The following is a 144,179-nucleotide window of genomic DNA, read 5'->3' as shown; positions in this document are numbered from 1 at the left end:
ACTTGTGGTTAATCATAGATATATACAAATTAAATTTCGAGGCCATGGAGGTGCTGGTGTTCATAGTCTCAAGTGCTCTTCTATTCTGTTTCTAATTGCAAAGAGAATGCCATGCACCCTATTAAATAAGCTCTTTCTCAGAAAGTCTCATTCTCAGCTGTGTTTGGATAAAGGTTAACAAACACGTCACTGCCACGGGCCACCATGAAAATGGACAGGCAAGACATAAGATGTTTTTACTTTGGGTTATAAATTGCTATCTATCCAATTAAACAAAATGTGGTCTTGCCAGACAGAGACTGAATTTGAATTAAATAAATGCTCCCATTACTCAATAATAATAACAAATTTCACCTAGCTAGATTAAAATTGAAATTGATTATTTATCATATGACACATTATCAACAAGAATATCATAGTGGTGTGCACATTATTTGTATGCACATTCTTATTTTGCACTGACACATTAAAAATATATGACATAAAAGGTAAGTCAGTGGATAGATAATGGCTGACTGCCACCTGACCAAATCAAGATAAAAGACGGCATTTACAATGTTTTCTCCAATTTTTGTTCTACTAGCTTCGAGGACATTAGAAAACAATTAAAGTATCTACTCATGGACATCCAAATTTGTATCTTATGTCATCTAAGTACTTGCAAACGTTGCTCTTCTGGGTATTGGGTACACAAGAGTAAGGCTACTTCTGAAAAAAAATAGGGGTGCAAGGAAATCTAGAATATAATGGCCTAAACTGACATTTATTACACATTGCTGGCCTTTGATGTCAGTGACAAGTGTATTCTAAGGATTTGGTTTCAGTAATTGTTCAAAGCCAAAACCTCATATCAAAATATATACAGTATAATGTAAAAAACAAGCAAGCAAACAGTAAATGAAATGATAGCAAATAAACGAATACCGCAATATCTAGTGCCTCTCACCATTCCCCGTAGTGCAGCTGTAGAAGAGGGTCCCCTTTGCTCTGCATAGATGACTCTGGTGGTTCAAAACTGAAGGAGGGGAAAATGAGAGATCACTCTAGTCTCCCTGCAGCAAGGATGAGATTGATTTATTTGCTGAGGTCCATGCAGCAGTGCTTCAACGTCACCACTATCAGGTCTCAAGCTCCGGTCTCTGCCAGTCTGGTCTCTCTCAGATATGTGGGCACACATGGACTCTTGCAATGCCAAGTGGAAGAAGTTTTCCGTGGAGTCTGGTAAAAGATGTTCCATCACTCCCCCTTTCCCTCATTGTCCTATGGGAACTGTACTGTAAGAGTCCATGAGTCCCATTCTGTGGTTGATGTCCTGGACTTCAATTCCCATCATCCTCAGCATTCTACATGACAGTCCATAGGCTTTCCTGGCTATAGCTCTCCCTTTACTGACTGGAGGAGTGCAACACAACATAAGAGTATAAAGTGGAAGTAAAGTCACTGTAAATGGGCCAATATCTCCTTCCCTGTGTTTCTTTGTCCAGAACCTGGCTACACAAATACATTCTGGTTAAAAAGGGTAAAATGAACAAATACAACTTTACTATAATAAGATAATACAAAAATACATTAAAAAAAGCATGCACACCACACATTCATACACATATCACGTGCACATGTGCATAAGTATGACACCCAGACATATTAAAGACCTAACCTAATCTACACCTATTAGGTCAGTACACAGTGTTGAAAGTAAAATAACATTGACCTGTAAAAGAAAATTCTACACAGTTCCACCTCACTCTTTTCATAGCTGTTAAAAATCACTGCTCGATTACATCTACCTTACTTCCTGGAAGGACTTTAGGTCATGATGACACAGGAAGGAGTTGATCAGCTGACCTCATTAGCACACACCCTGCATCATTTACCCTCAGCTGGTCAACTCTTTCCTGTGTCATGACCTAAAGTCTGTCCAGGAAATAAAGGCAGAAGTATTTGAGCAGGGTTTTTAAACAGCTTTGAAGAGAGTGAGGTAAGCCTATGTAGAATAATGGAAAGCTGTTTTATTTTGCAAAATAAGTACATTAATTCTATATTGGTACATACGGGATTTGGAATTTAGTAAAAAAAAAAGTAAACAAAGGTGAACTTAGTCCTTAAGTTGAAGCTCTGCCACGCCACTGGTGTGCAAAATACCTGGTACCTGTGGTGGCTGGGAAGGTAAGTATATAGCATCTTTTTTTACTGGCTGATTTTTTTTAACTTTCGGCCTTGTAGTGGCAGTGTACATTCAAAGTGGATATAAACCACCAGACCAAATAACAATTTAGGGCCTCCAGGAGATTTGCAAGTATGTACAATATATTGATACATTATAAAAGACTGACATAGAAAAGTGGCCCCTCCAGTGCTGCAATGTCTGAACTCCCCTTTATTATTAGTGTTTCCATCTTCTCCCAGTCTTCTTCTGGCTTTGGTGTCCTTGGCCAGTATGAATTAACAATCTCATATCCCAGCACAAAATCATGTTGAGACTGTACACTGAGCTGCAAAATCATGGCTCACTGTATGTAAAATCATCTATGACAGAAATGATATACACATTCTCTTAAAAAAAAAATCTTTACTTAATCAACTTTAGACCCATTTTAAGTATAACTTTAAATATGTACTGGCAATGCTTTTTTTTCCCAGAGAATAGGTGCAGGAACTCCCCGCTTCTAAGTCACTTCGTGTCTCTTCCTCCTACCCACCTCCCAGCACTAACCCTTGGTTCTGCCCCTACCCACCTCTGAACACCAACCCTTGGTTCCACCCCCTACCCAGCTCCCCGTATGACCCCATTAAGAGAATATAGAGACAAGTATCATTTTGTAGTGCTAAGTAATTTGTATGGAATTTGATAATGATAAGGAGAAATGCAATAAAATAGATCCCCCGCAGCCAGCCGCAATAGACCCCCCCCCCCCCCCCGCCAAACAATAGACCCTCATGAAGCATCAATAGACTCTCCAGCAACCAGCAACAGTAGACCCCTCTCTAAACAGTAGATCCCTTCCAGCAACAATTGACCCTCCAGTAACAAAAGATCCTCCATCAGCAACAATAGAATCTCCCGCAAAAATAGATCCCCTCCAGAAACATTAGATACCCCAGCAGCCAGAATCAGTTGACCCTCCATCATACCTCAGTATTCCTTGACATTGCATACATTAAAACAAGAAAAATAGCCCTGGGACTTTAGATGAGGTGAGAGAGGTTTAGCCAATGTCCACAGTGAACACTGAGACAAAATCAATTTATTCATTTCAAAATGTTATGTAACGGAGTGGTAACAACAATGATTGTGAGTTACCAGGCATAATAGCCAATGTACACAACACAGATGAACGTAAATATACAAAGATTTATTACAAATGTTATACATCAATGAGCAACAATAAAACTTGAAAGATGCTGGGTCAGTAAGTACACATACAAAATAAGATGATAAAATGTACATACATGTGGACAGGGAAGTATGTAAACATAATGCAGACATCAATAATACCCAGCATGTACCGGCATAAAACAAGCATCAATAAAGCCCTATGCATTTCGCGAGACCCTGCTCGCTCTTCAGGGGCGGATGCATGAATGTTGTATCCGCAATGTAAGTAATAAGATCAATCAATGTATGTGGTTGGTAAATGGGGGCAGATGGAATGATTGGCAAGAGAGGCCTGATGCAGAGACCTCATACTTACCGAAGTCTGAGATGAATTGCCAAACGCTGGATATCAAGATGGCAGCAGTGTAATGCATCCAGCACGGGAGCTGAGGAGGCGGAACAAAACAAAGGCCACAATAGGGGAACATCCGGAGGATCAGCACGGTCTGGATAGGGGTATTTCTCACTGCGGTCTCCACTTAGCCCCTTAAAATTGTGTCTGGAAAATGTCTGCAAGGATGCATATATATCAGAGGGCATCATAAATCTAAGCTTTAATTTATATATACATAAAGATGTAAGTAAGTGAATTACTTACTTATTGTGGCCTTTGTTTTGTTCCGCCTCCTCAGCTCCCGTGCTGGATGCATTACACTGCTGCCATCTTGATATCCAGCGTTTGGCAATTCATCTCAGACTTCGGTAAGTATGAGGTCTCTGCATCAGGCCTCTCTTGCCAATCATTCCATCTGCCCCCATTTACCAACCACATACATTGATTGATCTTATTACTTACATTGCAGATACAACATTCATGCATCCGCCCCTGAAGAGCGAGCAGGGTCTCGCGAAATGCATAGGGCTTTATTGATGCTTGTTTTATGCCGGTACATGCTGGGTATTATTGATGTCTGCATTATGTTTACATACTTCCCTGTCCACATGTATGTACATTTTATCATCTTATTTTGTATGTGTACTTACTGACCCAGCAACTTTCAAGTTTTATTGTTGCTCATTGATGTATAACATTTGTAATAAATCTTTGTATATTTACGTTCATCTGTGTTGTGTACATTGGCTATTATGCCTGGTAACTCACAATCATTGTTGTTACCGCTCCGTTACATAACATTTTGAAATGAATAAATTGATTTTGTCTCAGTGTTCACTGTGGACATTGGCTAAACCTCTCTCACCTCATCTAAAGTCCCAGGGCTATTTTTCTTGTTTTTTTGTGCACTATTAGGGATGGAGGTGTCAGAGGGGTCACACCAGACCTTAATCTTCCTTTTTTTGATTGAACCCGGGTGGAAGACACCCATTCAGCCCACACACTGGTCTGTTGTTACCATTAGCCTTTGTCCATATTACATCTAGTGTATTATCACCCCTTGGCCAGTTATATTTGCATACTGCTCCCAGGGGGCCTTGCTGGGCTGAGCTGTTCCCCTTTCGCTGTTTGTCTTTTGTGGCAGTGGTTTTCATCCAGCTCGGGGGCTGCGATGTGCATAGGGGAGCTCTGTTCCTGATCTCTTGCTGTCCTCTCCTGTCTGTTGACGGGGGTGGCCACCTGCACATCGGCGCCATGTTTTCCACGCCCATACACTGACGTCTCCCTGAGGTAACTCAGGTGTGGGCTGTGTGGGTCATCCCGGACGGTTGGGTGGTTGTTGCATCTGTGCACCCCCTTTGATGGTGGATGTCTTTTTGATGCCCATGCGTCACCGCCTGTACATGACGCTGGGGGTGTAGCTTTCGGGGTCTTGTGGGTATATCTGGACATTCAGCACAGCTGGGATTCTGATTCACTACTTGGCGATTGGATAGAGCGGTCACATCTCTAAGAACAAACTGACAACCATTGGATGTTTTTCACTCCATTGAGGTACAACTTTTTTACTTTCCTGACATCTATTGGGTTTGTTACATTGTTTTTATACACATGTAATACTATATCATTCTACATTGCCCCGTAGTCTCTCTGCTCATACCAGTTTTATAACCATGCATTCATGCATTTACTATATTCCATATCTCAGTTAGTTTGTTCATAACAAGATACTCTTATAAGCTTAATTCACTTACTTACATCTTTATGTATATATAAATTAAAGCTTAGAACCCTATACAATAAGTTCATTTTGCATTTATGATGCCCTCTGATATATATGCATCCTTGCAGACATTTTCCAGACACAATTTTAAGGGGCTAAGTGGAGACTGCAGTGAGAAATACCCCTATCCAGACCGTGCTGATCCTCCGGATGTTCCCCTATTGTGGCCTTGTTTTGTTCCGCCTCCTCAGCTCCCGTGCTGGATGCATTACACTGCTGCCATCTTGATATCCAGCGTTTGGCAATTCATCTCAGACTTCGGTAAGTATGAGGTCTCTGCATCAGGCCTCTCTTGCCAATCATTCCATCTGCCCCCATTTACCAACCACATACATTGATTGATCTTATTACTTACATTGCAGATACAACATTCATGCATCCGCCCCTGAAGAGCGAGCAGGGTCTCGCGAAATGCATAGGGCTTTATTGATGCTTGTTTTATGCCGGTACATGCTGGGTATTATTGATGTCTGCATTATGTTTACATACTTCCCTGTCCACATGTATGTACATTTTATATGTGTACTTACTGACCCAGCAACTTTCAAGTTTTATTGTTGCTCATTGATGTATAACATTTGTAATAAATCTTTGTATATTTACGTTCATCTGTGTTGTGTACATTGGCTATTATGCCTGGTAACTCACAATCATTGTTGTTACCGCTTAGTTACATAACATTTTGAAATGAATAAATTGATTTTGTCTCAGTGTTCACTGTGGACATTGGCTAAACCTCTCTCACCTCATCTAAAGTCCCAGGGCTATTTTTCTTGTTTTTTTGTGCACTATTAGGGATGGAGGTGTCAGAGGGGTCACACCAGACCTTAATCTTCCTTTTTTTGATTGCATACATTAAGTGCTGGAGGCGCTGGAACTGAGTTCCTCCGCTTTCCCACTGAAAAAAAGCTCTGTGTATTGGTCTTGCCTCTACTTACAGGTAAAGCATTATAGTGGTGTAGATCAATAAGGTAGAATAGCGACCTGGGCAGAAAAAGGTTGGATTTAAAGAGGAGAACCAGCGAGCAGGGCCAAAAAAAATCTACTCAGTTCTATGCAAGTACTCTTAATTATATTTACGCATCTGCAGTAGGTTAGGTAATGTAAAGATGCAGGTAAACAGTGGTATATTCCCCACAAAGTATTGATTGCACAAATGCACATAAGTGCTAAAAAAAAATAAAAAAATAAAAAGGTACATAGATTTCATCATTATTAAGTCATGATCCTGGTTGTGTAGCAGAGCTTAGAGTAGAGTGCTTAACAAAATGTTACCTCAGAAACTCACTAGAGCTTGCTTTTAAGGTCTGTTCCATAGTATATAAAAGACAAGTGGTTTGTGCCTTTTATTTATAGTACTGGACATTCCACACAGTACATTAGGACCAAACATCAAACAAAGAGCGATAGATGGACAAAGATCACAAATAGGTATTGTCAAGGCAGGAAGTTCAGTCCTTTACATTCCAGGACTATGCAGTTTCTTGATCACAGCAGCATATTTTTTTTTACTTCTTACACATCAGAGGTAATGGCTTTATATGAAGGAGGTGAGGTATATTCCAATGCATTAGCCAACATATTCACTTTACAGACTACAAGTAAAATATACAGTATACAGATATATAATATGTATACACATGTATAATATAAGACACAGATGCTCATATAGCGATCCACTGGCCCCATATGTGTTAGTGGCCCTTAAACATGGTTGGGCAGATGGGTATGCAGGTAAAGTGCTTTAATTGTTTTGTCATCAATCTATTTTTGAACTGGTCACTCTGGCTATCACAACCATTGTGAAGGCTGCAGCATTCACCCTGTCTGGTATAATTATAGTTGCTGCTCTACGTGAATCAAAAAGTGGAATTACAGACATAGATAAATAAATAAATAAAAATGCACTCACCCCAGTTTATGCAGAAATGCTTGTTGTACTAGAGGACTATATAAAACAGAAGGATACCTACCTTAAAGCTGAACTTTAGGTATGGCAAAGTTTAGCTTGGACCAATTGAAGTATGTATGGGCCATACCTGTGGGATCTCCGTGGAAGCTGCAAATACTGTAGTATGCATTGTTGCTACAATGACTGCCACTAGCTTCTGGTTTCCTTGCTGAGCGGCTGCCCTGTTGCATAGCGAACACAGGAAGTGGCTCGCTCAGAATGGGAACCATTCAAGCAGTACTGTGCATTTCCTCAATGAAGGGTAAGCATTCTCTGATTGCATGAGGCAAAAATTGTGATGTTACCACCCAACCCCTCAACCTGAAAAGTAGGTAATAAGTTTTGTTCTCATCGGACCACAGGAGATGGTTCCAGTAATCTATGTCCTTAGTCTGCTTGTCTTCAGCAAACTGTTTGCTGGCTTTCTTGTGCATCGTTTTTAGAAGAGGCTTTCTTCTGGCATGACAGCCATGCAGACCAATTTGATGCAGTGTGCGGAGTATGGTCTGAGCACTGACAGGCTGACCCCCCACCCCTTCAACCTCTGCAGCAATGCTGGCAGCACTCATACTTCTATTTCCCAAAGACAAGCTCTAGATATGACGCTGAGCACTTGCACTCAACCTCTTTGGTCGACCATGGCGAGGCCTGTTCTAAATCTAACCTGTCCTATATAATTGCTGTATGGTCTTGGCCACCATGCTGCAGTTCAGTTTCAGGGTCTTGTCAATCTTCTTATAGCCTATGCCACCTTTATGTAGAGCAACGATTCTTTTTTTCAGATCCTCAGAGAGTTCTTTGCCATGAGGTGCCGTGTTGAACTTCCAGTGACCAGTATAAGAGAGTCAGAGTGATAACACCTGCTCCCCATTCACACCTGAGACCTTGTAACACTAATGAGTCACATGACAACGGGGAGAATAAATTGCTAATTGGGCCCAATTTGGACATTTTCACTTTGGGGTGTACTCACTTTTGTTGCCAGCAGTTTAGACATTAATGGCCGTGTGTTGAGTTATTTTGAGGGGACAGCAAATTTACACTGTTCTACAAGCTGTACATTAACTACTTTACATTGTAGCAAAGTGTCATTTCTTCAGTGTCACATGAAAAGATAATAAAAATATTTGCTTTATAAAAATAAAATATTTACAAAAATGTGAGGGGTGTACTCACTTTTGTGAGATACTGTATGTGCAGACCAGAGTCCTTTAATTTCGGGATGAAATTTCGGGAATCTGTCACATGATAGCATCTCCACTGGGCCAATGAAATGTATTTATAACAATGGGGCAGGGATGCTTGCAACATCATTGACCTAATAGGGCCATGTGGCCATATTGGTTGATGCCTCAGGCCATATTCACACTGGTATGACACGGCAGTCATACGACTGTGGATCCGACTTTTGCCCTGCGATTAGAAGTCCGACATCCGTCCGACTTCCATGAACGAAGATCCCGAGAATACCAGGCACTTTGTGTCTGGTATGAATCTTTAGGGGAAATAAAAAAAAAAACGGCATGGGTTCCCCCTCCAAGACAATAATAGACCCTTCAGTCTGGAATGGATTTTAAGGGGAACCCCTCCATGCTGAAAAAACGGCGTGGGGTCCCCTCAAAATCCATACCAGACACTTAAAGAGCACGCAGGTTAGGAAAGGGGGTGGGGACGAGTGAGCGCCCCCCTCCTGAATGGTACCAGGCCACATGCCCTCAACATGGGGGGGAGTGAGTGCTTTGGGGCGGGGGGGTGCCTTGCGCCCCCACCCAAAAGCACCTTGTCCCCGTGTTGATGAGAACAAGGTCCTCTTCCCGACAAACCTGGCTGTTGGTTTCCAGGGTCTTTGGACGGGGGGCTTGTCGGAATCTGGAAGCCCCCTTTAACAAGAGGGCCCCCAGATCCCGGCCCCCCACCCTATGTGAATGAGTATGGGGTAAATTGTACCCTTACCCATTCACCTAAAAAAAAAGTGTCAAAAACAAAACGCAGGTTTTTAAAGTAATTTATTAAGACAGCTCCGGTGTCTCTTCTGATTTCTTCTCCCCTCTCTGGCTCTTCTGCCTCCTCTGCTGATGTCTTCTGCCTCTGCTGGTTCTTCTGTCCTCTCCAGTTCTTCTCCACTCTCCGCTGTCTTCTAGCCCTCTCCAGTTCTTCTCCCTCTGTCCGCTGTCTTCTGCCTCTGCTGGGTCTTGTCTGCTGTCTTCTCGCTCTTTAGCTGTTTCTTGTCCACTGCCTTCTCCCTCTGTTCTTCTTCCGATGTCGACTCGACACTCTCTGCCACTCTAATGTTAGGTGCGTCACCACCCAGGGCATGCTGGACAGTGACATCATAAAGGGGTGGGCCCTCCAGATGACATCACCCAGTGACCCCGCCCCATGCCAATATAAGTAGTGGTACACCACGCACCTAACAGAGCGGGAGAGAGCGTCGAGTCAACATCAGAAGAAGAACAGAGGGAGAAGACAGCGGACAAGAAACGGCAAAAGAGCGAGAAGACAGTGGACAGAGGGAGAAGAACCAGAGAGGGCAGAAGACATCAGCGGAGAAGAACCCGAGAGGGGAGAAGAACCGGCAGAGACAGAAGACATCAGCAGAGGAGGCAGAAGAGCCAGAGAGGGGAGAAGAAATTGGAAGAGACGCCGTAGCTGCCTTAATAAATTACTTTAAAAACCTGTGTTCTGTGTTTTATTTTTCACGCTTTTTTTAGGTGAATAGATAGGGGTACAATGTACCCCATACTCATTCACGTACGGTGGGGGGCCCATACTCATTCACATAGGGTGGGGGGGGCCGGGATCTGGGGGCCCCCTTGTTAAAGGGGGTTTCCAGATTCCAATAAGCCCCTGCCCGCAGACCCCAACAACCAACGGCCCGGGTTGTCGGGAAGAGTCCCTTGTCCTCATCAACATGGGAACAAGGTGCTTTTTGGTGGAGACACAGGGCCCCCCTGCCCCAAAGCACCCACCCTCCTATGTTGAGGGCATGTGGCCTGGTACGGTTCAGGAGGGAGGAGGGCCGCTCGCTCGTCCCCACCTCCTTTCCTGGCCTGCTGGGCTACGTGCTCGGATAAGGGTCTGGTATGGGTTTTGGGGGGGCCACACGCTGTTTTTTTCGCCATGGGGGTTCCCCTTAAAATCCATACCAGACCGAAGGACCTGGTGTGCTCTTACAGGGATCAGAGCACAAGTCATCTGCCAAAGTCAGATCAGTTAAGACCGCGATCCAACTTCAGCGATATTCAATGGACCAGTCGGACAAAAGTAGTGCAGGGAGCATTTTCAAAGTTGAACCGACTTGTGTCGGACCAGTTAAGACGGCTCTCATAGGGAAATATCGATTTTTACAAGTCATGCGACATGAGCTCTAATGTCGGATCGTTTGTTGTACCAGTGTGAACCCGGTCTCAAGCATGAACAGGCAGGAATCTCCCACTTGCAGCTTATTGGGCCAAAAATACAGCTAACTTCTGATTTTGGACCGAACCCTGCTCTAATTTGCACATAATGTTAAGAGTAACTTCACATGCTGGCAGTAAAGCTAAAGCATTTTGTGGATGGCCTTTGCATTGGCAACAATGACAACTACAATTGTGGCTGCTGATTGTATTTTGACTATTCCTGCGCTCATGGTGAGAATACAGCTTGTAGATTCTATGCATGGAAACTACAATGACTAGTGAAATCCTATAGATAGCATATGGTGCAGAACATGTCCAAGGCTGGGTTCACACTGTGTGGAGTGGCAAGCAGCAGGGGGTCCAGTGCGTCCCCGTTCACTGTTTCAGGTCTGAATTAGGTCTCAATTTTTGGCTGAATTCCGACCTAAAACAGAACCAAAGACGCACAGGACTCTTCAGCTGTGTGCTCCGCAGCCGTCCCAGAGATGCTCCATTGAGAGCCGATCACATTCTCCTTTCATGCGAATTGGATGCGGGGAAACCCGCATCCAATTCGCAACAGTGTGAACCCAGCCTAAAAAATTACAGAATTACAGCTGTAGGTTGTTTTTAATTAGGTAGATTTGTTTCTTCTTCTACTGTCAGACTATAAACCATGGCCTCCTAAGCTGACTATACATCAGCAGAATTTAGTTTAAAAAAAAAAAAATTTTTGGAATGTTCATTGGACTTTCTAATGCCGCGTACAAACGAGCGGACTTTTCGACCGGACTGGTCCGACGGACCGAGTCCGGCGGACAATTCGACTGTATGTGGACTTCATCGGACCTGCGGTGGACTTTTTCTGTCGAAAGACTGACGTACTTTAGATTTGGAACATGTTTCAAATCTTTACGTCGGAACTCCGCCGGACCCAGTTCCTATCCAAAAGTCCGCTCGTCTCTATGCTAGTCCGACGGACGAAAACCGACGCTAGGGCAGCTATTGGCTACTGGCTATCAACTTCCTTATTTTAGTCCGGTCATACGTCATTGCGAACGAATCCGTCGGACTTTGGTGTGATCGTGTAGGCAAGTCCGTTCATTGGGAAAGTCGAATGGAAGCCCGCCGAAAGTCCGTCGGATAGTCCATCGGACCAGTCCGGTCGAAAAGTCCGCTCGTGTGTACGCGGCATAACAGTTAATGGGGTCGGATCAACAATCATTTTCAACCAAAGAGATGAAAAAAATTAAAGGAGCAGGATTTTTTTTTTTCTTGAACAAATTAAATCAGTGAAGGTTTTTTGTTTGGGAAATTCTATTCATTCCTAAAATTGAAAGTTCAAAGCATTATATTTTTAAAGCAGAAGTAAAACCATCTATTTTAATTGTTTGCGTGAATAATAACTGTCACAGTTGCTTTTTCTCTCAACTGTCAAGCCAAATCAAATGGCAGATGTCATAACAGATCACATGTGCAGCACATTGGCAACAGCAGATCAAACAGAGGCTTAGATGGTAGCTTTCTTGGCTATAAAGGATAGTAGGGTTCAGTTCTACTTTAATTAATTTTGAACAGCATACGTCAAATCTCATTATCCAATGTACTGACAAGAATTTTCATATGAACTTCCGTACAAAAATCTACCAGTATATGGCCAGCTTTACTATCTTTTTTCCAAAGGGAAAAAAAACTCCCCTTGGAGAAAGATTTGTAGTATATATTTACAGCTTTGACCCTGAAGTTGTAATACATGATAACATCTCTTTACTGTCCAATATCCTTGAACAGACGCCAGTATTTTTTAAATTTTTTTCGTAACCCAATATTTATCTCTGGAATGAAAACTTGTTATATTTTCTCTAGAAGTAGTTCAATATTGCTCTGTATCAAACCATCAAAGTTTAATTTAATTACTGCTATTTCTTTTACTGTGTCTTGGAACAGTGATAACTTTCTGATGTCACTGGCTGGCACATTAGATAAAAAATAAAAACTACCCAATTCACAAAGTGAAAAATGTTATCTAAATTTAGCAATGGCAGCTTCTTTATCTGTATATTTAGCATGTAAGTTATAAATAGAAAATTATTTCTTTAAGAGTGAGATTTAAAAGGGAATTTCAGCTGCTTTAGCAGTTTTTAAACTGTACAAAAATTACACAGTAGAATGACTACACTGCTTGTTAAATTATACACAGTATATATATTTGTACATATAAAGAAATATAGATGGTCTGCAACAATACTCAGGCATACCGTGGCATTCAGATGATGCTGAATTGGCATCAAATAGCCCCAAAGTGTGCCAACAAAACATTCTTTGCACCATAAGAGCTCATATAGATGGGCATTGTTTTCCTGTGTTTAATGCATGTTTGAAAAGCACCATAAAGGCAGGTCAGCAGATTCCCAATAAATTAGTACAGTGCAGCGGCTGTTTATTTTTTTTACCTATTTTGTATTGTATTTCTTTAGACTCCTCATGACCTATTGAGGTGAGCTTGAATTGCAGGCAAAGCAGGTGACATGTAGTCTTTTCTTGTCAAACACTGTTTTGCATGTGTAGCGCTGACAACTTTTGTTTTTAGCCATGTGTGTGTTATACAGGACATAAGTTGTTATAGTACCATCTTGTGGACAATTGAAAAGGTACAACACTTTTATGTTTCATGCTTAAGAGAAGTGACATGAAAGTGATTGATTGTTTACTTCTGAACATTAACTATGACCCACCCACAATGCTCCTGGACAAGAGAAGAACTGAACTGCATTGTGGGAGGATATAAAAGGGCTGGGTGCGGCCATCTTAGTCCCATCTTGTTCCTGGGACACGTGGGCTGCCTGCAGAACTCTGTGGGTGTGTGTGTGTCCCACAGGGTTGCGGCCTACCTTGCGGAGGAGCAGCAGCAGGGATCCTGTCATCGTATCACAGTGTGCTGGAGTAGCAGAAGTGATCGTTCCGGAGACCCGTGGAGGAGGTAACCGAGGACTCCTGGTCATTAGTGAATGGAGAAGTGTGACGGTGTGGCGGTGGTTGCATACGGCCTGAGAACTGTTGAAACAGAGGCATCCATCCGCCCGGATCCCGTGTGGTGAGAGGGTTAACACCCAGAAGCTTGTTTAAATACTACACACACATTTAGAACTGTTACAGAGTGCTGCTGGGACTGATAGTTAAGTTGGAAAACCTTACATCTCAATAGACTTCAGTATTCAAGAACGGATGCTAGATGTTTGTCTTCTTCATATAAGAACACTTATGCCGCGTACACACGACCGGAGACTTTACGGCATACTTTGCCCGGCGGACTTTGACGGACTTTACAACGGACTTTCCGAATGAACGGACTTGCCTACACACGATCAACCAAAGTCCGACGGATTCGTACGTGATGACGTACGACCGGACCAAAACAAGGAAGTTCATAGCCAGTAGCCAATAGCTGCCCTAGCGTCGGTTTTTGTCCGTCGGACTAGCATACAGACGAGCTGACTTTTCGACTCGAGTCCGTCGGATAGATTTGAAACATGTTTCAAATCTAAGTCCGTCAAACTTTTGAGAAAACAAAGTCCACTGGAGCCCACACGCGATCGAATTGTCCGACGAAATCCGGTATGCCGGACCAAGTATGCCGTAAAGTCCGATCGTGTGTATGCGGCATTAGTCAATCTGCTGGATTACAATTGCCTTAGTGTATTACATTACACTGCGCAACACACAGGAGGAACCCTTTGTGGATTACAATTACAAAAGCTAGCGAAGACTGAAGACGTCAGGACTATCTCTTTTATTGCAGGGCCCTGCACTTAGTTACAGAGGATAGTGACTTTACAGTTTAGAGCAGGGGAGCTCCCTGGTATAAATATAGATATATACAGATACTTAAGTATATTTGTGTATGTTATTCAGACTGTTATAACTGTTTACTATACTGTGACACTACGTTGGTGTGATAGTGTAGTTATTGTAATAACCTTTTATAAATATACTATTTACTCAAAGAAAGAAGTTATTTTTGGGTATTACTGAAGTTTGTGTGCAGTGTTGTTGTTTCTCCTGCAGGTGGAGCTACAGACACCCAGGTAGAGGTAAATATAAACATAAGTGTATATTGTGGGTTAAAGTCAATACTCATATCATTACAACACTGCACTACAGTTGTGCCAAGGGGATTGAACAATTTAAGAGGGGTAAAGAGACAAGAGGACAGGCCCGCTTTAAACCAGCAGCTCCACCGAGAGTTATTGCTACACATGCAAATGTATGCATTTGAGCAGTGCTTTGTTTGAACAAAAAGGGTTGCTTTTGACAAAAGCCCCCGTCTACATGAGCCCTTATATTATCATCAGTCTAAACTATGGACACAAAGCAGTAGGGCTCCATGGTGTCCCAATTTTAATAACACTGTTAGAAAATTGTTGCATATGTTGTCAGTTATACAGCTGTATTTAATACCTAAGTTGCCATTTTTTTTGCGCAGTCGAAAGTGTAAAAAGTGCATGGAACAGAATAATTACAGGTACAACGTGCTAAAACAGGTTAAGCCAAAAATAAGATTGGGAAGGGGTTATTATCACAACCTCTATGCCCAGGGTGTAGAAATCAATCCCTAGTTACGCTTCTGTAAGTCATTATATAAAGGAGAAGTGTGGGGTTCTGAAAAAAATAAACATTCATACTCGCCACTATGACTGCAGCATCAGTGTAACACTGCAGCTGTCCCCCAACGGCTCTAAGACCAAGAACTGAGTGATTATATGACGCTGATCGCTCAATTTACAGTTCACTCTAAAAAGAAAGTAGTGACTGTCAGTCACTGATCTCTGTTGTGCCCCACAAGTGCTCACTGAAGCGCCAGGCTGGAGAAGGAGCAAGAGCAGCTGGCTCAGGCTCTCAGCAGAGCACTGAGAGGCTGACCAGCTACCAATGAGGGTGGATCCTGCCATTAGTGTCAGAATCCTTCCAGAGCCTGAAGCAGCTCTGAGATGTCAGCTGTCAGTGGGCTTTCTGGGTCACAGGAGTGCACTCCTGTGACTCAGAAAAGAAGTATGGACAAAAAAAGCTTTTGCCAGATTTCTCTTTAAGCATATGGTCAGTTATTTTAGTTTTAGGAACTAAAACTAATCAGTGCCCATCAGTGCTTATCGTTGCCCATCAGTGAAGAAGAAAAATTACCTGTTTGCAAAATTTTATAACAAACTATGAAATCTTTTTATTTTTAAATGTTCTGCCTTTTTTGGTTTGTTTAGCAAAAAATAAAAAACCCAGTGGTGATTAAATACCACCAAAAGAAAGATCTATTTGTCTGAAAAAAAATAATAAAAATTTAATTTGGGTACAGTGCAGCATGACTGCGCAACTGTCAAAGTGCAACAACACTGAAAGCTGAAAATTGGCCTTGGCAAGAAGGGGGTGAACGTGCCCAATAGGCAAGGGGTTAAGACCCTGGTTCCCTGATTTGGCACGCATTGTCTGAGTGGTCAGACTAGGGACAGGTTCCCCATCTGTCGGGGAAAGTGTGCAGAGGTAAGGAAAGGTTCTGGAGTAGGAACAGAACTACGCCTACCTCCGCCTCAGGAAGCCTCCCCTTTGGGTGTGGACCGGCCAGGCTGCATTCCCATGCCTCATTTCAGATGCTTTTGGCATCCTCCAAGACTACAGACCGCTGTTACCATTTGTAAGTAGCTCCGGACAGCTATGCCTACCCACCAGGCCTAGTTGTAATTTGTTGGAACTCGCTACACCATACTGCTCTTCTCTATCTCAGACTTTGTGTGTTTACTGCCTGTCACACCATGCTGCAGCTTACTCACATAGGTATCTGATGAGTTTTCACTGAAGTTAGTGATTGTAAGGGTTTGTTTTTTGGTTTTTTTTAAATAACAAACATGTCATACTTACCTCCACTGTGCAGCTCGTTTTGCACAGAGTGGTCCCGAACCTCGTCTTCTGTGGTCCCCCGGCGGCTCTCTCAGCTCTTCCCCACATCAGATAACCCCCTAGGAGAAGCGCTCTCCCTAGGGAGTTACCTTGCGGGCGCACTCCCGAGTCCAGCATTTGTGTCCATAGACACGAATGCCGGACTCGGCCCCGCCCCTGCGTCTTTGGACTTGATTGACAACAGTGGGAGCCAATGGCTGCGCTGCTATCAATCTATCCAATCAGGACACGAGACACCGGCCGGAGCTGGTGTGCTCGTTCCCGTCGCGCAAATTTCGGGGCTCAGGTAAGTATAAAGGGGGCTCGGGGGCGCGGCTGCTATGATAAACGTTTTTCACCTTAATGCATAGAATGCATTAAAGTGAAAAACGGCAAAGGTTTACAATCCCTTTAACCTCTGCCTTTGCATTCTTTTATTTTATATTCAGTTGAAATTGCCAGGGAAAATGACACGTTTACTTCAGGGATTCACATTATCAGCACAATCTACAGGTTTTTCAGATACTGACAACATCTGCACAGATAGTATTTCAGAAGGGAAGCCATATAATCTTGGGGTATCATGGGGTAATACAAGGGGTGAGCAAATCTTTGCAGTGGGGGCATAGACAACAATAAAACTTGACAGACATTCTAAACCTTCTCCCTTTTTTTTAAAAAAGCAAAAAAAGTGTTGGCCTGGGATAAAGATGGAAAATAAATGAGACCCCCAAAAATTTTCTGCGGTGGAAAGAGGATTTCTTAAAATTGCAGATTTTTGTGATTACCAGGGCATCTTTACAAAACAAACTTGTCACTCATACTTGACTACCATGACATCTGTGTGGAAGCAGGTGCAGTTAGTTAGCCTGCCACTAGCTGGGTCTGTCCTAGAAGAGTGTGTGGTCATAGAGAATGGTGTAATCAGGTACTAGATTCCATTTAGCTAGAGTCTCCTGTAGTAATGTAATGGGTAAGTCAGTGCCCACATAAAAGCCAAGTTGGTAGGAGGAATAGTGCAGTTGGAGCATGGAAGCCAGAGACCCCACCATTTAGCAAATGTAATCAGCAAGTGAAGGCCCAGGGCAGAGTTGGAGGACAGGGAGAAATACACCTGCACCCAGAAGAGCCAGCTGTTGACTTCCTGGCCCTTATGGTGGTGGAGGCTAGTGCAGGTTGCAAAATACCTTTTAGACCATGCCAAGCATTCCATGGAGTGAGGTTGTTACCCTGGAGAATTGTTCACAGCAAGAGGTGTCTGCAGTGATTCTATCTTTAAGGAACAGTGGGTGGACACAGACAGCCTAAGGCAAAACAGAACCTCTGAGTGCGGAGTGAGTACTAATGACCTTGAGTGGAGAGAGACTGAGCTAGGGAAGATGGCTTATCATATGTACTGCTACTGTAAATGCTTTCACATGTGATCGCTGCAAATTGTCTACTATATGTGATTGATAATGTACTGTCAAGTGACCCAGATAGTGTGTTGATGTAATGCGACTATATTTGCCATCTTTCAACTACCCTCAGTAAAGAGAAGGAATCCTACTTTTGTGTAGACATTCCTTCCTTTGGGATATAAAGGTTAATGGCTGGGAATGTCATAAGGAGGCCTCTGGCATGGAGCAGGTAGGTTGTTGTCCTGGAAGGGATGAAGCGGGGCAGGGACTTGTGCCCTTGGTGCCCTTACACAGCTATTCACAAGCCCTCTTGCAAAGGGATCATCTATGCACAAATATTGACAAGATGTCACATTTCTGCAATATACTCCTTTATTTTGAGACCTGATAAATTACCATACATGGTAAAGTAGGAGAGGGAGACTACATTCTGCAACTCTACTTCACTGTCCCCTGACCAAATTTGAAAAGCTCTGTTCCTTTTGAAGACCCCAGAACACACACTTTCCACTATATGTAAACTATTACAATACTCCCTAAACAGCTCCTTGTCCTCTTAAAAAATGTGGGCTAGAGACCTTGGTCATGATATCACTCCTGGGGATTGGAGTACATTGTTCTTATTCACTCATAAATCCTCTATCTTCTGCTATGCACATGAGAAGAATTTTAAAATACTCATGAGATGGTACAGAGATCCGGTCTCTCTCTATCGTCTTTTCCCTAAGGAGTTGGCATGTTGTTGATGTGGCCATGTCCAGGGTACTTACCTTCACATTTGGTGGGATTGTCCTGGGATACAACCCTTTTGAACTGCTGTGTTTGCGATATACAACAGGATCTATGATGAGTCCTTTTCTCCTTCCCTTGAAATTGCCCTGCTTTCCTAGTTTACAAGGTTCAGTAACATTGCAAAAGCAAAATTTGCGGCAAAATTTTATTTCTGCAGCTAGACAGGTCATACCTGCTCATTGGAAATCTACTACCGCCCCGTCTCTTTTACAATGGGTTTCAACGGACAACGATCAATGCTTTGGTTTGTTTGGATCCATTTTTCCTCCTCTGATGCTTTGAGATCCTTGATCTTTGTTTTGGTTTCCCCCACCTGTTCACCTCAACCTTGACCATTTGTGGTAGAGTGATGGAAATAGTGACATTTACGGCTGCCTTTTTATCTATTTATTTTTATATACTCTCCTAGAATTACATTTGGGAGTTTTTCTGGGTCTTTTGGCACCCTTTTTGGTTTCTTTTCATTTTAATGCTCTTTCACCTCTTTATTTAATTCTCTATCTTCCCTCAGGCCTACAGGCCTGCTCTTCCTCTCAATCTTTATTCCTATTATACAACAGGTCAGAGAAGGCATTTTGTTTTCTTATGACCACATACGTTGTACTGGGATTATATTTGGCTTGTTACCCCACCTCTTCATTTATATTCTAGTGACCTAGCCTGATGTTTTTGTGACACTTCGCGCTATTTTGCACAGAGTAGTAACGTGATTTGTGCCCTCCAACACCTTTTCTGACCAAATTTTGTTGTTGCTACCTGTTTATTGTATGGTCTTTGTCACCTTTTTTGAAACAAATAAACATACGTATTTACCTCTAAAAGTAGGAGAGGGCTCTGGACTGATTTTATGAGAACATGAAAACAGCATCATCCATCTGGAATCAAGTTATTACTATCTGTATCTCTCAAGATGACTACTTCATTACTCAGTATGGATCTTCCTAAAGCTATAGAAGTGACTCATGAAGCAGAAGTATTATTTATTGGTGGTGTGTAAAGCGTGGTATCTTTTAGAGATGAAGATGTTCATGAGAAGATTGGGTACAACTACAGGAAAATCAGATACTGCCAGTGCTGCAAAGATATTGGCTGAAAAAATACAACTTGACCATTCTCTTTTCTCTACAGTATATCTTCTACTTGGATGTTTTAGAATCTCTGGGCTCCATAGGAAAGCCAATCCTTGTCCAGAAAAATCAATGTTCAGTCTCAGCACTAAGGAACTAAGTAGAGAAGAACAAACTATTCTCAATAAAGGTCTCAAGTTTGCTCCACCCAAAAAATTGGACTAATTTGGCACATTTATCGATATACATAAATATATTAGAAAAATTAATATCCAGCAGTATCTAATTACCAACCCATTTAGAAACTCGCCCAGAGCAGCTACTTCAGGTACTGTACAGTCTGGCTTGTCAAACACGTCTTTGTTTAATCCTCCAGTTCAAACGGCTCTGGCCATTTCTATTTTTAGAGATCTGGTCCTCAAAGTTCTCGAGAAATTACCCCCAAAAAGATATACAATCAGCCCATGATAAATGCAGGACTTAAATCCCTGTGTGACAGAAAGGACTGTCAGGATTGTCATTTTAGATGACTATCAAAATTACAAACGTTTCTTTCTTCAACAGAGAGGTGTGGGGGCCAAATTTTCCCCCAGCCTCGAGAATTTATTTATGGCCAAGTGGGAGGAGGATGTCGTCTATGCCCAGGAAAGGCCAGAATTGGTGCTTTGGGCTAGATACATAGACGACATCCTCCTCCTGTGGGATGGCAGTCCCGATTCCCTCGACCAGTTTTTCACTTCTCTTAATGAGAACGATCGAGGTATCGCTCTGACCCATGAGTCCAGTTACAGGAAAATACATTTCTTGGACTTGGAAACTGAGATCATTGATCGCCAGTTCAAGTTTAAAACCCATTTCAAGCCAACCGACTGTAATGGGTTTATCCCTATGGATAGTTGCCATCACAGATCCTGGCTGCTCTCGGTTCTGCGCAGCCAATTCCTTAGGTTGCGCAAGAACTGTTCTGACACCGAAACGTTTAAAAACCAGGCTCTTGTCTTAAAACAGAGATTTTTTGATGAGGGATATGAACAGACAGAGGTCGAGGCCGAATTCCAAAAAGCTCTGGGAACCAAGCAAAACTCTTTATTGATAGATAAACCCCGCACGGATTCCAATGAGGCCTTCAAGTGGTCTTTGATCACTTCTTTTTCCATTGAACATGCACAGATTAAGTCTATCTTTCATAAACATTGGGGTGTTCTAAAAAAGGATAAAGTCTTGGGTTCGTTATTACCAGATCAACCCAGGGTGGTATATAGGGGTGTTCCATTTCTACAAAGTAAAATTGCACCCAATATTATCAATCCCCCATGAGAGCATCCTTTTTTCATAATCTGATTGGATACTTCCCATGCAAGAAGTGCAATGTATGTCACTATAACATACGAGGACGACATAAGACCTTATAGTTTAAATCTGCCGTTACCAATTGCTCATTTGACATCAAACACTTCTGTACATGTGCCACCAAAAATGTGGTATATTTGCTTACCTGTCCTTGTGGCAAGCAAAATGTGGGGAGAACAATTCGTGCTTTCTTCAGTCATGGTTAATGAACACGTAACTCTAATTAAAAAGGGATCATTAAACACAATGTCCCCAGACATTATCAACATTTTTTTAATAGAGACCCTAAGGGCACCGAATCTCTAGTTATTGACAAGTACATTCCCCCTTGGAGGGGCGGGGCAACTACTAGGGGCATGTCACGCCTCAAAACTTTTGGATTTACGAGCTTCAATGCCACTCCCCCTTAGGCTTAAACATCGAGTGGGATATTAACGCATTTATTAATAAGTCATAGGATCAACTATGTTATTTGTTTGAAGAAATTTTTTACATTTTTCAAAAAACAAAATTTATTTTTCCATATCGATTCAATTTTTTTTTTTCATTATTGGTATAATTATGATTGTATCTCATTCATTTCACTCATTGGTCAATTGATTGTATATATTATTAAAAATTTACCGTAAATGGGGGTTTTAGAATCGTGACCAGTCCTGTGATTGTTTCAACTTTAAATCCTCCTTACATTCGGCTTTATTTTTTAGATAAAAACTTTTAAATAGTCATATTTTTGAATGCGATTATTCGTTTCCTGTATTTAAAAATTACATGGCAGTGTCACCGTTTCCCAACTTCCTGTTGATGATGCGGCGGATATATCAGCTGCTCTGGTCGTTTCAGAGCGAGGCTTGAACCGCGGATGGCATGGTGGGAGTGATCTAGGTGGGGTTGACGCCTACGTTCGTACGAGTTGCTCTGTGTGTCAGCTGACCTTGTACACTCGGTCTGGTTATCAGAGCGAGGCTTGAACAGCATCGGCCTGCCCCCAGAGTATTCTATGGGACATTCCACTCAACTAAGACTGAGGCTGGGAACGCACGCCCCAGCACCATTTTGCCAAACAGGACGTGCCATGTTACCAAACCAGAAACACTGATTGCAATCACAGGTGGGTTTTTACAAGATTGGGGGTCTCATTTTGTTAAAAACGCAGTGGCTAAGGCAGGCTCATACCCCAAATGATGTCCTCTTAGAGCAGTGGTTCTCAACTCCAGTCCTCGGGACCCACCAACAGGCCAGATTTTAAGTATTACCTTGGGGGGGTTGCAGACTAGAATACTGCAATCACTGAGCAGCAAGTGATATCACCTGTGATGTATTTCAGCTATCTTGCAAACCTGGCCTGTTGGTGGGTCCTGAGGACTGGAGTTGAGAACCACTGTCTTAGAGGAAACGCGTTGGTACGAGCCCTGAAGATGCCATTGCGTTGGTCACATTGTACATTTTTAAGCGCTTTTTATACACCTACTAAATGTGAGTGTTCCATTTATTTTTTATTAAACGTATTATATTTTTTACTGGTTCAGACTATGTGGAGTTTTTTTCTAGTACATCCAGTACATCACGCTGGCCATTTCTAAAGATTACGGCTTTGTGTTGATCTCTGGACGGGTGGGCCATCTTCCACTCTGAAGCTGACTACATACCTAGATGCTTCATGTGTGTCTTACACCATAAGCTTTAATTGACTCATTGAGGGTAAGCTCATTTGAGTCCTCTTACTACGGTAACCCTTCTTACAACTGGTGGTGGTTTTGTCACAGTTCTTTAACTTAATACTGCTGTCACGTGGATATATCTTTTTTGGTCTAAAAGCTATTCTTTTTTCATCACTCCTTTGTGGACTTTTTTATGTCATACTAATTTTTGTATGATTACATATGGACTCACTGAAAACTGGATGTTTTTTTGAACTTCATGTCACTATTTTATATAAATATACTTACTGTTTGTAGTTATAGACATTTCAATATTGTCTTTTCACATAACTATTCCATGTATTGTATATGGCTATGTACATCACTCAGAATACGTAGAAGCACATCATTTTCATTTTATTTCATTTTTAATCATACTTTTTGTGGTCATTCCCATTTTACTTCAGTGATTTTGTATATTCATTTCTGAGTGCTGCACATTATTTTATATACAGAAAAATCGCAAGGGCCTAATGTTTATTTGCACTGTATAATTTACATGCTGTATATAGCTATATATTTTTTTCTACTTCAAACATATGGAAACCCCCCTCTGTGGTGGTACTTGTATAGTATACACACATATATACACACACACATACACAGTGCATCCAGAAAGTATTCACAGTGCTTCACTTTTTCCACATTTTGTTATATATCAGCCTTATTCCAAAATGGATTCAATTAATTATTTTAATCAAAATTCTACAAACAATACCCTATAATGACAATGTGTAAGAAGTTTGTTTGAAATCTTTGCAAATTTATTAAAAATAAAAAAATAAATCACATGTACATAAGTACAGCCTTTGCCATGACACAAATTTGACATTAAAATTGAGGTCAGGTGCATCCTGTTTCCACTGATCATCCTTGAGATGTTTCTACAACTTGATTGGGTCCACCTGTGGTAAATTCAGTTGATTGGACACGATTTGGAAAGGCACACACCTGTCTATATATAGGTCCCAGAGTTAACAGTTCATGTCAGAGCACAAACCAAGCCATGTAGTCTAAGGAATTGTCTATAGACCTCCGAGACAGGATTGTAATGAGGCACAGATCTGGGGAAGGGTACAGAAAAATGTCTGGAGGATTGAAGGTCCCAATGAGCACAGTGGCCTCCATCATCCGTAAATGGAAGAAGTTGGGAACCACCAGGACTCTTCCTAGAGCGAGCCGCCCGGCCAAACAGAGATCGGGGGAGAAGGGCCTTAGTCAGGGAGGTGACAAAGAACCCAATGGTCACTCTGACAGAGCTCCAGCGTTCCTCTGTGATGAGAGGACAACCTTCCAGAACAACAACCATCTCTGCAGCACTCCACCAATCAGGCCTGTATGGTAGAGTGGCCAGACGTAAGCCACTGCTCAGTAAAAGGCGCATGACAGCCGCCTGGAGTTTTGCCAAAAGGCACCTGAAGGACTCTCAGTTCATGAGAAACAAAATTCTCTGGTCTGATGAAACAAAGATTGAACTTTGGCTTGAAGAAACTCATATCTGGAGGAAACCAGGCACCGCTCATCACCTGGCCAACACCATCCCTACAGTAAAGCATGGTGGTGGCAGCATCATGTTGTGGGGATGTTTTTCAGCGGTAGGCACTGGGAGACTAGTCAGGATTGAGGGAAAAGTGAATGCAGCAATATAAAGAGACATCCTTGATGAAAACCTGCTCCAGAGTGCTCTGAACCTCAGACTGGGGCGAAGGTTCATCTTCCAACAGGACAACAACCCTAAGCACACAACCAAGATAACAAAGGAGTGGCTATGGGACAACTTTGTGAATGTACTTAAATGGCCCAGCCAGAGTCCAGACTTGAACCTGATTGAATATCTCTGGAGAGATCTGAAAATGTCTGTGCACCGACACTCCCCATCCAACCTGATGGAGCTTGAGAGGTCCTACAAAGAAGAAATGGGAGAAACTGCCCCAAAATAGATGTGCCAAGCTTATAGCAGAATACTCAAAAATACTTGAGGCTGTAATTGGTGCCAAAGGTGCTGCAACCGAGTATTGAGCAAAGGCTGTAAATACTTATGTACGTTATTTTTTATGGTTTTTATTTGTAATAAATTTGCAAAGATTTCAAACAAACTTCTTTCAAGATGTCATTATGGGGTATTCTTTGTAGAATTTTTAGGAAAATAGAGAATTTAATCTATTTTGGAATAAGACTGTAACATAACAAAATGTGGAAGAAGTGAAGAACTGTGAATACTTTCCGGATGCACGGTATATATGCACGGTATATATACACTGTATATATACAGTATATAGTGGGGATAACCTGCTTACATTTGTAATGATAAGGAGAAGCATCATGCTGAAAGCTCTCAGCAGCTCTTTTCTGATTCTGCTGAATCTGGAAACTTCCCTTTAATGGCACTGAAGCAGCTGATTTCTGGACAACCCTACCAAGGACTGTTTTAGTCCCACCACAAAGGTGTTGTTATCTGTACTTTTAAAACCAACTATCTACATTACAATTAAGACTGTGTGATACATTTTGTCAAATGTGCTTTCTCTCTGCTTACTGCAGTACTGCATTGAGAATGAATGCACAATTAGGCTCGGTTCACACATGGGCGGCACGACTTGCAGGTCGCCTCAGCGAGGCGACCTGCAAACGACTGCCGGGGCGACTTGCGAGACGACTTCTGCATAGAAGTCTATGCAAGTCGCCCCAAGTCGCCCCCAAAGTAATACAGGAACCTTTTTCTAAGTCGGAGCGACTTGCGTCGCTCCGATTAGAACGGTTCCATAGCACAGAACGGGAGGCGACTTGTCAGGCGACTAGGTCGCCTGACAAGTCGCCCCAGTGTGAACCGAGCCTGACTGTTCCTACTGGGATAAATACATTTAATCTTGTACAATTTGTTGATGTGATTTTCTCTAAATGATTCCTAGGTGGCTAATTCAGCAATTTATGTGGAAGAACATTGAATTCTTACTGCCAATGCAAATAGAAGGTTCGGAGCTGCAATGCTTTTCTACCACTGCCTCCTAAACTGCAGCATTAAGTATAGCAATATCACAATAGTAGTATACTGTATGTAGTGCAAATGTCACCATATGGAAGACACAAAAAAAATAATACTATTGAAGCCTATACTACAGTACAGTGATATTGTTCTACGGAGTTATTTACTCATCTGTGCTGCTTTTTGAGCCTGTTATTGCCATTATCTCATCTGCATGTGTATATTGTGGTCATTAATGATTCTCTATACATATAATTTGGATTTGTAATACATTTTAAAATACTTGTGAATTGCAGATAGCTTGTAGGCAAGCAGCTAGGTTTGAAATATTATCTCATGATAAAGATTAATCCCACTCCTATTCTCCAGCTTTAAAAGTTCTTTATTACTCATCTAACTCTGCTGTATGCATCCCTCTGGCATACCTCCCAACATTTTGAGATGGGAATGAGGGACACCTACTAGCAAACGTATGTAGGTATAGGACACGCCCCCCTGCCACACCCCCTTAAAGGAGAATGATCCAAAAAACAAAAGGTTAATTAAATCCACAAGGGCTTTTTTTTACCTGGTGTAGGTGATGGAGCACTGCATTCTGCACTTGTGTCAACCAGTCACCTCTTTGTGACATCATGCTGTGTAGTTCTCTGGAGAGAATCTCAGATCTCAGTGCTGGACAGCCAATGAGAAGTGTCCACATCGCCCAGACAAGGATCATGTGACCAGGTGACTAACGATGGCTTTTAACCCAGTGTTCAGCTTTAAAGCAAACATAAAGGCTGCCACCGTTGACCACCCTAAAATTATCTCCCTGCATGCCATAATAATAATAAAATAGATTCTGTATATTCATCATTATTAATGTGTCATCTAATATATGCTTATAAACTGCAAATCTGCCCCTTTTTTCCTCAGGGAAAATCAGCCATTAAAAAAATAAAGTTGCTCACCCCTTGGAGAAAATAGAATTTGTGTCGTTTGAGGGACACAGGAGGTCTTTGGATTATACTGTCACACACGAGAACTGGATACTGGCAAACAAAAAGAGTTTAAAAAAGGAAAGGGGTGATCCCCGATGCCGCACATCTGAGCATACCCGTGCCGTTCCTTCAGAGTCCTTTGCCTTGAACAGCGGCTCCCGTGCACATGAGCGGGAGTGACGTCATCTCGGCTCGTCCAAAGGACCAGAGCCTGACAATCCAGGAGGAAGAACAGTTGAAGATGGAAGCCCTGTCAGCGCGCCGCTGGAAGACTTTGTTTTAAGGTTTTAAAGTTTTGACATAATGTGCTAGTATGCGATGCTGGTTTAGAAAAAAAAAAAAGCCAGCAGTTTACTACCACTTTTAATAGAAGGTAGTCTGGAAAGCACCCAACCAAAGGTCACTTCCAGCCTTACCATGCAACAGTGGGGTCCGAATACAGTACTGTGCAAAAGCCAGGCTGAGGATGACCAGGTTGGATAGCTGCAATTTAGAAGGGAAACCTCTGGCAGTAATTGTCAGAGAAATAACATAAACTGGGCTTGCCAGCATCGGCACTTTCCCGCGCGCATGCACAGTAGAATGGCGCTCCAGAGCATGCGTGTGCACGATACAGCGCGATATGGAGCGTGAATCTAATTGCTGGCCTATAACAGGCTGCTCAGTCTCATGGTCTCTCAGCTTCCTGTGTTCATGCCTCAATACTCTGCTTCCTTGTGATTACCTGTTGTGACCTGCTCTAATCTTCCCCATTACTTTGACCCCGGCTTGCCTAAGGACTCCTCTATTCTGCCTGCCTTCAGTGTTTTTGGCCTCAGCTTGTTTAAAGGACTTTCTCGCGTCTCCCCTGACTTCCTGTGTATGACCCTGGCTAGTACTAGGACTTGCTTCTACCTGATTATTTGTGTTTGACCCCCGGCTTCCTCCAAGGACTTCTCTACAGTCTCTATTTACCGGATCCACTGGGTTAGAGCCCCAGCCGGTCATCCCAATCCAGACTCAAGCCTACCATAGCACGGTGTACCTGCTCTACCTGTAATCATCACTCAAGCCCTACCTAGCCTGCTGGTGACTCGTGCCTCTTTGTGCCCTATACCCTCTGTACCACTTCCAGGGGTAGAGTACGCTTAGCTTCAAGGGGAGCCACTCTCAGAATCTCGGCCTTGGTTAGTACCCCGATAGCGATGTAGAAAAGATTACCGATTGAAGAAAATTGTGAAGAAAAAATGTTAGAAAAAACACAGATTACTCTTAAAAACAGCACAGCAGAAGAAAAGACATACATCCTCCTAGGACACTAGCAAAAAACTGAGTTATCCTGGTAGAAGGTTATAACTTGGGCTAGCAGCAGTTAAACACGAAGGAAATAAATGCTATTTGCCTGGCTGTCTTACTGACCCTTTGGCTTGAATTCTGTCACAAATAGATTACCGACACTGATTGATCTAACAAATCCGATACATCTTCATTAATATTGTCACCTGTGGGTGTATCATTTGTGATGTCAATGGCATAGCTTAAAAGCACAATGTAATGACAAAAAGAATGCTATGTATGAACATCACAGTTCAGACATCCTCTGCTTTTTGAATCAGCTCCTATGCTGTCTACATTGTGATATTCAGGCAGATCATTCTCTGGTTGCAATTGTGCCTTTAGACCCCTTTCACACTGAGCTCCCCCCGGGCGTCAGCGGTAAAGCGGCACTATTTTTAGCTATTTTAGCGCTAGCGGCCGAAAAGGGGTTAAATCTGCCCACAAAACGACGCTGCAGTGGCTCTTTGCTGGCGGTACAGCAGTGCTGCCCCATTGTTTTCAATGGGCAGGGGTGCTTTAGGAGCGGTGAGTTCACCGCTCCAAAGAGGCTGCTGGCAGGACTTTTTCTGATGCCCTGCCAGTGCACCGCTCCAGTGTGAAAGCACTTGAGCTTTCACACTTGAGCGAATGGAGCCGCTGTTTCAGGGCACTACTTTTAACACTATAGCGCCTGCAAAGCGCCTCAGTGTGAAAGGGGTCTTAAACTATGCAACGGTCATCACATATGACAGACCCACTGGTGCCAAACCTGTCTTCAACAATAATAATGAAGAGATGTATCAAAGTTTGTTAAGCCAGTGTTGGTACTGTTTTCATGAGAGAAATGCATTTTATAGATATGCTAGTGTTCCAACGATTTTGGGAGTCTAAGGTTGGCAGAGCATTACTGAATAAATGAGAGAGAACAACAACCCAAATAAAGCAGGGAAGAAAGCCTGGTCATGTAACCTGTCAAATCACATGACCATAGATTTCTGTGTTAAGCAGAGAGAACTCTCTGAGGCATTGCAGCCCACATTTTTATGAATTGGCCATATCAAAGAGTAGACAGCAATATCCACCCTCCATTATAAATAGGTCCCATAATGGTTTATTTACGAAAGCTGGAGAGTGCAAAATCAGTCTTATGCTGTGTACACACGGGCGGACTTTTTGACCGGACTGGACCGATGGACTTTCCGACGGACTTTTGAACGAATGGACTTGCCTACACACGATCACACCAAAGTCCGACGGATTTGTACGTGATGACGTACAACCGGACTAAAATAAGGAAGTTGATAGCCGGTAGCCAATAGCTGCCCTAGCGTGGGTTTTCGTCCGTCGCACTAGCATACAGACAAGCTGATTTTTCGACCAGACTCGAGTCCGTCGGACAAATTTGAAACATGTTCTAAATCTAAAGTCCGTCAGATTTTTGACCGAAAAAGTCAGCTGCAGGTTCGATGGAGCCCACACACGGTCGGATTGTCTGCCGGATTCGGTCCGTCGGACCAGTCCGGTCGAAATTCCGCCCCATTACTTTTGCAAAGAAACCAATCTGCTTCCAGGTTTTATTGCCAAAGCTTAATTGAACAAGCTGAGATTAGAAGCAGATTGGTTTCTCTGCAGAAGTGAGACTGATTTTGCACTCTCCGGCTTTAGTAAGTAAACCCCATTGTGTTGTTGAGGACCAGTGCATTAACTGAGATGTGCGGGTTTAAAAAAAAAAAAAATCAAACATCCATACTCATTCTACTCACAACGATCCAATGCTGCATCTGTCCCCTGCCGCCTTCAGTGCCGGTTCACACTACCGCGACTTGGGATCCGACTTGTCAGACCTCAAGTCGCCCCAAGTCGCTTGACATCTGAAAGTCCATGTAAGTGAATGAGAGCCGTCTATATGTATGCTACTGAAGTCGCTCCGACTTCAGAAAAGGTCCCTGTACTACTTCAAGGCGACTTGTACCCATTGCTTTCAATGTAAGTCGCCTACAAGTCGGATCGTGATCTATACTGAAGCGACTTCACAGGAAGAGAAGATGTTTTTTTCAAGCAAACCCCTCCCTCCCCCAGAGCGGATTGTAGTTTGATTGGCCACTGGAAAGTCGCCTGTCCTGGAGGCGATTTGAAGTCGCCTTGTAAGTCGCCCCAAGTCGCGCTGTGGTGTCGCCCTCAGGTCGTGTTCAGGTCGCCTCGCAAAGTCGCGGCCAGAGTCGTGTTGCCCCTGTGTGAACCGGCACTTACAACAAAGAACTGAGCAATCAAAGACTGCTGATCGCTCTGTTCTGTGTTCACGGAGCAGAGAGCAGTGATTGTCAGTCACTGTTTTTCTGTTCTGCTCCTTCAGCGCTCACTGGAGTGTTGGTCTATAGAGGGGGGCGGATGGCTCAGGCCTTCAGTGGCGTGCTGAGAGGCTCAGCCAGTTGCCAGTCAGGCATCAGGTGGATCCTGCCATTAAAGTCACAATCCTGAGTCTGGACTGGCTAACGGGTCACAAGAGTGCAGAATGAAGTGCACTCCTGTGACCTACAGGATAAGATAGGTGGATAAAGCGCTTAGGCCCTACTTCTCCTTTAATGGCTTAATATCTGATCTGTTATCTGCAAGTTGCCGAGTTGACCATTTTGGAAAATATATAGATTTTACCAGCAAAGGAAGTACTAGCTTCTTCCATACAACACCAATCTAAGTCAAATGTGTTTACTTTATTAAATAATATGAAGTTTTGAGTAACAGGTTTGAAAAGAAGGAATAACATAATGCAAATTATTTTTACAATGCAAACATAGGCATTTGTACATTACCTAGTCTGTCACTTCAGGTTATTCTAATGGTATTGGCAAAGATTTATGTTTAACCAAAGTACAGAAGCAGCATCTGATCTGACCAGTTCTCCATAGGTTACAGGGGTTCCCCGGGTTACAAACAAGTTAGGGACTGTAGGTTTGTTCCTAAGTTGAATCTGTTTGTAAGTCGGAACAGGTACATTTTTAAAGTGTAGCTCCAGCCAAAAAAACTATTTTTAAGCTTTTTGGATAGCATATGGAAGGGTTAACACCCCTGTAACATTTGTTTTGCTGTCTGTGCCCCTGTTCAGAAGATTTCACCTCACTTTCTGTCCCAATGACAATTGGATTTTGAAAATTTTGGATTGTTGTGGAAACAAGCCTTGGTGATAAAGCATCAATGGGAGGTACCTTTTCCCCATAATATCTCTTACAGGAGTGAATTTCCCTTCCTAGGTGTAGATTTCCTTTCACTTCCTGTTGTCTCCCTCTGTTTGTAAGTAGGAGTCGTTTGTAAGTCGGATGTTTGTAACTAGGGGACCCCCTGTATATGTAATTACATGGGCTTTCAAAGAGATGTATGAAAGGATAACTTTATTTAAAGTGGGAAAAAAAAGCCTAACTATAACCCCATACTTAAAAATTTGTGTACCCATTTTTAATCTGCACTAGTCTGGTCACCTTGTCGTGCAGCTCTGACTCCCTTGTGTAAGGCAGCACTTTACAACTGCTGTAAAAACCTGCATCTGTAACATCACCAATATGCTCCAATGGCCCAGATGTCGTCGGTGCTGCCTCCTCTCCTCTGCAGCAGCCTCTCCCTTACACAGGGGAGCCAAGGCTGCAGGATCACATTTTGAACAAGATATATTTTTCTTACAACTTTCTACCTTACCATTTTTATTGATCCTATACCCCCAAATACATAATTCTACCCACCACCTCAGACCAACTGATGGTTGTTTACCTACTGCGGCCATCTTCTTGGACCCCAGTGAGCTGTGCAGATGAAGCTTCTCTGTAAAGCCTTTAGTGGAGAAGCAACCTCTTTACAAAGAAAAATGATTACAGAACCATGGGAGTTGGTGTAGGATGCAGAAGGTGAAGGAAGTCTTAGGCTGATCTGTGGTCCATAGTAAGAGGTAGAAGAGGGATGGGGAGAGCAAGTGGGAGGTTGGCAAAAAAAAAAAAATTTAAATGTAAAGTTACTCTTTAACCTCTTCATGGGTAAAAATTGGTGTATATCTGGCATTATTATTCACTGCTGCCTTCACTCCTTTAATGAAGGGTCATGGTTTCTGTAACATTTGCAATATTTTTAAAAGTGGCCACACCTGGACACATTTTCCACCCTAAATTTGCCAATCAAATGATTTCCTATGTATATCTGCACAACCCGTTTGCTGTTCTCCCTTCCTGCACATTCACTGCACAGATTTGCCACACATTCAACCGACACCTTCATTTACACTCACCTATTACAGCACTGACCGTTAGCAAGGAGGCTGAGTTGAAGGTTGGCATACCTGGCATGATGTGATCTACTAACAATTCATTGAAACAATCTAAATATTTGTGTGTAAGAGTCATGTTCTATAAGTGAGGAAATGCCTGCAAATGCAGCACAAGGTCATCTGTGTTTCCAGAATGGGTTATTGCTGAAGGTGAAAAACCCTTTTCAACAAACAAAATATAATCCAGATGCAGCCTGGTAAATAGCTATATTTTTTCAGAACACATTTATTAACTAAAGAAACAATCCGACATCTTATGTGCTTTTTCTTGCGACGCATGTATAAAAAGAAGTGTTGCTCTCAGTAACCAATCCAATTTAGCCATCCAAGTTTTAGTACAGGTTAGAAAAATAACAAATAACAAAACCTGCTGTTTGCTCCCTTAGTTCTCTATTACTAGGACATCCCAATCCATTTAGCTGGCTTCCTCTGTCTGAATGACTACCCCAGAATGAGACAGGTCCACTACTGAAGGCATCCATTCTCTCAAAGTCTCCAAATCTGGTAAAGAAAGGACTGGTTGGCAAAGTTCATAAGCTACTGGGGAATAGTAATATAGAGTGACAGCAAATCCCTTGATCTCCTTGGAGAATTGTACTCCTTTGTTTTTCTTTCCATTTTGAACTAAATGTCTAAACATATCTAATGTTAATCCTTTGAAGTACTTTGACATTAGTTGCACAGGATCATTTCCCTGTATGTTGCTTCGCTGCTGCATAATTAGCTTCTTCAGGTTGATTATGCTGTTCCGCTGCCTTAAAACTTGTTTCTGCAACGTGTTCTTCTTCCTCCTTAAATTAACCAGAACAGGATCCACTTTTGAAGTTTGGGCCACCTCCTTATAAGAAATAACAGAATATGAGTGCTCATCAGCCGTGCCCACCTCCGGTGCAGGTGTGCCACATGGTGGCTTATTAGGCAAGACGGAGGTACATGGGCTATTCTCTATTGGTTTTGGAGGCTTCTTCACTGGTTCTTTCTTTATACAGACCCCATCAATAATGGAAGGCACAGCATCCAGGCGCAGATAAGGAAATGAGGCACCCGGTCGCAACATGTAATCATTTTCTGTGAAGTGGTCGCTACATAGTCTGCTGTATATTGATGGCTTCCACTTGTCACGGCGAAGGACCGCAAGCCATTTGGCAAGATATTCAGGATTTTTTATAGGAAATCTAAAGAAGATGATAATTTATTAAAGTGTTAGAAACTGGATAAATTTTTTTTTTTTTGTGAAAAAGAAAATGGTTATTTTTTTCTGTTTACTTATTTCATGTTATAGAGAGGATTTACTGTGAATCAATACATCAATTTCAAACCTACAGTTTTCTTTTGTCTGCATCGTGCCTCCTGTGGGTTTCCTTAACAACCACAACCTATTTCAGCTCCTGAGGCATGAGGCTTTCAGAAATGCAGAGCATAAAACACTCACAACATTTTCAAATGTGAACTGTCACTTAGTTGTTCTTCTTTTTGTTAAGCATACAGTGTAAATACTGACGCAGTCAGCCTGATTACCAAGTTCAAATAGTGTCTAGTGGAGGAAATGTATTAAAAAATGAGCAGATGGCAGTGACTTACAGACACCAGCTCTCTGCTAGCGGAGCTCTGAGAACCGAGCGATCAGCGGTCTTTGATCACTTGGTTCTCAGTCTTAGAGCCAGCGGGGAACAAAATGCAGCGTCCACCTAGGTAAGTATTTTTGAAAACAAAAAAACAAATTCTGAACTTATCTTTTGATGAATGAAGATTTAAGAAACCTTAATACCTAAACATAGTTTTGCACTTTTTGCATGTGTTGGTGAAAATGGTTGTAAAGTTACATTTTTCTTTCCTAAAATAAAAAAACATGTTATACTTACCTATAGTGGCATACGGGCTCCCGAGCTGGGCAGTGAACATCCATTGACACACACATAGTGCGGCTCTGCCCCACCACCGCTCGTTCCTTACTGATTTGATGGACAGGGGCACTTGCCATTACCAGGACCTACCATCAATCAACAACCCAAAATACATTTTCCTACTCATGACACACACAATGATTCCATATGTGTGCATTATTTGTTGATTTTATTCATAGTAGGGCCCAGAAATAATAATTTGTATTGCTTTTTTTTATCCTATTTATAACACACTGATACTGATGCTAAATATAAAACCCTTTTTTATCCAACCTAAAACACAATGACTCTTACACTAATCTAGAGCAAGTGCTGACCTAACTATGTATCTTCATTTTTTTTATTTAACAGATTTTTAAAAAAATAAAATCTTCTTCTCTAGATAACAAGCAAGCATTGTGATTGGTTATTATAGTGATCACCTGATTGAGAGCCAGTCCTCCCAGCTCCCAATTGTTAGGCAGGCCAGTTTTTTTTTTTTGTGTTCACCCATCAGGTTAAATGAAAAAAATAAATAAATAAAAAATGCTCTCCTTTGAAGCAAGTGTATTCTGACCAAAATGTTGTAAACATCTGAAAACAAGATGAAATATGTAACTGAAGTGGAAAGGTAAATACTCTGGGGCTCTGGAATCGCTCTTTCCTGGTTACATAGCTAGTTTTTAAAAAAAGACACATCTAGTTCAACCAAAAAAAAAATCATACAATCCCATATATACATTCCTTCACCCACAGTTGATCCAGAGGAAGGCGAAAAACCCAGCAAAGCATGATCCAATTTGCTACAGCGGGGGAAAAAATTCCTTCCTGATCCCCGAGAGGCATCTGATTTTCCCTGGATCAACTTTACCTATAAATGTTAGTATCCAGTTATATTATGTACATTTAGGAAAGAATCCAGGCCTTTTTTTAAAGGGGTTGTAAAGGTATTTTTTTTATTTTTTAAAAATAACAAACATGTTATACTTACCTTCACTGTGCAGCTCTTCTGGGGTCCCTCGGCGGCTGTCTCAGCTCCTCCCCGCAATAATTAACCACCTTAATGCGAGCTCCCTCGCATGGTGGTTAGTTATTGCGGGCGCGCTCCCGTGATACAGCCGGCGGCTATAGCCGCTCGCTGTATCACTCGGCCCCGCCCCCCAGCGCGCCGCGTCATTGGATGTGATTGACAGCAGCGAGAGCCAATGGCTGCGCTGCTTCCAATCTATCTACTGTAGCCAATCAGCGGCCAGGCTGAGCAGCGGAATCGAGGACGTGAACGAGCAGCCAAATTTCGAGGGGTCAGGTAAGTAAAACGGGGGGGGGGCTGGGGACGGCGGTATGGTTAGTAGTTTTTTCACCTTAATGCATAGAATGCATTACGGTGAAAAAATTTTTACCTTTACAACCCCTTTAAAGCAATCTACTGAGCTTGCCAGAACCACCTTTGGAGGCAGTCTAGTCCACATTTTCACAGCTCTTACTGTAAAGAAACCTTTCCGTATTTGGAGATTAAATCTCTTTTCCTCCAGATGTAAAGAGTGCCCTCTTGTTGATCATATCCCCCCTTAATCTCCTCTTCTCAAGAGAGAATACATTCAGTTCCTCAAATCTTTCCTCATAGCTGAGCTCCTCCCTGCCTCTTATCAGTTTGGTTGCCCTTCTCTGCACTTTCTCCAGTTCGCCGATATCCTTTTTGAGAACTGGTGCCCAAAACTGAACTCCATATTCCAGATGAGGTCTTACTAATGATTTGTAAAGGGGGGAAATGCTATCTCTCTCTCTCTGGAGTCCATACCTCTCTTAATACAAGAAAGGACTTTGCTTGCTTTGGAAACCGCAGATTGGCATTGCATGCTATTATTAGGCTTATGATCTACCAGAACACCCAGATCCTTCTCCACTATGGATCCCCCCAGTTGTACTCCCCCTAGTATGTATGATGCATGCATATTCTTAGCCCCCAAGTGCATAACTTTACATTTATCAACATTAACCCCTTCCCGCCGACCGTACGCAGATGTGTGTACTCGGATTTCCGGGGTTATACCGGGATGATGCCTGCAGCTGCAGGCATCATCCCGGTACCATTGTTTAGAGCGGGTGATCGGCTATCCAAGTATAACAACCGATGCGGCTAAAAGCCGCTCGGCTGTTATACCGGAGGAGCGGGAAGGGACATCCCCCCCCCTCCCGCCGCTCTTACCGGGCCTCCTGTGCAATCGGGAGGCCCGGTGTCCAATCGGCTGCCTTCGGCGGCTGGAACGAAGCTATGGGCGGCTTCGCTCCAGCCTTCTCATTCTTCTAGCCCTAGACCTCCTCTGTAACTCAAACCTGGTAACCGTAAAAAAAATTTAAAGCATCGCCTATGGAAATTCATAGGTACCGTAGTTTGTCGCCATTCTACGAGTGCGTGCAATTATAAAGGGTGACATGTTTGGTATCTATTTACTCGGCGTAACATCATCTTTCACATTATACAAAAAAAAATGGGGTAACTTTACTGTTTGGATTTTTTAACCACTTACCAACCGGCCCATAGCCGAATGACGGCTGCAGGGCGGTTGGATAACCCTGGGTGGACGTACTATGACGTCCTCCCAGAATTCCCCTCTCGCGTGCCCCCTGGGGCGCGCACCCGAACACATCCGTGACCGCCGGGTCCAGAGGACCCGGCGCATCACGGATCCCGGTAAATGACCGCTGATCGTGGCCGTTTACCATGTGATCGCACCGTCAAATGATGACGCCGGTTCCTCTCCTCCCCTCCTGTGTACCGATCGGTACACAGTGAGCGGGGAGGGGGATGGATGGATGTCTGCAGCGCTGTTGGCTGTATGTGTAGTGCCCACAGCGCTGCACAGAGACATCCATCCATCCATGCTCAGCCATCCCTCACTACTATGCAATGCTGTGCAATACTCTGCAATACCCCCACAATACTCTGCAATGCTGTGCAATACACTGCAATACCCCCACAATACTCTGCCATGCCCCCGCCATACTCTGCCATGCCCCCGCCATACTCTGCCATGCCCCCGCCATACTCTGCCATGCCCCCGCCATACTCTGCCATGCCCCCGCCATACCCCGCCATGCTGAGCCATGCTCAGCTGTACTCGCCCTCTGTATGTGGCCAGGCTGTGGAAGTCTCACACGTGGTATCGCCGTACTCAGGAGGAGCAGGAGAATCTATTTTGGGGTGTCATTTTTGGTATGTACATGTTATGTGGTAGAAATATTGTATAAATGGACAACTTTGTGTTAAAAAAAAAAAGCGCGTTTTAACCACTTCCCGCCCGCCGGCCATCATACAACATCCTTGACTTTGTGCGGGGATATCTGAATGATGGTTGCAGCTACAGGCATCATTCAGATATCAGCTTTTTCAGCCAGCGATTCCCTACACCATGAGAATGATCATAGCAGCTGTTCCACTGCTTGATCGTTCTTACGGGAGGCGAGAGGGGATGTCCCCCCCTCCCGCGCTTCTACCGACTCACTGCTACGATCGAAGCCAGGATCGTTTTTTTTTTTTTATTTCAGGCTTCCCAGCCTAGAGGTGAGATGTGGGGTCTTATTGACCCCATATCTCACTGTAAAGAGGACCTGTCATGCCATATTCCTATTACAAGGATGTTTATATTCCTTGTAATAGGAATAAAAGTGGTCAAAAATTTTTTTTTTTGGAAAAAAGCATCAAACTAAAATAAATAAAGTAAAATGAACAATAAAAAAAAAAAAAAAAAAAAAATGTTTTAAAGCGCCCCTGTCCCTGTGTGCTCGCATGCAGAAGCGAACGCATACGTAAGTCCCGCCCACATATGAAAACGGTGTTCAAACCACACATGTGAGGTATCGCTGCGATCGGTAGAGCGAGAGCAATAATTTTGGCCCTAGACCTCCTCTGTAACTCAAAACATGTAACCAGTAAAAAATTTTAAAGCGTCGCCTATGGGGATTTTTGAGTAGCAAAGTTTGGCGCCATTCCACAAGCGCGTGCAATTTTGAAAGGTGACATGTTGGGTATCTATTTACTCGGCGTAACTTCATCTTTCACATTATGTAAAAACATTAGGCTAACTTTACTGTTTTGGTTTTTGTAAAGCACAAAACAGTTTTTTTTCCAAAAAAAACGCATGAAAAAAATTGCTGCGCAAATACCGTGCGAGATAAAAAGTTGCAACGACCGCCATTGTATTCTCTAGGGTCTTTGCTAAAAAAACATATATAATGTTTTGGGGTTCTATGTAATTTTCTAGCTAATAAATGATGATTTTTACATGTAGGAGACAAATGTCAGAATTGGCCTGGGTGCTCCAGAACGCCTGAAGGTGCTCCCCTGCATGTTGGGCCTCTGTATGTGGCCACGCTGTGTAAAAGTCTCACACATGTGGTATTGCCATACTCAGGAGTAATAGCAGAATGTGTTTTGGGGTGTAATCTGTGGTATGCATATGCAGTGTGTGAGAAATAACCTGCTAATATGACAATTTTGTGGGAAAAAAAAAAAAAGTAAAAAAAAAAACCTTGATTTTGCAAAGAATTGTGGGAAAAAATGACAACTTCAAAAAACTCACCATGCATCTTTCTAAATACCTTGGAATGTCTTCTTTCCAAAAAGGGGTCATTTGGGGGGTATTTGTACTTTTCTGGCATGTTAGGGTCTCAAGAAATGAGATAGGCCGTCAGTACTTCAGGTGTGATCAATTTTCAGATATTCGCACCATAGCTTTTGGACTCTATACCTTTCACAAAGACTAAATAATATCCACCGATTTGGGTTAATTTTACCAAAGATATGTAGCGGTATAAATTTTGGCCAAAATATATGAAGAAAAATTACTAATTTGCAAAATATTATAACAGAAATTAAGAAAAATGTATTTTTTTACAGATTTTTCGGTCTTTTTTCTTTTACGGCGCAAAAAATAAAGAACCCAGCGGTGATTAAATACCACCAAAAGAAAGCTCCATTTGTGTGAAAAAAAGGACAAAAATTTCATATAGATACAGTGTTGCATGACTGAGTAATTGTCATTCAAAATGTGAGAGCACCAAAAGCTGAAAATTGGTCTGGTTAGGAAGGGGGTTTAAGTGCCCAGTTGTCAAGTGGTTAAAATTCATGGAAGTGGGGGGCAGGAGGCGGAGCCTAGCAGAGCAGACATGCATTGTTAGAGCTCCACACCGCTGAGGAGAGAAGAGAAGGACAAAGCGGAGCCTGCAGGCTCAAAAGGTATCCATTTGAACCTTTTTGCCCCAGGGAACAAACTGTGAAAGTTTGGGCAGGAAATATGGTACTGGGAGGAAACCGTGGCAGAAATAAAAATCACCTCACAAAGAGCTCACAGGCACTCACTGCAGCTGAAGCAGCTCCAGTCACCTCACAAGATACAGCACCAGGGCGCTCTCACAGACAGAAAATGTCACAGCAAGACTCTCCATTTGAGTCAGATACAGAACAAATCCTCTCACAAACTTCTCCACAAGCCTCCTCAGTATCCCCAGTAATATTATTACAATTTGAAAAGATGCTTCATAAGGCTTTAAAACAAACCTCAGACCAAATAACAAAAAGCCTAACCAAAGAAATAAGAGAGCTGGGAAACCGCACCGCAGCCTTAGAAATAAAAATTGATGAAATTGAAATTACAACCCAAGAAAATATAACAGAATTGGAACAATTAAAAAAAGAGAATTTAATACTTCAAACTAAGCTCGAAGATTACGAAAATAGAGCCAGACGTTCAAACTTGCGCATAAGGGGAATACCTGAAACTGTGACAGACCTGCAATCTACTATTACTGCTCTATTACAAGAACTAAAGCCAGATATCCCTATTGAACGTTTAGAACTGGACAGAGTACACAGAGCCCTCACAGCCAAAAAGAAAGATGGACCCCCACGTGATATAATCACAAAATTTCATTATTACAGAACGAAAGAACAAATACTAATTGCTGCAAGAGAAAAAAAGGAACTTAATTTTCAAGGACACAATTATCAAATTTTTGCTGACCTATCCCAACTTACTATTACTAAAAGACGATCCATGAAACCCCAACTAATGGAACTGCAACGCCACAACATTACGTATCAATGGGGCATCCCCTTTTCAGTCAGATTTAACTACCAAGGTACAATTTACAGAAGCAGATCAGCAGATGAACTACAACAAACCCTTTTAAAATTAAATCTGACAGAACCCACAAGCAGCAACACTCCCACACGCAGAAGAATGGCATCATCTTCACCTTCAGGCAGCACCCAGAAAATTTCAGAACAAAATGGGAATCATCATTCTCACAAAAGAGGCCGTTATGCCACATCATCCATGGACCAAGAAGATTCAATGGACTGACATCCTAATTCCTGATATCTCTTCATTTATTATACTAAGAGATGGTTCTCTATAAAAAAAAACCTATATTTATAACTGAATGTAACTGCATTCTGATAGTCACACACTATGTGGGATCATGTTACATTCCAGTTATATTTCTTATTACTTCTGATTCATATAGCCTTAGAATATATAAGTGAAATAAGGAAATTCTTGTTCAGTTATATATTATCAGGTAATAACAATAGATTTATTACTTTTTAGGACAAATATGTTCAATAATCCAGAAGTAATGGAAGCTTTTTCTTTCTTTTCTTAAAACAATTATATTATTACCTAACTAGTTCCTAGAATTATGTTTTTGTTTATTCTAATCTGAAGCAATACAACCTCAATTTTATGAGTTAACATATCTAAACAGTTGCATATGAATAAAATATGTAATTGTTTACTCTAAAAGGGTTAAAATCCCAAAATAATTCAAACTATCTTCATCAATACCAAAGTTATTAACAGTACCTTTCTAACTGAATTATTTAGCCTAGGGCAAGACTAACCATATACAACCACCCTGGAATAAATAATTTCAACAAAAACTATATTCTGCACTCCAATTAATGAAACATCATTTTGATGTCTTTTGACATAGCACTTCTTTCCTGTAAGCGGAAGATCCGTGTACCCCCATTAGCCCTCCTCATTCTCCCAACCATATTATGTGGGAGTGTGACAAAGGCACTTATTCCCCTGAGAGAGAGATTTATTCTCTTTCACGGGTAAATTGTGATTACTTGCAAAAAATAATTTATACAATGTATCATCTAATCTCATATGTTTTTTGTTTACTCTTTACTCCAGAATTCACTGGTTTCTTTTCTATCTATTCATCTCTTCAGTCCACACAGGTTGATCTGCGCAGTCAGCTCTGCATAACAAAAAGTAAGTCAAAACTATTTGATCTATTGCCATGGCACCACTGAATATACTTTCCCTGAATGTTCAGGGAATAAATGTCCCTCAAAAAAGGACCAAAGCCTTCCGTACTTTCCATAACAAGAAGGCTCACATAGTATGCCTCCAAGAAACACACTTCACCAAAGATTCTACTCCAAAATATATTTCTCCTTTTTATCAACAAATTTACACGGCTTCTGCCTGTACCAAGCAAAGGGGAACTCTAATTGCATTTCACCGATCCACACCATTCACCTTATCATCAGAAATTAAAGACCCAGAAGGTAGATACCTGATACTCATGGGTTATATAATGGATACAGCAATCACGGTGATTTCCTACTACGCTCCTAACAAACAACCTACACCATTCCTCTCACATATATTACAAGTGATTAATACACACAAAATGGGAACAGTGATAATGTGTGGGGATTCGAAACAGGTCCTCCTCCCATTTCTAGATAAATCACCTTTTACACCATCCAAAATAACCTCTAGATTACCTTTTTCTCAACTTTTCCAAATACAATCTGGTAGATTCATGGAGAGAAAGTAACCCAATGAAAAAGAAATTCACTTATTTCTCGCACCCTCATCAAACCTTCACCAGAATAGATCATATTTTTCTAACAATAGGAATGATACCAGAAATTATTGCATCAGATATAATTCCGATTCCGTGGTCTGACCATAATGCAGTATACACTACTATAGCCTCAGCCATACCAAAAGCGCATGACCCAACGTGGTACTTACCGGACATAATGCTCAAACACCCACTACATCAGATGGCCATTGAACAAGCTTTAAAGGAATACATATCAATTAATAATACAACAGACATCTCCCCAATAACACTGTGGGAAGCTCATAAGCCTGTCTTGCGTGGTACAATACAAAGACAAATGGCACTATTTAAACGGGAACGCAAACATCTAGCAAAAAAACTAGAACTCAATTTTAATGCAGCCTACATATCATTTCAAGATAATCCATCTCAGAGTACAAAATCTCATCTGGAAAAATCTAGATTGGAATACGATCTATTTCTCACTGAGTCAGTTGATAAATCCCTCAAACGCTCCAAACACAATTTCTACATGAATACAAACAAACCAGGTACATATTTGGCTCGGGCATTAAATTCAACTAACAAATCTTTCAAACCAATACGTTTGAAATTATCAAAAAATGTTTACACTTGTAATCCAGTTAAAATATTCCATAAATTTCACTCACATCTCGCAACTTTATACAAGACAAACAATGAATTTAATCCTACAGAGGCTGAATCCTTCTTCTCAAAAATAACCTTACCTGAGTTATCTCAGAATCAAAAAAGCAGTTTGGATGAGCCTATAACTATAGATGAAGTTGCTAACGCCATAAAAGACCTAAAACTTAACAAAAGACCAGGCCCAGACGGCTACTCGGCTTTATACTATAAAACATTCTCAGAAATACTCTCTCCCATTCTCACTGAAACTTTTAACAAACTTCTAGATGGACATTCTTTTCGGCAAGAAACACTAATGGCAATTGTTTGTATGATCCCAAAACCCCTTTCTGATGATACTTCCTGTGTGAATTATCGGCCTATCTCTCTGTTAAACCTCGATATTAAATTATTAGCAAAAATAATAGCAAAACGCCTCAATAGCATTATAGGAAAATTAATACATAGAGATCAAGTAGGCTTCATGCCAAATAGACAGGCAGGCGATAATATACGCAGGGCAGTGTTATTGGCACATATTGCTAAAAAACGGAAAATCCCTTTATGTTTTCTATCTCTCGATATTAAGAGGGCATTTGACACAGTATCCTGGCAATATATGCAATAATTATTACAAAAATGGGGTTTTGGACCCCACTTTTTAACATGGATCAAAGCATTATATAATAAACCCAAAGCCTATATAAAATATGCTGGATACAAATCTGAAGCCTTTAATATCGAAAGAGGTACCCGACAGGGTTGCCCATTATCTCCCTTATTATTTGCCCTTATACTCGAACCCATGGCCCAATACATCAGAACAAACCAAACTATAACTGGCATTGAAGTAGGAGGTATTACACACAAATTATGTATATTTGCAGACAATATATTACTTTTTCTATCATCACCACAGGTCTCTGGTCCTAACTTAATACCAGCTCTTGATGGATTTGCAGCCCTATCCGGCCTTATGATTAATCCTAAGAAATGCCTAGTGCTTAATATTTCACTCACAAACATGGAATTGATCCCGGCTAGGGCTGCACTCCCATTCACATGGGCAGAAAAATCAATCCCATATCTCGGAATTCATTTAACAGCATCTCATTCTGACTTATTCTCAACTAATTATCCTCCTGTATTAAGACAGATCACAAATCTAATAAAACAATGGTTGCAACTTCCTTTATCCTGGATAGGGAAGATTAATGCAATCAAAATGACTATTCTACCCAAATTACTTTATCTATTCAGAGTCCTCCCTATTCCAATTCCTTCCTATTTTTTGAGAATAGTACAAAAAAGAGCAACTTCGTTTATATGGGGCTCTTCTAAACCACGTATACCTATACACACACTACATCTTCCCAAAAATAAAGGAGGCCTGGGATACCCTAATTTTACTAACTACTACAGAGCAGCACATTTGGCCAGTCTGTCCAAATACCATGCAAAACAGGAAATCCCATTATGGGTATTTATAGAGGCTTCAGAAAATGACCCTCTATTAATATCAAATTTATTATGGCTTGATCCTAAAGACCGCTTTAAAATTCATAATCCCATAACTAAACATTTCTTATCTCTCTGGGATAAACTAAAAACCAAATATCAGTTACAATCTCCACATAATCTTCTCCTTTCTTTTATCAGAAATCCGGCCTTTTATCCGGCATGGATCTACCCAAATTCTTTTAAAGCTTGGACAACATCAGGCATTCAGACACTAAATGACTTCATAGCATCTAAATCATTCCTTTCATTCCCATCGCTTAGAGAAAAATATGATCTACCAAACTCTGAGATATTTAGAGATCTCCAAATCAAAAATTTCTATACACCATTCCTAAAGGGGGATACACCATTATCCCAATTATCCATTTTTGAATCAATCTGTACAAAAGATCCATTTGCTAAAGGTACAATTTCATCACTTTATAAATCGATTATATGGAGTAGCAAATCTTAATAGACCCTCTTACATTCAGAGGTGGGAGGAGGACCTGGGACGAACTTTAGAAGACACAGACTGGTCTAACATATGGCTCACATCTAAGTCATCTTCACCCAACATCTTAGCACTGGAGACAAATTATAAAGTCCTAACTCGCTGGTACCTTGTATCCGCTAGAGTGGCAAAATATTCACCTAATACCTCAGCTCTTTGTTTTCGAGGATGCCCAGAAATAGGCACATATTTACACATATGGTGGACGTGCCCAGTAATCCAAACCTTCTGGAAGGAAGTCTTTGTGATTGCATCTAAAATATTTAAAAAAATAATACAACCAGATCCATATTTAACTTAACTTAATCTAAAACCGGAATGGTTAACACTCTCTCAATTCAAACTTATGATCCAACTAATAACGGCTGCAAAACAAACAGTGGCCAAGGCATGGAAATCTCCTACATTGGTACTAGCAGAAACAATTCACAGAATGAATAATACAATGTCCCATGCTAAGATGGTAGCCATCGATCAAAATCAAATTCCAAAATTTGAAAAACTTTGGTATCCTTGGATAAAACAACAGTTCCTGTCAAACTTCAATGACTCTGTCCTGTTGCCATGGTAACAGATTAAATGACTTACAGAGACACCCATTCTAAGGCTTCAAAGAGAACTAAAAAGAATAATAAACTGGCGAGCGGGACAACCTTGTGGACCATACCTCTACCTTTCAACCCTTTTTCTTCTTTCGCTTTCCTTTTCTCCACCTTACGATTAAAGCTCATTATCAGAATTTATTTGACCTATATACACTCTACTTGTAAACAATATGTATAGTAGGTATAAATCATTTAAATACCTACAAAAGTAACTAAGGAAATGATATATATCTTTAATTTAGGTTTACGTGAACCCAATGTTTAATATTTGAAATTTCATGATATTTACCTATATAAACCCTACTGTAAAACAATGAGCTTACTTTATAGATCCTTGTAAACTTACTTTATGTATCTTTATAACATTGTATACTCAATAAACTTCTTTTGACAAGAGAAAATTCATGGAAGTGTCCCTTTTCCAAAAATTTACGTTTAAAACACCGCTGCACAAATACCGTGTGATATAAAATATTGCAACAATCTCCATTTTATTCTCTAGATTCTCTGCTAAAAAATATATATATATAATGTTTGGGAACTCTAAGTAATTTTCTAGCAAAAAATACGGATTTTAACTTGTAAACACCAAATTTCAAAAATAGGCTTAGTCATGAAAGGGTTAAACCTCATTTGCCACTTTGTTGCCCAATTATACAGTGCATTGAATTTGGCTTCTAAGTTGGAGACATCCAGTAAGGACATTATTCCACTGCATAGTTTGGTGTCATCTGCAAAGACAGAAATGGCACTTTTAATACCAGACCCTATGTTATATATAAAGATATTAAAAAGTAAGGGTCCGATCACTGAACCTTGGGGTACACCACTGATAACCTTAGACCATTCAGAGTAAGAATCATTACCACTACTCTCTGAATTCTGTCTTTTTAGCCAGTTTTATATCCATTTACAAACTGATATTTCCAAGCCTGTAGACTTTACCTTACACATTAGCCGTGTGTGGGGAACTGTGTCAAACGCTTTTGCAAAATCTGGTTAGTACTGTGAACTTTATAATATTCATCTTTCCACCTCTGCAATGGTGGCTGCTAAAGGAGGGGATAGAGGAATGCTTAATGAAATAATGAAATGTTAGGTTTGCTTTAGTACACACAAGCACCCCTCCCCTCTTTCCCTGATGCCTCCACTGTTTCTTACTCTTGTATTGCTATTACATTGTGTGCTGCTTCTTTAATAGGATTGTCATCAAAAGACCTTAAAGTGGAAGTCCAGCGACCTATCTTTTTTTTTTAGGTTATTGAGACACTTTGCTAATCCCAAAATAATACTCACAGTTTGGGTGTAATATTTCCGCCTCTGTCTGTTTTCGTACTGAAGAATAACTTTAAAAATGTGATGCTGGCTGTTTCCATCTTGCTTGTGGGCATGTGAAGCCCATAAGCATTGATTTCCTGGATGCGGTGAATGCTGTTCATTCACAGCTTGTTCACAAGCATGATCATTGTTCCCGCACTGAATCTTGGGAAGCCTGACACTAAGCTCCCAGGAGACATTGCGGCGCCGGGGAAAGGCAATAAACACGCCTACTCCCATGGGAGGAGAGACAGGAAGTACAACAATAAAGTACAATATAAAAAGGTAATTACAGCGATAAAAAAAAAAAATTTGTGCGGCATTTGAACATCTATGCAATTAACTGAAGGAGGTAAGATTAAGTTAAAAATTTGAGTGGAACCCCGCTTTAACCAGAGCAATGAATCACCTTCACCATATTTCAATCCAAAAGTACATGGGCGGACAGAGTTCAGTAAAAGTCGGCCACAGTTTTAACTGTGGGGTCTGAATACTTTCCGTCCCCACTGTATGTAGATGTTTCCATATATATACCTGTTTTGTATAGGGTAAGTTCTTGTAATACTTATATATAAACGAATAAAATTATATTGAAAAGGAAAAAAGGGAAAAAAAAAAAAGAGAAAACAAAAAACAAAAAACGATTGTTTGGAAAACATTCATACACATTTGGAGTAAGCCTAGATTCGCACTGACAGTGGGAATGAAATCATGCAAGTTCAGCTGAACTCACACGATTTCATTCCCGCATGTCAGTCTAGACTTCGGGAGCGATTTCAGAGACATCTGTGCGGGTTGCTGAACAGATAGCAATGGAAATTGCACCCCGAATTCGCTAAAAGTAGTACAGAAACTACTTTTGGGAATCGATTCGAACGGTGCCATTAGCGGCAATTGCTGCCGATTTGGCATAAGATTTGACATGCCAAATCGCGCCAATGTGAACCAGGGCTTAAGCTCATAAATGTAAATATGGCAAGGGGAGCTGCGATAACAAGGTCCTTATCAGGGGTACTTGGTAAAAACTGCCTTGCCGACCAGTCACGTACCTGGTGCACGGTTGGTCTTCAAATGGTTATACTGGGATGATCCTGCCACCTTCCGCAGCTTGCTCGGCTCTCCCGATGGGTCCAGCCGGTATATACACCGGCTAGTCGGACACCCAGACAAAGCCAGACTCAGCTTTGATCGGCTCTCCGCTATGGTAACCCGGAAGCGATGACCTGACATGACTTCTGGTTTACCCAGTTGTCATCGGCACCATTTTGAAAAAAATCAAAAGCATTCAAAAACACCAATCTTGATGTTTTGAATGCTTTTTTTTTTTTTTTTTTTTTTAAGTGCAGAGGAGGGATTTGATCCCTTCATAAAGAGTACCTGTAACAAGGATGTTCACAGATTTTTAATTTTTTTTTAAAGTTCCCCCTGTCCCATCGTGCAAAGGCTTAAATGTGTGTCGGTCCCGCACATGTGAGGTGTCACCGTTAATGTCAGATCATATGCAGTAATTCTAGCACCAGACCTCCTGTGTAAATCTAACGTGGTAACCTGTGAAGGCTTTTAAAGCGTCACGCCAATGATTAGTAATTTACGCCGTTTGCCACTGTTGCACGGGCATGTGCAATTTAAAAATCATAGCATGTTTGGTATCTATCTACTCTACGTAACATCTTTTATATTTTACAAGACAAATTGGGTTATGTATTGTGTTTTTTTGCAGTCAAAATTTGAAATAAAATTTATTTTTCTCCCAAAAAAGTGCTTAAAAAACCGCTGCGCAAAAATCGTGTGATATAAAAAAAAAAAAAAAAAAAAAAATTGCAAAACCCACCAATTTATTCTCTGTGGTGTCTGCTTTAAAAACATACAGTATATATTGTTTGGGGGTTCTAAGTAATTTTCGACCAAAATAAAAACACTGATAGTTATATGTGAACAAAGAGTGCCAGAAAAAGCTTGGTCTTCAAGTGGTTAAAAAAAAAAAAAAAAAAAGTAAATAGTATGTGCATCAGAAACATTCAAGATGATCAGTGTATTAGCGTGCTAGGGGTCGGGGCCCTTGCTACATTGCCAAATGGTTTTAATGTAATCTAAAGAAAATGCTACAGAGCCAGAGTGGATTTCAGCAATTTGCTCATTTCGAGTTGCCAGTTGCTGTATATTTGTCGCCATCTCCTGGCTGAATGCAGGTACAATACAAGTGAAGGAAAAAAAACAATATATGGAAAATAATATAAGTAGAACTAAATGTAAAACTTTTTCCCCATTTTGGATAGAATCAGTCCCCCTGTCAGGTTTTTTTTTTCCATCTGTGTCTCATTGGGAAAATTTACTGTCACTTCCTGTCCCATAGCCAAAACAGGAAGTGATAAGTAATCCCTCCAAAGTGAGGGGATCCCAGAGTGTCACCAGAGTCCACAGAAATAGTGCCTTATTGGAAGATTTGCCCACCCAAAATCAGGATTTTCTTTTACTTTCAATGATAATGGTAAACAGGAAAAACAGAGAGGCACAGACAGCAATAAAAATTGACAGGTGTTCTAATCCCTTCTTCACTCTATCCAAAACTTAAAAAAAAAAAAAAAAATTATTGCCTTTAGTTACACTTTATGGCAAACTGGTTAATGCAGACAGCTAAAGGCAGATTACACACCGCTGGTTATAGCACTTAGTTCTGCAATCCTGTGACCGGTATTCAGCCGATAGCAGGCTAAAGTCCTCTGTGGCTGACGTCACCCAGCTGGTCCAGAGTCTGGAGACACACACATATTGCAAGGATTAAATGTTGGTTATGTCTAGGGGGAGCTGAAAAGGCTGTATTATTAACCTTACACCCTGCTCCAGCAGGCTCCGGTGCTGACATCTTTTCTCCTCTGCTCTGGGCTGTGAGCAGTCCCTCAGTCTCATCATGTACAATGCAGGGCTTCTGTCCCTGAATTGTATATGGAGAAGGCAGGTGTGTGACCGTGGCTTCACGGGCACTAGAAGTAGCACTAGAATTACAAACAGTTAAAGTATAACTAAAGGCAAAACTTTTTTTTTTAGTTTTGGATAGAGTACACAAGGATTAGAACACTTGTCAGTTTTTATTGCTGTTTGTGTCTCCATTAGGAAATTCCCCCACTCTGTGTCCTGTTTACCATTATCATTGAAAGTAAAAGAAAATCACAACTTTTGGGTTGTCCCCAGAAAAGTAACGGAGCGGAAATCTTCCAATGGGGACACTAGTTCTGGGGACCTCGGGGTCCCCCAAAAATTTCCTTAATTTGCAGGGATTTCATCCAACTTTCAGTTTAGCTGTGGGACAGGAAGTGAAGGAAAATCTCCGCCATAGGACACAGATGACAAAAAAAAAAAAAAAAAAAAAAAAAACTGACGGGCTATAACCCTCCCTTGCTCTATACAAAATGAAAAAAAAAAAAAAGTTTGCCATAGTTCTACTGTAATCCTTGCAGATTATTTTTCTTTCACCTAGAGTCAGGCTTTAACCACTTCAGCCCCGGAAGGATTTACCCCCTTCCTGACCAGAGCATTTTTTGCGATTCGGCACTGCGTCGCTTTAACTGACAATTGTGCGGTCGTGCGACGTGGCTCCCAAACAAAATTGACGTCTTTTTTTTCCCACAAATAGAGCTTTCTTTTGGTGGTATTTGATCGCCTCTGCGATTTTTATTTTTTGCGCTATAAACAAAATAAGAGCGACAATTTTGAAAAAAAAAACGCATTATTTTTTACATTTTGCTATAATAAATATCCCCCAAAAATATATAAAAAAAACATTTTTTTTTCTTCAGTTTAGGCCAATCGTATTCTTCTACATATTTTTGGTAAAAAAAAAAAAAAAAAAATCGCAATAAGCGTTTATTAATTGGTTTGCGCAAACGTTATAGTGTTTACTAAATAGGGGATAGTTTTATGGCATTTTTATTAATAATTTTTTTTTACTAGTAATGGCGGCGATCAGCGATTTTTATTGTGACTGCGACGTTATGGCGGACATGTCGGACATTTTTGGGACCATTGTCATTTATACAGCGATCAGTGCGATTAAAAATGCACGGATTACTGTGTAAATGACACTGGCAGTGACGGGGTTAACCACTAGGGGGCGGGGAGGGGTTAAGTATGTCCTAGGGAGTGATTACTAACTGTAGGGGGATGGGCTGTGTGGGCGACGTCACTGATCTCTGCTCCAATGACAGGGAGCAGAGATTGAGTGACACTGTCACTAGGCAGAACGGGGAGATGCTGTTTACAACGGCATCTCCCTGTTCATCCGCTCCGTGAGGCGATCGCGGTTATCCCCGCGGCGATCGAGTCCACAGGACCCGCGACCCGACTCACGGAGCTCCCGGCCGGCGCGCACCGCCGGCGGAGCGCACGCAATGGCACAGCGGGAAATTCAAATGGACGTACAGGTACGCCCATTTGCCCAGCCGTGCCGCTCTGCCGACGTACATCGGCGTGCGCCGGTCGGGAAGCGGTTAAAAAACTAAAAAAAAACAAAACAAAAACAAACTGTCACTTCAGTCAGTGCTATTTTAAGGCGTCGTGCACTGCTGCTGCTAAACAGATGTTTAGGAGCAGTTAGGCATTTTTTTTTCAACTGCTCCTGAACCCTCCTCTATTTACCTGTACGTCATTTCGTGCAATAGATACCTTGTGCACGTTATTTTGTTCAATTTTATTTGGTTACAGCGGCGAATGACCGCGTAATTGTCAGTTAAAGTAACGCAGTGCCGTATCTCAAACAATAGCCTGGTCATTAAGGGGGTAAAACCTTCTGGGGCTGAAGTGGTTAAGCTTCTACAGCAATCCCTCCTCCAAAGCTGCAGTTTAGAAATAGGCAGCACTGATCTTGTGACCTCATTTAATAAGATGGGTTTTTGGTATCTTCACATTTTCTTAAAGTAAAGGTTACCATGATTATGGGGACTCTCTACAGAACTAGGTGTTTATTCTGATGTCTTGACTTATGTTAATAATTTTCCTGGGATGAAATACTGTATTATATTTCCTTGAGAAAAAAATGTTTCAGGCTACCTCCAATGCTGTGGTCACCAGAGTGAAGGTCTAGGCTCTTGGTTATGTGATCTTTGCTCATGGGGAGGATCAGTGCACAAACTGGCTAACTCTCCCCTGCAGATTATAGGCCTGATAAACTATGATTGGGGTTTGTGGACGAATGAAAATTGTCACATTGTTGCAGTTTATTGAGTATCGTGTTGCAGCTCATATACAGTAAAACCTTGGATTGAGAGCATTTGAAAGACAAGTAAAATTTTTAAATACATTTTGACTTAACATACAAGCGATGTCTTGATATACAAGTAGCGTCACGTCACGGAGTATAAAAGAGAAGAGGCGCCTCTATGTGTAGCAATATGGTTACATTTAATGAAGGTACAACATTTAGCAACTCACATGGTTGATGATTAAAAGAGGCACATCTGAGTATGCAGGCATCCGGGGTAACGTTGTCCACATAGACCGTCCTCCGCACCGCCATCAGTGTCATCCCTTTCACTCTGCGCTCCACTAGCGCTTCAAGCCTCGCTTTCAGATCATTCTACTGCAGGGTAGTCTTCCTGGTCACGATTGCAGACTGATAGCGGTGAGAGTCGGCGGTGCGGAGGACGGTCTACGTGGACAGCTTTACCCCGGATGCCTGCATACTTAGATGTGCCTGTTTTAATCATCAACCATGTGAGTTGCTAAATGTTGTACCTTCATTAAATGTAACCATTTTGCTACACTTAGAGGTGCTTCTCTTCTCTTTTATACTCTGTGGCTCCTGCTGTATTTTGCTTCTAATCCCCTTGTGGAGGCTTCCATTTGCAGATGGACATTTTATGGTTACACAAACTATCACATTGCTATAATCTTTTTATATAGACTAAACACTGAAGAACTTATGAATAAATGGTTGTGGAACGAATCATCTGAGATTCCATTATTTCTTATGGGGAAATTTGCTTTGATATAAGAGTGCTTTGGATTACAAGCATGTTTCTGGAACGAATTATGCTCTTAAAGGGGTTGTAAACCCTCGTGATTTTTCACCTTAATGCATCCTATGCATTAAGGTGGAAAAACTTCTGGCAGTGACCGGCCCCCCCAGCTCCCACGTTTTTACTTACCTGAGCCCCTTCATCTCCTCAGTGCTGTCCCTCTCTCCATGGGGCCCCGGCTCTTGATTGGATAGATTAATAGGAGCGCAGCCATTGGCTCCTGCTGCTGTCAATCAAATCCAATGATGCAGGTGCCGGCATTCGTGTCTGTGGATGCAAATGCTGGACTCAGGGTCACACCCCTGCAAGGCAACCCCTCGGTAGAGCGCTTCTCCTAGGGGGTTACTTGATGTGGGGAGGAGCCGCGAGAGCCGCTGGGGGACCCCAGAAGAGGATGTTCGGGGGCCACTCTGTGCAAAACGAACTGCACTGTGGAGGTAAGTATGATATGTTTGTTATTTTTAAGAAATAAAAAATGATTCCTTACAATCTTTCACTCCAAGGTTTTTATAATACTGTGTATTATATAATATATTACAATGTTGCAAGTCTTGCATACAATGCATGTCTACACGGTAAGAATAATTCTTACTAATATTATACGATTATGTATCGCTATTTACTTATACTACTCGTCCATTTTACTAGAATGCCACCCTCCTAAAGGGTAGCTAAACGTTAATATACGGTAGCTCAGTTTCAGCTGCTTCATTCGTTTTTTTTTAGGCATATTTTTCCTTTATTTTCACCCAGTGATCCAGCCAGTAATCTCTTGGTTGAGACAAACCAATCAACATTGACAGAGGTGGATACAATGGTCAGAATGTATCCATTTATGTAAAAGCCTTATCCCAAAAGGAAAAAAAAAAAATGTTGCTGCAGCTGCTTATTGCAGAACTAAACCCATTGATTTAGCGCTTTCCCAAAACAATTACATACAAGGAATGCCCTAAATGATAACTGTCCCATTTGCTTGTGCGCTCAACAGGACTGTCAAGACAGCAAATGGCTGGTGTCATTACTAATCACCTATGCAGCACCACGATGACTGCAGACCAAACAGAGACCAAGATGGCAACTTCCTAGGCTGTAAAGGATAGGAAGGTTCTGTTTTGCTTTAAGAAAATTTCATTTAAATTTGTTAGTCAAAGCGGTTGTAAAGTGATTTATTTTCCACCTAAAACAAAATCATTACACTAACATGATCTGTGCACAGAACAGCTTTGAAACCTCCTCTTCTGGGAACCCCTGCCGACGCACTCTGCTCTTCCTCTTCTGGGAACCCCCGCTGGCGCACTATGCTCTTCCTCTTCTGGGAACCCCTGCCGGAGCACTCTGCTCCTCCTCTTCTGGGAACCCCTGCCGGAGCACTCTGCTCCTCCTCTTCTGGGAACCCCTGCCGGAGCACTCTGCTCCTCCTCTTCTGGGAACCCCTGCCGGAGCACTCTGCTCCTCCTCTTCTGGGAACCCCTGCCGGAGCACTCTGCTCCTCCTCTTCTGGGAACCCCTGCCGGAGCACTCTGCTCCTCCTCTTCTGGGAACCCCTGCCGGAGCACTCTGCTCCTCCTCTTCTGGGAACCCCTGCCGGAGCACTCTGCTCTTCCTCTTCTGGGAACCCCTGCCGGAGCACTCTGCTCCTCCTCTTCTGGGAACCCCTGCCGGAGCACTCTGCTCCTCCTCTTCTGGGAACCCCTGCCGGAGCACTCTGCTCCTCCTCTTCTGGGAACCCCTGCCGGAGCACTCTGCTCCTCCTCTTCTGGGAACCCCTGCCGGAGCACTCTGCTCCTCCTCTTCTGGGAACCCCTGCCGGAGCACTATGCTCCTCCTCTTCTGGGAACCCCTGCCGGAGCACTATGCTCCTCCTCTTCTGGGAACCCCTGCCGGAGCACTATGCTCCTCCTCTTCTGGGAACCCCTGCCGGAGCACTATGCTCCTCCTCTTCTGGGAACCCCTGCCGGAGCACTATGCTCCTCCTCTTCTGGGAACCCCTGCCGGAGCACTATGCTCCTCCTCTTCTGGGAACCCCTGCCGGAGCACTATGCTCTTCCTCTTCTGGGAACCCCTGCCGGGGCACTATGCTCTTCCTCTTCTGGGAACCCCTGCCGGGGCACTATGCTCCTCCTCTTCTGGGAACCACTGCTGGCACACTATGCTCCTCCTCTTCTGGGAACCCCTGTCGGGGCACTATGCTCCTCCTCTTCTGGGAACCCCTGTCGGGGCACTATGCTCCTCCTCTTCTGGGAACCCCTGCCGGAGCACTATGCTCCTCCTCTTCTGTGTATGCCATCATAAGAAGACGATTCCTATAGTGGCCCACACTGCAGCTCAAAAAAAAGCAAAAAAAGAAAACTACTTTTTACAGGTGTTTGAGCTTTTATTTCTGCCTATAAAAGCTTGATTGAAGAAGCTTGTTCTTTTTTGTGCACTCTCAAGTTTTTATTGAGCTCTTTCGAGCTATTTTGAGCATACGCGTTTTTTTTCCCACAAACCTTCCTAGACAGTATTTTCTCAACCACTGTATAAACAAAACAAAAATCTGGAACAAATGTTTTTGCACATTTTTTGAGCTCTTTGGGGCACTGAAAACTATATAAAACAGCGCTAGCAGCCTATATCAAGCAATATACATCCTAATAAACAGTGCCTAATGTATCAATGTTAAGAGAAAACCAAAACATAAAATCAAGTGCTCAGGTGCTTCAGTGAAAAGTGCAATGGTGCTTCAAAACTTTTCGAATCGGTGAAGCGGTTCCCCCTTTGGTGTCCCCACTCACCAAAATTATTGGATCCTCAGCTTTGCAGTCTGGGATCAAAAAGGCATTGATCAAATGATCTGGGGATATACTGGATGGTTCCTCAGTAGAACCTTGCAGGGAGATGTTTTAGGACGGGAAGGGGCACTAGCTCCTCTCAAAAACGCAAGTTTGGATTATGCATTAAGGTGAAAAAACTTCTGGCAGTGACCGACCCCCTAGCCCCCCCCCCCCCCCCCCCGTTTTACTTACCTGAGCCCTAGAACTTGACCCACAGGGACGCGCTGTCTCTCTGCCTGGGGTTCTTGGCTGGATAGGTTGATAGCAGCACAGCCATTGGCTCCTGCCGCTGTCAATCAAATCCCATGACACGGACACCAGGGGGTGGGGCTGAGTCTTGCATTCAGCTTCTATGGACGCCGAATGCTGGACTCAGGAGCGCACACGCAAGGTAACCCCCGGGAGAGCGCTTCGCCCAGGGGGTTACCTGATGCGTGGAGGAGCCACGAGAGCCACCGAGGGACCCCAGAAGACCAGGTTCGGGGCCACTCTGTGCAAAACGAGCTGCACAGTGGAGGCAAGTATGATATGTTTGTTATTTTAAAGAAAAACGAACCCTTAGTGTAACTTTAAGGTAAAAACCTTATGACTTCAGAACCATTTCAAGTCCATCTAAATCTACTAGTGCACCTACTACTACCCTTCCCCCAGACTGACTATGCTGCTATCCAAAGGTGTCTCCATTGCTGCTCTGGATCCAAAGTGGTGATACCTTAGGAAGTGTGTCACAGGCCGGATCGCCAGGTGAGAATACAGAAAATAAATCTAAAAAAAAAAAAAAAAAAAAAAAAACGAATGCAGCCACCACATTTAAAGATTGGTAAGCTGCAATATATTAAGTCTATGTTTTTGGGTGTAGGTATATTTTACATCATTATACCAAAAAAAAAAAAAAAGTCACTGACATACATGCTTACATAAACAAGTGCACTCAAAACACACTCCAATCCACGTATATATTGGACTGTCTATATCTAGTGCCATCCTCCTCCTCCTGGCACCCTCATTTTCTGAACCATTATTCATTTGGTGCAGATATTTGCGTCATGTTGCACATTAACATTACATGGTGTTGAGTACAGGTTCACTTTAATATAAAATACATACTACACTAATTACCTAAAAAAATGCTTGCCGCATCCTTTTGACAGGCGATTCTTACAGCCGTTCGCAGCACAGACAGTCATTATTTCTTGGAACGTTTTCCAAAGCCTACATGGAAAAAAAAATAGAAGTTATGACTGCCAACCACAGACATTCCCTCGTGAAGCTTGAATCAGGACAAAAACTGTTTTTGGACTTTTGCACCGTAAAAATAAATGACCACTTATGAAGTGCTTGACATGTGGATGCTGATGGGAATCGGTAAAACCCTCTGCACACTACAGTAAGCACTGAACATCTGGCACTGAGGGTTACAGTTAAGGCTGGAGTACAGTTCTCACAGTGGGCCGCTCATTCACCACCTCTTCCATTCAGAAAATGTCTTGTACTCTTTTTATTGAATACAAGGCATTCTGTGACTGGACGAGAGGAGATCAAGACATTCATCTGCACCTCCTACATTCACAGGGGTTTCGTCTTCAGTGAAAAGAATACAAGATGTTATTGAAATAGAAGAGGTGGTGAATGAGCGACCCGCTGTGAGGACTGTACTCCAGCCAGAACTGTAAGGGCCCGTTCGATTTGTAAACCCTGCATTTTACGGAGCAGGGCAGCTGAAGGCCAGGGAGAGAGCGATGCACATTCAAACACATTGCACTAAGTACTATTTTTTCATCTAACTTTATTGAAACGTCAAAATGTTATTTAATTTGTTTTCAATCTTAGTTTATTTTCAAAAGTAAGAACACAAAGAATATAACAGAAAAATACCATTCTTTACAGTTTGGCAACACATATAGTATACATAGAATAGTGAGGTGTACTTTACCCATGTATAAACAGGAGTGATCATTTTAACATACAGCTTTCGGTGAACTACTGGTATATCATATTGTATATTGAAATCTTTATTCTAAGAGAGGAATAATATGTGGGTGGGGGCCAACATATAATGAACCTTGTAGTTTCGCGGGTTGTGTTATCTGAGGGTTCCCTCTCAACGAATTAGACTGCTGTAGAAGTCTTTTATTCACCTATTATAGATAATCAAGTCATTTAGCTAGTCCAAAGATATGATCTTTAACTATATATGTGAGTGGTCGGTTCAGTACTTAACAAAGAGGAGACAGAAAAAGTCAGAAATAAGAACGTGAGTAGAAGTGTGGGATGGTACCTGAGGCACCAGGCACTCCAGCATGGCTAATCGGCGGGTAAGGGTGGGGTATCTCTGACCCAAAGGGAAAACTCATCAGAATAGCGAAACATGGACCATGAGGTCCAGGTGGCGGTAAACTGCTCCTCCTTTCCCACTTCCTCCGCCAACAGGCGCTCCAGATCTCTTATCTGGTCCACTTCAACCACCCATTCTCCCAAGGAAGGCACTTCTGTCGTTTTCCAATGTCGGGGGATCACTGTCCTAACTGCTGCCAGAAAGTGGCGCAGTACATCTTTTTTAATCGACTTGAGGGGGCCTGGGAGTATAGATAATAGGGCTATCTCTGGTGTGGGTTTGATTGATGTCGCCATCAGCCTGCTGTAAAGATCAAAGACCTTTTGCCATGGTTTCCAGATTGGAGGGCAAGCCCACCAGATGTGGAGCATTGTCCCGCTAGAGGACAGGCATCTCCAACACACGTCTGTCAAAGAGGGGTTAAACTTTTTAATATCTACTGGGCATCTGTACCACCTCGTTAATAATTTAAACCCTTTTTCTTGGTTCTTGGTTGCCAGGGAAATCCTATGCGTTAGGATAAAGCTTTTTTGCCAATCAGTGGGGGAGATGGAGTGTTGCAGCTCCGCTTCCCATTTCTGTGTATATGTTGGAAGGTCAGGGGCATATTCGTTCAGTAGTAGGGAATACAACAGTGATACTACATGTATTGGTGGGTCTGGTTGTAAAAGCAGTTCGTCAAAGTCTGATGGGTCGGCCAGTATCTCTGAGATGGATGAGAAAGTGCGTATGTATGACGTTATTTGACCCCTTTGTAACCACATTGTTGAGGTCCCTAATTCCGTCCGAGAGGGTATGTCCGTTCTCAAGGATGGGTCAGCGCGTAAGACCTGTGCTAAACGTCTATGGCTATCCCTACTCCAGGGTCCAAATCTTAACTTGTTCGCTGCTGGGGGGAAAGCCGGAGTCCCGAAGAGAGGGGTCATTGGGCCCTGGATTTTAGACAATTTACTCGCTGAGATCATGCGGTCCCAAATCTGGAGAGTTTGGCGAGTAAGAGCAGTGGAGAATAAGCCGTCCCCACGCCCAGCCATAGGGGTCCACGGCAGGGCGCAAAGATCAGCCTCATTAAGATATTTCTCTAGTTGAACCCAAAGTTTGGAGGAAGAGTGGTGGAACCAATCCACTATACGCACGAGTACCGCTGCCTTATGGTATATAGAGGCATCTGGGACCCCCGCACCCCCCCTGACTTTCGGGAGAATCATTGTGTCATGTTTTATCCTGGGGCGACGTCCCTGCCATATAAATTTAGAGAAGATCTGACGGAGCCTTTTGAAGAACGAGGTGGGGATATAGATAGGAATGGTCTGGAAAAGGTATAAGAATCGAGGGAGAACATCCATCTTCAAGACATTCACCCTACCCAGCCAGGAGAGCTGTTTAGAGGCATATGTGGTCAGATCCGCTTGAGTTCTGGTAAGTAAAGGGGTGAAGTTGCTGGAGAATAGTTGGGATGAGACTGTTGGAATATGGATTCCTAGATAGCGGATAGATGTGGAGCTTGTCTTAAAAGGGAAGGAAGTCGTAAGCTGTTGTAGAGCCGCTGTTGGGAGTGAAATGTTGAGGATTTCTGACTTATTTAGATTAACTTTAAAATTACTAACCTCTCCATACCTCTGAAACTCCTGCATAATGGAGGGTAGAGAAATTTGTGGTTGGGTTACAAATATGAGTAGATCATCAGCAAATAGGGCAATTTTAGTGTGTAGTGGGCCTACTCTAACGCCATGTATGGCCGGATTGTTTCTAAGGGCAATGGCTAGGTGTTCCATGACAATTACATAAAGAATGGGGGACAAGGGGCACCCCTGCCGCGTTCCGTTGTGTATAGTAAACTTAGGGGATAGGGAGCCGTTTAGTCTAATCCTAGCGGAAGGAGATGTGTAGAGGGACATTATTCTGGAGATCATGTTTTGGCCTAGACCTAGTTGTTGTAATGATAAGCGGAGAAATTGCCAGTCGACACGGTCGAAGGCTTTTTCCGCATCGACTGTGAGAAGGCACAATGGGATATTGTGGGCCCGAGCATAATCAGTAATGAGGAGTGTTTTTAGGGTGTTGTCACGCGCCTCCCTTCCACTCACAAAGCCAACCTGATCTAGGTGTATTAAACGGGGTAACAATGGTTGCAACCTATTAGCTAAAATTTTTGCGTACACCTTTAGATCTACTCCTATTAGCGAAATAGGTCGGTAATTAGCGCAAACATTCAGGTCTTTGTCTGGTTTGGGGATGAGGGTAATATGTGCCTCTAAGGTTTGTGGTGGGAACACTGATCGTTCAGAGATGGAGTTAAATACTTTTGTCAAGAAGGGAGTAAGAAGGGTAGCAAATTGTTTATAGAATTTCGGAGTAAAGCCATCAGGACCTTTTACCAGATGGGGTAGAAGTAATGGCGCGGGCTTTTACCAGATGGGGTAGAAGTAATGGCGCGGGCAACCTCGTCTTCCGAAATCGGGGCCTCAAGGTCCTCTATCGTCTCGCCATCTAGAGTGGGTAATGCAGTTTGCTCGATGTATAAGGCTTGTGTTTCCGCTGTAGTGAGGGGAGGATCAGTGGAGCTCGCTGCAGGTATATTATATAGGGATTGATAAAAGTCCCGGAACACCTGTCCCATCTCGGAAGGTGATGAGACAGTTTTCCCAGAGCTGTCCCGTATATGAGGTATAAAGGAGTTAGGTTGTTTGGTGTGGAGGGTGCGAGCCAGGGATCTACCACATTTATCTCTAAATTTATATTGATGAAAAGCTAGTTTGTTCGCAAACGTGCGGGCTGATGCCTCATATAACTCTCTAAGCTGGGTGCGAGCAGAAGAAACCTCCGTAAGCAGTTCAACCGTCGGGGAGCGTTTATGAGTAGTTTCTAGTGTCCTTAGCTTATGTACTGCCGTAACTATCGCAGTTGAACGTTCTTTTTTCATGCGAGCACCCATCTGAATAAACCTACCCCGTAATACCGCCTTCAATGCTTCCCATTTCATGGGTGGTGAGGTGTCATCAGATGTGTGATCTGTGAAAAAGTTTGATATCGTCTCTGCTATCTGTGTTTCAAACCCTGGTTCAGTCAAGAGAGAGTCATTTAACCTCCATGTCCATTCTTTTATTGGAGTAGAGGGGATTGTAAGCGTCAGGAATATGGGTGAGTGGTCGGACCAAACCATAGGGTCTATTTCACAATTGGGGGACCAATCTAAGCAGCCGTGCTCGACTAAAAAATAATCTATACGACTGTATGATTGGTGGATGTTGGAGAAGTGTGTGTAGTTTCGTGAGTCCGGGTACAGTATTCGCCATACGTCTATGAGATGCATATTGTAGATGGTACGTTTTAGGGCCCGTATTTTTGGAAAGGATATAGACGAACGGGATGTCGATGAATCCAAAAGTGGATCCAGGGGAGTATTGAAGTCCCCTCCGAGTATGAGCTTGCCCTCCGTGAAACCCGCCAAAATCTTTAGGTATTGCAAGGCTGATGGGACTTGGTGTGTGTTAGGCAAGTATACGTTGGCTATTGTAAATTTAGTCCCCCATAATAAAATTTTTACAAAGACATACCTGCCTTGGGGGTCCGTCACCTGATCAAGCAGCTCAATAGGGAGTGTTTTATGAAACGCAATAGATACTCCTTTAGATTTTTGTGTCGGGTTGGTACTGTGTATCCATCTATTGAAATATCTATTGGAGCAGGAAGGAGTGGAGTCAGAATGGAAGTGGGTCTCCTGCAGCAAGAGTATGTTGACCTGTCTTTTGTGCATCTGATATAGAATTTGCCCACGTTTCGACGCTATGTTAAGTCCGTTTACATTATACGAACAAAGTTTCAGGTGTGGGCGCAAAGTCACCGTGTGAGCCATGCTGGAGTGCCAAAAGCTGTAAAAGGGAGAAAGTATTAAGATATGGAGGAAAGGTATAGGGAGCAGGAAAGAAAAAGAAAGAAGAGATGAAGAAAAAGATAAACAGACAAAGGGGGGGAAGAGAGGGAGGGGAGGAAGAAAAATGAAAGGAGCGTGAGGATAATGGAAGAAATACGATATAAATGAAAAGACACCTAAAAAGATGTGTCTGGAAAACTAATGTGTCCGCGAACGCAGAACACTGCGTGAAAATTCACGTTTTAGGCACAAACCGTGCCTGTCCTATTGTGGGGGAAAAGTCGAGATGAATGGGTCTGAGCCGTGTTCCCGACAGCATATCAGGCATGCAAGTAGTATGTGTGGCACACTTGATATTTAAAACGAGTGTGGGGCATAAGGCAGCTTAACCACAACAAATGATAACAATCAACCAAGTGTGTGCATTGGATTTAAATAAGTAACCCTGAGGTATATATAAAACTATTGCATTGTCTCATGTATATAAAGAAAGTTATTGCGCCAAGACAATTGGGTGGGTATATGGAGGGCAGGGAGAGTGGGGGATCCCCCCATGGGGGCAATCCTCTGCTCCATGTGTAACGTCCTTTAAACCCTATATTCTCTGTAGCAGAGACCGAGTAAAACCGGGTACCAAACCCCCCTCCGAGGAAGGTATCCCCCCACTCCCGCCACACCTCCCCCACTGCATATATCATCATGGGAAGGTGAGAGGAATCAATCTGAGACAATGCAAAACATCTTTAGAAAAACGTCAGATAAAGAGGAAAAAAGAAAAACACAAAAACATAGCATTGGTAGACATTCGCATTACCTGACGCTCTTCATAATGAGAGGCATAAGATTGACTCCAATCTATGTTCTCACCCGAACCCCAGCCAAATTGTAAATTGGCAAAGAGCAGGGAAAGAACCAGTGGAGACAAAACAAGCCATCAGTCTCTAATTAACTGTTGAGTTAATCTTCTGGGGAAGTAGGTCTTCTTATCCCTGGGCCAGAGGAAACTGATCTGGACCTAGGACGTCTGCGGCGCTGTGGAAGTGGACCAAGTCCCACCTGGCCTGATCTATCCTCTGGAGGGTCTAACCAGTTCAAAACTTCCACTGGATCTTGTTCGATAAAGAGGAAAAAGTCGGGCAGTTGGTCTGGATCAGAGAGCGTAAACCTGTTGCCGCCCCGTGTCACCTTGATGCTAAAGGGGTGACCCCATGTATAGGTAGCTCCAGCTTGCCGTATAAGGTCAAGTAGAGGGCGCACCACTCTACGCATATACAGCGTATTGCGAGATAAGTCAGGGTATAGGTGAATAGGGGCACCAAAGAAGTCAACAGGACCCAAGTTCCATGCCTTTCGCATGATCTCTTCTTTTAAAGTGTAATAGTGGACCCGACATAGAACATCGCGGGGGCGACCATCTCGGGCCCCCCCTGGTCCTCCTACTCTGTGAACACGATCCAGTTCAATTGGTGATGTTGCCTCTCTTCCCAGTGCTTTATTGAGGATAGTTATGACAGTGGGTTTCAATTCTGCTCCAGATGTTGCCTCCGGTATGCCTTGCAGTCTAATGTTATTTCTGCGACTGCGATTTTCGCTGTCTTCTATGCGGAGTTGCTGGTGACGTATGCGCCTAAGATGTGTCGCGGATGAGGATTCAAGGGCTGTTATACGTGCCTCGTGGTCATCCTGAGCCGTGGTTAAGACCGATACTGCTTCCTCGTTAGCTGTGACTTGTTGCCTCAGGGCGTTCAGCTCCACGTGGAGGGAATCTTCCATTTTGCTTGCCCAGGATTCGAAATCCATTCTGAAGGCAGAGAGGAGGGCAGCAGCTTCCGATCTAATGGGTTCTCCTGATAGGGGATGCGTAGCAGACTGGGATTCCCCGGTGCCTGTGTCGGACGATGAGACTGACCTTGTGGAGGAGGCTGAGGGCTCTCCCGTAGAATTCTGAAGTCTCTCACTATTGTCCTCTGCCGTGTGAGCTGCTGCTGAGGCGGGAGGCTTGGTCTTCCCCGGGTTGCGGCCGGGTGCCATCTTGTCTTTGGGAGTTCGGGGATCAATCGGCGTAGTTCTAAGTAGATACCTCTGTATGGTGCCTTGTTGGGGGTTGGTAAGCTCCGTGGAGTGTGAGCTAGCTGCCGCCATGTATTATGTGGGTGTGCTATGCTATGTAAATAGCCTGTAGCTGTCGGGATAGCACGGGACTCAGGGGTGCGGGTCTTCAGCCATCCATAGTTAGTCTCTCTCCATCAAAACCTATCTTCCACGGAGATGAGGGGGACCGGGGAGGGCGACCAGGCCTGCGGGAGCAGCGGTGTCACCCTATTAACATGGGCGCAAGGCTGGGACACCGTATGGGTTCAAGGGGGAGAGCACCGTCCAGCCAGGGCACAGTTTCTGATAGTGCGGGCCCGTCTTGTAAGCTAGGCCGCAAGATGGTAAGATGGCGGCCGTCACTGGAAGTCTCTAGTGTTACCGGGGTCAGCGATGGGTCTGAGCTGGCTATAAACTTGTCAGATATGCCCAGGGGGGGCCACTTTAAGTGAGGGTGAATTATATGACCCCCTTACCTCCGGTCGTGGCGCCAAGATGCGGTGATGCTGGGGGCCTCACAGGCCTCGGGCCTGCCGCAAGCATCCAGTGCCTGCTTTCTCTGCCTTGTCTGGTGTCCCCTCCGCTCCGGATACAGCCCTCCCGGCCCCCAATCGCCCTCCGCGGCACCCGAGACCGGGGATTCTGTGTGTCTCGTAGGCCGCAAGATGGCGGCCGGCGTCTGTGGAGTGAGGCCGGCCGCGGCCCGAAAACAAGCAATCCGTCAGCCAATCTACTTAAATATTCTCAGGGAAGGACTCCTCCAGTGCCCAGTGGCTACCAGGTAGGCTTTGGGGCAGCTTTTGATGTCTGTGGAGGCCGGATGGCTGTAGATTGTAGAAGGCCAGCCGCGGCCTGAAAACAAAGTAGTCCGCCGGCTAATCTGCTCCAATGTCCTCAGTAAAAGGCTCTCCTAGTGCCCAGTGGTTATTAGATAGGCTTTGGGGCAGCTTTTGATGTCTGTGGAGGCCGGATGGCTGTAGATTGTAGAAGGCCGGCCGCGGCCTGAAAACAAAGTAGTCCGCCGGCTAATCTGCTCCACTGTCCTCAGTAAAAGGCTCTCCTAGTGCCCAGTGGTTATTAGATAGGCTTTGGGGCAGTTTTTGATGTTTGTGGATGCCGGATGGCTGTAGATTGTAGAAGGCCGGCCGCGGCCTGAAAACAAAGTAGTCCGCCGGCTAATCTGCTCCAATGTCCTCAGTAAAAGGCTCTCCTAGTGCCCAGTGGTTATTAGACAGGCCTTGGGGCAGTTTTTGATGTTTGTGGATGCCGGATGGCAGTGGATTGCAGAGGGCTAGACAGAGCTCCTCTGCAGTGCGTCCATTCACCTCGCCATTCGGACACGCCCCCCTATTTAATTTGTTTTTATGCACCGCAGCTTTGGTGCCCTGCACAGACACAGACACAGACAGTGCATGGAACCTTCAGGAAGAGCTCCAGTCTGTTGTGGAAAAATACATACAGTATGGATTTTCCACACCCCACTGCTCTGCTGTTGTATGAACAGGGCACATAGAAAACATTTGCTTTCTTTGTTCCATTGTGTTGATTTGATGCAGGAAAACGGCAGTCACTACACCTAGTGTGAACAAGCCCTGAAGCTCAGTGCTGGAAGTTCAGTGCTTACTGTAGTGTGTGGAGACTTTTACTGATCCCATCAGCCTCCACACATTACACACTACGTTAGTGGCCATTTAATTTTTACAGTGCCAAATTTCCAAAAAATATTTTTTTCAGCTTCCCAAGCTTGATCACATTAGCAGTTGAGGGGCCACAAAACCCAGTGGTTGAACCGTGTTTTAATCACCCCCAAAAGCTCCCCATTCAGCTGCAGAGCTGGACTTGAGGGCAGAATCGTGCCGATTCTGCCTGTGATTTGGATCGCTCAGGTGTAAAACGGAGCCTTAAAAGAGAAGTATGTTTTTTTTTTTTTTCTTGATTCACACTTAACTAGGTGGATGTAGCATCGGTCCGATGCTGCATCTGTCCCCCTCTACACTGAGAGCCAAGCGATCGAACATAGATCACTCGGTTCTCACAGCTCCATGAGCAGAGAGCTGGTGACTGTCAGTCAGCAGCTCTCCCTCTCTGCTCTGACACCCCAAACCCCCCCACTCACACAATGCAGAGCCTGGACTGACAGCAGTGACGTTGGCGGAGCGGACTTCAGCCTGTACCCATACGCTGGTCCAATTGTGTTCTCATGGGGGGGGGGGGGGGGGAATCGCTCCTCACAGAGGCAGAACGGGGATCTGGCTACGTAAACAAGGCGGATCTCCGTTCTGACAGGGGAGGTGAGAGAGATCTGCTGTTCCTAGTGATCCAGAACAGCGATCTCGCTTTACTCCCTGTTAGTCCCCTCCCCCCACAGTACGAAAGCACCTCTCTAGGAAACATTTAACCCCTTGAACGCCCCCTAATGTTAACCCCTTCCACGCCAGTGCCCTATTTTATAGACACTATAACATTTGCGCAAACCAATCAGTATACACTTATTGTGATTTTTTTATTACCAAAAATATGTAGAAGAATAATTATGCCTCGTTTCCACTGAGCGGATCGGTTCGGGTCGGTACAGTTTGGAAGGCCTAGAATGGTCCGGCCTATTCAGGTGAGCGTTTCCACTGCAAGTTGGACCGCCAGGGGCCATACGTGGGTTTAGAAAAAATGCCTAGCATGGCGTCACACGTCCGCCAATCAGTGGAATGTATCGTAGCTCCGCCCTAACCGAACCGTACCATTTTCTATGGCCCCACATCTGAAGCAGGACCCAGAATGGTGCAGTTCGGTTCGGTTGTGTGGGCTGCTTTCATAACGGAAACACTCAAAATAGCGTACCGATCCGCTCAGTGGAAACGAGGCAATATTGGCCTAAACTGATGAAAACATTTGTTTATTTTTAGATTTTTTTTTGGGGGGGGGGGGGGGGGGGGGGGGATATGTATTATAACAAAAAGTAAAAAAAATTTTTTTTTCCCCAAAATTGTCGCTTTTTTGTTTATAACTCAAAAAATAAAAACCGCAGAGGTGATCAATACCACCAAAAGAAATCTCTATTTGTGGGAAAAAAGGACATCAATTTTATTTGGGTACAGCGTCGCATGACCGCGCAATTGTCAGTTAACCACTTCCGGACTGCCGCCGATATACGTCTGAACTTTGAAGAGGAATATCGTTGTTATGGCAGCAGCTAGCTGCCATAACCCCAGTATCCTCTTCTTCGGCCGGCAGTCCGCTTTCCGATAATAGTGGTCTCTGTGGCGGATTCGCCACAAGATCACTTTTATCGGTGGTGGGAGAGGGCCCCCCCCCTCCCGCCACTTACCGGTGCCCTCTGCCGCTTACCGGAGCTGTCGGCAGCGGCGGAGGCAATCGGATCCTTTCTCAAGCTGGGTATGGAGATGAGTGAGGAGAAGATGGCCCCCACCGTCCCCATATCATTGCAGGGCGGAAGTGACGTCAAAACATCCCTTCCGCCCATAGCGCTTAAAGGGCCATTTTTTTTTTATGACAAAATGAGTTTTTTTTTTTTATTGCATTTTAGTGTAAATATGAGATGTGAGGTCTCATATTTAAACGCTCCCTGTCCCGCCGAGCTCGCGTGTAGAAGTGAACGCATACATGAGTAGCGCCCGCATATGAAAACGGTGTTCAATAAGCTATTGGTAGAGCGAGAGCAATAATTCTAGCCCTAGACCTCCTCTAACTCAAAACATACAGCCTGTAGAATTTTTTAAACGTCACCTACGGAAATTTTTAAGGGTAAAAGTTTGTTGCCATTCCACGAGCGGGAGCAATTTTTAAGCGTGACATGTTGGATATCAATTTACTCAGCGTAACATCTTTCACTATATAAAAAAAAAAAAATTGGGCTAACTTTAATTTTGTCTTTTTTTTTTAATTCAAAAAAGTCTATTTTTTCCCAAAAAAGTGCGCTTGTAAGACCGCTGCACAAATACGGTGTGACAGAAAGTATTGCAATGACCGCCATTTTATTCTCTAGGGTGTTAGAAATAAAACTGTATAACGTTTGGGGGTTCGAAGTAATTTTATAGAAAAAAAAGAACCTTTTTTTAACTTGTAAACAACAAATCTCAAAAAAGAAGCCCGGTCCTTACGTGGTTAAAGCGACGCAGTGCCGTATCGCAAAACATGGCCTGGCCATTAAACGGGGTAAATCCTTCCGGAGCTGAAGTGGTTAATGTGTACCATTTTTGTACAAGAAAAAAAAAAAAATCAGAAAGGAAAGACTCGGCATGTTCAGAAACAATAAACAAATAAAGCATTTGGGGACAAGAATCTTCCTAGATTATTGGGTTCAGACTTGCTGTGAAAAGAGGGAAAACAAACGATCGCTCATCCGATTTCCTCGTGGTGTGTATGGGGCTTGGTTGTGGGGTTTACATAGGCGGTAAGGAGTGTCGCTGCTCTTCTCCTAGCACTGCCTCTACACATCACACCATTGCCAGTCATTGTGCTCAGCTGTGCTCCCCTCCCCCCCCTGTCATCGCCCCCAATGCACATCATTCCTGTGCCTGGAAGCTCCCCCCTGTCAGTTCGGGAAGTAGTTTGAATTTTGCCTCACTAAAATCGGTAAGAGCTTACAGTACGCGTAGGATGAGTCTGCAGCGGGCTCTGTCTTCTACAAAATGGCGGCTCACTTCCTGGAACTCCGAGCACGTCACGGCGCGCCTCACGTAACACCGAGCGGGGCGGAGCTGGGAACATGTCCGTGAAAGAACAGCGAGGGTCTCGCCTTTACACCGTCATTAGTCACCGCATTGAACCCTTCCCTACACGAGTCCGTCATACAAGAGCCTGCCCCGTGATTTACCGCTGCTGCAGGGTCTTGCCCGTTTCCACCATGGCTGCTCGACTTCACGTGACGTCATCAGGCCGCGCCTGACACCAGGAATTATTGGATTCTTAGAAGCAGTAGAGGTGGTTGTCAGTGATGTGAATTGTGTGCGGTGTTATGGCCCAGTATGGAGAGGGGCCAAGTGTGGAAGAAGAAGAAGAAGAAGAAGAAGAGGCATGTATGGAGGGCGGGGTCTCCGCCGAGGAGGAGCGCGGAGCCCCATGTGCGGAGCCAGCGCTGTGCCACAGAGTCCAGGCTCTGGAGGAGGAGCTGAGGAGTTGTCAGGAGGAGCTGTGCCAGATCCAGAGACAGCTGAGCCTCAGCCAGAGACTGCACCAGACTGCAGAGAGCACCAACCAGGAGCTCAGGAGGCAGGTCAGACCCCACACAGGCTGCTTATCTACAGTACCCGCCCCCAAGGAGCTTCCAATCTAAGGTCCCTACCTCACATGCATACCAGGAACAATTAACCTACCAGCATGGCTATGGAGTGTGGGAGGAGACTCGCACAGGGAGAGCATGCAAACTCCATGCAGATAGTGTCCCTTTGGCACTCCTTGGGGGCCCCTGCAGACACTTATCTGTGCTTCTCTATTGTCCTTTTATAGCAGTCTCATGTAATATGTCTTTGGCCCTTGACTGTCTCCCGAGGGATGTCCTGAGTCTGCAACAACTCCTATAGCATGTTCCTAGAGTCCCCGACCATCTCTTGTGTCGTGGCTGGAGTCTTATGGTTATACAGGGTGGGTGGGGCTTCTGAGAAATGGGCGGGGTCTGGCTCCCCACCATCTTAAAACTTTACCAGCCACCACTGGAACCGGGCTGGCCCTGATACCATGGGATCGTGCTGGTACCAATCACAACAACCACTTGCCAATAGTACATAATGGCTTTTATTCATAGCCATGCATTGTGTATTAATGTGATTGGTGGACCTGTACCATGTGATTCCTGTAGACAACCACAAAAGTACACAAGGCACACGAAAGGACGAAAGGATGCCATTTACAAAAATTATTGCTATTAACAGTGATGAGATCATCACTGTAAAGGCAATCCTGGTGAAAAAAATTTCATACCCTTCTTTTTTTTTCCATCCTCTGTTGCGAATTACAATGAAACGTCGTGCAAAACCGGACAATCCTCTATCCAAAATGAGAAGGGGAAAAAAAAGGTTTGCCTTGAGTTCTGCTTTATGGGATCCTGCAGAGAGCAATTTTATCCTGGAAATACCAAATTAAATAGTTCACTCAGATTCCTCCCTTTTTTTTTTTTTTTTATGCTTCTGTTTATACCACTTCAATATATTTAAAGTATTTTTTCTTTTGCAAGGTTCTCAGCACTTCAGTTTTTGTTTGGCAGGTGGAAGATTTATGTCAAGAAATCCATGAGCGTAATAAATCTGTAAAGACTGACAAGGAAGTGCAAACAGATGATTACTCTGCCTGGTCAGGTAAGCAGAGATTTGCTTCTTATTTTTAAGAATGTGTAAGGCTCTGATCACACTTGTGCAATTTTTTTTTTCCTGCATCTTTGAGCATGCTACCATGAACAACAATGGAAATAACATGAACTCTATGGTGCCTCTTCATATCATTACAGTATGATACAGTGCATTTTTCAGGGAGGCTGGATTGTGTTCAATGGCAGTAAAAAAAATGCCATAGCATCAGTGGAAGTAAACAATGCCGTAGGCTTGATGATCAGTGGGAGTAAAAAAAAAAAAAAATTACACCATTGGTGTCAGTGGAAGAAAGTGTGTCCCATCATTGGCGTCAGTGGGGAGGAATCGTGCCCCATCATTGGCGTCAGTGGGGAGGAATCGTGTCCCATCATTGGCGTCAGTGGGGAGGAATCGTGCCCCATCATTGGCGTCAGTGGGGAGGAATCGTGCCCCATCATTGGCGTCAGTGGGGAGGAATCGTGCCCCATCATTGGCGTCAGTGGGGAGGAATCGTGCCCCATCATTGGCGTCAGTGGGGAGGAATCGTGCCCCATCATTGGCGTCAGTGGGGAGGAATGGTGCCTCGTATCAGTGGAAGGAAAAGTGCCCCAAGGGCCGGATAAAGGCAAGCAAGGGGCCACATCTGACCCAGGGGCTGCAGTTTGGAGACCATTGTGCTAAACAATCAGTCTCCGCCTCCTACAAAAAAACTTGTGGAGTACAAAAACGCATGATTATGTAGCAGCACTCAGTGTTTCATAGATGCCTTCTGAGAAGAAATGCATTGGATAGGAGCTGGTAGCGTGACTTCGGCAAGCAGAGACCGTTCTGCTGGCAGCCGTGCACTATCGATACTTGTGTGCTCAATACAAGCAACTGCACTGTAAGAGTTCATTTCGGTTTTCATTAAAATGTGTTTTAAACATTAATGCGTCCTCTCTATTGCTTTCACTATAAAACACTGTGGGTGATGAGAGCCTGGATTTACCCCAAATCTCTGAGGCTGGCCAGCAAACCTTTTGCTGTGATCTTGATTATGTGCATACGATTCCCATTGCTGGATCTATATATCTGGTAAGCAGCCTTCTGTTTTGAAGCACGGTGGTGATACACAAGCACTTTTTTGATACTTTTACTTTTTTTATCTTCTCGCATGTGGGGAAGTTGGAACTACAGATCAAGTTTATGCAAGGAGATTGTATGAACTGTTTGAGCACATTATTGATTATAGGTGTTGTGGAGCACAATGTTCAATTAGTTAATTGTATTTCTGTACTATTTATATACACTTTATTTTTAAGGTATGGATTTTACAGAGTGTAATTGAGTTGTTATAGGATATGCAGTGGATTGTCCCTTTTATGATGTTGGATCCATGATGTAGCTAGATTTTCTAGTAACATCAAAACACTTGAGGTGAATTGCAAAATACAGCGCACCATTACATGATTTCATGTATTTTGAAAAAACATATTATACTTGCCTGCTCTGTGCAATGGTTTTGCACAGAGCAGCCCCAATCCTCCTCTGCTCAGGTTCCCCACTTACAGTCCTGGTTCTTTCTCTTCAGAGAATGTCCCCATAGAAAGCTGTTTTCTATGGGGGCACTCATGCATGCTCGCTATTGATCTGCCCAGTGAGGAGGGGGATAGTCAGGAGAGCCGCTGCTCTCATGCACATCGCTGTATCGAGATCGGACTCGGGTAAGTATAGGGGGGGGGGGGACTAGGGGGGCTTCTGCACACAGAAGGTATTTTACCTTAATGCATAGAACGCAGTAAATTGATTGTTTCTGTGTTGCACAGATGAATACTCAAACGTGTGTAAATTTTTTTTTTTTTTTTTAATTAATGGGATTTGTTGATGTTCTTGAAGATTATTACAGCTACTACTATTCCTCCTATGAAAATCAAAACACAAGCACAGCCACCAATGTGGATTTCCACCAGGAAAGCGGGCCAACTGAGATGACCCCAGAAGCAGCAACCGATGAACAAGAACCTCCCAGATCAGATAGCAGTCAATGTGCTGGAGAACAAGAAACAGACTATGCCCAGCATGTTGCGGTAGGATAAATTCTGTTGATCCTTACTGGTAGTATAACTTTTGATATTTATACAGATAATAAAAAAATTAAGAACATCTATTTTTTGCTGTAATGCTTATATTTTGTTTGTTTTTTTTACCATGAAAGTGCAAACAAATTATTCACAATGTGCATAGAAAAATGCTTTCCTAAAGCACCTCTTGCTGTAACACCAGTATAATGGCTAATTCACGCTATGTGCGGTGACAGATGTTTTACAGCATGGTAAAATGTTTGTCACCGCAAGGACACACAGGAAACAGTTGTTTGTCCCATTCACACTGCAATTGCAGCATGCTGTGATAAAATGCAAACATGCTGCATTTTATTGCAGCGTACTGTGCCAAATTGCATGGCACTATACAACAGCGCAGCTGTACATTGCCATGAATGAAGTGTATGTTTTGTACACGTCTCATAAAGTTTGTACAAAAAACCGGGAGCTGTGAGATGCCCCCTACCACAGCCTGCAACATACAGCTGCTAGCCGCTTGCCGACTGCCTAACTGTAAATATACGTCATTAATTTGACGTTAAATACCAGGGTTATGGCAGCATCTAGCTGCCATAACTCCGGTATCTTTATTTACAGCAGGCGGCCAGCTTTCATATAAAAGTGATCTTGGCAGCAGATTCACCGCAGGATCACTTTTATAGGCAGTGGGAGAGGTGCCCCCCTTCTTGCAACTTCACAGAAGAGATCCAGCTCGATTGGTGGCTCTACAGGAAGCAGATTGAGGGCAAGATAACTTCCACTTGGCTCTATGCCCTTGGAGGACTAGAGCGATGTCTGATGTCACTTCAGCCCCTAGGAAGCGAGTCTGGTTCAGTTTTATTCACCGATTTAGGTACGAGTTTCTACATGAAATCGCACCTGAACCGGATAAAAAAATGCAAAATGCTCTTTTTAAAAAAGCATCACGGTCGTCCCGCAGATATGTGAATCGGCTATATATAGAGAAGGTTGCCGATTCACCGTGTCATGTGAAATGGATGCGGTTCAAAACACATCCAGTTTGCATATATGTGAACCTAGCCTTAAACTGGCACTGATGATTCCCTTTGGCAGATAGAAACAATGTTGCAAACAAAAAAAGTATATTTACGCTCACTGTGTTAACAGTCCATACTGCCTTCTGACTTTACATGGCTCTTTAAGAGCCGTGAGCGTATATACTTTATCTGTTTTACAATATTGTTTCTGTCTGTCGAAGGCAATCATCAGTGCCAGTTCATGTCCACATAGGATTGTAGATCTACTCGTGAATGAAACTGGTATCGCCCACTCTCCACATCACAGTAGTAATATATTCGATTAGCCGATTCACATATCTGCGGCACCTTTGTGGCTAATGCATCTACTTGCAACAGTAATACTGGTGTTATAGGAAATGACAAATATATACAAGTGCTCATTTCATCTCCAAGTGAGAGCAAGCTCCTGATAATTCTTTAAAGTGGAATTCCAGCTTAACCCCTAACTCCTCCTAAAACTCTCCCCTTCCTCCTCCTAACACCTATGCTAACTAATGTGTGTAAGCAAGAATGTATATACTTGCCTATTTTCAGCTTACCCAGTATATACAGTATCTCACAAAAGTGAGTATACCCCTCACATTTTTGTAAATATTTTATTATATCTTCATGTGACAACACTGAAGAAATGACACTTTGCTACAATGTAAAATAGTGAGTGTACAGCTTGTATAACAGTGTAAATTTGCTGTCCCCTCAAAATATCTCAACACACAGCCATTAATGTCTAAACCGCTGGCAACAAAAGTGAGTACACCCCTAAGTGAAAATGTCCAAACTTGGCCCAAAGTGTCAATATTTTGTGTGGCCACCATTATTTTCCAGCACTACCTTAACCCTCTTGGGCATGGAGTTCACCAGAGCTTCACAGGTTGCCACTGGAGTCCTCTTCCACTCCTCCATGACGACATCACGGAGCTGGTGGATGTTCGAGATCTTGTGCTCCTCCACCTTCTATTTGAGGATGTCCCACAGATGCTCAATAGGGTTTAGGTCTGCAGAAATGCTTGGCGAATCCATCACCTTTTACCCTCCGCTACTTTAGCAAGGCAGTGGTCGTCTTGGAGTTGTGTTTGTGGTCATGTTGGAATACTGCCATGCGGCCCAGTCTCTGAAGGGAGGGGATCATGCTCTGCTTCAGTATGTCACAGTACATGTTGGCATTCATGGTTCCCTCAATGAACTGTAGCTCCCCAGTGCCGGCAGCACTCATGCAGCCCCAGACCATGATACTCCCACCACCATGCTTGACTGTAGGCAAGACACACTTGTCTTTGTACTCCTCACCTGCTTGCCGCCACGCACGCTTGATACCATTTGAACCAAATAAGTTTTATCTTGGTCTCGTCAGACATTCCAGTAATCCATGTCCTTAGTCTGCTTGTCTTCAGCAAACTGTTTGCGGGCTTTCTTGTGCATCATCTTTAGAAGAGGCTTCCTTCTGGGATGACAACCATGCAGACCAATTTGATGCAGTGTGTGGTGTATGGTCTGAGCACTGACAGGCTGACCCCCCACCCCTTCAACCTCTACAACAATGCTGGCAGCACTCATACGTTTATTTTTTCTGGATATGACGCTGAGCACGTGCACTCAACTTCTTTGGTTGACCATGGCGAGGCCTGTTCTGAGTGGAACCAGTCCTTTTAAATTGCTGTATGGTCTTGGCCACCATTCTGCAGCTCAGTTTCAGGGTCTTGGCAATCTTCTTATAGCCTAGGCCATCTTTATGTAGAAACAAGGCCAAGGAAAAAGCCAAGCTTACTTACCGACCAGCTTGCAGACAACCAAATAAACCTGTCTAACAGTATGCGTAAAAGCAGGGGTTTAGTCTGCTTTAGTCTGCGTAAGCCACAGAGCCTCACCACGGCACCCTGGTATCTGTGGTCCCTAACACTAACTTATAAGTGTCTCCACAGTGGTAGCACATGCATTCTGATGGAGGGCAGGTGAACTGAAGGGGAGCCCACCCCTTCTTAAAGGTACAGGAGCACCCAGCATGTAGCTCAATGGCTGCGAAGATGTCAGTGCGTTGCCTGACCAATACAGAGTGATACAAAAATAGTGCCACTGCCCTCATCTATAACTGGCCATCGCAGTAAGCAGCATTGGAGGGCGACATAAGGTATAAACAAGACCAATGATAAATCCAAGGGAAAAGCTAAGCTTGCTTACCGACCAGCTCCGCTAACGCATACTGTTAAGCCTCGTACACACGATCCGATTGTTGGCCAACCAAGCGTCTGATTTTTGTCCAAAGGGCATGTGCCAGGAACTTGTCTTGCATACTAACGGTACACAATTGTCAGCCAACAAACACAAACGTATTGACGTACTACAAGGAATTTCAGCTCTTGAGCGCCACCCTTTGGGCCCCTTCTGCTAATTTTGTGTTTGGTGAGCATTGATTCTGAGCATGGGTGTTTTGTATTTTCGACTTTTGTGTGACAGACTTGTGTACTGATGATACGAAAATCGGACAACAGACCGTTGTTCGCCGAAAATTTACTAGCCTGCCATCCAACATTTGTTGGCTGAAAGTTGGACAACAATTGTCAGAAGGAGTGTACTAATGGTCAGTTTTTAGGACAACAGTCTGTCAACAGACAATTCCCTGCCAACAATCTGGTCGGGTGTACGAGGCTCTAGACAGGTTTATTTGGTTGTCTGAGAGCTGGTCGATAAGTAAGCTTGGCTTTTTCCTTTGGATTTATCCTCGGCCTTGTTTATACCTTATGTGGCCCTCCAATGCTGCTTACTGTGATGGCCAGTTATAGATGGGGGCAGTGGCGCTTTTTTTTTTTTTTTTTTTTTTTTTCAGATCCTCAGAGTTCTGTGCCATGTTGAACTTCCAGTGACCAGTATTAGAGAGTGAGAGCGATAACACCAAATTTAACACACCTGCTCCCCATTCATACCCGAGACCTTGTAACACTAACGAGTCACTTGACACCGGGGAGGGAAAATGGATAATTGGGCCCAGTTTGGACATTTTCACTTAGGGGTGTACTCACTTTTGTTGCCAGCGGTTTAGACATTAATGGCTGTGTGTTGAGTTATTTTGAGGGGACAGCAAATTTACACTTATATACAAGCTGTACACTCACTACTTTACATTGTAGCAAAGTGTAATTTCTTCAGTGTTGTCACATGAAAAGATAAAATATTTACAAAAATGTGAGGGGTGTACTCACTTTTGTGAGATACTGTACATCTTTCTTACACAGGTTAGTTAACATAGGTGGTGGGAGGGGCCACTTTTAAGAGTAGTTAGGGGTAAGCTGAAATTCCACTTTAAAAACATTTAACCAGAAGAGAAAATCCCCTAAGAATGTTTGTTTGATTTTACCCTATTCTCACAACAGCTGGTTATCTCACACAGAATGATGTGTATATATATTTTCACTGGATGAATAGCTGTACCCATTTTTTTAATGAATAGATTCCTTAAGAGAGAAGCATTACCAGATTTGTTTGGCTATATTTCGGTTACAGAAGTACATCTACTAATGTATTCCTGTGACCCCAAAAAAACACATCTAGCTAATGAGTACTTCAGAAAAATATATTTTCTCTACAGTACACTATTACTCAGAAGGTGGTGCTGGGCTCTAATAAGGTTGCAGATGTGGCATAATTTGTCTTAACGGTAATATTAAGTCTTTGTCTAGTCACTAACTACAGGCGGTCCCTGGGGGAGAACGGGTACATATTTTTTTTTAAGTGTAACTCCAGCCAAAAAAACTATTTTTAAGCTTTTTGGATAGCATAGGGAAGGGTTAACACCCCTGTAAAGTTTATTTTGCTGTCTGTGCCCCTTTTCAGAAGTCTTCACATCACTTTCTGTCCCTTTTGACTATTGGATTTTGAAAATTTTGGGTTGTTGTGGAAACAAAGATTGGTGATAAAGCTTCAGTTGAAGATAATAACTCTTACAGGAGTGAATTTCCCTTTCTAGGGATAGATTTCCTCTCACTTCCTGTTGTCTCCTTCCATTTGTAAGTCAGGTGTTTGTAGCTAGGGGACTGCCTGTATAAGCATTTTTGTGAGACATTTTTGTGAGATTGTTTTGCTGATGAAATAAGTTAAATTAAAATAAAGTTTTTGTTTTTTTCAGGGTGAGGAAGGAACATCACTTGCTGAAAGTCTAAGAGCCACTGCAGAAGCTGCTTTGTCCCAAACCGGATTTACCTATGATGAGAACACTGGCATGTACTACGATCACAGTACTGGATTCTACTATGACTCAGTATGTCCATCCTTTATATTTCATTTGCAGTCATGCAGCAGTGTTTATGTAGTGCACCCTCTGCTGGACAGCTATTGTAATACCACAGTTTTAAAGGACAAATTTAAAAAAAATAAATGCCCTTTTTTTTTTTTTTTTTTTTTTTTTTTTTGAAGCCTGGATAGCATTGCACCAGCAACTTAGCAGATCACTGATGCCATGCAGGACACCAGCAGACAGTGAGTGTAAGCTGTCTGCCTGTACATCGTACGGCCATGGTAGTTTATTGAGAACTACAAGCCAACATCCGCAAAGGATGTTGGTACTTGTAGTTCATCTATTCACAGAACTGTGGAAATGAGTGGGCGGAGGCCCGCACGGCCAAGCTGTTTTCAAAAAGTGACAGTATGGGGAACTTCTCCCAGTACTGCTATCACATGGAGACCGAGCACATGGAGACGGAACATGTTACATGTTCCACCCTAAAAACAGATGGATCATGTAACATGTTTAAGGGTGAACTTATCCTTTTAAAGTGTTTGTAAAGGTTGATGATTATATGATAGAATGCATGAAGGTAAAAAAGCGTCTGGGTGCAGCTCCCCCCTAATACTTACTTTAGCCCACTCTCCATCCAGCGATTTGCATAAGAGCGTTGGCCGAGACAGCAGCGGGAGCCATTGGCTCCCGCTGCTGTCAATCACAGCCCATGAACCAATAAGAGAGCGGGGGGGGGGGTGGGGGCAGGTTCGAGCTACAGCTTGCTATTGGAGGAACTGGTCAAGGGGGAGGAGCCAGGAGGGCCAACGGGGGACCTGAGAAGAAGAGAATCAGGGCTGCTCTGTGCAAAACCACTGCACAGAGCAGGTAAGTAGGACATGTTTGTTATTTAAAAAAAACCAGCTGAACCTTTAATGCCACTCTCAATGACCACATAAACATTTACATTTAAATTTGCCAACTAGGAATCCCAACTTTATTATGATCCATACACTGGAATATATTACTACTGTGATGTGGAGAGTGGGCGATACCAGTTTCATTCACGAGTGGATCTACAGTCCTATGTGGACATGCACACACAGCCAAGCAAAGAAAAGAAAGTGAAGAAGAAAAAACGAGAGCCAGTGAGTGCTCAGGAAGAGGACAAGGTAAGTAACAAGCTCCATTCACTTAATTATAATTGCATGACGTGGCAGAGTGTGACCCTTCAGGTGGGTAATGATCTGTATGGCCATAGGCTGCTGTATATGCTTGCTTTATTCAAGCCCGTATGACAAAGATTCAAGCGTCGCTTAGGATAATCTTTAGGGAGTGGTTATACATAAAACTGTAGCATTTTGCATCAGATCATTACATTCTAAGCTGTCGCTGTGATTTTGTTGTTTGGAGGTAAAAACTCCAGGCCTACCATCTTCCTTCAATACGTGGCGGTCCACCATTTGTATAGCACATCACACCTTTATAATCCTGCTTTTTTTCAGATCAGTGACTTAACAAGTAGTGAAGTAACACTTAAATTACATGCCTGTAGTTTACACCTCCAAAACATGTTGGCAGTCATGGCTTCAGTATGTCAATTTTTATCTAAACAGGTTCTTTTTGGTTATATTTCTCCTGTAGGTCACAGGAGTGCAGTTCGTTCTGCGCTCTTGTGACTTGTTTTCAGCCAACAGCAGGCTAAAGTCCGCTGTCTGCTGATGTCACTCAGCCGATCCAGGCTCGGGAAAGAACCCAACTATTTGGTCGGAATCCACCCAGATACCTGGGCCAGCACGTGGCTTAGCCTCTCAGCGCGTTAGCCTGAGACAGCCCCTCCCACCCCCTCCACAGCCCAGTGCTCCAGTGACTGACAGTCACGGCTCTCTGGTCAGAATGGAGGGGGAGAACTGAGTGATCAGTGATGTTTGATTGCTCAGTTCTCACTGCAGAGTTGGCAGGGGACAGATGCAGAATCAGATTGATGCTGCATCCACCTAGGGCGAGTATGATTGTTTATTTTTTTTTTTTGGAAGTCCATACTTCTCTTTTAAGACCCCATAGCCATTCAAAATGTTTGCATGTAGTGACAATCCAAATTGGAAGAGCAGTTTACTGTGCAGATGTTATATAAGGCAGATGGGATCTGAAAAGAAAACAGGTATTTGTTACTGTTTCAGTGGAGCTCAGCTGGCAGCATGCGGTCCACTAGCAGCCGCTCTGTTACAATTAAATTGTATCTAAAGCACAAACTTTTTTATTTTTTTTACCATTTTTGGATAGAGTAGGGGAGGGTTAAAACAGCTGTCTATTTTTGTTTTTCTAATTTTAGAGCAATTTCTCCTTACTTTCTGTCCTGTGGACAGGAAATGAGAGAATATATTTAGTGTGAGGGAAATCTCCTCCTAGACATTTATAACAGGAACAAGTGTTCTGGTGGCAGCTCAAAATTTTGGATTAAGGCCTCGTTCACACAGGGGTGCTACAACGTACACCTGTACAAGGGCTGTGCTTGCCGGCATGGGGATGCGCAGGTGTTCTGTTCGGCCCCGCCACCTCCTCACTGGCTGTGATTGACAGCAGCGGGAGCCAATGGCTCCCGCTGCTGTGTCTTTGCCAATGAGGAGGCAAAGACCCAGGAGAGCTTCTGATCTCATGCACATTGCTGGATCGGAATCGGGCTCAGGTGAGTATAATGTCGTGTACACATGAGCGGAATGTCCGACGGGAGCTTTTCATCGTATATTCAGATCATGTGTATGCCCCATCGGACTTTTTACGTCGAAAATTCTGACGGACCTAGAAAGAGAACATGTTCTAAATTTTTCTGATAGAACCAATTCCTATCAGGAAAACCGATTGTCTGTATGTTGTTCTGACGTACCAAAAACAAAGCATGCTCCGAAGCAAGTACGAGACGGACGCTATTGGCTATTGAACTTCCGTTTTCAAGTCTCCGTCCTACGTGTTGTACGTCACCGCGTTCTGGATGGTCGGAATTTGGTGTGACCGTGTGTATGCAAGACAGCTTGAGCGGAATTCCGTCAGAACTCTGTTGGAAAAGCCTTCAGAGTTTATTCCGACGGGAAAACCGGTCGTGTGTACAGGGCATTGGGGGGGCTGCTCTTTGAAGGCTTTCTACCCTTATGCATAAAATGCATGAAGGTAAAAACCTTCAGCCTCTCTAGAACCACTTTCAATTTGCCCAGATATACATTTTAAAACAATGTAATTAGTCCTTCTACTTTTGGTCGTCTACCGACAGGTTTACCTTTTAAAAGAGCATTTTGACATGCAGCAGTTTATTAAGTAAACTGACCTTTTTCAGCAGAGTCTGAAATAGATTTTCCTGCTGTGGAGTTAGGGATTCAAGTAGGCTCAAAACTACTTCTTTTTTTTTTTTTTTTTTTTTTTTCCATTTACATTTGACAGATTTGCTTTTGAGATGAAATTCTAGTGGGATTCTCCCTTACATAGATGAGATTTTTATTTTATTTTTTTTACTTCCTGTTGTGCCTCCAGAACAGGCTGTTAGAGTAAATAGCCCCATGGGGACAGACACAGCAATACAATCCTTACAAAAACTTGAAAAAAGAATTTTGGCTGGAGTCTTTCATGGTTTTTCTTCATTAGCCACTAGTGCTTGTCATTTGTTGGCATAATATTGGTATCAGAAATGTATTTCTATTTTGTACACAGACACTTCTCGTAATAACATTATTGGCCCATCCAGTGTTTTGCTGGCCATAGCTGCCATTAGAAATAATAATAATCATCGTAGTATTTGACCCACTGATATGAAATAAGGTTCACCAAATCAAACATATGTGCAACAACACTGGTCTGTCACAATTGAAATTGTAATTGGCGGGTGATTGTTTTGAGAATGAGTAAAGAATATATATTGTATATATGACCAGCATGAATGTTTTTGTTGTAATAAATACCAGTATTATTGTAATTGTTAAACTGTGTGAAGTGCTTCCCACATGGAAAGTTGAGCTCTTCCAGCACTAAATAAAAAGGATATATACTATAGAAGGATGACTTACTTTATTTTTTCACAAGAGAAAAGTCAGCTTGTGTTAGGCCCTCATAAAATGTTCATGCTTCAGTATCGTATATCCTACCAGTGTTTGGCACTTGGGATTAGGGTAGCTTGCAGATCGCCCTTTTTTCAGGTCAAAAAAATCTCCCATGTTTGGGACTCTATGGACCAACAGAGAATTAAAGCTCTCCATATGTTTAACAATTGTTCAAGAAAATGCTTCTCGCTTCCCATATACCAAGTTTATTGCACAAAGGAACCTTTTTCAGATCATACAGTTTAGAATGAAATTTGCTATGAAACGTGCATGAAAAAAAATAGTTTTTTTTATACATAAAATAAACCTGTGGCAAACAGGCATTGTGTAAATGTAGTGCCACATCTGGTTGTTGAAAACTTACTACCATCTGGTAGTTGGAAAAGGGCTAGTTTTGACATGCAGCAGACCCCCCCACCACCCCAAAAAGTGGTCCGTGGTGGATTGCTTTTCAGAGGGCATTTGACAGTTTTAACTCCCACAAAAGCTAAAATCACCATGCTGCAACAGCATGCCTCACACACAGTTGCAGGGCAGTTACTGTGCAGCCCCATACATTTGAATGGGTCACATTTAGAGGTGGTACTGCCCTTCGAATGTGACATGGAGTTTAATTTTAGCTGTAAAGCCGCAGCATGTGTACAGCTAAGAGCGTCTACATAAAAAGATGATATATTTACCTGCTCTATGCAATGGTTTTGCAGAGTGGACCCTTACCTCCTCCTTCTGGAACTAGTCCCCCCCCCCCCCCAGACAGTGCTGCGTGCTTCCGATCCTAGCTGTGTGCATCTATAGACGCACACAGCGTAGTTTAGCCTATGGCTTCTGCTGCAACCTGTGGTCCCTATGAGACCAGGAAGAGGGGACTGCGCTGGATTGTCAGGTAAGCGTTTAGGGATGGAGGGGAAACAAGTAGGTTGATGTTTCTTTAAAGTAGTTGTAAACCCTTCCATATACCCAGTGAAGTGACTGCCCTCAGTTGATACACAGAAATGAAACAAATCCTCTACATAAGTTGAACTTGTTTATCAACAGCCATCTTTCCCCTACATGTATTTAAAGTGCAGAATTTAAACAGGATCTCTCTGCACTGAAAACCGTGGGTCATAGAGCTGAAGTTACATAAGTGAGGAGAGCTCTGAGAGCTGATTGGAGGGAAGGGACGCATCCCCCCCCCCATACAGCTCACAGGAACAGAGCTAAGGCTGTCAATCAGCTGGAGCTCCCTCCCCTGTCACCATTTTTATCTTGGTGTCTGGAAAACTTGTAAGAAGTGACTCGTGCCTATAGCAGAGGAACGAAGCAGAGGACAGAAATTCCAGTTAGTGCTCTGGGTTAAGACAAGTGCACACTATAGAAGGAATACTTTGTTCATATTTTATGTTTGAGCTTTGCATTAAACGGTAGTAAAGTCCCCATGGGTATGCAAAAAAATTCTCCTTCTGCAGATTTAAAGTGGAAGTAAACCCTCACATATACCCAGTGAAGTGAACAGCCTCAGATGATATGCAGAGGTGAAACAAATCTCCCTACATAAGTTTTACATGTATATCTGCTCTCTACAGCTTTATATACTGTTTAGAAAGTGCACATTGTGTTAGGAGATTTTCTCTTCCTGGTTAGCACTACAGTGAAGCCTGGGCATACAGCCAAGACAGCTGATTGGAGGAAAGGCACACACCCCCTTTCCTCATAGGTAGAGACTTTTAGAGCTGATAGTTGAATCATTCAGGGCTCTGCTAATCTATTTATAGCATCCTCCCCAACACAAAACTCTGGCTGCTTTTACCATATGTGACTGAGAACTTGTCAGAAGTTATCAAGCTGATAACAGAAGAATGGAGCAGGAGACAGCTACAGGACATAGGGCTTTGAAGAAAGATAAAAAAAAAAAAAAAAACACTGCAGATATATATGCCCAGTTCAAATGATGAATCGGGTTTACATCCACTTTTTAAGTCCTAATATACTAGTATGCAACATATATTATGACAGACTTACTTGCAAACAGAGCCCTCCAGCGTTGTCTTGGCTCACCTGGTGCTTCCATCTTCGCCCAGTCTTCCTTCTGGGTTTCGTAAGATCGGTCACCTGAATGGCCCGGCCGTGGTGATGTCAGCGGCACATGGAGCGGGAAGTAAATGTAGTCTGAGTTGCGCATGCGTAAGCTCAGATCACATTAACACTGACAAGAAAGGGGGAGATTTATGGCAGAAGAGACCTCTAGGGTCTCCTCTGATAAATAAACCCTGCCTGTCAATGGATTTTTTAATTTTGACTTCCACTTTAAGCTAAAAAATGTTTAGACTTTAGAACCGCTTTAATTACTGCACTAATTGATTATCTATAGCAATGCTTGAATCTGTCTGCCACAGGCAGAACAAAGTAAAGTATCTCAAGGCCAGTAATGACTATAATAAAAGGAAATCGAATTTTGCAGATTTGGTTTTGCTGCTTACCCCATATGCAATCTAGAAAATATGTTGTCCAAGGGCATTATCCTGCAATTCATTTTCTCATCCTGTCACTCAGCAAAATACATGATTGTATAGGCTAGATTGCGTTTTCTGATTATTGCCAATGGAGGGCTTACTTAAATTTATAGAAAATATTAGAGAAAAAAAAAAGTGATTACAGATAAATATGATCTGTACATGTACATAAAAATACACAGTAATTCTCCAGGCCCTGATCTAAAAGGTTGCAGACTTCATTTTAATCACCTTGAGCTATGCTGACTATTGTCCTGTATTTAGGTACACATCTTGACAGAAAACATGGCTAGCTTAAGGATTTCTCGTTATGGACACACCTCATCTTATAAAGGTAGAGTTTATTCTAGTTATTTTTTCTTTTTTTTTTCCTCCACAGAGATATATTTTTTTTTTTTATTCATATTTTATAACAGACATACAGGATAGTACACGCACAAAGAGGATAACAAGGTTTAAACAGTGATCTGGTATAAACATAGCAAGTGGACGTTCATGCCGCGTACACACGGACTAGGTCTGGTGGACTTTCTGACGGACTTTCCGAATGAATGGACTTGCCTACACACGATCAACCAAAGTCCGACGGATTCGTACATGATGACGTACGACCGGACTATAACAAGGAAGTTCATAGCCAGTAGCCAATAGCTACCCTAGCGTCGGTTTTTGTCCGTCGGACTAGCATACAGACGAGCGGACTTTTCAACCGGACTCGAGTCCGTCGGAAAGATTTGAAACGTATTTCATTTCTAGGTCCGTCGAACTTTTGGAAAAAAGTCCACTGGAGCCCACACACGATCAAATTATCCGCCGGACCAAGTCTGCCGTAAAGTCTGCTCGTGTGTACGCAGCATCAGAATTCTAAGGTCAAGTGTTCCAACTCGAGAAGTGACTTGCTATGGTGAACCATGGAGAGATAGGATTACTTTATTTGGGGGTACAAAACCACTGGGTGAGATACAGCCTTTATATACCAATAGGGGGTCACAATGGCTCTTGGACTGACTTTGCGCTAAGAAAGCTGAAATGCATTACAGACAGAATCATATGGGTTTGCTGTGGACATGAGTTGATCTCTAAGCCGCACTGCATTCCGGATGGGGTCATTATTTGATCTTTATGGCTTTTCAGTCTTCTGACTCCGTGTTTTTTTGTTTTTTTTTGTTTTTGGATCGAGTGGTGAACCCAGTGATAGTTTTTGTTTTGGGCAGTGTTCTGTGGGTACAACTGTCTTGGATGGGAATTTTTCCTCAGTTTGGGAACCTCTGCAATATCTCTGGGACAGAAAATGGTATACGGATAGCATTAAGTCTAGAAGGGGTTTTAACCTTCCCTAATTTATCCAAAAAAAAAGTTTTGTACTTTCTCACTCTTTCCATAGCTAAGCCTTCTGTTGGTATCTTTAAATTTGACCTGCTTCCAGGAGTGACAGATGCCTGCATCTCCCACTGTGTGCTTTGACTTCACTCTGCCATTCTATGTTGCTGTAGGAGGACACAGTAGTGACATATAGGCCAGCAGGAGAGACCATTGAGCGTAGTAGGGTACATGGGCATCTGACACACCTGGAAGCATTGGATCCTGAAAATTCTGCTGGAGGTGATAACTCTTGAGAGAGTTAGGCCTCATTCACACGAGGCGGACTCCATTTCCACGGAGCCTGCCTCGGTCCGCCGGCTCAGCGGGAGATCTCTCCGTTGATCTCCGCTGAGCCGGCGGATGACAGGTCCCTCTCTGCTCACTGAGCGGGGAGGGGCTTGTCAGGCGCCGCTGCTTCCTATGAAGAGATCGGATGAAAGCATGTCCGTTTTCATCAGATCTCACCCGATCCGATCCGCCAGCGACGAATCTGGACCTAGGGCCATCCGTCTGCTTTTAGCGGATCGGATGGGGTCGGATGTCAGCGGACATGTCTCCGCTGACATCCTTCGCTCCACAGGCTAACATGGAGCGCCCATTCAGGTCCGCCGTCAACTGACAGGCGGTCCTGAACGGCCCGATCGTGTGAAAGGGGCCTTACTTTAAAATATCTCAATATTTAAACAGTGTTTAATGCCATAATGTGGTAATATGCATCACATATTATCATGTTATGACAGACGTACCTGGCATAATGTGCCCTCCAGGACTGTGCTGTCATTGATCCCACGGGTCCCGGGTGCTTCCATCTTCACCCGGTCTTCCTTCCAGGTTCCATCTCTTCGGCTGCTTGACTGGCCAGGCCTCGATAATACCACTTCTGCACATGCGCATGGGAGTCACTTCACCACTGCACATATCGACCCTACCTGTCAGCAACTTTTTATACTTTTTTTTTTTTTTTTTTGTTTTTTTAATACCATTGTCAGGGGTACTGTCCTAAGAGATAAATAGGTTGTTGCATATAAATATTAAAGTCAGCCCTTAAACACTAGCCAACCAGCGACGTACCTCGCTAGACTTTAAGTGGTTATACTGGGATTATGCTGGGATTATGCAACCCCCCCACAGCATCCTTGGGCTGTCTTGCGCTTCTGCCAGCTGATCATAGAGGTGAACAAAGACTGGAATGGATTTGATCACCTTTATGATATAAAAACACGGAAGCAACAAGCTTGCATCACTTAGTTTTCACGGAAGTAAACCGTGACATTTTTAAAAATGAAAAGCATTTGATCACACCGATCGTGATGTGATCAATTGCTTTTAAGGGCAGAGGAGGATCTCTCCATAAAGAGTACCTGTCACATGCCTATAGCTGTGTCAAGTGATGTTTTACATTCCTTGTGACAGCAATAAATTAAAAAAATAAAATTAAAGCAACAGTGTAAAACTGGAAAAAAAAAAAAATTAAACATTTTTTAAAGTGCCCCTGTGGACAGCAATCATCGCACGCATGTCCGTTCATGTGCAGTAATTCTAGCACAAGATCCCCTGTGTAAATCTAAAGTGGAAACCTGTAAAGGCTTTTAAAGCGTCGCCTATGGATAGTAAAATGTGTTTGCTGCCATTGCACGGGCAATTGCAATTTTAAAGTGTGACCTGTTTGGTATCTTTTTACTTGGTGTAATATCATCTGTTATATTTTACAAAAGAATTGGGTTATGTATTGTGTTTTTGTTTTTTTTTTGTTTTTTTTGCATTAAATTTCAAAAAGAAAAAAGCCTTTGAGAAAGCGCTGCACAAATACCGTGTGACGTAAACAATTCCAACACCCAAATTATTCTCTAGGGCTTAAAATATATATATGTGTGTGTGTGTGTGTGTGTGTGTGTGTATATATTTATAATATTTTTTAGTTTGGGGGTTCTAAGAAATTTTCTACCAAAAAATACTGATTGTTACATGTAAACAAAGTGCTAGAGAAGGCCTGGAGGTCAAGTGGTTGTAAACCTCAGACATGAAATATGAACTATTTGTCTCTAGCCAAAGCGCTGAGTGTGATTTCTCTCTGCTGCATCGTTCCTCCGTTATCTGTATGAGTCACTTTTGACAGATTTTCATAACACAGGAGCTAAAAAGGTGACAGGGGAAGGAGCTCCATCACACAGCCTGTGACTGATATCTTCAGCTCTGTTCCTATGTGCTTTGTGAAGGGGAGTGTGTCCCTTCCCTCCTCCCAGCTCTCCTTGCTGAGCTTGTGTGATTTTCTTTTTTTCCACTGCGGGTAAAAAGAAAATTGCTCAATTCCTCCTTCAACACAGTCCGTGTTGATGGGGGAATCCCTCCCGCTGTGCTATTGTATTCTTCAAGCAGGAGCCTTCCCTGCTGGAAGAACATGACTACTGATAGTGGTTATAGCTGCCAGTAGTAATCTCATGTAAAAAAATCGAACAGGCTGGTTGTACTAAAGTCGATCAATGGATCAACTTTTGGTTCAACAAGTCTGCCCATAGATGGATGCTGAATCCACCGAGATTTGATCCATCTATGGCCAGCTTAACTTCAGATCCCGGCCCCCTGCTTTTCGGAGCTGAGAGATCGTGTGTAGATTCTGGACTTTAAATGTATTGTGGAGGACAGATGGTTGCAGATAAACGGGCACAACTTATGTAGGAGGCTTTGCTTCATCTGTTTATCACCTGAGGCCAGTCCCTTCCCTTCTTTTACTGTTAATTTTGAAGGGTGTTGTTTTAAAAAAAAAAAAAAAAAAAAAACCCTCTTCCAGTTAGTACTATCCAGTGACCAGAGTCCTGACCCCATGAACTAGAGTTGTCTGAATTCCTATTCCTATAAGTAAATCGATTTCTAAGGTCGTTTTCAGTTTGGGGTTTTTCATATAAAGAAAGACAAATTGGGGGACACCACTGCTGTGCTGCATTTAAGGTTTTTCTTTTTTTTCAGTGAAAGTTTGGTGATTTGTTTAAATTGCTGCCATATAATATCCATGTTGAGCATTTTTTGTAGTATAGGCCCATTGACTTTGGTTTCTCTGAAGGGAAATATAATGGATTTTGTTAAGTTTTATTTGTTTAAAGTATATCTAAAGATAGAGTGGGGAAGGGTTTCACTTTCTGTTGTGTCTATGGCCTCTTTCACGTGGGCTGTCCGATCAGTTGTGGTGTGTGTTTTTTTTTTTTGGCAGACCTGATCATCAAACCTTCCATTAACCCTTATGGAGCTGCGGATGTCAGCGGTGACATGTCAGCTGACATCTGCCTCTATCTGATCCAATCCTGTCCATGAAATCCAGACAGATGGTGGTCCTATTTTCCATCCGTCTGGTGCATCGGATATGGTGGGATGAATACGGACAGGCGGTCCATATTTAATCTGATCTGCCCATGGAGGAGAGCGGGACTGTGTCCATCTCCGGTCTGCTCAGTAAGCGGAGACAGACCTGTCAGCCTGCTCAATGGGGATCAGCAGAGTCTGACAAACGGAGGCAGCCATGTGAAAGGGGCCTATGGAAATCTCCCCAATAGATAAAAGTTTAAAAAAAAAAAAAAAAAAAAGTCTGGACAAGTTTGTGGTTTTATTTTTTTATTTATTTTTTTAACTTTTGAAAAAATTTAAAACTAGAAAATATAATATACCTTCCTATCTATTAAATTGGTTGTGAACCCTCCTGCGTCACTTTTTACCTATAGGTAAGCCTAGAATAAAGCTTACCTATAGGTAGTGGAAATATCTCCTAAACGTGCAACGTTTAGAAGATATTTACCTTGTAGTGCGCTGATGATGTCATCGGCGCATGCGCTGTGAAGAAACAGACCTCCGTACAGTTTCTTCACTCGTATTTTCCGTGACTGACGGCTCCCGGCCAGTTGCAGAGCTGGAGTCCGCGTCCCCGGAAGGAAGGGGGGTGAAGATGGATGCTTCCACTAACGGGTACAGCACGGGCTTCGATTGCAGGTAAATGCCACATAATGGGCTAGTATGCGATGCATACTAGCCCATTATGCTTTAGCCCAGAGTATGCTGTCACTGTAGCGCTTACCGCCTCTTATCCCTAACTCAGTCACACACTGAGGCTAATGTTGCTCAGTACAATATGATATAAAATGCCTCTCTGTGAAGTGATTGGACCAGTGCTGGGAAAGCTCAACTTTCTTATAATTGGTTAGCTTTATATGATTAGTTCTCTTTTTATGTTTGCCATAATTTTTTTCCTGAGCGTTATCCCAATTTTTCCAAGGCTTCAAAGGAGATGAGAGAGTCCTTCTCCTTTAGTACAGAAAATGACAGAGTCTGTCCATATGAAAGGGAAGAGCCTGCTAGTGGAAACAAGAAGCTCAAGCTGAGCAGTCAGGTGGCAGAGTCCAGTACCAGGGAGAGCTCCTCTTCTGTAGATGACAGTGAACCAGAAGAGGGCGAGCTCACAGACTCTGAGAAGACCTCCAGTGATGAAGAAATGTCCAGTGCAGAGAGTGCCTCTACTCACAACTCTGACACTGAAGGTGATCATGATTACAGTTCTGACACTATGAACGTTTTCTTAGCTAAGTGATGGCTGTTTTTTTTTTGTTTTTTTTTTATTGCATGTTTTCAACTAATTCAGGCTAGAGGGAGTCTGTCCTCAATGTCATATTCTTTTGAAGTTTAGTTTTACATTTATTTATTTTTTTTCTTATTCAATGTATTTTATTGAAGTTTATAATCCAGAATTGGGAAATGTAAACCATCATGTGGAATTACTGCCAGAACACGCTGATCAGCGCTCACAGCCCTTGGCTGCAGGCGCTGATTGTATGCTGGCTTTCCTGCATGCCCATTCTCTGACATGCTGCTGTACACACTGGCTGAATGTCGTCTGGTTTCTGTTAAGACTGCAGCATGTAAGGGGGCAGTTCAGCACCCATGCTTGTCTAAAAATGAAAATTGTGCGAACAAACAAAACATTTTGTTTCCTTTTAGCAGCCAGTCCTGGTCTATGTTTTATTTTCAAGTCTGCATTTAATCAATTATATTTGAAACCTGATTGGTTGCAATGGACAGCGAGAAATGTTCATGTTGGGCACGGTTGTACAGTATATACATGAGGGTCCTGGTGTTTTCAAATGGAGAGGGTTGACATTTCATTTTGGCAATGGCAAAGCCAGGATTTCTTTCATTCTAGTTTTCTGTTAACCTATGAAACCTCTGAAGAGAACTGATATCCCATATTCTTGTGCAGACACAGAGCAGATCTGGCCTCCATGTATTCGGGTAATAGTGGTGCGCTCACCGGTGCTTCAGAAAGGATCACTGTTCATAATTACAGCTGTAAAAAGTGCCACCATTGGGAGGTAGGTAGAGCTTGGGGGGGGGGATTGAAGGGATAGTGTGTGTGTGCTTGGGGTGAAATAAAATGTTTTTTATTTCCTTCTTTAGAGAGAAAGACATGGGGCATACAATTCGCATCCCCGAAGTTGGTGTCAGTAAAGTAAGTAGTGTTCTCATTACTACTGTGAATTGTGAATTCTCTCACCAATGCACTCTAACCCATTCTAGGAAGATGACCATTACAATCTGGTAACTCAGGGCAGCACCAGACACTTTCCTTCTTCTTTTTTTTATTTACTTTTTTTTTTTTTTTTTCCCAGGCGAGACCATCTGTTTTGTTTATTTTGGGTGTGCACAATTGCAGTCATATCAAATCCTACCACAATATCCTTTATCCTATCGATAGACTTATAGATATAGAAATGCATGTGCTTTCGTTTCCATAGTAAATGGTAACTCAGACTTTCTTTTTTTTTTCCCCATCAGTTTCATGCAGAAGTGTACTTTGACCACAATTTACAGAATTATGTACTTGTTGATCAAGGCAGTCAAAATGGTACAGTCATCAATGGTAACCAGATCCTGCAAGTAAGTGTGTTATCTATTTAAAGGGAATGTGTTTTTGTAATGCAAAGATTGTACATAGTTAATATAATGCTAAAGCAGCTAAAATTAAAATTGACCCAAAACTATTATAGTTTAACTTTTTAATTCAATAATTTCTAAATGTGTATATTAAGCAGAAATGTGCAGCACTGTGAACATGAGAGGTGTGGTAAATACTGCTCTAGGAGCATATACTAGATGCTTGGATATGTATGCCGTAGCTATATTGCAGTACACACCTCTGATTTTGGCACTGCGTTTAGATGATACATTCACTGCCACATACTCAGGCCCGGATTTACTCCCTTTGCCACCCCAAGGCCGGGTCCTTCATTGCCGCCCACCCACCCCCCCTGCAAGGGGTAAGGATTTTTTGCTGGCAATTTTTCAGGGCAATGGCTGGTGTTAGTGCTTCAATCAGCACCATGGTTGGTATGGTGTCAGGATGATTGAAACGCATTATTTCTATCATTACATTGTAATATAAAATGAAATAGTTCAACTCACCATAATGCAGAATCATTGGGAGCCCTGAGCGTGTCACTTGCCACCATCGCTTGTCACTTGCCATGCTGCCTGCCACCAGATGGGGATTTCACTTGCCACGCTGCCTGCCACCAGATGGGGATGTCACTTGCCACGCTGCCTGCCACCAGATGGAGATGTCACTTTCCACGCTGCCTGCCACCAGATGGAGATGTCACTTTCCACGCTGCCTGCCACCAGATGGAGATGTCACTTGCCACGCTGCCTGCCACCAGATGGAGATGTCACTTGCCACGCTGCCTGCCACCAGATGGGGATGTCACTTGCCACGCTGCCTGCCACCAGATGGAGATGTCACTTGCCACGCTGCCTGCCACCAGATGGGGATGTCACTTGCCACGCTGCCTGCCACCAGATGGAGATGTCACTTGCCACGCTGCCTGCCACCAGATGGTGATGTCACTTGCCACGCTGCCTGCCACCAGATGGTGATGTCACTTGCCACGCTGCCTGCCACCAGATGGAGATGTCACTTGCCACGCTGCCTGCCACCAGATGGGGATGTCACTTGCCACGCTGCCTGGCTGCCACCAGATGGGGATGTCACTTGCCACGCTGCCTGGCTGCCACCAGATGGGGATGTCACTTGCCACGCTGCCTGGCTGCCACCAGATGGGGATGTCACTTGCCACGCTGCCTGGCTGCCACCAGATGGGGATGTCACTTGCCACGCTGCCTGGCTGCCACCAGATGGAGATGTCACTTGCCACACTGCCTGGCTGCCACCAGATGGAGGAGGGTGGAACAGTGGTGTGGGCAATGAGACATGTCATCTCTCTCCCCCGCTGCTGCCCCACTGACATTACTGGTCTCCTCCGCGGCCTGGCAGCAAAGGCGCCGCGGCACACAGGTTGGAGACCTATCTTTTTAAAAATCGTGCCGGGCGGCGCAATCACGCTACTGTGCATGCACCGCCCAGCCGAGCGCCTACGAGCTTTCCTGAGCCTGGCCGGCTTCGGAACGGCGCATGCGCAGTAGTGGGCGGCTCACGGCCATCTTTTCTACGGGCACCGGTGCCCCTAATGGACATTAACGGGCAACCTGAAAGGGGGGGTGGCCACGAAGTCGCCGCAGGAGTGGCGCCGCCCCTGCACCACTGCCGCTCCGAGGCCTGGCCTCAGTGGCCTTGTGGCAAATCCGGCCCTGCACATAATAAATAAATAAATAAATAAATATATATATATATAATATATATATATATATATATATATATATATATATAATTTCCTTTTTATATTCCAGTGTATTTTGGGGCTAAATATACAAAGTATTAAAAAAGTTTACAAGTCAAATGGCACTGCCCCAGCATTGTCATAACTACCATGAATCTGCACAGTTACAGTAGTTGTCATTACTACCTCAATCTTTTACTATTGCCTTTCTTTCAAACTTCTCTTATGTTTCTTAGCTTTGTTTATCCTTCAGAAGTTAATGCTTCTTTTAAATCAATTGTCTTAAAAATGGATTCCTCCTTGTGCCTTGCATACTTGCTGTGCAATAAGTTAATTTGCATATTATGCATTCTGTGTTACAGCCTAAAACTGTGTGTGAGCCTTATGTGCTACATCATGGTGATGAGGTTAAATTTGGGGAGACTGTCCTGTCCTTCCATGTGCACCCTGGTAGTGATACCTGTGATGGATGTGAGCCTGGGCAAGTCAGGGCACATCTCCGTCTAAATCAGAAGGAGGAGGGATCAGGTAAGCCTGTTTGCTCCATGTTAGTGTGTGTTTGTTTTTCTGGTTTTTTTTTTTTGGGTTTTTTTGGGAAGAAGCGGTAATTACTCCAGGTTCCTCCCATTCAGTCACGAGTCATTTCTCAAATAGGAGTATTGTCTATATTTGGGTAATGACATCCGCTGAACCCCCTGCCCTTTTGTTTACATTCTGCTTTCAGCCATGGAATCTCCCGGCCGATGGTTTAAAGTGATTGTAAGGGTTCGTTTTTTATTTTTTATTTTTTTTTAATAACAAACATGTCTTATACTTACTTACTACATACTTACCTCCACTGTGCAGCTCGTTTTGCACAGTGTGGCCCCGAACGTCATCTTCTGGGGTCCCCCGGCAGCTCTCGCAGCTCCTCCCTACATCAGATAACCTCCTAGGAGAAGCGCTCTCCCGGGGTGTTACCTTGCAGGCTCGCTCCCGAGTCCAGCATTTGCGTCCATAGACACGAGTGCCGCATTCGGCCCCGCCCCCCGATGCTCGCGTCATTGGATTTGATTGACAGCAGCGGGAGCCAATGGCTGAGCTGCTATCAATCTATTCAATCAGGAGCCAGGACCCTGTGGAGAGAGAGAGCGCATCTCCGGCGACAGAAATACGGGGCTCAGGTAAGTTAAACGGGGGGCCGGTCACTGCCAGGTGTTTTTTCACCTTAATGCATAGGATGCATTAAGGTGAAAAAAACGAGGGTTTAAACCACTTTAATGTTACATATTTACATAGTCAGGTTGAAAAAAGACTCAAGTCCATCTAGTTCAGGGGTTGCAGCCCTAGGCAGGAGCTGCCGCATAATGACAGCTTCCCAACACCGGCATGGCCCACTCAGTGCTGGCATAGCTTTGTACACCAGCTCAGAGTTGGTCTTACTTCGATTTTCCTAAGCGGAGAAATGACATTTATTCTTTAAGAATTTGTCACTGCCATAGCAACACTTTCTTAAAGTGGCGGTAGTAAGAACTACCTGAATTTGGTGCATGAGTTGGTAATGTTGCCGACACTGGCACAAATGCTTGCCTGAATTAGGCACAAGTACTTTATAAAGCAACTACCATCAGAAGTGTGTGTTAAGGCTATATTGACTTCCCATGAATGTCCGCTAACTGATTTTGACTCTGTATGCCCAAAGCACACAGAGATAGCAGGTGTTTTAATAGTGAAAAGAAGACCAGCACAGTTCTAGCCTTGGAATCCTATTCTTCTTCTTTTTTTTTTAATTTTTTTTCTAGTTTTTCTTAAAGGTCAAGGGCCCTTTTTACACTGTGTTTGTAGCAAAATCGCAAGAAAGGCATATGCATTTTAACCACAATTTTGTTGTGTTTCAAATGCGTTTCTGGTGCGTTTTTGGGTTGTCTGCACCTGTGAAAAATAGACATGTGACTCAATAACACACCAAAAAAGCAAATCGTGGTGCGTTTTTCTGAAATTTCCATTAATTTCAGTAGGAAGCTGCGTTTTTGGTGCGGTTTTTAAAACTGCCACAAAGATGCAGCGTGCAGGACTTTTCAAAACGCACTGCACCCACAGCAATGGTGTGAAAAGTCCCATAGGATTTAAAGGGAAACCTTTTTCTTGCCTTTTTTTTTTTTTGCAAGGTAAAAATGCAGGAAAAACGTATCAGTGTGAAAGGTGCCTTACACTAAAGCTGATTTGCAGCTTTACTGTCACTTTACCTAGTTTGTTTGGGCCAAGCTGGCCCAGCTGCCCCACACTATCAATGAATACAAAGCTTCCTCTTACTGGCGGTGGCATCATCGGACCACCTCACCATCTTCACTGATAGAATACAAAGCTACCTATGAATGGCTGAGCGCCGCTCGGCCCAACCTTATTTTGTTCCAGGTGTGAGACTGGAAGGTCTTGTCTCGCACACAGAACACAAGGCTGCATACTGTATGTAGCTGGGTCTACATAATGTTTATACAATGTACCCAGTGGGCACACGTTACATAGTTACATAGTTACATAATAGGTGAGGTAGAAAAAAGTCCATCAAGTCCAACCTATGTGTGTGCTTATATGACAGTATTACCTTGTACGTTAGTGTAGGAAATAGTTGAAGGGGGTCAGCACTTGTGCTTAATATGGGTAAATACTTTGGATTTTCTTTCATGTACAGTTGGCCCTGTCTTAAGTAAAAAAGAAAAGGAAATACTGAGACGACGTGGACTTAAAAAAATCAGAGAAAAGTACGGCTTACAGGTAAGAAGTGGTCATAGTATTTTGAAATGTTATATATTTTAATTCAAGTGTTAAACTCCTGCCAGGAGCTTATTGTTGTCTCTTTCCCACCTGGAGAGAGTCACTTTCTCTGTCGTGTCCTGGTGACCATTGTTCCTGAACAGAAAGAAGTCCAACGTTTTACAGTTTCTACCAGAACAGAAATAGAGGAGAAATCTTCCAGTGGCTGTCCGAGGTGATTTCCTCTCACTCTGTTGGGTCTCAGTAACAGGAAGCGGAAAAAAAACTTTCAACGTGACACCATTCCTTTTTTGTATTTTTTATTTTTGCTTTAAATACAGTTTAATTCAAGCCCTCAGCAATATTATTTGTAACCCTGATTAGCACAACATGTAGAAGAAAAGAATAACCTTTCTTTGTGCAAGTGGGATGATATATTGATAAATGCACTTCCTTTTGCTGTTTTTGTATACCTTGATGGTAGGTACCTTCTATCTCTCTTATTAGGGTGTAGACCAAGAAGACAACAAAGTGCTGAAGAATCCCAAGTACAAAGACAGAGCGAGCAGGCGGCGAGAGGTGGTGGGAAGTGAAGGCACCTTCCAGAGAGAGGAAGCTCCAGCATCTGTACATGTGTAAGCTTCATCCTGATATATTACAGCTACGGTGACTTAACATTTCTTTGTGATTTTGTTTTATATGCATTTTTGCTATCACAAGGCTGTATGAGAAATCTAATGGAGGTTCATGCACATGGACACCCCTTCATAATTAATGAGTTCATATGTTTCCAGTGAAGGGTACTGTTAATACTTCAGCACTTAGTCATTTTAGACAGTTGTGCGCTTCCAACCTTGGAGCCACATTTTAGTGAAGGCTTTTCTGTTTGCAGCATGACATTCCCCTGTGCACAATGCCAACTCCATAAAGATTAGGTTTGATAAGTCTGTGAAAGAACTAGGTTTTCACTGATACCGGTATCAGTGCCGATACTGAGCTTTTGCTCGAGTACTTGTGCAAATGCTCCCAGTACCTAAAACCGATACCTTTTGCTGTGAAATTTGAGCCCATACAAAATGAATGGGCTCAAATCCCACTGCAAAGCATTGCATGCGATTTGAACAGGAATGTGGTGCAATTCCTGTCCGAATCGCATGCGGTTCCCCCACCGCTCCTGTGTGAACCCAGGTCTGTCATAGTGACGTCAGACTGTGGTGCAGGAAACCCCATGCTATTAGGATAAGAATCGTGCTGCATTCCTGCTCAAATTGCATGCTATTGCAGTGCGATTTTAGCTCATTCATTTTGTATGGGCTCAAATCGCACCACAAAGGTATCAGTGAGTACGTGACTCAAGGTGTCGGTACTTATACTCGCCGGTAAAAAAACAATATTGGGGCAACCCTAGAAAGAACACAAGTGGCCCACTTAGAGCCCTGATCTTTAACCCTATTGAACACCTTTTGGATGAACTGCATATGTGAGCCGAATCTTCTCGTTCATCATCAGAACCTGCCCTCATAAATGGGCCAAGTGAGCAAAATTTCCCAAAAACACATTCCACAATCTTGTTGAAATACTTCACTGAAGTGCAAAGGCTGTTATAACTGCAACTTCATTATATATTGCCTATAGTATTGGAACATCCAACAAGTTCATATAGGTGTCATGGACAAGTGTCCCCAAACTTTTGACAATAGAATGTGTATGTACACTGGGGACAAAAAAAGCAAGCAGTGGGAAAGCTAATTTTAATGTTATAACTTCCTACTGTTCTCTAAACTACAGCAAAGATCCCAGTTATACATGAATTGAGGCCTACAAATGTCCGGAGGGAAAAGTAAGTTCAGTGCTATAAAGTAACAGTGAATGTAAAGTAACGTGGTTTTCTTTTATGCAGTGAAATCAGCGACAGCAACAAAGGAAGGAAAATGCTTGAGAAGATGGGATGGAAAAAAGGTGAAGGGCTGGGCAAGACTGGTGATGGCATGAGAGATCCCGTAAGCTATGTTTCACTTGTGTATTGTTGATTTATTATATTGCCACGATTCTTAAAACTGGCACTACGTTGTTACTACAGACAAGTAGTAGAGTGTTTGGGTGCAGATGTAGAGATTTTGCCAAAGGACGGTTAGAGGCAATTATATCTCTGTAGAGATAGATCAGACCCATCTCCAAAAATATATGAAAGCTTTACTTTTATTAGATTAACCACTTTCTGCCTGTAGGACGTCATATGACGTCCTGAACTTTCAATGCCTGGCATCATCATCCCAGTATACTTTTTTTTTTTTTTTTTTTTTTGAGCTGGAGATGCTTTTTTATGTAAAAGCGATCCTAGCAGCTAAATAGTCGCTGGATCACTTTTACATGCGGTGGGAGGGGGTCACCCCTCCCTGACCGTCTTCGGTGCCATTCCGGGCTCAAGCCCAGGACTAAAGCTGGAGGTCGACTTACCATAGAGATGACTGTTACATCCCCAATCATCTCTATCTAATCGACCCCAGATATCTCAGTAAAGAGGACCTGTCACTGCTCCAGTGACAGGGGTGTTGTTCACCCCTTGTGACAGCAATAAAAGTGATTAAAAAAAAAACCAATAAAATAAATATTAAAAAAAAAAAAAAAAAAAGTAAAGCTCCCCCATGCTCACTTGCAAAGGCAAACGCATACATAAGTTCTGCAAGCATATGAAAACGGTGTTTGCACCATATATGTAAGGTATCGCCCGGATGCCAGAGGAAGAGCAACAATTCTAGCACCAGACGACCTCCTGTGTAATTCTAAACTGGTAACCTACTAAATATCAATGAACCACGCCACAGAGAATGTAACCAGTGCAGCATATTTCAGTATACAGAGTAAAAAAAAAGTAATTTGGTGCTGTTCCACGGGCGTATGCAATTTTAACCACTTCAACCCCAGAAGAATTGGCTGCTCAATGACCAGGCCATTTTTTGTGAAGCGGCACTGCGTCACTTTAACTGACAATTGCGCGGTCGTGCGACGCTGTACCCAAACAAAGTTGACGTCTTTTTTTCCCCCACAAATAGAGTTTCTTTTGGTGGTATTTGATCATCTCTGCGTTTTTTTTTTTGTTTGTTTTTTTTGCGCTATAAACAAAAAAAGAGCAACAATTTTGAAATAACACCACTTTTTTGCTGTAATAAATAGCCCCAATTTTTTTTTTTTTTTTTAAAAAAGCAATTTTTTCCTCAGTATAGGCCGATATCTATTCTACATATTTTTGGTAATAAAAATCGCAAAAAGCGTATATTGATTGGTTTGCGCAAAAGTTATAGCGTCTACAAAATAGGGGGCGATCAAGGGGTTAACTGTGTTCCCTATGTGTCTGTTCTAACTGTGGGGGATGGGTCTGACTATAGGAGATGAGAGATTGTGGTTACGAGCTCATAGGAACTCGCAATCTTATATATATATATATATATATTCTCACAAAAGTGAGTACACCCCTCACATTTTTGTCAATATTTTATTCTATCTTTTCATGTGACAACACTGAAGAAATTACACTTTGCTACAATGTAAAGTAGTGAGTGTACAGCTTGTATAACAATGTAAATTTGCTGTCCCCTCAAAATAACTCAACATACAGCCATTAATGTCTAAACCTCTGGCAACAAAAGTGAGTACACCCCTAAGTGAAAATGTGATTGGGCCAAATTAGCCATTTTCTCTCCCCAGTGTCATGTGACTCGTTGTGTTACAAGGTCTCTGGTGTGAATGGAGAGCAGGTGTGTTAAATCTGGTGTTATCACTCTCACTCTCTTACTGGTCACTGGAAGTTCAACATGGCACCTCATGGCAAAGAACTCTCTGAGAATCTGAAAAAAGAATTGTTGCTCTATAGAAAGATGGCCTAGGCTATAAGAAGATTGCCAAGACCCTGAAACTGAGCTGCAGCACGGTGGCCAAGACCATACAGCGGTTTAACAGGACAGGTTTCACTCAGAACAGGCCTTGCCATTTTCCAAAGAAGTTGTGTGCACGTGCTCAGCGCCATATCCAGAGGTTGTCTTTGGGAAATAGACACATGAGTGTTGCCAGCATTGCTGCAGAGGTTGAAGGTTTGGGGGGTCAGCCTGTCAGTGCTCAGACCATACGCCGCACACTGCATCAAATTGGTCTGCATGGCTGTTGTCCCAGAAGGAAGCATCTTCGTTTGCTGAAGACAAGCAGACAAAGGACATGGATTACTGGAACCATGTCCTGTAGTCTGATGAGACCAAGATACATTTATTTGGTTCAGATGGTGACAAGCGTGTGTAGAGGCAACCAGGTGAGGAGTACAAAGACAAGTGTGTCTTGCCTACAGTCAAGCCTGGTGGTGGAGTGTCATGGTCTGGGGCTGCATGAGTGCTGCCGCCACTGGGGAGCTACAGTTCATTGAGGGAACCATGTACTGTGACATACTGAAGCAGAGCATGATCCCCCTCCCTACGGAGACTGGGCCGCAGGGCAATATTCCAACATAACGACCCCAAACACACCTCCAAGATGACCACTGCCTTGCTAAAGAAGCTGAGGGTAAAGGTGATGGACTGGCCAAGCATGTCTCCAAACCTAAATGCTTTTGAGCATCTGTGGGACATCCTCAAATGGAAGGTGGAGGAGCGCAAGGTCTCTAACATTCACCAGCTCCGTGATGTTGTCATGGAGGAGTGGAAGAGGACTCCAGTGGCAACCTGTGAAGCTCTGGTGAACTCCATGCCCAAGAGGGTTATGGCAGTGCTGGAAAATAATGGTGGCCACACAAAATATTGACACTTTGGGCCCAATTTGGACATTTTCACTTAGGGGTGTACTCACTTTTGCCACTGGTTTAGACATTAATAGCTGTGTGTTGTTGTTTTGAGGGAACAGCAAATTTACACTGTTATACAAGCTGTTCACTCACTACGTTACATTGTAGCAAAATGTCATTTCTTCAGTGTTGTCACATGAAAAGATATAATAAAATATTTACAAAAATGTGAGGGGTGTACTCACTTTTGTGAGATAGAGTGTGTGTGTGTGTGTGTGTGTGTGTGTGTGTGTGTGTGTGTGTGTGTATGATGTACATATCAATGAAAAATAGAGAGAGACAATATTGGCTCGGTAGGGAAGTAAAGTATAACTAAAGGCAAAGGTGTGTGTTTGGATAGAATAGTGAGGGGATAAAATCATTGTCAAGTTTATACTGCTGTACAATTATCCCTAACGGGGACACAGACATTTTAATTGCTTTAGTCACCAGGAATGAAAATGAGGGTAAATCCAAAATTTTGAGTTGCCACCAGAGCAGGAGTAGAGTGGAAATCATCCAATGGGGAAACTTCCCATGAGAATTGTCTGGGAGGGAATTTTTCCTGACATTGGAAAGATATCCTCTCCTCTCACTTCCTGTTTGGGTCTGCAGGAAGTAAAGGGAAATCTCTCTAGTGAGACACAGATGGCAGACAAATGAACAATAAGGAAAAACTTTTTATCTATTTATAAAGCACACTCTCCTCCATCCTACCTGAAGATTGGAATTTGGAAATTATGCCCCATTCCTTGTCACACCCACAATGCTTTAATCACCATGGTTTGATCTCCCCTCTCTGGAGATTGTTGAAAATCAAAATCAGTGTGTGTTTGAACTGTACAGCTTCTAATAGTAGGTTCTTGCAGTGAATTCTTGAATAATTCCATAGGCAATTATGAATCCTTTATTAAATGAAGAATTGGTGTAGAAAATCATAGCTTGCAGATGAATCTTTTTCTTAATGCAATACATTATGCTGACTTGCCTTTTCTGAACATTCCTGTATTGTCCAGTCATACTTCAGCTATTTATTGACTTGATGAAACTTTCTTTACTGTACCAGATTCAGCTCCAGCTGCATAAGAAGCAGGCTGGTCTGGGGACCAAGAACCCTACCTCCATTGAAGACATGCAGAACCCGTCACACAATCAGAAGAACTGGGAAAAAGCACGAGAGAGATACGCAGAGAATTTCCACAATGATAAAAAATCCGAAGTAAAGAAAGCTCCCTCCTGGGTCAAGAGCGCACAATAGCCCAGGTGGATTCATTCAAATTTTGTTTGAATGTTTATATAACTGCAGCATATAGCTTTTCAGTGAGTAGCCAAAGCTGGGTCAGCATTTGGCAGGAAGACGTAAATTTGAACAATTTAACTTTTTCAAATGTTTTCCCTTTTTTTTTTTTTTTTTTTTTTTTTTTTTTTTTGTTGTTGCGTTGTTCCATAAGCGCAAAATAAAAACATCCTGCCAGAAATCCAGTGAGCTGATAACTTCCTATGCACTCTGCCTTTGCTGCATAGTTATCAGCATTTTTACTGATTCTCTTGGTGGGCTACAGATCACCTCTCCCCTATTTTATGGAGAAGAGGAGGGGATGTTTATGAATTAAGACCCTTTTTTGTCCTAGGGTGACAATGCTGTCCTCCATGCAAAATAAGTTTAGTGAACGTTGTCACTCTAGGACAGGAGGTGTTACCAGGATCCCTATGAGTAGAGGAAAAGAGGCTGAAAAAAATAACAGCCACCACATCGAAGGACTGGTACGCTGCAATATATTACATTTTTTTTCTTGAGTTTAGATATACTATACCATAATAAGCAACGGGATTCCAGAAACTTTGAGTCAGCTTACTGTTGCTTGTTATTTCTTGTAGTACAGCGACTGAAGAGGTGGTTGTAATGTCAGTGACTGCATTACCTGTTGACATCATCAGATTTTAAGGTCCCTAGTAAAAATCATCTTGATCTGGAAACTCCCGGGATGTCATTGAGGTACCAGGGTCCTGAGAGCTGCACTTATAAAATCTGCAAAATCATGGATATTTGTGGCTTCTCGAGTCTGAATTTTGAGTCGAGTTGTTTTTAGTTTAGATTTCATGACAAAACCACTGTCCTAGTAATTATGTTTTTTTGCTTAGGCTGTGTCCAGTTCATGTATAATAATCATGTATAATAATACTTCTATGTCTGCAGATGTGCTCTAATATGTGCCGGAGCCAGTTCATATAATATCATTATTAACTAGTGGTAATATGTGGCTTAGCAAATGTCCATATCTCCTGCTATTTGTCTAGTGTCAGAGCAGGAATGAGGAACAGTCCTCAAGCTCTGAGATATAGGGCCTGAAGCTCCTCTGTTATCCTTACAAATTTATGATGTAGATGGTAGAATTTCTTGCTGAAACCCAGTAAGCTATTTTATGCCTGCTGAAAAGCCGCCTCCAAGATGTGTTTTATCATTGCTCCATCTAGATATGGTGAATGAATGGTGATATTTACCCTTACATTCCCATTGGGTATACAGTGCAAAGCTTCAGAAGCCACAGCTCCATCTGTTACCCTTATATCCTATTACTAAACAACTCCGGGCACAGATAATTTTTATATTAACTACTTAAGGACTGGAAGGTTTTACCCCCTTCCTGAGCAGGCCATTTTTTGCGATACGGCACTGCATTACCTTATCTGACAGTTGCGTGGTCGTGCGACGCTGTACAAATAGAGCTTTTTCACACAAATAAAGCTTTCTTTTGGTGGTATTTGATCACCTCTGTGGTTATTTTTTGCGCTACAGACGAAAAAAGACTGACAATTTTGAAAAGAAAAAAAAACAATTTTTTACTTTCTGCATAAAACATCCAATACATTTTTTTTTTTTTTTTTTTAAATCTAATTTCGTCATCAAATTAGGCCAATATGTATTCTGCTACATATTTTTGGTAAAGGAAAAAAAAAAAAAAAAAACAATCGTATATGGATTGGTTTGCACAAAAGTTATAGCGTCTACAAAATAGGGGACAGATTTATGGCGTTTTTTATTATTATTATATTTTTTTTTTTTTTTTTACAAGTAATGGCAGCAATCAGTGATTCTTAGTGGGACTGCGACATTGCGGTGGACAAATCTGACACTAAGGGACACTTTTTTTTTTGGGAACCAGTGACACCAGTACAGTGATCAGTGCTAAAAATATGCACTGACATTGTATTCATGACACTGGCAGGGAAGGGGCGATCAAGGGGTTAAGTGTGTTTCCTGGGAGTGTTTTCAAACTGTAAGGGGGATGGACTGACTGGGACAACACACAGATCTGTCTTCCTGCGTAGTAGGAGGACAAGATCTCTGTGTCCTCCCCTGTCAGAACCAGATCTGCCTTATTTACGTAGGCAGATCCCCTTCCTGTCTCTGTTGGGAAACGATTGTAGGTGGCTGGCGGACATCGCGCCTGCCAGCCCTGTTGATTGGCTCTCCCGCTGGCCAATCGGCCAGCCCACACAGGCTAGTACACGAAACGACGTACAGGTACGACGTTTCACGCAGCCGAGTCACCTTGCCACAGTACAACTGCGGCGGGTGGTCGGCAAGTGGTTAAGTTTGAAAAAAAGAAATTACCTCTGGGTTGGTGTGTTCAGATTACTTCTCTTTACTTTGCAATTCATACATTTGTCTATGTCGCTGCAGCTCTCAAACAAGATAACAATCATGTCATTTATCTGGGATATACAAATTTATGAATCACAAAGTGAATAGAAACCTATATGAATAGGTAAAACACCTGCACAGAGGTAACTATTTTTTAAGGTATTGTTGCATTCTGTGACTCCCATTGGGTGGTATTCCTCTTATTGTGTGGCTGTGACACCAAGGCAGGAAATTTAAAGCTAAACTCAAACTCCAACCTTCATTTAACTTAACTAATTTAGATCAAGCTGGTCCAAACAATTTCCTTCACTAACACCTATGCCAACTGAGAGGGCTGTATAAACTGTATGTAGCATCAGCTTCATACACAGTATACAGCGATGGGTTCCGGCTGCGGTATGAGGACTTCCCATCCCCATTTCTGAAGGAAAATCAAGTTGGTCTGAGTGCTGCTCATAAATTCACAGGAAGACTTGTATTTTTTTATGAATGAATGCTAGGTTTACTGCCTGAGGTGCAGAGGGGGTGGATAATGTCACAATCTCCATCTCATCCAATCAGAAGAAGCCTTGTAGTTCTCCATAAAATACAAGGCTTCCTGTGAATGGCTGACCAGCGCTCAGCCCAACCTGATTTTATTCCAGGGAAGGAAGTCTCCGCACTGCTGCTGGATCACAGCACTGTATGACGCTGATCCTACATACAGTATACACAGCACTCCTAGCAGGCAGCACATGTGTTATTGAAAATAGTTTGGAAACGCTTGGTCCAGACAAACTATTTAAAGTTAAATGAATGCTGGCGTTAGACTTTTAACATGTCACTAGCAATACATGATGAATTGTTACATTGTCTTCTCCCTTCCCTCACATTCTGAAAATGCTGCTTAAGAGAGAACCGAAATTGTCATTTTTAATTTTTTTTTTTTTTTGTATGTTACATACAGGTAGCGGGATTTTTTAAACAGCGTTCTAAGTTGTGTATAATTGCAAAGTCCAATACCTCATATTACCTTAGCAAATGTCATCATGCCTGATTTTCTTCTGTGAAGAATTGTACACAATTTTAATGAACTAAAACTGCACGTGTAAATTTAATAAACCGCAAACTTTTATTAAAAAAAAATCCTGTTTTCATTTAATCTTTTTGCAATATGACGATCAAACCATACTTTACTGGTGATTCCAGAAGCAAGACAAAGGTTGGAGTTTGTATGGGGAGGGGGTAATGGTGATTTGTTTTATTGATATACCCATCCTCTTATCTCCATTCTGCAGAGTTCAGTGATTGAACTTGGCACTCCTATAGTGGATCACATCTGTGTATACCCACAAGAAGGCTTCAGCACTGAACAAACCAAGGATTGGATTCCTTAAACAGGTTGTAAAGGCTGAAGGTTTTTACCTTAATGCATTCTATGCATTAAGATAACAAAAAACTTCTGTGTGCAGCAGCCGCCCTAATACTTACCTGAGCCCATCTATTCAGCGATGTTGCAGCAGTGTCTCGGCTGCCCGGGACTACCCTCCTGATTGGCTGAGACAGCAGCACAGCTCCATTGGCCTCAGCTGCCGTCAATCAAAGTCAGTCAACCAATGAGGAGAGAAAGGGGGCCGGGCCGCAGCTCCATGTCTGAATGGACCACGGAAGCTGCAACTTGGCTTAGGTGCCTCCATAGCAAGCTGTTTGCTGTGGGGGCACTCAACAGGAGGGAGGGGCCAGGAGCACCGAAGAGGGACCTGAAAAGTGGAGGATCTGGGCTGCTCTGTGCAAGACCAACTGTACAGAGCAGGTAAGTATAACATGTTTGTAATTTTTAACTAAAAAAAAAAAAAAAAAAAAAAGACTTTTAATCACTTTAGGCATTCGTAAAGCATGCTTGTGGAAGAAAGCATAAATAAGGCAAATTCACATATCCACTGTTCATTTCTAAGCCTAGGTTTACACTAATGCACATTCAAATAGCACTGTCCTTGTGATCTGCTGCAGGCGTCAATACAAAGTTAACGACACCCTAAACACAGTGCGTTTGCCTGCATCAGATCACATGGTACAAAACAACCATGTGATCTGGTTGTGGTGCAGCTCCAAAAAAAGTGAATATACATCTGTGGTGCGAAGCAGCCTGATTTGAGCCCATTCAAAATGAATGGGCTCAAATCGCACCGCACTGAGCTGCATATGAATTACACAGGGGTGCAGTTCCTGTGTGATTCACATGTGGTTCATCGTGTGAACCGAGGCTAAAGGATTTAAGGTGTTTACCTGGAAAAGTGAACCTTGTTGAATAAGATAAAGCTGGGCTTATACTTTGAAGATCAAATTATGTGTTTACAAGGGTATTTGCCTCGCATATTAATAGGTAGTCAAAGTGAACACAGCTTTACCTTATTTACTAACATTCAGAGGTGGCTCTAGGCTTTGTGAGGCCTTAAGCCCCTTTCACACGGGCTGTCTGATCATGTCCGCTTGTCAGTTTTTCAGGCAGACGAGATTGGACCCTGCATTGTCCCCTATGGAGCGGCGGATGTCAGCTGACACATGTCAGCTGACGCTCATTACCATCTGAGCTGGTCTGCCAAAAACAGACGGATAGTGTTCCTATTTTCCATCCGTCTGGCAGATTGGATCGAATGGAAACTGACAGGTGGTCCATTTCCATCTGATTGCCCCATATAGGAGAATAGGACTAAGCGGAGCGGGCATGGACCTGTCATCCGCCTGCTCAGCGGGGATCAGCTGAGAGATCCCCGTTGAGCATGTGGATCCTGCTTAGAGGAGATGCCCCTATCAAAGGGGTTTTAGGCAAAACTTAGACAGGAGGGAGCACTGGAGAGTGCTGACGAGTGCTGTTGGGATTCGGATTTTACCGCCTTCACTATCCCTGCACCCTAATTTGTCTGTCTTATGCTGACACCAACCCTGGGCATGTTTGTGCTTTTGGAGGGGGATAAGTGAATGGGGGAAGGGGTGCTGTGTAAGATGGACAGTGTCCCCATCTTCCCAAATCCTGACCTCTGAACCTGCCTGATTGATACTGATCTGTGATTTTCTGTCTGCATGGCCTCCTTCACACTGGTGGTGAAGCTGCATTCTTACCTACCGCCAAACTGAAGGTGAAGCTGTGATTGGTGGGGTACAGGTCACAGCAAAGATAACCTCACATTTACACCAGACACAGCACAGGTAGGTAAATGGGATGGGGCCACAATTGGGTGTAATGTAGATGGGGGTGGTTGGGGCTTCTCAGGGCCCTGGCAGGTGGGAGGAATATGTCATCACCGCCTTTTATCACCCTGAGACCCCCATGCTACCACACCGTGCATTACAGGGGATTGCGGAGCATGGTGCCCCCTGTTGGTTTACCAGACAGTATGAATACCAAATGTGATATTGCAGTGAATGGAACCATACTATGACTATATGTAGTTCAGGGGGGTGCGAGGCCAGCTCCTTTAGGGGTCATTCACACGTGTTGCAGTTGATGGGGGTTGGGTGGTAAGGTCTCCTTACCACCTGTTATCACCCAGACAATCCCATACCACAGTGTCACATCCACATACATTACACACAGTTGTGGCTTGGTCCCATTCACTGGGCAGGGAAATCATATTTGCTATGTGTCCAGCCCTGAGTGGCTCCATGTTCTCCTTAAGGTGGGCAGTCGGGGCAGTTAAACTGCAGCTCAGCCATCTGTTTTTACCACTCCCCGGCTGCTGATGTGAATGTCCACATAAGTTTTTATATAGTCCAGTACTGTTTCTGTATACAGATCTAAATCCTGTTGCTCAAATATCTCCCAATTTGTTCTTTCAAAACTATCCTGTAGCCGTGAGAGAGAGAGCCCTCTGGCCAAATTCTGCTTATTTTCCACACTGGAGTTATTTTCTGCCTGATAGGAATATATGCTGGAATAAGGAAAGGTGGTCTGACTGACCCAGATGGTATAGTGGAATGGCTCTGTAGGCCTGCTTAATATTGGAATACATCGTAGCCAATGTATTTTCACCTCTAGTAGCACATTTTACAAACTGATGTCGTTTTGGCTGCGCAGCCCTCAAATTCGCTTTATTGAAAGTACCTGCAACTACCAAAACCCCATCAGGATGTGCACGTTGATACCTATGAGATTTTACAAAATATCCAGAGCCACTGCAGTATCCACATCTGGCGGTGTGTATATATACTGCAATAATGATCACCACTGTAAATTCTCTGGGTAAATAAAAAGGTCTACACTTCACCAGCATGAATTCCAAATCTGGTGAACAATAAGTGTCCTCAAATTTACTATCAGAGTACCACTCATTTAAAACAAATACAAAGGCCACCTCTCTTGCTCTTCCCTGAATTGCCGTTTCTATCCTGGTGATAGAAAGTGCAGCCAGATATGTGATAATAGTGTCCGATACAAGAGGACGGAGCCACGTTTCAGTTATTATCAACAGACAGCACTCTTTAACCAAGCTGCAAAGTAGCAAACTGCAACTTATCCATTTTAGGGATTATGGATCTAGCATTGGTTAGAAAGAGACTGGGCAGAGTGGGTGTGTGGGCCTGCCTTCTCAACCTTGTCAGCACGCCTGCCCCGGCAACGTCGCTTATGCTTCCTCTCCTACACCTTTTACCTGGAAAAGAAGCTGGGCTTATACTTTGAAGATCAAATTATGTGTTTTACAAGGGTATGTTTATTCTTTTTAAATTTGCCTCGCACGTTAAGTCTCGGTTCACATTGGGGCGGCTTCAAAGTCGACAGACACTGAAGCCACCCCATACAGTGCGACTTGCAAATTACTTCTGTAATAGAAGTCAATGCAAGTCGCTCTGAAGTCACCCCCAAATGGTACAGGAACCTTTTTCTAATTTGAGTTGTTCCAGGTAGAACAGTTCCATTGCACTGAATGGCACGTGACTTGTCAGGCGGCTAAGTCGTCTGACAGGTCGCTTCAGTGTGAACCGAGTCTTATAGGTAGTCAAAGTAAACACAGTTTAACGCTTATTACTAACATCCAGTTTGCAAAGCGAACATGCTTTCCAAAGTAAATATTTTGCTCCTATTGGTAAATTGCTGTTACATTAGTAAACTAACCCCATTGGTGGAATTGTATATGCTGAACTATTAAGACATAAAGCTTGTATGTACAGTATGTCTATACATGTTAAAAAATAAAAAATAAGTTTGTGCAGAGAGAAGGTTCAGATTGTGGGAGGGTGTAATAATTTTTAGTATAATTTATCAGCCTATGGCTACTTCACGTCCTGTTTTTTTTTTTTTGATAATCACGGGAAGATGCAAATATTCAAGTTATACTGCTGCCTACAGGAGGGTTGGATACTGGCAAACAAAAAACTGTAGGCCACTTCAAGATAACTTCTCCCACCACCAGCATGCTCAGCTTTTTGCTAGTGTCCCATGAGGATGGACATTTATTTTTCTAGCACCTTTTTACCTTCAAGTCTTTTTTTTTTTTTTTTCCAATAAAGACTCCCCTCTCCATCACTTGGTCTCTTTCACTGCGCTGTTGGAACCGTCATTCTCAGTTTGACTTTTGGAGTACTGCATCTGGTCCTGCTGAACTGATGTGCAAACACGGGTGGATTTACTAAAACTGAAGAGTGCAAAATCTGCCAATTTTTTTGTCAAAGCTTAATTGGACAAGCTGAAGTTAGAAGCTGATTGGCTATCATGCACAGCTGCACCAGATTTTGCACTCTCCAGTTTTAGTTTTAGTAAATCAACCCCATAGCCTGGAAATGACCTTTTGGGCACTGGATTTCACATAGGGTGCTTTATAGACATGGTTTTGGTAAAAGTAATCTGCCGTGTGCTTTCTAGGTGCAGAACTGTTGATTTGCCCTGTCTCTAAAAACAGCCTTGGAGAGTAGGTTGGTCGGGTCGAGGACCAGGCGATTCTTCAGTTACTAAGACCCCTTTCAAACTAAGGCGCTTTTCATGCAAAAAAAAAAAAAAAAGCCTAAAAAGCTCACGAAAACCTATTTTCATTAAAATCAATGAATGCTTTCACACTGGGGCAGTGCGCGCTGGCAGGGTGGTGAAAAAACCCCACTCTCCATTGAAATGAATGAAAAGTGCTCAGTGTTTAATCATATGTCACGGGACACAGAGCAATAGTAATTACTATGTGGGTTATAGTCCACTTTCAGGTGCTGGACACTGGCACACCCTAAACGGGAAGTTGCCTCCCTATATAACCCCTCCCACTACTGGGAGTATCTGTTTTTTTGCCAATGCGTCTAAGGTGTTGGTCACGAGTAAAGATGTGCTGTGCTGAGCTCCACTGGAGCAATCCTTGCTGGGGCTAGCCATGCAGCCGGATCCATTCAAAGTGTCTTTTAGGCTGAATTGAATGGTACCCGGGCCTCGTATCCGAAGAAATTAGGCTTTGCCTGTAATGCTTCTATTTTTAGAGAGCTGGACCCGGGATCCAGTACTTTTGGTATTATGGCCATGAACTTTTACTGGTGGGGTGCTTTTTACAGGTCCAGGATTGTGGGTTCCCCGAGGGTCCCCGGTTCCTGAAGGTTTGTTATCGGAACCCACCGTGAAGGGTGAAGATGGGGTCTGTAGGTTTTACCACAGAAAACCCTGCGGCGGGAATGGAAAGTGGAGTTTTTCTAAGGAATTTTTAAATTTTCTTATGAAATGTCACCTTTAAAGTAAATGTTGTCATGTCTAAGTGTCGCCACTGGGGGCAGTATGGAGCACGTACCTTCTCATGCTTTGCTCAGAGTTGCGCTGTGTCACAGAAGCAGCAGACTTTTTTTTCCTCCAGCTAGCAGGCAGACCTCCGGTAAGTTTGGGTGGTTTTGTTTCCTTCAGACACCCCCACCTGAGCTGAACTCTTCCCCTCTTCAAGAGGCTGAGTATAGGGGAGAACTAAAAATGATCGGCAATGCCGTTTTTTTTCACCGCCCCTACACGGAGGCGGATTCCAGGTCTCCTCCACGCCATCCCTCACTCAGCCGATCCCGTGCTTGTGTGGGAAAACTCCATTTATGCTGGCTGCAAAATTGTCGGAAAGACATAAAACCAAAGAAGAGCATGAAAGAGGTTTTGGTGACACAGGCATTTCCTATTTGACACATTTACTATTTGCATCAGGCTGAGCATTAATAGCAGCGGCAGTAGCTGGACTATTGCTCAAGCAGTAGATGTGATTTCTTCTGGTAGTAGCTCGGCATTGTGCATCGGGCTAAGGTCAGAAGGGTGGATCAAAATGCAACAGGTTCTCTTCCATTACCCTGGACCTTCAAACTGAGGATCTAGGGGCAGGAGAAGATTAATTCCCTCAGGGGACCGTCGTGAGGCTGATGACTCCTCTTCTGAGGTGTCAAATGCGGGAGAATCAGCTGTTCCAATCTTAAGATTGATGGTGCAATTTCTTGCTGAATGATCGCTCCACATTTATGTACCCTTAACTGAATGTTTGGGTTCACTACAGCCTTCTCAAGCTGTGCATGCCTTTTCCTGTTCATTCATTGCTGGAAAAGCTTTTTTGTATCTGAGAGGATCACCCAGATAAGCATTTTTTTTTCCCCTCCTAAAAAGTTTTCACACTTTATCCTATGGTGGAGGAAATTCACTAAGCAGGGTATACCAGCGATTAACGCTGCTATATGCTCTGTGAATAAGTTTGACTTGTCTGGCAGACAATGCTCAAATGCTTAGGGATCCAACAGATAAAAAGGTGGAATTTTAAACAGGTGTTCAAGGTTATCCTGCTTAGCAGGCAGCTTTATGTTTGCAATAGTTGCTATGAGAGATTCTATCCTTCAAGCTTTGCGCCCTTTGCTAAGCACCTTGTAAGAAGCTCCTGGCTAATCTTCTTTTTTGTGGTGAAACAGCTATTTGGGGATGTTTTGGATAATACATCCAAAGAAATTCTAGTGGAAAGCCCCCCTTTTGCCATTTTAGAAAAGGAGTAAATGTATTTTCGTTTTAAAGCTCCTTCTCCTGTGTCAGAGGCATCAGCCTCCAGGCAGTCACGGCGGCTTCCACCATCAGGTTCAATCGAATAGGGGGAATTGTGCAGTTCTCAAGGATCTGGCAGGAAGAGTGTCGAGACGAATGGAGGACTTCCTCAATAATTCCAGGGTACAAACTGGAGTTCCAAGAGTTCCCGTCTCCTCGCTTTCTCAGATCAAACGTTTCTAAGGATTCAGAGAAAAATAAAAAAGTGATCATCGGGGTCCCCATGTAGGTTGGGGTTTGATTCAAACCTCTTTTTTTTTTTTTTTTTTTTTTTTTTTCACGGTGCCAAATCTGAAGGGACATTCTGGATCTCAAAAATCTAAATACAATTCCTGAATATAACCACTCTTTTTTTCGTATGGAGTCAATCCAAATCAGTTATCTCCATCCTACAAGGAGGAGAACTTCTGGTGTTAATCGACATCAAAGATGCATACCTCCATATTTCCACCTATTTCCTCGCTCTCTAGTAATAATTCGTTTTCAAGGTCGAAAATCTTCATTTTCAGTCTGTAGCTCTGCTTTCTGGCCCAGCTACTGCAGGTCGAATTCTCAACCTAAGAGAAAACTTCTTTAACCACTTAAGCCCCAGACAATTTGGCTGGCCAAAGATCAGAGCACTTTTTGCGATTCGGCACTGCGTCGCTTTAACTGACAATTGCGCGGTCGTGCGGCCTGGCTCCCAAACAAAATTGACGCCTTTTTTTTTCCCCACAAATAGAGCTTTCTTTTGGTGGTATTTGATCACCTCTGCGTCTTTTTATTTTTTGCTCTAAAAACAAATAATGCGTTTTTTTTCAAAATTGTCGCTATTTTTTACTTTTTGCTATAATATATAAAAAAACTTTTTTTCCTCAGTTTAGGCCAATACGTAATCTTCTACATATTTTTGGTAAAAAAAATCACAATAAGCGTTTATTGATTGGTTTGCGCAAAAGTTATAGCGGGAGGATAGTTTTATGGCATTTTTATTAATATATTTTATTTTTTATTTTTATTAGTAATGGTGGCGATCAGCGATTTTTTTTTTTTTTTTTTTTTTTTTTTTTTTATCGTGAATGTGACAATATGGTGGACAGATCGGACACTTTTGGTGCGATTTTGGGACCATTCACATTTATACAGTGATCAGTGCATTTAAAAATGCATCGATTACTGTGTAAATGTGACTGGCAGTGAAGGGGTTAACCACTAGGTTGCGCTGTTGTGTGTCCTAGGGAGTGATTCTAACTTTGGGGGGGGGTGGGGCTGTGTGTGAGACACAACACTGGTCACCGCTTCCAATTACAGGGAGCTGTGATCAGTGACAATGTCACTAGGCAGAACAGGGAAATGCTTGTTTGCATTAGCATTTCCCCATTCTACGTGAGACGATCGCAGGTATCCCCGCGGACATAGAGTCCGTGGGACCCACAATCACGTTCACAGAGCTCCCGGCGGGCGCGCGCCGCAGACGGCGCCCGCAAGCTGAATCTTAAGGGGCAACGTACAGGTATGTGATTCTGCCTGACGTATATCGCCGTGAGGCAGTGGGGAAGCGGCTAAAACCACGAAGAAGGTTAAAATACTTGGGTCCGATCATAGGTTCATCCAGAAAAAAGTATTCCTACCCCAGGCAAAGATCAGCGCCATAAAGAAACTGATTTAGGTGGTTGAAGCAAGATGAATTTCTTCTTTTCAACTTTGCATGAGGTTCTTGGTAAAGATGGTGGCTTCATTCGAGGCCGTTACTTATGCTCAGTTTCATTCGAGACTGCTGCAAAACAGTATCCTATCGGCTTGGAACAAAGGGTTCAAGCTCTACATTCCCAATGTGTCTGACTCCAAAGCCTATGGCCACATCACCCTGATAGCGCCCAATCTCGTCTGATCTTGGAGGCTAAGCAGGGTCGGGCCTGGTTAGTACCCTGATGAGAGACCACCTGGAAATATCAGCTGCTGTAGGCTGGGTGCACCAGAGCCTCAGTATATGGTTAATATCCAAAAATCTACTATGGGGAAATTCCTTCCTTCAGTTACCTGGGAAATGGTAACAACATATGCCAACCTTTTTTGTTTAGGTTGGGGAACAGTCCTGGAAGAGGCAACTGTCCAAGAGAAGTGGCCCAGATCAGAAATGGCCTTGCCCATTAACATTTTAGAAATTCAGGCAGAGCTCTTGGTCCTGAGGGCCTGAACGTTCAGTTTACGGTATTGTCCTGCTAGGATTTAATCCGACAATGCCACAGCAATGGCCTATATTAATCACCAAGGGGGCACAAGAAGTTGTGCGGCCCAGAGAAAGGTGAATCATATCCTATCTTGGGCAGAAAACAATGTACTTTGCCTATCGGCAGTCTTCTTTCTAGGAATAGAAAATTGGCAGGCAGACTACTTGAGTCGCCAGCAGTTGTTCCCGGGAGAATGGTTCTTTCACCCCGATATCTTCCTGTCAATATGTCAAAAATGGGGGATCCCAGACATAGATCTGTTTGCGTCCAGGTTCAACAAAGAAATCGACAACTTTGTGTCAAGAACAAAGGATCCGCTAGCATGCGGAACAGATGCCTTGCTATTCCCGTGGAATCGTTTCTCACTGATTTATACATTCCCTCCTATTCTGCCTGCGTCCATGACTTCTTTGCAGGATCAAGCAGGAAGGGAAGTCGTTGATTCTTGTGGCCTCCAGCGGGGCCCAGGAAATCTTGGTATGCAGAGATTGTAAAGATGGCAGTAGGGGACCCATGGACCCTACCATCACGGCCAGACCTTCTCTTGCAAGGTACGGTGTTCCATCCTACTTTACAAACGCTAAATTTAACTGTCTAGCTATTGAGACCCACACTCTGAAGAAGCGTGGGCTGTCAGGTTCAGTAGTTTCTACCTTGGTTAATGCAAGGGAGCCGGCCTCCATAATTATATATTATGGAGTCTGAGAAACATATATCTCCTGGTGTGAAACCAGGAGTTGCACCCCAGGAAATAGGTCAAAGGTAGAATCCTTGACTTTCTGCAGATGGGGTGAGAAATAAGGCTGGCCTTGAGTGCTTCTAAGGACAGGTTTCAGCCTTATCGGTATTATTTCAACGACCATTTCCTTCGCATTCTTTGGTTCGTAACTTTATTTAGGGGGTAACGCGGCTTAATCTCTGGTTAGGTAACCGCTGAACCCTTTGGACTTGAATTAGTTTTGTCAGCATTACAAAAGCCTTTTGGGCCGATACGACATATTTCTTTGGTTCTTTTTTGACAAGGAAACTATTTTATCTGGTAACCATATCTGCTGCAAGAAGGGTATCAGAATTGCCTGCTCTTTCTTGTATTTTTATTGTTCACAAGGATAAGGTAGTATTGTGTCCTCATCCTAACTTTGTACCGAAGGTAATATCAGGTTTTTATCTAAACCAGGATATTGTGTTACCTTAATTTTTCCAGAACCCTATTCTATGGAAGAAAAATCACTACTACATTCTCTTGATGTGGTGAGAGCAGTCAAACTCTACTTAACCACTTCAGCCCCGGAAGGATTTACCCCCTTCCTGACCAGAGCACTTTTTACAATTTGGCACTGCGTCGCTTTAACTGCTAATTGCGCGGTCATGCAATGCTGTACCCAAACGAAATTTGCATCCTTTTCTTCCCACAAATAGAGCTTTCTTTTGATGGAATTTGATCACCTCTGCGTTTTTTATTTTTTGCAATATAAACGGAAAAATTTTGAAAAAAAAAAATATTTTCTAATTTTGTTATAAAAAAAAAATCCAATAAACTCAATTTTAGTCATACATTTAGGCCAAAATGTATTCGGTCACATGTCTTTGGTAAAAAAAATGTCAATAAGCTTATATTTATTGGTTTGCGCAAAAGTTATAGCGTCTACAAACTAGGGTACATTTTCTGGAATGTACACAGCTTTTAGTTTATGACTGCCTATGTCATTTCTTGAGGTGCTAAAATGGCAGGGCAGTACAACCCCCCCCCCCCCCCCAAATGACCCCATTTTGGAAAGTAGACACCCCAAGGAAATTGCTGAGAGGCATGTTGAGCCCATTGAATATTAATTTTTCTCAAGTCGTCTTCCAGGACGGAAGCCTGAGAGATGACTGTTCCTCCTGACAGGAAACACAATCAAGATAGAGGTTAAAAACCCCGCCCCTCCCTGCACTCCTCAGCAAAACAGTTTGTTTTTTTCTTATAGACCTAAGGCCGTGGGCTGGAAGTCTTCCCCTGGGTGCTAGACTGCAGGCTTGAGAAGCCTCTGGGTCTGGTAGGGCTTGCCCTTCCTGGGGGGTTCTTTTCCCGATTTCTCAGGGGGGTGCTGAAGAGCCCGCCGTGGGAACTGGAGGATCCTGGGCACTGGGAGTCTCCAGAACTTTAGGGACCATGTTTCCTGTCCCTCCTCTCCTTACCTGACGGAGTCAGGAGGTCGAGTTTGCCATCCAATCTGCCTCTTAGTGTCATCCCCGTGGGATGGGAACGGCTCGGTTGCAGGGATCTGCTGGCTCTCCTCGCCGCTGCGGCGTCTGCGGTCATCGGCGCCATTTTGCGGTGGATCGTTCCCGGAGGAAGTGACATCACGCATGCCGATCGCTAGAGCGGTTCCGGCCCTGCTGGCCTCGGCAAGATGGCGGCATCCAGAACGGCATGAGGAGAGAAGCCCGCTGCTCAGAGTCTACAGGTACCACTTTTTAAAAGGGAGTAGATTCCTGGCAGTAGAAGCAGCATTGCTGGGCAAGGAGCAGGCGTCCACTACTTGCTTGCTGAAAAATGGAGCAAGAAGAGTCTACAGCCGTTTTGGAGGCCACTGGGGGTGAGTCTACCAGGCTGGAGGGTATAAGGGGGGGGGGGGCTTGCCTTACCCTCACAAGGGGTCTTTGGTAATTTTTTTTTTTTTTTTTTTTGGACTGGCTAAAATGGGCTTCTTTTCTTGCAGAGACAGAGACCCAGAGTGTTGCCAGTAGACCTAAATCCAAAAATCCTTCCCGATCCAAGAGGTGTGGGTACTGCATTGACAAATTGGCAGCAGAACACATGAAGCCGTTTTGTTACAAATGCATACACAAGTTGTCAGGGAAGGAGACTTCAGAAGTTATGAGAGATTTTCTCTCAGTTCAATCTGAAATGCTGTCCACCCTTAAAGCTTTTCAGGCTAGCCTTGATTCTAGGCAGGATAGCAGAGAGGGCTCATCCTCCCAGAGACCGCCGTCTTCTCAGGGCTCTGAGGATGAGGCGGAGGAGGTGGAAGACCCCGGTCATAGTCTCCTTGAAGAAGGGGAAGACGCAGAGGATAGCCAGGAGGAGGAGGGACACTCCAGACCAGGCAGACGTATTTTCTCTACAGATGATATGGAGGGTCTCCTAGGGGCAATTTACGCTTCAGAGGAGATCCAGGGGCCAGAGGCACAGATTTCTGTACAGGATAGGATGTATCAGGGTTTGTCTAAGTCTCAGTCCAGGGTGTTGCCTATCCACCAGTCTCTTAAAGACATTGTTTTAAGAGAATGGAAGGAGCCAGAAAAGAAACTTCTAAAGTTTAAGACCTGGAAACGCAGGTGTCCTTTCAAGGAGGAGGAGGAAGAGAAGTTTTTTAAATTACCCAAGCTTGACGCATCTTTGGCTCAAGTGTCTAAACAATCAGACCTGTCTTTTGAGGACGCAGGTAACATTCGGGACCAAATTGACCATAGGTCCGAGACCCTTTTACACAGAGCCTGGGAGGCCAATGCGGCGACGTTAAGTCCAGCCTTAGCTTCAGCCTGTATAGCTAGAAATACAGATATGTGGCTTAATAAGTTGACTAATGATGTGGCAAGTACTTCCAAGTCCAGAGATCTTTTGGACTCCCTGGAAGTAATTGGTAAGGCGGTAGCCTTTCTTGCGGACGCTGCAGTCGAGTCCGTGCGTACTTCGGCAAAGACGGCAGCGCTTCTTAATTCAGCCAGAAGAGCCATATGGGTTAAGACTTGGGATGGAGACCACACGTCTAAAGCAAGATTATGTGGCCTACCTTTTGAGGGGTCACTCCTGTTTGGTACAGGGTTGGACCAGACCCTCTCCAGATCCACAGAAAAAGGAAAGAAATTTCCGGTGAAACCTAAGAAGGGTAAAAAATTTTTTCGAGGCCCCCAGGTCAACAACCGGTTTAAGGACCGTAAGGAGGGCAAGAAATGGGGTGTTGGAAAAGGCAAACAAAAGGGAGCTCTCCTTTTCTCCGGTCCAAAGACCGCAGACAAGGACTCCAAGTGACGCCAGCACCGAGGTAGGGGGGAGGCTTGCACTATTTCTTTCACAGTGGGAGCAGGTAGCCCGGAGTCCTCTGGTCCTTCAATGGATAAGAGAGGGCTACAGATTAGAGTTTGCTTCCAGGCCTCCGCAGTCGTTTCTACTGACTTTCCTACCCAAAGAAAGGCCAAAGGCGATTGGTCTCATAGAGAGTATCGGGCAGTTGGCAAATCAGAGGGTCATTCTCCCAGTACCGATGGAGCAACGAGGACGGGGTTTTTATTCCCACGTCTTTGTGGTTCTCAAACCATCCGGAAAATTCCGGTTAATTTTGAATCTAAAAGGATTAAACATTTTCCTGCGATACAAGAAGTTTCGCATGGAATCGGTGTACACGGTCAGAAAGCATTTGTTGAGGGAGGTTTTTATGGCCACCATAGACCTGAAGGATGCATATCTGCACATTCCCATTCTGCCGGAACACCAGGCCTTCCTTCGATTTGCTATTCGGACAGATCAGGGTACCCAGCACTGGCAGTTTCAGGCCCTACCCTTCGGGCTGGGGGCCAGCCCAAGAGTCTTTACAAAGATCCTTGCAGAAGTCGTCTCCTACCTGCACCTTCAGGGGATCTCTCTGATCCCTTATCTAGACGACCTGCTGGTCTACAACCTTTCCAGGGAGTTCCTTCTTCTGGATCTGGACAAGGTGTTATCCACCTTGGAGTCCCTTGGATGGTTGATCAGTCGCAAGAAGTCCTCCCTAACTCCTTCTCAGACCATGCTTTACCTGGGCCTGTGAGTGGACTCAGTAGGGCAAAAGCTGATACTCCCACAGGAGAGAATAGAAGCACTGATCTCTTCAGTATCTTCAATCCTGCGTCAGGGGGTAGTGCCCCGAAGAGTGATCATGAGGGTTCTAGGGCTCATGACTTCATGTATTCCGGCAGTACCTTGGGCCCAGCTCCACTCCAGACCCCTGCAGAGCTTCCTGCTATCCTCATGGGATGGAAAGAAGGAATCATTGGATATTCCGGTTTCCATCCCCCAAGAGGTAAGGAAGTCTCTGCTTTGGTGGCTCAACCCTCAAAGGTTGGGGGCAGGTCATCTTTGGTCCCAGTTCCAGCCGGTCAGATTAATGACCGATGCGAGCTCGTGGGGATGGGGGGGGCCCATCTAGAAGAGCTCCAAGCTCAGGGTGTGTGGGACAGACTACAGAGAACTGCCTCATCCAATTTTAGGGAATTGCTAGCAGTCAGGGAGGCTTTAAAAACGTTCAAGAGCAGAGTCAGGGGGAGAGAGGTTCAGATCCTCTCCAACAATTCTACGACAGTGGCCTTCCTGAACCGTCAGGGGGGTACACGGTCGCCTTCACTGATGAGATTGGCGCAGGAGATTCTGGAATGGGCAGAACAAAGAATACCCTCAATCTCTGCGGTGCACATAAGGGGGGTTTTCAATACAAAAGCAGATTTCCTCAGTCGACAGACAGTCCAACAGGGGGAATGGGAATTGAATCCCGAAGTGTTCTCCCTGGTCTGTCAACAGCTAGGCACACCGGAGATAGACCTCTTTGCCCGCAGGGCAAACAGGAGAGTCAAAAGATACTTTTCCCTCTGCAGAGAACAAGGGTCCGAGGGGGTGAATGCATTAGCTCAGGAATGGGATTTCAGTCTAGCCTATGCCTTTCCTCCCTTAGCCCTGATTCCGAGAATCCTTCAAAGATTGAGTTGGACCAGGGGCAAGTTGATTTTGATTGCCCCCTGGTGGCCCAAGAGGACCTGGTTTCCCACGTTGTGGAACTGGATGGTATCCCTTCCGCTTCAGCTTCCAGAACGTCAGGATCTTCTGCTTCAAGGCCCTCTTTGTCATCCGAATCCCGGTTTCTTCAGGTTAACAGCCTGGCTGTTGAAAGGGAGGACCTGTGCAACAAGGAGTGTTCAGAGAGAGTGATTGACACCCTGTTGCTGAGTAGAAAGCCTGTAACTAGACGTATTTATGTTAGGGTCTGGGGGGGTCTTCTCCCGTTGGTGTGAAGCGAGAGGGGCTCCCCAGAAAGATATTCCAGTAATCTTAGACTTCCTGCAGGAGGGAGTAGATCGAGGTTTAGCAGCCAAGACCCTTAGGGTTCAAGTGGCAGCTTTGTCTAGCTTTCTGGATATGAAATTAGCTCTAGATCCTTTGGTAAAGAGATTTTTGACAGCTAGAGAGAGACTTTCCCCGGTGCAAATGAAGGAATTTCCACCGTGGGATTTGTCTTTAGTCTTGGAAGCCCTGACCAGGGCACCTTTTGAGCCGTTGGCTCAATCTTCAGTTAGATTGATTTCTTTTAAGACTGCCTTCCTTCTGGCTGTTACCACAGCCAGAAGGGTGGGTGACTTACATGCTCTTTCGATGAAGGAGCCTTTTTTTCGCCTTTTGGAGGACAGAGTCATTCTCAGACAGGACCCTCTGTACCTCCCAAAGGTGGCTTCACGCTTCCATAGGTCGCAGGAGATTATCCTGCCATCCTTCTGTCTCAATCCACAGAACGAGAAGGAGAGGGCCTTTCATACTTTAGATGTCAGGAGATGTCTGTTGCTTTACCTAGAGAGGGTAAGAGAGTTCAGAAAGTCTCAGCATCTGTTGGTCAGTTTTTGTGGCGCTCGAAGAGGAGAACAGGCCTCTAGGACGACCATTGCTAGATGGATTAGACAGGCTATTACCATAGCTTACGAGCATTCAGATCAGACAATCCCAGCTAATCTTAAAGCTCACTCTACACGTTCTCTGGCAACCTCTTGGGCAGAAAGGGCCGGAGCATCGGTAGATCAAATTTGTAAAGCAGCAACTTGGTCAAGTCAGAACACGCTCCTGAAACATTACAGAGTGGAACTTCTGTCACCCCAGGACCTGGCTTTCGGCAGAAAGGTCCTGCAGGCTGTTGTCCCGCCCTAAGGTAGGCCTGAGCTACTTGCTTTTCTCTCAGGGTGCCGTCCTGGAAGATGACTTGAGAAAATGACCAGTTACACTTACCAGTAACGGTGTTTCTGGGAAGTCTTCCAGGACGGCAGGCCTACTTCCCACCCGGTTTGTATTATCATATAGTTGTACATTCGAGGTGTTTTTGTTTCACTTTCGTGCACTGGTGTGGGTCAATACTTTTGCACAACTGAGAAGTGCAGGGAGGGGCAGGGTTTTTAACCTCTATCTTGATTGTGTTTCCTGTCAGGAGGACCAGTCATCTCTCAGGGTGCCGTCCTGGAAGACTTCCCAGAAACACCGTTACCGGTAAGTGTAACTGGTCATTTTTTTGTCCCAAGTGATTGAATAATGACAAAAAAAAAATTTACAAAAAGTTGTCACTAAATGATATATTGCTCGAACATGCCATGGGAATATGTGAAATTACACCCCAAAATACATTCTGTTGCTTCTCCTGAGTACGGGGATACCACATGTGTGAGACGTTTTGGGAGCATAGCCGCGTACGAGACCCCGAAATCCAAGCACCGCCTTCAGGCTTTCTAAGGGCGTAAATTTTTTATTTCACTCTTCACTGCCTATCACAGTTTCGGAGGCCATGGAATGCCCAGGTGGCACAAAAGCCCCCCAAATGACCCTATTTTGGAAAGTAGACACCCCAAGCTATTTGCTGAGAGGTATAGTGAGTATTTTGCAGATCTCACTTTTTGTCACAAAGTTTTGAGAATTGAAAAAAGAAAAAAAAAAACATTTTTTTTTCTTGTCTTTCTTCATTTTCAAAAACAAATGAGAGCTGCAAAATACTCACCATGCCTCTCAGCAAATAGCTTGGGGTGTCTACTTTCCAAAATGGGGTCATTTGGGGGGGGGGGGTTGTGCCACATGGGCATTCCATGGCCTCCGAAATTGTGGTAGGCAGTGAAGAGTGAAATCAAAAATTTACGCCCTTAGAAATCCTGAAGGCGGTGCATGCTTTAAAATTGCGCACAAACGTGCAGTGGCGACAAACTAAATACATTTTTAAAAGCCTTTACAGGTTACCACTTTAGATTTACAGAGGAGGTCTACTGCTAAAATTACTGCCCTCGATCTGACCTTCGCGGTGATACCTCACATGCATGGTGCAAATGCTGTTTACATTTGATGCCAGACCGATGCTTCACCTTAGCGCAAGAGCAGGGGGGGACAGGGGTGCCTTTTTTTTTTTTTTTCCCTTTATTATTTTTTTGCTTTTTTATCTTATTTTTAAACTGTTCCTTCCATTTTATTTATTTTTTATTTTTTTTATAATTTTTATTGTTATCTCAGGGAATGTAAATATCCCCTATGATAGCAATAGGTAGTGACAGGTACTCCCTTTTTTTTTTTTTTTTTTTTTTTTTTTTTTAAACTGGGGAATATTAGACCCTAGATCTCTCCTCTGCCCACAAAGCATCTGGCCACGCCAAGATCGGTGTGATAAAATGCTTTCCCAATTTCCCAATGGCGCTGTTTACATCCGGCGAAATCTAAGTCATGAAATGCTCGTAGCTTCCGGTTTCTTAGGCCATAGAGATGTTTGGAGCCACTCTGGTCTCTGATCAGCTCTATGGTCAGCTGGCTAAATCACCGGCTGCATTCTCAGGTTCCCTGTTGAGCCATGGAAGACGGTGGGAGGGGGGGTGCATTCCCTCCCACTGCGTGTAAAAGCAGTCTAGAGGCTAATTAGCCACTAGGATTGTTTTTACATGAAAGCTGACCGCTGGCTGAAAAAAATGATACCAAGATGATACCTAAACCTGCAGGCATCATTCTGATATAACGACTCAAAGTCGTGAATGGCGTACCTGAAGACAAAAAAATGGTTAACAATAAAACACAGTAAACGGTAAAGTGTAAAAAATTGCATGCCTGAAAAGCAAACATGATAAAACATAATAACAATAAAACATTGCAGAATAGAATACAGTAAAAAAGAGCAGAACAATAGAGAGAGAGAGAGAACAATAAAACAACTATTTTTTTTATTTTATATATTTTTTTTTTGTTTTTTTACACTTTTTTTTGTAACTAACTTTTATAACTGTAACCGGTTCCAGGTTCGGGTCTCTCAAAATGCAATAGCATCTTGGGAGACCCTGTGAAAGTGCTGTACGCTAATACTCAACTAGTGCATGGTAGCGTTCAAAACATTCACCAATGCAAGACCAGGATTGTCAGGACAGGAGGGAAAATAATAGCGGGTGTCACGCCTATATCCGCGTTTGCTGCAGACACGACTTCTTTTTGGGGGGGTTCGTTGGGTAGGGGTACTCGGGAGGACATAAACAAAATGCCTCTCATGCAGCCGACTGCATTTGGTTGGGGATGTAAATGGGGGAAGTACGGGTGCTGCAGAAGTGGCGGGTTCCCAATTATTAGGATTGGCGAATGCAGCAGGAAGGGCATTATGGGCACAACGGGCCTGTGTTTGTCTTCTTCTTGGTGGCAGCGAGACTCTACTTGTGCTTGCCACCTCACCAGCTTGAACTACACTTATGGGACTCGCCACGTCACCAAGTGTTACTGCAGTGCTGGTTTGACTACGACCGGGGTGTACTAGGCCACCGGTGCTTGCCAGTTCCCCAAAACGCTACCAAAAAAACTGTTAGCGATCGCAGGGATCAGTCCTGACTCTGCGAAAGCTGCAGTTATGCGTTTAGTGTTTTGTAGGTGACAGTGATCGATCGATGCTGGGCTGGGCCGGGCGGAGGGGCAAAACGCAGGTGCTAGCAGGTATCTGGGCTGATCCCGCTAACACTCCGTTTTTGGGAACCCTAAACTGCTGGGGACGCTAGCATAGATCTGATCGGATCAGATATTGATCTGTTCAGATACTATACCACTAAGGGAGGTGTACGGTGCGTGCGTGGGTGTTAGCGGTACTGGCGCTAACCTGACGCTGCTTGGGGCTGGTGCTTGCCAGTTCACCAAAACGCTACAAAAAAAAAAACTGTTAGCGATCGCAGGGATCAGGCCTAACTCTGCGAGCGCTGCAGTTATGTGTTTAGTGTTTTGTAAGTGACAGTGATCGATCGATACTGCACTTGGGTGGGCCGGGCCGGGCGGAGGGGCAAAACGCAGGTGCTAGCAGGTATCTGGGCTGATCCCGCTAACACTGCGTTTTTGGGGACGCTAGTATAGATCTGATCGGATCAGATATTGATCCGTTCAGATACTATACCACTAAGGGTGCGTATGCTGCGTGCGTGGGTGTTAGCAGTACTGGCGCTAACCTGACGCTGCCTGGGGCGATGCATATCACCGCCGGGCGATCAGGGGGCTAAACCTTTATTAGGTAATAAACGGCGGGTGCCCTGACACTATAAAAAATAAACTAACTAACCAGCGTCACCCGTAACAGTTATACAGTGATCACCGGTGAAAGGGTTAACTAGGGGGCAATCAAGGGGTTAAAACCTTTATTAGGTAGTATATGGGGGTTCCTGACGCTATAAAACGCTGACGGCGAACCTAAATATTTACCTCCCTAACTAGCGCCACCAGTGACACTAATACAGCGATCAGAAAAATGATCGCTTAGTGACACTGGTGACGGGGAGGGGGTGATCAAGGGGTTAAAACTTTATTAGGGGGGTACCCTAGACCTAAAGGGGGCTAACACTAACTGCCCTACCACACTAACTGTCACAAACTGACACCAATGCAGTAATCAGAAAAAAAAAAAACTGCTTAGTGTCAGTGTGACGGGGGGGTGATTAGGGGGTGATCGGGGGTGTAATGTGTGCCTGGCATGTTCTACTGTGTGTGTTGTACACTCACTCGTATGTCTTCTCTCCTCGGCGCCGGAACGGAAAATACCGAGCCGAGGAGAGATTACATAATTTCCTCTGCTGCTGTGTATTATACAGCAGCAGAGGAATGATTTCATTGGCCGGGAGCGGGTGGCCATGAATGGATAGCCTCCCCCTCACCTACGTTTGCCGGGGGAGAAATGCCGACCGCCTCGGGCACTGGGGGGGGGGGGGGGTCGTCCTATTGGACCCCCCGTGGGAGGCAGATCACGTACAGCTACGTGATTCTGCCTGCCCGTGCCATTCTGCCGACGTATATCGTCGCGAGGCGGTCGGCAACTGGTTAAAGGCGACTGCTCAGATTCGTAAAACGGATGTTTCGTTAGTTTTGCCTGAAGGTCCTAAAAGAGGACAGGCAGCATTGAAACCTACCATTTCTAAATGGATTCGGCAAGTAATCGTTCAAGTTTATGGTTTAAGGAGGTAATTCTACCCTCTCAAATCAAAGCGCACTCCTCTAGGGCTGTTAGTGCTTCGTGGGCAGTGCATCACCAAGCCTCCATGGCTCAATTCTGCAAGGCCACAACTTGGTCTTCGATCCATACATTTACCAGATTGTATCTGGTGGATGTAAAAAGACATGAGGATGTTGCCTTTGGGCGCAGTGTACTGCAGGCAGCAGTATAAATCCTCTGATCTCATGGTGCCCTACTTTGGTTGTGTCTCCCTCCCCTCAGCTGGCATTACTCTGGGACATCCCACATAGTAATTACTATGGCTCTGTGTCCTGTTATGTACAATTAAAGAAAATTAAATAAAAAGAATAAAATAAAATGATTTTTTTATAACCGCTTACCTGTAAAATCCTTTTCTTTTGAAGTACATCATGGGACACAGAGGTCCTGCCCCTCTTTCTAGTATACACATGTATTGCTTTGCTACAAAACTGAGATACTCCCAGTAGTGGGAGGGGTTATATAGGGAGGCAACTTCCTGTTTAGGGTGTGCCAGTGTCCAGCACCTGAAGGTGGCCTGTAACCCACATAGTAATTACTATGGCTCTGTGTCCCGTGATGTACTTCAAAAGAGAAAGGATTTTACAGGTAAGCTGTTATAAAAATCCTATTTTTACTGGCAGTTTACAAGCACCTCAGTAAGTGGCGTGTCACAGGTGCATTTTCTCACCATACAGCATCTACAGTAGCAAGCATCTTCCCAATGTTGTTCCTTTTTGAAAAGAGCCATGTGGAACTTTGATCCTTTCCGGATATTAGTTTACATCGACTTTGGTCACCTCCAGCCATCTGACTTTCACCTGCTGCAAACTGTTTGGGTTACCCTGAGCATACTATATGGGCCTTTTCCATCCCTGCTTCCGCATGCTTGATAATCCACTATGTGTATCCATGCCTGCTATTAGATTAAGATGTTAAGTCCTTCTCTCTTTGCATTATTTTCCTTAAGGCTGGGTTCACACTGCAGATGGATGCGGCTAACAGCAGGGGTCCGGTGCATCCCTGTTCTGTGTTTCAGGCCCGAATTTTTGGCTGAACTTGGACCTGAAAACAGAGCTAAAGATGCACAAGGCCCTTGTGCAACTCGCTCCGGGGATGTGTGAACCGACTCCATTGAGAGCTGGTCACAATCCCCTGTCATGCAAATTGGATGCCCGGAAACCTGCATCCAATTCACACTAGTGTGAATCCAGCCCGAGTCCCTTTGGGTTCATACGACTGAACAACGTTACTTCTCAATGTAACTTATTTTTGTTTATATAAACTGGACTTCTGTCGGTGGTTGGTAACCACCTGTTTTCACCTTTTCTTGTAATTTTTAAAGCTTAATAAATATATTAAAAACAAAAATAGCATTAAACCCCAAAACAAAAATGTATTAAATTGTAGCTCATCAATTAGACGTGATGGCTCTCCAATGCTCCTTCATCCAGAATGCAGACACCCTAAGACAGGAAGTGTGTTACTGTCTGGTTCAGAAAGCCTAAAAAATACTAATATAGCCACCCCATCTAAGAATTGGTAAGCTACATTACATTTTTGGTCTTGGGCTTAATACCATTTTAAGAATGCTGTTCAAGCATATTTGATTGATGGGAGCAAAGACAGGATGCTGCCAGTTGCTTTTGGAACAGAAATCTCAAATTTAAACTCTCCGGTTCAGAAGCCACTGGCAGTGTGCTTTCTGTCATAAGATGGAAAGCACAAGTTTGAGGGCTTGCACCCCAGGAGTTTCCCTATGGGATGAATTCTCATTCTTGCAGCTGGATCTGTATAGGAAATGTCTCTCATCACCATATCAAGTATCAGGTTTATAACATTTTATATTCTGTTTCGGAGACCAGTGGCCTTTCACTTTTCGACTAAGATCTTTGTTATGGGTGTCTTCCCTTGTAGCTTATCTTGTTCATTTCCTTGTAGCCATCACCCCTGCAAGGCAATGTCTGATCAAGTGGCCTTATCCTGCAAGGAGTGTGGTGTTGAGGACCAGGATTTTCTGCTTGCTCAAAGTAGTTTTTGCCTTTTACCTCAATCTGGACATTGTGCTTCTGTCTCTTTGCCCAGCTCCAGTTCACCAAGGAAGTTTCCCCTCCATTGACTGGATGTGGCTTGGGCTGTAAGAGTCTGTCAGACACTTTTTCAGTAAAATTCCTATTTTGTAATACAGGATGGACCAAATAAACATTCTCCAGCTTCATATTTCACCGTTTCCAGGTGCAGGTGCCACCTTAACAGGAAGTCTTAAACGAGCAAAAGCAGGATTTTTGTACTCCTCAAAATCCCCTTCCTTAGAGTTTACTGAGGAACATGGGTCCTACCCGTTGTGTTCATGATCATGCTCTCAGTACAGCTTTGCATGCTGGGGGGTCGGGGGTTATCCTGGGCTGGCCTACGATTTTTTTTGTTTGCCAGTGTCCATCAAGTTGGGTTGTAAGCAGTCTTAAAGTGATTGTAAGGCTTCAGTTTTTTTTTTTTAAATAACATACATATCATACTTGCCTCCACTGTGCAGCTCACTTTTGCACAGAGTGACCCCGATCGACTTCTGGGGTCCCTAGGCAGCTTCTCCTCTTATCAGATAACCCCCTAGGACAGTGATGGCGAACCTTGGCACCCCAGATGTTTTGGAACTACATTTCCCATGATGCTCAACTACACTGCAGAGTGCATGAACATCATGGGAAATGTAGTTCCGAAACAACTGGGGTGCCAAGGTTCGCAATCACTGCCCTAGGAGAAGCTCTCTCCCTGGGGGTTACCTTGCGGGTGCGCTCCCAAGTCCAGCATTTGCGTCCATAGACATGAATGCCCCCCCCACGTCATTGGATTTGACAGCAGCGGTAGCCAATGGCTGCATGGCTATCAATCTATCCAATCAAGAGTCAGGACCCTGTGCAGAAAGGGACAGCGCATCTCTGCCAAGTGAATGAAGGGGCTCAGATAAGTAAAAACTGGGGGGCCGGTCACTGCCAGAAGTTTTTTCACAAGGGTTTGCAACCCCTTTAAACCTTCAGGTTGTGCTGCCAGAACATAATTTTATGGTGTGTACAACAATTCTATCCACCTACATCTTGATTATGTATGCATTAACCACCATGGCACAAATCCTGGAAAATGTCAAACCTAGCATCTACTACATCACCGATGATCAAAGATTATGCTACAAATTTTGCATTCTATATAAAATTTAAAAAATAAATAAATTCTTCGGATTCAAAAGCCTACAAGAATTTTATTGGATTATTTACAGTTGTAAGCGGAGTATACATTATATGAATTTCAGCTGGTTCCTGAGAAAATTTGCTATATGGCCCCAGCCAGCTCCCGCTCAATCCATAAAGACTCAAATATATACTTTATATTGTTAGGAATTTGACAGGCGAATTTACAGATGGGTTGAGAAATAACAGGTCAGATGATTCAGGATGGCCAGAGACTTCTTAATATATCTAGACATGATGGAAAAACGATCATCCGTGTAAGTCTTCATGCTGCATTCATGGCAGCAACAAGAGCTTGTCTTTCCAAGTCAGTGAAAGTATTGTGTACAAACTCAGGAGGTTTCTATTTCATCCACTTGTATCCCGCATGACCAAACCTAAGAATGCAACACAAAAAAAAACAGTTACATAACAGAAGTGCCTTTCACTGTGATTTTCATGCATCTCAAGTTTCTCTTAAAAAGGTTAGTTCATCTTTTCATTAAAAATGAAAATGTGAAATCAAGCAACACCTTTGCCATCCCTCTGGTCCCTGCTGCATGTACCTTATGTGAGTGATCCCAATATTCCGCCATCCTTTTCAGCTGGTATAAAGGTCTGGCCCTTTAAAACATCACTACACAGCGCCAGAGGCTGTGTAGCAGCATAATGCTAGCATTTGGGAATGCTCACTTGTGTACAATGGCCACGTGAGCGCACTGACGTGAGCACCCACGTGAGCATTGAGAATCCTTTTCAGACTCCTTCAAGTAAGAGATTCTGATTGGTCAGCACTCACCACTGCAAGCAATATGTTGCTATACAGCCTCTAGCACTGTTTAAGTTTAAAGTGCCGAACCATTTCACCAGCTACAGAGGGTGGTGAAAGGTGGTGGGGGGTAAATCACATGCACTAAAGGACCTAAAGGGTTTGGAAAGGATATTGCAAGTTAGCTTACCCTCTTCATGCCACTTCTCACCTTGAAAAAGTTCCTGTTCTGCCACAACCAATCCGTGCCTCTGTCAGTGTATCCTGTGCAATATGGCAGCTCTACCCAGAAGTGTGGACTCCCATGTGAATCTAGAATATCTGCTTACTGCATAATGTATGAACCCTGAGGTTGCCTAACCCCTATTCCACCCAACCTTAATCCAAGAAGTGACACTAAATGATACGCTTACATGTTAGGTCACTTTACAGGTTTCAAGCTTGTTACTGGTCAAGGACTCATCAAAGGATGTCTTTTTATAACAGATATTTGGGGGCTGCCACCCTCCTGAAAATGCTACATGCCTGGCTGTGTCTGAATTCAATGTTTAAGTCACAACCCTGGAACAAGCATGCTCTAAAAGAGCATCACAATCCCTTCTTCCTATACTTTTTCTAGGTTCACGACAAAAGGTAATCAAGTATGACTACCTGGGAAAAAGGGTCTTCAAAAGATGTGGTCAGCATTACTTTTTTTTTTTTATTACAGATTTGCTTTTAAAGAGAATGTCATTAAAATTAAAAAAAAATTGCTTCAGCTATAAAGTGCAGGACCGCTAGAGGTAACTTACCTCTACATACCTGCATCAATCTCCAAAACAGATAATCACCACACTGTTCTAAGACCCCTTTCACACTGGAGGCATTTTTCAGGCACTTTAGCGCTAAAAGTAGTGCCTGAAAAATGCCTCCTGTAATCCCAGTGTGAGAATCCGAGTGCTTTCACACTGGGGCGCTGCACTTGCAGGACATCAAAAAAAAAAAAAAAAAAGTTCTGCAAGCAGCTTCTTTGAGGCGCTTTAGGAGTGGTGTTATACACCGCTCCTAAAGTGCCCCCGCCCATTGAAATCAATGGGCAACGCCACAGAAGCAGCGCTTTTAACCCTTTATTCGGCTGCTATCAGGGGTTAAAAGCTCCCTGCTAGTGGCCGAAAAGCGCCTCTAAAACTAGCGGCGCTTTACCGCCGACGCCCCCGTGCTCAGTATGAAAGGGCTCTAACAGGCAAGGCTTTGGCACTTACAAATAGTGTTGAAGTTTGCCAGGCCCTTCCTACGTTTTGCACATTCCTTTTGCCAATTACAGTGACGGGCCAATAGGAATGTATAGGGAGGGACTTGGAAGCAAGCTTTAAAACTGCCTGAAAGTGCTGAACCTTTGTCAGAAGTGACTGTCACAGCAGGGTTTGGGAGGCTGCTGACTCAGCAATTCTTCCTGCCAACCTCTCTGTCAGTACAGGACATGGGGGTCAGCGGTAAGAATCATGCAGAGCAGCAGCAGACATGGGAGGCTGACACTCCTAAAAACTTCAGCAGAGGATTCCTCTTCACGTTAGCGGTGTTTGATGGTACAGGCAGTGGAAGGGGTATTTACTCTTGGCATGTTTTGGTGGTTAATCTCTCGGTATGTTTGCTGGTACAGGCAGCGGAAGAGACATTTACTCTCTTCTTTACAAGTTACATGTATTTTTAAGTTTTGCAATACAGTCAATTTAATTACATTTTGAATCAAAGGCAATAAAGTTGTTAATGCAAAATGCAATTTAGATTCCCAACAGGAATGGGAGGCTAACGAGCACATGCACAATTAATCTGGGAGGAAATTACCAGTAAGAGCAGTAGAGGAGACTGCTCCACCTTCTCATGCCTCCGTCTTACTATTACTGTGGCTTATAAAACCCACGTTTGCAACAGCAATTCAACCACAGCAGAAATACATTTCATTTTATGTGAGTATATGTTTTTTTCTTATTTACTCTAGGTATGAAACAATTCAGTTATTAAAATGCAAGTGAACAGCCTACTTTTTGTTTCTGTATATACAATATAGACCCGCTGCAGGAAGTTGGGCCTTTCTGAGCCACAGTGCTGCTTCCGTATGTCCTGGAAACAATAAGCATTTTCAAAGAAAAAGATCCCATCCAATAATTAATCAACCAAAATTTGGGCTGGGATTTCACTTTAAAAACTCCCGAATGCTTACTGAGTGCTTGAAATACAAAATCAGTACACGGAAAGGACTATTTTAATCACTTAATCGATACCAAGGGACCTGCTTATAAAGCAGTGAATGTGACATTTACCAAACATTCACCGCAGGTGAATCACTAACTTAAAGTGGTATGTAAGGTTTAGGTCTATAAAAAAAACAAACAAAAAAAAAAAAAAACAAAAAAAACAAAAAAACCCTGTGTTATACTTACCTGCTCTGTGAATGGGTTTTGCACAGAGAAGCCACAATCCCCGTTCCCACCTGCCAGCTTTCCTGGCTAACCACCGCCCCTGACCCCCCCAATAGCAATCCGCTTGTTACGGGGGTACTGATGCATTCTCGCTCCCAAGGCCTGCTCTATGCGTCCATAAGACACAGAGCTGCGACTGCCCCCCATTGGCTCACTAGCTTAGATTGACAGTAGTGAGAGGCAATTTGGGGGGGGGGGGGGTTTACCTTCATGCATAAAAAACCTTCAGCCTTTACAACAACTTTAAGATACATGCACCAGTAAGGTTTGGTGAATGTGACATTCACTCCTTAAGTATACCCCCAAGTGGTGATTTTACCTGAATGCTGGTCACGCATGAAACAAGATCACTGTGTGATATAACAAACTGTTTCACAGTAAGGCTCACATCTTCCAGAAGTGTGCAATTATTTAAAACCACAAACATTTTCATCAAAAAAGGAAAATCCAAATAAGTTAGACAAAAGTCATATTTTTCTGTGCTTTATCAAATGATAGTTTTAAGCAAAAGATCATTTAAAATGATCAATCATTTGTTTATCATTCACATGTATGGCCACCTTTAGTTTCAAAACAATACTCCAATGAAAACATTTTGATGCAAGCCATATTAGACAAATACCTGTTTACATTGTTATCCTGCAGATTCCAAAAGGCAAGTCCAGGTGCACAAAGCTCATCCTGCGTTGGGTCATGTAGGTTCAGATGGATTTGACGGGGGTCTGATGAAAACCCCAAGCTGCTTTGTATTCACATCTTTCAGCTGATCCAGCTGCTTACGGCCCCGGCGCACCAGGTACTCAATGCGCATAATCTCAGTCCTTGGGATCTTGGTGTTCTTCCTGAACTCATGCTGGATTTGGGGTAGAGCCCCTGGCTTGTCTTTGCCTGCCCGCAAAAACTGTTTATACAGACTGAGAACTTGTTTCTGGAGGTTGCTATGTCTTATCATGGTATCTCACATTGCTGGATCAGCCTTCTAGGAAAGCAAAACAGACAATGTTATTGTATTAGCATCACTAGGCCTCCACAATACAACCTTTTTTGTATTATACCTGAGTTTCTCATCAAGGTGTCTATAACCTAGGAAAACAACTATGTAATGTATTATTTAAAGACACAATATCACCATGCCCTTGCAAAGGGAACCCCAACCCCCTTATATACTAATCTTGCCTGCGCTCTATTGCTGCTCCTTCCTTCATCACAGCTAGCGACACTTCCAAGTGCTTCTGGGTATGAGGAAGCATGTGATCTGCTGGCAGTGAGGTATAGCAGGCAATCTCGGGGACAGATCATTGTCATATGACAGAGGAATTCCAGTTTCTGATGCAGTTGGAAAACTTTTTTGTAATTACAGGTTCTTGCATCATGGCAAGTGCTTTTCATCTACCCTAGGGCAAAACTAAATGGCCCATTTCTTATCTGAGCACTCCAGTGATGAAGCGGCCCATTTATACAATCCCCAAGTGTTGGGAGTGCATATGAAGGTAAGATGTATTACACAGTAAAGTAAACTCCACTATACAGCACTAATGTATATTATATATATTTGTATGTAGCTGCAGCTTGCAGACCTATTTCCCAGTAGGAACAGGCAGATAAAATACAAATGCAGCAGTTCCTGTAGGAGGATATTACCAGTAAGAAGCAGTAGAGGAGACTGCTCCACCTTCTCAAGCCTCCACCCTTGTGCTCTATGTATAAAACATTCGTTGGTCGAAGCCGCACACACTTGCCCAGGCTGGGCACAATTTTCAATGATTTCCTGTAATAGATGCATTTGTATGATCGTCAGCCCCATCTACTTGCCACAATGCAGTCAATTTTCTCACTGAGGTAGTTTAGCACACTACCATATTTGGCCACCAGATGGAGCTAACAATCATAAGAATTCATCTATTACAGGGAAAATTCTTCCAGCCAGCATAAATGTACCTGACATTAGTCCAACAGATGTTCTATAACCTGTAATGAAAGAAATACCGAGGCTGCCATTACCGATATTCTATAATGGCTAGGTACCTGACCATCTCTGTGCTTCTGCTGTGAGTAAATGACCCAAAATCAGCATGCAGATTACAAAGTCGGAATTCCTAACCTTCAGAAAGATGCTAACAGCCAGGCGACAAGTACATTCAGTAGCAGTGGCCACTATTTTTTCTCCATATAGGTTTTCTTTAACCACTTTAACACCGCCAACAATAAATTTACATCATTACTTTGATGTTAAAGCGAGCTGCCATAACCCCAGTATTTTCTTGTACTGCAGGCGATTCTGCGACTAATAAAAGTGGTCCCGGATTCGCCATGGGAGCGGTGACCGTGCCCCCCCTCCCCCCCCCCCAGGTGCCTCCCGGTGGTCTTCGGGCTTACCGGACCTGTTGGTTAGCCTGGAGCAGATTCTTTCTGTGGCTGGGCAGGAAGCCGAGTAAGAGCAAGATAGCCCCCACTTGGCTCTACGCCCTTGGTGGAACGGAGCGACGTCCAACATCACTTCTGCCCTTAACCAAATTTTTTTTTTTTTAATCTCTTAACCACTTCCCACAAACCACTGTAGCTGTACGTCGATACTTTGACGTATAGTACCAAAGTTATGGCAGCATAAAAGATAAGGATAACGTTTTTTTTCTATTGCATTTAAGTGTAAATGTGAGATTTGAGGTCTTTTTGACCCCAGATCTCACATTAAAGCGGAGGTCCAGCGACAATTTTTTTTTTTTTTTTAAACCTTTCAGACACTTATTTGTTTTGTGCAATATCTCCCCTGATGTCCGGTTTCGTTTGAAAAACGTAGTTATAAAAACTGTTGATGGCAGGTTTCATCTTGCTTGTGGGCATGTGAAGCCCACAAGCATAAACTTCCTGGATGCAGTGAATGCTAAGATACCAGCATTCACCGCTCATGCTCAGTTTGTACAGCGCGGAGCACGTAGCGGCGGGCATCCGCACTGACTCCTGGGAATACTGACACTTAGCTCACAGGAGACAGTGCGCCACCGAGGATGACGACGATACACACCCATACCCGCGGGGGTCAGAACCAGGAAGTAAGACAAAAAAGAAGGCTAGACAGGTACCCACTGAGAAAAAAAAAAGTTTTATTACATTTGACAATCTGACGTGCGAGGATGGGATTAAGGTGAACTTAAATATTTGTGTGGAGCTCCGCTTTAAAGAGCTGTCATGCTCTTTTTTCTATTTTTTCATTCCTTGTAATAGGAATAAAAATGATCCAAATTTTTTTTTTTTAAGTGACAGTTTAAAAATAAAAAGTAAAATAAAAAATTTAAAGTGCCCCATCCCTCCGTGCTTGTGTGCAGAAGCGAACACATACATAAGTCACGCCCACATAATTAAACGGGGTGTTCAAACCACACATGTGAGGTATCGCTGTGATCGTTAGAGCAAGAGCAATAATTCTAGCAAAAGACCTCCTCAGTAACTCAAAACTGGTAATCTGTAAAAATTTTTAAACATCACCTATGGAGATTTTTAAGGGTCAAAGTTTGTCACCATTCTACGAGCGGGTGCAATTTTGAAGAATGACATGTTGGGTATCAATTTACTCGGCGTAACATTATCTTTCACAATATAAAAAGCAATAAGGCTAACTTTACCGTTTTCTTATTTTTGAATTAAAAAAAGTGTATTTTTTCCAAAATAAATTGTGTGTGTAAGACCGCTGCGCAAATACGGTCTTGCAAATTGCAACGACCGACATTTTATACTCTAGGGCAGGGATATGCAATTAGTGGACCTCCAGCTGTTGCAGAACTACAATTCCCATGAGGCATAGCAAGACTGACAGCCACAAGCATGACACATAGAGGCAGCGGCATGCTGGGCCTTGTAGTTTTGCAACAGCTGGAGGACTGCTAATTGCATATCACTGCTCTAGGGTATCTGGGGAAAAAATCTATAATGTTTGGGGCTTCTAAGTAATTTTCTAGCAAAAACAAATTATTTTAACTTGTAAACAACAAGTTTGAAAATTAGGCCTGGTCCTTAAGTTGTTAAAGGCAAAATTACTTTTTTTTTTTTTTGCTTTTAAGTGTAAATGTGAGATCTGAGGTCTTTTTGACCCCAGATCTCACAATAAAGAGGCCCTGTCCTGCTCATTTCTATTACAAGGGATGTTTACATTCCTTGTAATAGGAATAAAAGTGATCAAAAAATAAATAAATGTAAAGTGCTCCGAGCTCATGCGCAGAAGCGAATGCATACGCAAGTCGCGTTCACATATGTAAACTGTGTTTAGACCACAAATTTGAGTGTAAGCAAAAATTCTAGCACTAGACCTCCTCTAACTCTAAACAGGTAACCTGTAAAAAATGTTTAAAGCGACGCCTATGGAGATTTTTAGGTACCGCAGTTTGTCGCAATTCCACAAGTGTGCGCAATTTTGAAGCATAACATGTTAGCTATCTACTTTACTGTTTTTTTAAACTCAAATAGTGTATTTTTTCCAAAAAATTGCATTTGTAAGACCGCAGCGCAAATATGGTGTGGCATAAATTGTCGTTTTATTCTCCAAGGTCTCTGCTAAAAAAAAAAAAATATATAATGTTTGGGGGTTCTAAGAAATTTTCTAGCAGAAATATATTAGTTTAAACATGTAAGTAAAAAATTACAAAAAAGGCCCGATCTTAAAGTGGTTAAGGACATAAATTTGAATATAAAAATTGGTTTTGGTCAAGGAAGACCACACAGCATCTAATATTTATTTCCCATTCACTCCCAGCAACTGTGTTCACCAATAGTGTTCAGCCCATCCAAGTTTACACAAGACTAATGCCCTGTGCACACGGTCCAATTTTCCGACGGAAAATGTTTGATAGGACCTTGTTCCATCACACATGTTCCATCAGAATTTTTGGCACACAAAGTTTGAGAGCTTGCTATAAAATCCGTTGTCGGACATTTATGCATGCTCAGAATAAATTAAGAGACGAAAGCTATTGGCTACTGCCCTGTTTATAGTCCCGACGTACGTGTTTTACGTCACCGCGTTTAGAACGATCGGATTTTCCGACAACTTTGTGTGACCGTGTGTATGCAAGACAAGTTTGAGCCAACATACGTCAGAAAAAAAATCCATGGATTTTGTTGTTGGAATGTCCAACCGTGTGTACAGGGCATAATGAGTCACTCCACACACCCATGTGATTGTACCATGGGGTGTAAGGTAAAATTAGAATAGCACTAAAGCTTTAGTATTCACTTCCACCAAGGTAACCTACAGCATCAACTTTTTTTTTTTTTTGAGATATATATTTCACTTTTTGTTGTCACTTGCTCCTTATGGATGTAATGCAGTCAGCTTCAACTTCTGGATGGAAAGGAAAGGGAATGTGGAGAACATGCACTGTAGAGGGTTTTATGACTGCACACAGCGGTAGTCCTTTATCTCACTGACAGCACAGCGCATGCGTGCTCAACAACGCCAGCTGTGCATACGGTCCCCTCTGATATAATAGCACATGTATTCCCTGTCCTGGGTTTAAGAGCATCCACTTTGTTATATTATGGTCACATGACCATCCTCATCCCTAGAATATAAGTTAGAGAATCCGCGCTTTTGGACAGTAAAAAGAGCTGCTGCCTTTCCCTAATTAGTTCCTCGAGGGGGCTAATTGATAAGTATAGTGAATAATTGGGAAAGAATTGGCGCTGCCCTATTTCACATTCCTTAATTAATTATGGATGTAGAATCCATATAACACGAGCTGTACTCAGTGACGTATATAAATAAAAAACTATTTCCTAAAGCCAGCTGTGCACCTGATTGTGGTCTAAAAAAGAAGAAAAATTGCCATATGTGTAAAAATCCCCCAAAAACCTTTTGGAACTAAGTAGTCTTTGTGTGTTAAACCAGTGAAACTAAGTGCCATGTATGTTCACAGTTATGTAACTACATGTGTAAAAGTTGTGAATAGATTTGTAAAATATTTTATAAAAGAAATTAACCCCAGGGTTCTAAAGTTTTGTGACAGTGTAGCGCCCCCTGAGGGACCAGTGCCACCTTAGTGAAACAAATATAATAAATATTAAGTGTCAATAACAAAACAAGTATGTGACTCCCAAAAACATTAATTAAAATATCAGTATCTTGACCTCTGTGCTACTATATAGTGAATCACAGTGAAATTCAAATACCATAAAATCAGACTTAAATTATCCAGCCGTGTATGTGCATAAGCAGATATTAATAAGACTCTAAAACATATTAATTAAAAAAACCAGAGAGTCTCTGTGGCCAAACAGAATGAGGAGCAAAGTTCAATAAATATGCAGATCTTAAATATCAGGAACAGTAAGCAGTGACTTCTGTGCTCATATCAGGTGGTGACTTGAAGTGCTCGCCCCCCGTGTTTCCCCACTCACCAGAAACAATCACCCCCACAGGGGTACCGAGCGACGGAGTGGGTGACTTGGGATGGTTAATTCCAGCCAGATCCTGCTTTTGTTCCTCTGCTCTGTAGGATCCCTCCAATGATTTAGAATTTCAACCGTGCGTTCCAAAACTAGGCTCCTCCACTACTTCCCACCATCAATCTGCTCCCAGGGATTACCAAAGCTCCGATGTACTTCTTCTATCATGTTCCCAGAGATCGCCACCACCGACAACACACACACCTAGCGATCAGGATGCAGCTATAGAGTGGAGATCCTTAGCATGTGATCCCTTCCAGGGGCTCCTCTATGCAGACAGGTTACATGCAATCAGGTCCAGGCGATCAGGTCCAGTGTAGGTAGGTATGCAATCAGCACCAGATGAACAACGTCCCCCAGCTCAGCACCTCTGTGTCTGCATCCCCATCCACTCCAATCTCTCCGCAGAGAGATCGGAGTGGACGGGGATGCAGACACAGAGGTGCTGAGCTGGGGGACGTTGTTTATCTGGTGCTGATTGCATGTAACCTGTCTGCATAGAGGAGCCCCTGGAAGGGATCACATGCTAAGGATCTCCACTCTATAGCTGCATCCTGATCGCTAGGTGTGTGTGTTGTCGGTGGTGGCGATCTCTGGGAACAGGATAGAAGAAGTACATCGGAGCTTTGGTAATCCCTGGGAGCAGATTGATGGTGGGAAGTAGTGGAGGAGCCTAGTTTTGGAACGCACGGTTGAAATTCTAAATAGTTGGAGGGATCCTACAGAGCAGAGGAACGAAAGCAGGATCTGGCTGGAATTAACCATCCCAAGTCACCCACTCCGTCGCTCGGTACCCCTGTGGGGGTGATTGTTTCTGGTGAGTGGGGAAACACGGGGGGCGAGCACTTCAAGTCACCACCTGATATGAGCACAGAAGTCACTGCTTACTGTTCCTGATATTTAAGATCTGCATATTTATTGAACTTTGCTCCTCATTCTGTTTGGCCACAGAGACTCTCTGGTTTTTTAATTAATATGTTTTAGAGTTTTATTAATATCTGCTTATGCACATACACGGCTGGATAATTTAAGTCTGATTTTATGGTATTTGAATTTCACTGTGATTCACTATATAGTAGCACAGAGGTCAAGATACTGATATTTTAATTAATATTTTTGGGAGTCACATACTTGTTTTGTTATCGACACTTAATATTATATTTGTTTCACTAAGGTGGCACTGGTCCCTCAGGGGGCGCTACACTCACAAAACTTTAGAACCCTGGGGTTAATTTCTTTTATAAAATATTTTACAAATCTATTCACCACTTTTACACATGTAGTTACACAACTGTGAACATACATGGCACTTAGTTTCACTGGTTTAACACACAAAGACTATTTAGTCCCAAAAGGTTTTTTTGGGATTTTTATACATATGGCAATTTTTCTTCTTTTTTATATCCTCATCCCTAGGGCTATGATAACACCATCACAGGCTGAAGGATGCATAAAAGTGGCTCCATAAGTAACTAAAATAAATAAAAAATAAATAAATGAGACCCTGCAAGGCAGTGGATCCACCCTCAAGATGGAAATAGAGAAGAGAGAAACTTGTAAAGCAGAATGCAATGAAGTGTGCAGACAGAAAACAAAGAGCAAACATGGCAAGTCTTGTAGTAAGCAGCCATATATCATCATTCACACTGGGGGTTTAAATAACACTTTAACCCAGGGTTTCTCAACCAGGGTTCCATGGAAGTCTAGGGTTCCTCCAAAGGTTGCTAGGGGTTCCGTGAGCATGTGCAATGTTTGCCATCAATGACACCATTGATATTTTTACTTATCTGTAAGAGGGGATTCTTACCAATGGCCACAAGCATGCTTCCTACTGATCAGCACACTAATGTATAATTTTTTAGAAGGGGTTCCCTGAGAAGTTATTTCAAGGGTTCCTCTGTGTTGAAAAGGTTGAGAAAGACTGCTTTAACCTGTTGACATACCCTGCATGGTAAATCACAGGTTCATTTTAGAAACTCACACCCACCGCTGTTATTAAAGTTCACCTTTCGTAACATGTTACACCCATATTCAGGATGTTACATGTTCCGATCAGACCCACACCTCCCCATCCCTGCTGTGACAGCTAGTGGGGGGGTGGGGGGATCTTCTCCTAGGTGCAGTGAGGTTTCCTGTAATGCACAAAAACGTGCTGCCTTTTGCAATCACACATGGGTGCCATTATTTCTTTGTGACCACACACACACACACACACACACACTGCGCAAAATGCATGTACATTTACGTCCACTAAAAAATGCAACTTGTGTGAACATGCAAAAAAGGGGACATACTAAAAGGAACGACAGAAAGGAATGCCTACAGACTTTAACAGGGAGATGGAATGACCATAGAGAATAATGGAACTAGTCTCCAAGATCTGCGTGCAAACGAGTTTATATTTTGCTTCCCATTATACTCTATGGACATTCCCTTCTGTCATTCACCTTTGTTATGCCATAGAAAACAATAATAATCCCACCTAATCTCAATATTAAACATGGCCACTGATATTTAAAAGTAGGTTTGCAAAAAATTAATTTGATATGTCTAAAGACTCTATCACTAACTGACTTTTTTTTTCTCCATTATTGTCTATGGACATTCCATTTAGTTCCATTATTCTCTATGGGCATTCCATCTCCCTGTTAAAGTCTATGGGCATTCCATTCTGTCCTTCCTTTTAGTATGTCCCCAAAAAAGCGCATGCTCGGATGTACCTCCTGGGGTGAGCGATCCCTCAGATTGGTGTGCCCCGGATTGTGCACAGTTCTCAAGGGGGCCTTAACTGGAAAATAAAGGGAGGGGATTATCATTAGAGGATACAATGTGATTGGCTGCTATCCATTGCTGCAGTTTTCTGTCTTCTTAAATGGATCTTTGCTCTCATTTATTGTGACAGTACAGAGTGGAGGGCGCACCAACAAGAGGTAATGTCTGCCGTCAGTACAGATCCCAGGAGGAGCAGACACACATCACACCCACCACTGTGCAACCCACACATCCCTTTCACCAGCTCCAGGAACTACAACTCCCAGCATTACCTGCTGGAATCATACAGGTGAATGTATTGTCTGTCATCTCACCCCACAAAGACCTATTACTAGTCCGTACATACACACCGACCTTCCACTCCATGCAGCTCACAATACACGCACTGACCTTCCACTCCATGCCCGTCACAACTTCCCGGAAGTGACAAGTTACAAAAGAGTGAAAAAAAGACACGACTTCCTCTATACGTAGCACACAGCGCGCCCTCTGCTGCCACCAGCTGTCTGAACACCGTCTCTACACGTTGCCTCTTTCCTGAGCACAGAGTGCGCCCTTTGCCAAGGGGGTCTGGCTGCAGAGTGGAGCTCCACCGATGACAGGAAGCATGTGGCCTCCACTCCACTTCTTTTTTTTACTGAACTTTATTGTGAATCTCTGCAACTGGAGCTCCACTGTCACAGGAAACATGTGGCTTCTACTGTAACAAACAAATAGACAATACTACAGGAAGTGGAGCCTGGGATTTGCAGGAAAACAAGATATTTTTGGGAGGTTTTGTACTTTCTGTTAAAGTGCTCTCCTTAAAGCGGGGTTCCCATTAAAAAAAAAAAATAAATAAATAACAGTCAGCAGCTACAAATACTGCAGCTGCTGACTTTTAATCGGACACTTACCTGTCCCAGGGTCCAGCGATGCGGGGGATCAAAGCCCCGCTTGTCCCCTCCGCTCGGCGGTGCCGGCATTTTAACTGTGGGCGCCCAGCTGTGACTTCACAGCCGGGCACCCACTGCACATGCACGAGCCGCGCCGCGCGCCGTCACTGGCCCAGCAATCATCTGGGACCGGTCACTTGTCCCAGAAAATTGACAAGAGGGAGGGTGGAGAGGCGATCTCCCTTCCTGCGCCGAGGGAAGTGACGTCAAGAGCGCAGGCACCGAAGGAGGCAGACTACGAGGGACCCCCTAGCAACAGGCATTTAGAGGTGAGTAAAAAAATTAATTTTCTCCAAATGTTTTTATTTTATTTTTTTTTAAGCACTTTACTAATTTTTTTTTTTTTTTTGGGGTGGCACTCCACTTTAAGTTAACTTTGTAAACTACATACCTCCCAACATTTTGAGATGGGAATGAGGGACACCTACTAACAAATGTCTGTAGGCATAGGACACGCCCCCTGTCACACCCTTTAAAGGAGAAATAACCAAAAAAAGGTCAATTAAATCCACAAGGACTTTTTTTTACCACTGCTATTCCTTTCTATTGGCTTTTAAAATGTACAAATGCAGCAATTTAGAAATCAGATGAAAGGTTTACGGTTCAGTGGAATGTTGGCATTAAACCTCCATCTTCTTGAAACTCATAAATGTTCTGATGCAAATATTATCCACTTAATGACCAGCCGGCTGCATTTTACTGAGGACAGGGGGCGCTGTAGGCAAAGCAATGTTCTGGTACACGTCTGCCTACTTCCAGGTTTAGGGCACATGCATGTTCACCCCACCCCACCCAGCACCCGCTGTGATTGTACACACCGTCCCGGCTAATGATTCACACCCAGGACCAGCTGACCTGTGTCCAATCACAGCCCAGAGCTCTGTGTTGAATTCTGTACAGAGGGAGTGATCTGTCAGTGATTAGTATAAAGCAGCACACTCTGTACACATTACACCTAGTTAAGGAACATATTTAACCCCTTCATCACCCCTAGATGTTAACCCCTTCCCAGCCAGTGTCATATTTTTAGCACTGATCACTGTATTGGTGTCACTGGTGATGTCAGTTCCCCCCAGCAACAGTTAGTGTCAGATTGCACTATCACAGTCCCACTATAAGTCGTTTATCTCTGCCATTTGTAGTATATAACAAATTTAAAAAATAAAAATTCCAGTACATGTCCCGTGGTTTGTAGACGCTATAACTTTTAAGCAAAAACAATCAATATACATTTATTGGGATTTTTTTTGTATCAAAAACATGTAGCAGAATACATTCAGGAAAAATTTATGAATCAAAAATGTTCATCTTTACAGAAAATCTGTAAGGTGAACTTACACTGGACCCCCCCCCTGATCCTGCTAACCTGGAGTCTGGCTATCACCCGCACTGACAGCTCGTATTGCCACTATACCGGTCCGGGTATTTGAAATCCCTGTGGCTTTCCTTCGTCTTTGACTTTGGTGACAGGACGGGCTACGCAAGTTCTGACTGGTCAGCGCTATCCATGTGACGGCGCCGACCGATTAGAATGATCCTAAAACATACCTCCTGATGAAGTACGCTTTGGAGATTAAGCTGCAAGGATTTCTAAGCCCTGAACTGGTGAGGCGGTGACCAGATGTGTCAGTGTCAGGTAGTCGCCGTGCTCCAGGTCAGCGGGACTGGGGGGGGGGGGGGTGTTGTGA

The 144,179-nt window shown here is 43.3% G+C and overlaps 3 protein-coding genes, 2 non-coding genes and 1 pseudogene across 9 annotated transcripts; 2 read left to right on the top strand and 4 right to left on the bottom strand.

Moving 5' to 3' along the window:
* Positions 1-32,828: 32,828 nt before the first annotated feature.
* Positions 32,829-69,192, bottom strand: LOC141134402 (THAP domain-containing protein 1-like). Of its 2 annotated transcripts, none has more exons than XM_073623965.1 (3): positions 68,912-69,192; positions 56,900-56,992; positions 32,829-33,795 (listed from the first exon to the last, which is right to left on the bottom strand). In XM_073623965.1, the coding sequence occupies exons 1-3, from the start codon at positions 68,941-68,943 to the stop codon at positions 33,036-33,038; spliced, it is 885 nt and encodes a 294-aa protein (XP_073480066.1). In that variant the 5' UTR covers positions 68,944-69,192; the 3' UTR covers positions 32,829-33,035. The 2 variants fall into 2 exon arrangements, with proteins under 2 accessions (XP_073480066.1, XP_073480070.1); XM_073623969.1 differs by having other exon boundaries at positions 68,683-69,185.
* AGGF1 (angiogenic factor with G-patch and FHA domains 1) lies at positions 68,757-105,581 on the top strand. 3 transcript variants are annotated; one of them, XM_073623954.1, is made up of 15 exons: positions 68,757-69,310; positions 70,298-70,388; positions 72,255-72,445; positions 77,618-77,749; positions 78,694-78,879; positions 89,905-90,166; positions 90,883-90,994; positions 91,080-91,131; positions 91,458-91,559; positions 93,658-93,823; positions 95,967-96,049; positions 96,536-96,663; positions 97,929-98,028; positions 101,899-102,095; positions 102,711-105,581. In XM_073623954.1, exons 1-14 carry the CDS (start codon positions 69,053-69,055, stop codon positions 102,088-102,090), a joined length of 2,055 nt encoding a protein of 684 aa, XP_073480055.1. In that variant the 5' UTR covers positions 68,757-69,052; the 3' UTR covers positions 102,091-102,095; positions 102,711-105,581. The 3 variants fall into 3 exon arrangements, with proteins under 3 accessions (XP_073480055.1, XP_073480048.1, XP_073480060.1); XM_073623947.1 differs by having other exon boundaries at positions 101,899-105,581; XM_073623959.1 differs by lacking the exon at positions 89,905-90,166 and adding an exon at positions 84,549-84,618 and having other exon boundaries at positions 101,899-105,581.
* Positions 105,582-114,299: 8,718 nt separating this feature from the next.
* LOC141124198 (5S ribosomal RNA) lies at positions 114,300-114,418 on the top strand (annotated as a pseudogene).
* A 14,715-nt stretch (positions 114,419-129,133) lies between these two features.
* On the bottom strand, positions 129,134-142,064 carry SDHAF1 (succinate dehydrogenase complex assembly factor 1). 2 transcript variants are annotated; one of them, XM_073623939.1, is made up of 4 exons: positions 141,947-141,995; positions 141,505-141,572; positions 132,972-133,328; positions 129,134-129,519 (listed from the first exon to the last, which is right to left on the bottom strand). In XM_073623939.1, the coding sequence occupies exon 3, from the start codon at positions 133,299-133,301 to the stop codon at positions 133,041-133,043; it is 261 nt and encodes an 86-aa protein (XP_073480040.1). In that variant the 5' UTR covers positions 133,302-133,328; positions 141,505-141,572; positions 141,947-141,995; the 3' UTR covers positions 129,134-129,519; positions 132,972-133,040. The 2 variants fall into 2 exon arrangements, with proteins under 2 accessions (XP_073480040.1, XP_073480034.1); XM_073623933.1 differs by lacking the exon at positions 141,505-141,572 and having other exon boundaries at positions 141,947-142,064.
* Positions 131,641-131,759, bottom strand: LOC141125070 (small nucleolar RNA SNORA47). Its single transcript, XR_012241367.1, has one exon. It is a non-coding gene; the product is annotated as a small nucleolar RNA SNORA47 (small nucleolar RNA).
* Positions 133,899-134,036, bottom strand: LOC141125069 (small nucleolar RNA SNORA47). The gene has a single exon (XR_012241366.1). It is a non-coding gene; the product is annotated as a small nucleolar RNA SNORA47 (small nucleolar RNA).
* Positions 142,065-144,179: the final 2,115 nt, after the last annotated feature.

Source organism: Aquarana catesbeiana, linkage group LG01 (genome assembly GCF_042186555.1).
Source record: "Aquarana catesbeiana isolate 2022-GZ linkage group LG01, ASM4218655v1, whole genome shotgun sequence".
NCBI lineage: Eukaryota > Metazoa > Chordata > Amphibia > Anura > Ranidae > Aquarana > Aquarana catesbeiana.
Note: the sequence above shows the minus strand (reverse complement) of the source record. Positions and strands in the feature narration are given on the sequence as shown.

Bases quoted from the DNA above. Each gene is read 5' to 3' on its own strand.
- AGGF1 (XM_073623954.1), top strand. From the start codon at position 69,053: ATGGCCCAGTATGGAGAGGGGCCAAGTGTGGAAGAAGAAGAAGAAGAA. The intron at 96,664-97,928 runs GTAAGCTTCATC...TCTTTTATGCAG, and splicing joins GCTCCAGCATCTGTACATGT to TGAAATCAGCGACAGCAACA. The intron at 98,029-101,898 runs GTAAGCTATGTT...TTACTGTACCAG, and splicing joins GTGATGGCATGAGAGATCCC to ATTCAGCTCCAGCTGCATAA.
- LOC141134402 (XM_073623965.1), bottom strand. From the start codon at position 68,943: ATGGTGGAAACGGGCAAGACCCTGCAGCAGCG. The intron at 56,993-68,911 runs GTAAATCACGGG...TTTTCCATGTAG, and splicing joins GGCAAGACCCTGCAGCAGCG to GCTTTGGAAAACGTTCCAAG. The intron at 33,796-56,899 runs GTAATTAGTGTA...CATCTTCTTTAG, and splicing joins TGCGGCAAGCATTTTTTTAG to ATTTCCTATAAAAAATCCTG.
- SDHAF1 (XM_073623933.1), bottom strand. From the start codon at position 133,301: ATGATAAGACATAGCAACCTCCAGAAACAAGTTCTCAGTCTGTATAAA.